The sequence below is a fragment of the Silurus aristotelis genome (assembly GCF_946808225.1).
Source record: "Silurus aristotelis genome assembly, chromosome: 3".
Taxonomy (NCBI): domain Eukaryota; kingdom Metazoa; phylum Chordata; class Actinopteri; order Siluriformes; family Siluridae; genus Silurus; species Silurus aristotelis.
The window spans coordinates 15519176-15663354 of NC_139576.1; the positions used below are offsets into that span (position 1 = coordinate 15519176).

The following is a 144179-nucleotide window of genomic DNA, read 5'->3' on the forward strand; positions in this document are numbered from 1 at the left end:
ACGAACCTGTACAAAGTTAACCAAACAGAACCTACACAGAAAAAGTATTATACTAATAACAATTATAACAATAATTGTTCACAAAACATACATAAATTAAATAAGATACAAACACACGTAAAATTATTTAATTAATAAAAATGAGAAGATAAATCACAAACAACTACAGAGGAAAGACTCATGCATCAGTGACATTACCGATATAATTATCATAAGATTTCAAAAATATCACTTTTCATGTTTTTATACAATCAAAGAGATTTAATAAATGTCAATTTCATTAAAAAAATGTGAAAAAGAAGGCTGCAAATTTGAGAATTTTTGTTTAGAAATAAAAAATGTCCCAAACAAAATGAAAAAGTAAAAGTAATTCACTGGTATGTTAGTTTTACCTTTATAGTAACATATTATATATTTTAACTAAAAGGGACTGGAAGAATCAAGGTGATTACCTTTATAAAAAATATAAGCTATTCCAGAAGTTTTGCGTTTCCTAACATTGAAAAATAAACGGATCAGTGTTTCATCTTCAATACCGCAAACAAGTGCATAAACTGGCAACAATATATTTTGCAAAGTACAATTCACTGGGTATATTTTATGAAGAATCCTGAAATGAACCTTTGTTTCTGTTCCCTGAATCTCATACTGCAGTCTTCCTCCTTTAGTTTCCACCATCTTATTCTTTTTTTAGTCCTCACTCTCCTACTCTTCTTCTTCACCTCCAAAGCCATCCTACAGACCGCCATCTAATGCTGTCTAGCTACAATGTCCCCTGCCAACACCTTACAGTCTCCAATCTCCTTCAAGTTCCATCTTCTACATAGAACATAGTTCACCCATGTGCAACTTACTCCACTCTTATATGTCACCCTATGCTCCTCCTTCTTCTTACCACCTACCATCTGCCCTTCCGCATTGCTCTCCTTAAGACCATACCTACCCATTGGCTCATCACCTCTTTTCCCTTCCCCTACATGCCCATTAAAGTCTGCCCCAATCACCAATCGTTCATTCCTAGGTTACACCATCTAGCACTTCATCTAACTCGCTCCAGAATTTTTCCTTCTCCATCTCACAGCCCACTTGTGGAGCATAATCACTGATGACATTCATCATCACCCCTTCAACTTCCAGTTTCACGTTCATCACCCTATCAGAAACTCTCTTTACCTCGATTTTACTCTTACTTTACTCTTTCTTTAGGATCACCCCTACAACATTTCTCTTTCCATCCACACCATGATAGAACAGTTTTAACCCCCCTCCAATGTTCGTGGCCTTACTTCCTTTATACTTGGTCTCCTGAACACACAACATATATACCTTTCTCTGCTCCATCATATGAGCTAACTCTCTCCCTTTACCAGTCATAGTACCAACATTTAAAATACCAACCCTAACCTCCACTCTCCTCCACTTCTCCTTTCCCTGCTGTTTTTGTAGACATCTTCCTCCTCTCCTTCTCCTCCTTCCTCCTTGCACTCCAGGCAATTTTTATTGGGTGGGAGAGCGGGCAAAATGGCTCTTTCAGTCATAAAGGTTGCAGACTATACCTGTCAACACTCCCGTTTTTCCCAGGAGTTTCCTATATTTTACCCCCCCAACCTCTCTTTTTTTTCCTCCTGGAAAGCTCCTATAAATTGTATAGCCCAAACCTCATTATAAAAAAAATCACAACAATATTTTTTTCCAAAGTTGTCCAGTTCTCAGATTTTGTATGAAACGCATAATAGCACCCCCTCACCCCCACCCCGGCTCAGGGGTTTGCGGATTTTGGTGCCCAAATGTTGACAGGCATGTTGCAGACTCCTGTAATAGACCAACTACAAAATCAGCAAGACACTACAAAAGTGATTTGACAAACACAGAGAAATAATCCCTGCATTCATGTTATTGTGTGTTTGTGATTATCTTAGTTCAAAATATAGCTCAGCTGATTTTCAACTTTTACCTAAACAAAGTATTTTCCGACTGACACTTTTCTAATAAACATCATGACTCAGCGCTTACATCAGTTTCAGGTTTCGTTTCTTTCGAGCTCTCACCCGACTTCAGAAATCGAAACAGTATTCACTACTTCCTGTACAAACGCCTCGTCTGCAAACTTCCTCAAAGCAAATATCAGTTACTGCGCACTGTCTTAGCTCCAGTTCTAGCAAAATTACTACACAGACATTCACAAGATCACCAGGCATCAGCAGTAATACCTTTGGGTCCCTGAAACTGCTACTCTGGTAAAGACAGCCACAGTTTGTTGTTAATAGAGGAAGAAGTGTAGATTTTAAATCCAGGTATGTTTTTAATCTGGCTCTTCACGTCGGTAAGCCTTATTTTTTATACTGAATACACTTATTTGTTATTATTCATAAGTCTATAATTTTAATAATTATAATACATAAGTCTATAATAATTTGTTTCCATAAACTTTTGTATTTTTTTCTGATCTTCAGCAGTAGTCAGATTTTTTTAAAATATGAAATGCTAAAACAATACTAAAGTTTAAATGTTTCTTTTGTTTTACTGTTTCCTAAATGTTACCCTAAAAGTCAGCAGCATCAACTTTCTCAAAGTGTAAAAGGTGTAATTTGTGTGTAGATGTTCCTTTTGTACCGTGTATTGCACTTCACAACTCGAGTTTTCAACTTTTTTTTTTTTCCCTGCCCTTAGAAAATATGAGGAAATTGTGTCTATTCGGTTAGCTGCATCTAAACAAGATCAAGATGCAGACATTTGGATCTTTATCTTAAAGGGGTGAGTAGTCTCAACTTCTCTTCTTGTGTCACATAAAACTGTGTTGTAATATTATATAATTGTAAGCTTAATTTTGTTTCCTAATAGCTTTGAGGACATTTTCTACATATCCAGGATGGCTAAAACGAGGGCTGTTGATGAGGTACATACAAATTTCAGAAGCCATATAGCTGAGTCATTGCCTGAGTCATTGCACCAGCAAAAAATAGTACAATGGTTCTTTGTATTGTCATTTCCGGCATGGCTAAAATAAGAGCTACATGAGAGGTACATGTAAATTTCAGAATCCATTGACCCAAGTCAATAAATGTACATTGGCACACATTGGTAAACTGGCACTGCAAAAAATTGAAATCCCAGGCTTTCATGTGTCTTGCAGTGGGAGAGAAAAACTCTAGGGAGTTTTTCCTTGCCACGGTCACCCCAGGCTGCTCATCAGGGATAAATACACATAATTCACTTTAATTCTCAAGTTCTGTTAAGCTGCTTTAAAACAATGTTTATTGTGAAAAGCGCTATAGAAATAAACTTGAACTCTGCCATAAACACCTATATCTGTATTGCAGTGATAGTCAACCTTTAGCAAGTTTCTCTCTGTCAGAAAAAGCAGTGCGTATCAGACAGATCCTTGCAAAACACCAAACTTTACCACAGTGTGTGTAGAGAACCATTTACATTCACCATTTACATCAACAGACTGATAACAATCAGTCAAATAGCTGTTCCCTTTATTGCAACAACATTTTCTAATCAAGCGATGAGGATATTATGATCAATGGTGTCAAAAGCTGCAGTAAGATCAAGCAACTCCAGCAAGAAGAGACACAGCCCTGATCAGAAGCCAATAGCAGGTCATTGAGCAATTTAGACAATGTTGTCTCTGCACTATGATGAGGCCTAAATCCTGACTGATACATTTCAAGAATGTCATTTCCATGTAGGTGTGAGCATTACTGCTGTGCTACAACATTTTTAAGGATCTTGGAGATAAAGGAAAGGTTTGATATTGGCCTATGATGGCCTATGATATTGGGTCAGGTTTTTTAAAATAAAGTGCTGATAACTGCCGGTTTGAAAGATTTAGGTACATAAACCTATTGGAAGAATTTATTATTTTTTTAAACAGGTTCAAATACCTCTGGAATTATATGTTTGAAGAAACAGTTTAAAGAAAATTTAGTTAATTTCTAGATAATCCTGCCACAGTACTGAATAAAAATCTAGAATTATGCTTGTATTTTTGTATGAGCTTAGAAAAATATGCTGATCTAGCAGCACTTTTTTTTAACAGAGAAGGCTCTCCTTCCATGCTTACTAAAATACTATCAATTTAGTTAAATGTCATTTATATACATTTATTTGTATTTATTTATATAACAGTGGTATAATCATACACGCACCTTAAAACTCTGTTCTGATAGTATTTCAGTAAAATATACAGACAATGTATTTTCATGAAAATATACATTGATGTATGTACATCAACATAGTACTAATTGTCTAAAATAGCGTAATATGATTGGTTTGTATTTATATCAGTGGCTATGTTTCACACATTTTGTATCGGGGTCTCTGCCCCATGTCTCTATCGCCTAGGGGGTCCTTGACCTGAAAATTGTTGAAGACCCCTGCTCTAGATGATGTAGCTCCCTTTAAAATTAACATGATTAGAGAGAAAAATTAGCGCAGTGGTATAATGATCATACACGCACCTTAAATCTCTGTCAAATATACCCACTGATATTATTAGAAACCAATAATATTACGCTATTTATATTATGTTAAGACAATTAGTATTATATTGTTGTTGTTGTTGTACATGCATCATTATCTGTATATTTTCATATATTTAAAAACCTTCCAAAAGATTTATGCATCATAACAAACATGCATTTTGCATAACGTTGTTCACAGTTGTCTTTTATTTAAATAGATTTGCAGTTTCATACATTTTCCATTTACTATCACGTGGACTATTATACATTTAAATAAACTTCAGCTTTAATTTTAATAGAAATTAACTTTTAATTTTCCTGTCAAATGGGCAATTATACATTTACATGAACATCAGCTTCAAGTTTAATAAAACATAATAATAATTATAACAATTTTACCCATGTTTATAAACATGCGGATGATTCGCTGTGACGACCCCTAATAGGAGAAGCCGAAAAAAAGAAAGTTTATTTTTTATACAAAAAATGTTTGTGATGAGACATTAATTAAGCAAACTGCCTGCAGTACCGCCGCGGTCCCCCTGGGGGTCGCGGAACCCCAGTTAAAGACCCCTGATCTAGACCACATAAGTCACCCGCAGGCCTTTTCTAAAAAGTAGCTCACCATAGCGCCACTTACCAGTGAGCTGCATCTAATTTTTTTTTTGTTGCTTTTCTTTTTAAATCACACTTGCATCGGTGTGAATTTAAAAATGACAATATTAAAATATAGATAAATATCATTAATTATTCATAATTACATATAATTAAAGGTAAATTGAGCAAATTTGTTTTTTGAGCAAGTGTTATTTTGACTTGTGTGTATCAAACTGGTAGCCCTTCACATGAATCGGTACCCAAGAAGTAGCTCTCATTTTCAAAAGGTTGGTGACCCCTGATCTAGACTCTCTGATACTGACATTCAGTATTCCAGTAGAGCTCTGTGTGGTCAAATGCAGGGTGATTCTGGGATTTGGGGTGGCACATGGGTGACCAAAACCCAGTCAGGAGGGCCCATGGGAAAAGTCATGTGCCGCAACGAATGTGGGGTTACATAAAAATGGACAACGCATCTCTTTTTATAAATGAAAACCATTGAACATATAATAATTGTTCTGCATCTACCTGTATTTGAATATTTTGCTGCTGTGCCAGACTTTTTTTTCCATTTCTAAAAATACAAACCGCTAACTTAATCAATATTACACAAATAGTATATTTAATAGCTATATTTTCATCTGATTAAGGACAAAATCATTTAAATGTGAAGCTGCCATGCACAAATGTTTGTTTATTTAATACAAAGATATTTACTATTCTACATTTTAAAATTCCAAGTGTCAGAATGCTAACATTATTAAATGCCCACATTTTAGCGTTTACCACGTTACTGTTGTTAGGAAGGACATCCAGACAGTGGAGGTTAGAGTTGGTACTTTAAATGTTGGTACTATGACTGGTAAAGGGAGAGAGGTAGCTGATATGATGGAGAGGAGAAAGGTAGACATGTTGTGTGTTCAAGAGACCAAGTGGAAATGGAGTAAGGCCGGGAACATTGGAGGTGGGTTTAAACTGTTCTATCATGGTGTGGATGGAAAGAGAAATAGTGTAGAGATGATCTTGAAGGAAGAGTACAGTAAGAGTGTAGTGAAGATGAAGAGAGTTTTTGATAGAGTGATGCATGTGAAGCTGAAAGGTGAAGGGGTGATAATAAATGTCATCAGGTCTATTCTCCACTAATGGGCTGTAAGATGGAGAAGAAAGAAAAAAAAAGAAAAATTCTGGAGTAAGTTAGATAAAGTGGTGGAGAGTGTACCTAGCAAAGAACGACTGGTGATTGGGCAGACTTTAATGGGCATGTAGGTGAAGAGAGCAGAGGTGATGAGGAGGTGATGGGTAGGTATGGGCTTAAGGAGAGGAATGTGGAAGGGCAGATGGTGGTAGATTTTGTTAAAAGAATGGAAATGGCAGTGGTAAATAGTTATTTTAAGAAAAAGGAGGAGCATGGCTAAACAGGATAAACACACTAAAACTAAATGTTTTTTTTAACATAAATATGAATAAAAACAGACAGGAACATTGTTCCAGAATTAATCAACTTAAACGTTAAATAACTTAAAATATTTTGCTCTCCATAAAAATATCTACTGTCAAAATTATACAAGTTAGAAATATGAACATGCTGCAAAAAAACCCTGAAAAAATAAATAAAAATAGTTTTTAAGTAAACGTTAAAATAACAACAAAAATGGCTCTTATGCCATTTTATAAAAAAATATCTTAAACGTTAAATAACTTAAAATATTTTGCTCTCCATAAAAATATCTACTGTCAAAATTATACAAGTTAGAAATATGAACATGCTGCAAAAAAAACCTGAAAAAATAAATAAAAATAGTTTTTAAGTAAACGTTAAAATAACAACAAAAATGGCTCTTATGCCATTTTATAAAAAAATATCTTAAACTTTAAATAACTTAAAATATTTTGCTCTCCATTAAAATATCTCCAGTCAAACACCAGAGGTCTCACAGCTTCATCATGCAGCTCTTCAGAAACTCTCCCTCAGTAAATAACCGCTAATGTGCCTCTGATTTCTCCTCTGCTTTCACACCAGCTTCACTTTGTGATTTTGCTCAGGTGAAAAACATCTGCTGAAATGTTCGATTCTTCTTTAACTCTTCTACTTTCTGTATCTTCTGCTCTGCATTCAGGTTTTTCAGCTTCTCCTGATGTTTTGTCTCGTAGTTCAGTCTTAGATTCAATTCCTTTATTACAGCCACATTCGCTCCAGTAATACACATGTTCACCGGCAGTGTCAGTAAACATCTACTCGGAATCCCATCGGTTTTGAAAGGCTCTGTTTTTAGAACCAACTTTTCTTTTCGACATTGTAAGGAGCTTCACAATCATTTTACAATAGGGTTAAATACATAAACAGAAGCTCGACTTGGTTGACGCTGGAATGTTCCCAGGTAGTCTATCGTTCAATAAGGCTCTATGCATTATGGGATCTGTAGTTTGTGTTATCAGCGCTTCAAATCGCCGGGACATTAATAACAATAATAATAGATCTATATACAATCATTTCGCCTTGAGTTTGACACATGTGATCTAGAGATAGTCTCCATGGACTACAATGTTTGGGGATAATATTGTGATTTGTGGTGAGAGTAGGGAGCAGGTTGAGAAGAGCCTGGAGGGGTGGAGGTATGTGCTGAAGAGAGGGGAATGAAAGTCAGTAGGAGTAAGAGAGTACATGTGTGTGAATGAGAGGAAGGGCAGTGGAGTGGTGCGGTTGCAGGGAGAAGAGGTGGTGAAAGTGGGGGAGTTTAGGTACCTGGAGTTCACGTTGCAATGCAATGGAAAGTGTGTGAGAGAAGTGAAGAAAAGAGTGCAGGCAGGGTGGAGTGGGTGGAGAAGAGTGGCAGGAGTGATTTGTGATAGAAGAGTATCTGCAAGAGTGAAAGGAAAAGTGTATAGGACTGTGGTGAGGTCAGTAATGTTGTATGGTTTAAAGACAGTGGCATTGAGTAAAAGACAGGAGGTGAAGCTGGAGGTAGCAGAGCTGCAGATGTTAAGGGGTTTTCGTTGGGAGTGACGACGATGGACACGATTAGAAATGAGTTTATTAGAGGGACAGTGCATGTAGGACGTTATGGAGACAAGGTGAGAGAGGCCCGATTGAGATGGTTTGGAGCATGTGCAGAGGAGGGACATGGGGTATATCGGTAGGAGAATACTGATGATGGAGCCACCAGGAAGTAGGAAGAGAGGAAGACCAAAAAGTAGGTTTATGGATGAGCTGAGGGAAGACATGCAAGTAGCTGGTTTGGAAAGAGGCAGATGAAGTGGACCGAGTAGTATGGGGATGGATGATCCAGTGGGGAGCAGCTGAAAGAAGAAGAAGATTTCTGTACTATTGGGGTGGTGGTGGGGGGCTACAAGTAGTAACCAAGCATATTTTTTGTGGGGTCGGTGCCACCCCTTTAGACACGCCCCTGGTCAAATGATAATTCAATCAATATCGATAAATAGGAGCTTGCTGATGTGATTGTACATTTAAAAACAGTAATGTAGCGATGTATGACTGAGGCAGATTTTAAAGCAGATAAGGTAATGATCTGAAATAACTTCAGATTGTGGAATTAATAAAATGTATTCTTACTGAATTTAGAATAAAAACAGTTGCTTAAGGGGTCTTTCTGGTTATCAAAATAAATATGAAAATCACTGACAATAAATGCTTAAAAAAAATGCTTTTTTACTTTGATTGTGTAATAAATATATATTTTTTTGTTTTCTATGTTTCAGAATAACAGGCAAGAAATATCACAAATACATTTGGCTGAACTTCCTGCAGAAATTAAGGACTGGGATAAAGATGATGTAAGACAATGGATTCTTGGATTAAAAGGTGTGGAAAATAAAAATGCAGAGATTCTCTATGAGCAGGACATTAATGGACCAAGTCTTCTATTGATGGACAGATCTACTCTTACCCAGATAGGCATTACGCTGGGACCAGCAATTCTGATTATTGATGAGAGAGATAAATTGAAGGCTCACCAGTCAAACCGCTCAGGAAGCCAGTTTGGTAATTCATGTAAACCCTATCCTTTTAATCAGTTCCATGCTGCTTACAGATACATGGAAAACAATGTACTTGATGTAATAGAAACAGGCAATCTAAACTTCATAGAACCATGTCATGAGTACAAAGCATTTATTAATTTCCAAAACGTGACACCAGAGGAAAAGCTGAAAAAGTTCACAGATGAGGTTATTCGATTTGCTGCCGCTTGCATGAACAGTCGTACTAATGGTACAATTCATTTTGGAGTTGGTGATTTACCAGAATATAGTCATGGACAAATTTTGGGTTCTATTGTTGATGACAAAGAAGCATTTAGTAATAAACTAGCATATGTGATTAAGGGGCAGTTTGAACATAAACACACTGATACGGCAAAAAAATGCATTAAACCACCAAGGTTTGTTGAGGTTCTTGGGACAAACATGATATTTTCAGGAAAATATGTAATCGAAGTAGATGTTGAACCATCCTTCTTAGTTTGTAAAGACAGCTTCTTTCACATCTACAATGTAGACTCAAGAAAAGCAAAAACATCTAAAACTACAACTGATAAGAAGGATAGTGGTAAAATGTTTTACATTCGAGACAACAGCAGTAGCAGAAATCTTCAATCTTCCTCTACAAAATCTCTAAAGGAATACAACGAGTATGTTGCTAATATGGCACATCTTTCAAAGTTGAGGCATGATGCTGAAGAAAAGCACCTCAGTAATGTTAAATTGAGTGTGCAGGGTTCTAAGCTCTGTGAGATGCTCACAGGAGGTTCACAATCTTTGGATAAATCTCACTTTGAGCGATATGTACTAGTTGTTAATAAAGCCCATCCTGTTCAACTAGAATACCTAGGATTTCTTCTGGACATGAACCTAACAGCTGTTTTGGACTTTGATCCAGAATCTGCTAAAACTGGCTTGCATAAACGATTTGATGAGAGAACCACAAATGTTCATTTGCCTATGCAGTATAAAATCACAGAGCCAGTTCAGGATATTGCAAGTAAGCTGAAGCTGACCAGAGCCACAAGTTGGGTGTTCTGTAATGGAGGAGTAAGAGATGAACCATTCTCTGGTGTGGAAACCTGGCTAACAGAGAAAGGTTCTGGCATTCGTGATGTTGTGTCATTCCTTTGCCGAAGGGATGTGTTGCCTCACAAAAAATTTCTCATCATATTCATTCTATTGAGTGAGGTCACTGACATGCGTGATCCTCTCCTTGAGACCTTCAGTATGTTTTTGCAGGAGCTGCAAGGTACAGAACAAATCCTTTGCATTTGTGAAAATAAAAGAGTATACGCTAACTGGAAAGATCTTATCGATAAACGATATGGAAAAGACATCTCTAGAAGAAGCATTTATGAGCTCAGTTTTGCTGAGATTAATGGTACTGTCCTCAGTCTGTGGTCAGAAAATCGCAAATCAAGCAGATTTTTGCCTGCTGGTGGTGGTAAGGTTTTATTACCAAAAAAAGTGGAGGGCGACATGGATGCATTAGACATTTTATGTGTAAATCAATGTGAAGGAGGCAATGAAGACAAACTTGAACTTGAAGAAGCTTTTTACAAGGGAGGAAAGGTGTGCTGGTGGAACTTATACTTTTCAGAGCAGCCAGGATCAATGCCGTTTATCAAACGAGATAAGTTTGACTACTTCATTAATACCATCATACCTGAGTTGGGCTCTCTCAGACCAGCTTGTGTTCGCTTCAATGTATTTCATCTTCCTGGTTGTGGAGGAACAACTCTGGCCATGCATGTTTTGTGGACATTAAAAGAGAAATTCCGTTGTGCAATACTAAAAAACAAAGAAGTTGGTGATGAAGATATAGCACAACAGGTAGTTAACTTGTTGACATTTGAGACAATGGAGCAGCAAACACGACTTCCAGTGCTGCTCCTGATAGATGACTTTGAAGACATTCAAGCTGTGAATGATCTCCAGCAGCACATTCAAAAGGAATGTCAAAAGAGAAAGGTTTTTGACAAGTCTCCACAGGTCATCATTCTCAACTGTATGAGGGCTGACTCACAGCAGCAGACTGAAGCAACAGATGACACAGTATTTATTGGTAACAAGCTCTCTGAGAAGGAACAAATGTTATTTGAAAAAAAGCTAGAGGAAATTGAAAGGATTTACACAAATACTGAAACATTCTATGGTTTCATGATCCTGAAGAAAGACTTTTCTCCAGAGTACATACAGGGTGTTGTAAAAAATACACTGAGGGGCTTTGACTTTACAAAGAGAGATGCTCAACTCATTGCGATACTTGTACTCATGAATTGTTACTGTAAGAGTGCAAATATATCAGTCTCTATATGTGAAGAATTTCTTGGTCTGTCAACAAGGCCAGACTCAACTTCATGTAGGGTTGAAGATGGGTTTGGAAAGTTTTCCACACTTGTAACACAATGCACATCAACATTTGCTGTGGAATTTCAGGCTATTAGAGTAATTCACTCAAGCATGGCAGAACAATGTTTAAAGGAAATTACAACTACTTTTGAAACATCCCAAGCAAAGATCACGGACATCCTACTGACAACAGATGTGTTTTACAGTTGCATTCAGGGAAAGGAAAAACTCATGCAGGACATTCGCACTATTTTGGTGAAAAGACATTACCCTGCTGACAGTGTCCAAGCAGATTTTAAATTTTCACCACTTATTCAAGCCATTGCAAAGGAGACTCCAGGTTGCGAGCAAAATATTTTGCTTAATGCAGCCAAACGCTTTGAAAAAGATGCAGTAATATTCCAGCTCCTTTCCAGGTACCACTATCTGAGGAAAGAAGACTTTGAAGAGGCAAAGGCTTGGGCAAAAAAGGCAAGAGATCTTCAAAGGGATAATTCCTACATTTGCGATACCTCTGCACAAGTAATTAAGCATGAACTAAAAAAGGCTATCAGTAATGACAATGCAGATGCAATTAAACCAGACAGATTAAAAGAATATCTCAAAATGGCTGCGGATGCAACATCGGCTTTCAGAGAAACCCAAGAAATTGCTAGAAAAGAAGTTCTACTTCGATATAAAACAAAAAAAGACTTTAGCCCCTATAATACTGCTGGTTGCCTTGGGGAGCTTCAAGTCGCTGTTATAGTGATAAAGATACTGGAAAGGATTCCATTGTTTTTATCCAATCATCATGATCTCAGACAGGTTCTCTCAGGTAAATTAAAAATACAAGAAATGGCAAGCAAAGATGGAAATAAGCGAAAGAATGCATCCTATTACCATTTTCTGCAGGATTTTTCCGACCTTCTGTATAACCTCAGAGACAACATGAAGAAGCACTTGGATTTTCTGGACAATTTCTTTGTCAACTTGAGCCCATTCTACTTACAAACAGATAACAGAGATTTCTGGATACAAGAAACCTTCAAGTGCTTTCAGAAGTATGTTAGCCTCTTTTGCAATTTAGATTCAAAGGAATTGACTAAAAACAGGGCATTGAGCTACATGGACAAGATTGAAAAAACACGACAATGGCTGGAAAAGAACAATGCTGATTCCTACATTGGACTGCTTAAATTTCTTGCCACAGAAGGAAATGAATCACCAAGAAGCAAAGCCCAAACCATTGAACATATTGTCACTCAGTATACTAAACTACAAAATGAAGGGGGATTAAAAGATGCCATTAATCTCATCTATGCAAATATTGTTCTAAGTAAAATTAAACCGGAATCTCAGATTCTCTGGCCCCATGAGAAACTTCTTAAACTTCTCTGCAAAATACTTGAACACCCTGTCCCACTCAGTGACAGCTTAGCATTGCATTTTGTTGCAGTGATGATGCTATGGCCAGAGTCCAATGTCAAAAACAGTTTGCCAATCTATGTGTCACAAATGAAAAGCTCTTTTTCAAATGAAATGATACCAGTATGCAATGGAAAGAGAGCAGCTGTTCATTTTTACCTGGGAAAAAGTGCAGGTTATTGTCGAATGATTACTCAGAATGATATTGATACATGTGTGAGCTCACAGCAGCTTGGAAAATTGCAAAATGAAAAGATATGGGAGAACAAGAAAATCCAAAATATGCTCCACAGAGTAACTGGAAGGATTTCTAATCATTGCATTATGGCAAACACATCAAATCCACATATGCAGGTTGCAGTCTCACCATTGTTCAAATGTCAGTTGTGTGGATATCTGGGTGACAACGTTTCATTTTTTGTTGGATTTTCCATGGATGGCCCAGTTGCAGTTGGCATTAAGCCTGAGTCATAGGCTCTACACTTAGACTGTGTAATTCATGTTAGTGAGAAAACAGGGTATAAAACACCAGTGTCTCATTTCAGATGAACCCAAAGTCATCAAATCATAACATCATCATTATAAGGTTAAGTTTTACAGGCATATATAATATATTGTATCTACATAGGTTAAAGAGGGTGTATCTGGCTAAATACAGGACAGATTAGGGCAGTTAAGCCAGTGAAGCCAGTTTATTCAGACTATTTTTGCATTTGATGTTAATATGTTATTAAAATGCGATTAAGATGTGATTAATGTCTAGACTTATAACTGAAACATGTCATACAATAAATGTAGCTTTAGGATTATTTTGTTATCCTGTACTGTTTTGTCTTCAAATTTTTATTTTTATTTATTTTTTATTTTTTTTAACACCTTTCATATGGATGTATTATGTATTTTGATCATTTGTTAAATAGGGTAGTATGGTCTTCATATCTCCTCTCATATATACATTGTGTTATATCTGTTGTGTTAAGGATTGAATAAAACCAAGAATGTATGTCATTTAATGCTCTGAGATTCTCAAGTGTTTTATCATTCTATCTTTCATATGTTCTTTTAAAAACATGCATAGCTCAATGCAATTTCCAACTACATAACAAAATCAATAAGTTATTTGACTTTCCTTTATTACACCACTATAGGGGGATATAGGACCTGTTTGTGCTTCATGACTTCCACTCACAGAACGTTGACTTGAATACCAAATCAAAAAACCCTTTTATCAAATATTCTTTACACTGTGTGAAAGTTATGAAATTGTTGAGAGCATATCTAGTTCTGGATCTAATTCTAAATCTAGGATTTTCAATATTTAAAACTAAAAAAGTTTTTAAACTGCACACATGACACCTTCATTCCCACTCAATTTTCTTTAGAAGACCTTAATATATATTCAATATTAATTATCCCAGATCAGCAATAGTTTATTTAATGTATTTAGCTTTACTGTATTTTGTCTTATGTTGTATAATGTTAAGCATCCTGTCAATTAATATGTTTGAAACCTTAACTTATTATGACATTAAAGTTTATTATATGCTACTAATTATACAGTAAAAGACTTGTGCTGAGATGTTGCTTAAATGTCTCTAAAATCTGAGTTAGTGGAGGATTATTTGGCTGGCTGAGTGATTTTAAATGTGATTTGAAAAGATCACGTGTCATTTTAAGGTTAAGCTAAAATGACAACCAAAAAATGTAGGACTAAGTGTAAACATTTCTTTAAATTTGTATTTAAATACAATGGCCTGCCACCACCCGCACACCATGTAACACAGAAAAGCTCTAAAATGTATCCTTTATGTTTGTAATTGAAAGCTGTTTTAATGTCAATGGATTATAATAATAATAACAACAATAATAGTTATTATTGTTGTTATTATTATTATTATTGTAATTATTATTATAATAACAATAATAATTATTATTATCTTTATTATTGTTATTATTATTATTATTATTATTATTATTATTATTATTATTATTATTATTTGTTTTACTTATTGCGGCTGTTACATCTTTTTTCTTTTTAAAGTACGATATGTTTTCTGGTAACAAATTCACAGTTAAGAGACATGCAAAATAATTTTATTGTGACAGAATTTCAAATAAGGAAGCCACTTGTGTTACCAGTTTAAAATTATTAAAATTCTGGTTTGTTATAAACATATATACAGACACACTTTGGGTCTTTCCAACTATCTTGTTTTACCTGATGAGTGATAAAATGATATGATTATGAATGTTCAAATAAACAAACCAGTAAAACCACAGAATAAATATATCCAGCGCAAATATATGATTATTGTATATCGGCTATTTGTGCAACTGGTTGATTATTTCACTTTTAAAAATTATACCTCATATAGAAATATCAATCTAAATCTAAAATTAATATTATAGACATGTAGACATCTTCCTCCTCTCCTTCTCCTCCTTGCGCTCCAGGCAATTTTTATTGGGTGGGAGAGCGGGCAAAATGGCTCTTTCAGTCATAAAGGTTGCAGACTATACCTGTCAACACTTCTTTTTTCCCCAGGAGTCTCCTACATTTTATACACCCCCCCCCCCCCCCCTGGAAAGCTCCTATAATTTGTATAGCCCAAACCTCATTATAAAAATAATCACAACAATATTTTTTTCCAACGCTGTCCAGTTGTCAGATTTTGTATGAAACGCATTATAGCACCCCCTCACCCCCACCCCGGCTCAGGGGTTTGCGGATTTTGGTGCCCAAATGTTGACAGGCATGTTGCAGACCCCTGTAATAGACCAACTACAAAATCAGCAAGACACTACAAAAGTGATTTGACAAACACAGAGAAATAATCCCTGCATTAATGTTATTGTGTGTTTGTGATTAGCTTAGCTCAAAATATAGCTCAGCTGATTTTCAACTTTTACCTAAATGTAGCAGTATGGTCGGATGTCAGCTGAGGCTGATTATGCTCATTTGCCTCCCTAAAAAGTTGTTTCGGTTCGTGTTGTGGGTGCGTTTGCGCTTTGTCCGCGAGCGAGCCGCCGTACTTTCGGGTTTACGTGCGGATAGTGGCAAGGTAGGTAGTTGGTAGTGAATGATTTGTAATGGTCATGGTCTATCACACTGGGTTCTTATGAAATTATTTCATTTAAGGGTGGATTGAGGTGCTTTGTGGGGAAGCCGTTAATTGTTGGTCAGGAAGACGTGTTTATTAAACGTCTGCATCCGTGCCTCGTGAGTCGCCGTACAGGTATGTGTTGACGCTGACTTTATTATGAACGTTATATGGGCTTTAACAATCGGCTGATTTAAAGTGTGTTTTCCCTATTTAAGGTGCGGGTCAATGTGCAAGGGACGTTACAGTGGGCTGCTGCTGTAGTGGGCTGCTGCTGTAGTGGGCTTTTTCCTGCGCTATGTGCATCGTTTACACCGCTTTGATGTTGGTGTGACTGTCCGCTTTATCCGACCGCAGCGGCTGGGTGCTACATCTGTGCTCTGCTTTGCCTGCTTCGCTCTGCGTTGTCTGCTTCACTGGGTTCAGCTGGGCATGTTAATCTACGCTTCTGTTTCTTGAAGCTTCGTGTTACTTCCATTTGGCACCAGCTGAGGAACATTTTGCTGCTCCTGTAGGCTAACAGTTTATCATTACAGCAATTGAATACCTGCATGATTAGCTGGACTGGGAGCATGGTGTTTATTTCCAACGGTAGTGTGAGTAACTGATTTAGAAGTGGCGTGTGACAGGGTAGTCATTACCTGACTGTCACTAGCATTGCTGTTTGTTCTTTGTTTTTGGGTTATTCGTTGTGTTGTGATTTAATCATTTATTTGTTAGCTTTATTCTTTTTTTTGTTTATTATTTTCATAACTTTATTGGTTTGAGGTTTTCCTACTGTAATGGGAATCCATTTCTTTTGGTTTCTATTTTTCTATTGGTTTGAAATAGTGGTATAATGTCTGTTTTCTTAAGTGTAGTTGTTTTTAATTTATTTCATGATGTGAAGTACCTCTCCTCTGTTCATGTGCCTCTGTAAGGATTTTTATTGGTTTTCTGCCTATTTCAGCCCTATTTCAGTTGACTGCCAAGAGCCAGGCTGTGTGCGATGCTTGTTGCAACCTGTGTTTTTTTTTAATTACTTTTGTTTTCTTCTTTTGTCTTTAGGAGTGGGGTGGCCAGTGGCAGCAGATTAGCATCTTGTGGTGGTGGGTTCCTAACCTGGTTGCAGTGCAGTGTTCACAGTGAGGTGTGCTGTGCTGTGGTGCGTGTGGGCACGTGTGAGTGTTCTCTCTGCTTAGGACCCTGTGTGCTCTCTGCTTAGGACATCAGGCCTTCTCCCACTCTGAAGTGTTTTGTCTTTTATTTTGTTTAAATCTGAAATCAGTTTAAATAGTTATTTACTCAACTCTGGTCTGATACCTGACCCAGTCGTGGCGAACCTGTGTGCCTTAAGGTTGAGGGCAGTCCCGGAAATAGCCCCCGGGTGGCGTAGTCGGTACAAATTATTAGTTGGTATCGTCATAGTTGGCGTAGCCGGTATAAGTGTGACGAGTCGGCACCGCCACATAAACAAAGAATTTTCCGACTGACACTTTTCTAATAAACATCATGACTCACTCGCTTAAATCAGTTTCAGGTTTCGTTTCTTTTGAGCCATCACTCGACTTAAGAAATCGAAACAGTATTCACTACTTCCTGTACAAACGCCTCGTCTGCAAACTTCCTCAAAGCAAATATCAGTTACTGCGCACTGTCTAAGCTCCAGTTCTGGCAAAATCACTGCACAGACAGTCACAAGATCATTAATAGAAACCAATAATATTACGCTATTTATATTATGTTAAGAAAATTAGTATTATGTTGTTGTTGTTGTACATGCATCATTGTCTGTATATTTTCATGTATTTAAAAATCTTTCAAAAAGATTTATGCATCATAACATACATTTTGCATAACGTTGTTCACAGTTGTCTTTTATTTAAATAGATTTGCAGTTTCATACATTTTCCATTTACTATCACGTGGACTATTATACATTTAAATAAACTTCAGCTTTAATTTTAATAGAAATTAACTTTTAATTTTCCTGTCAAATAGGCAATTATACGTTAACATGAACATCAGCTTTAAGTTTAATGAAACATTAATGTAATAATTATAATATTTTTACCCATGTTTATTTTTTATACAAAAAAAACTAACATTATTAAAAGCCCACATTTTAGCATTTACCACGTTACTGCAGACTATTTGGAAAAGTGATTTCAACTTTATTCTTTAAAACAACAGGATGAAACGGTACATAACGATTTTTATATTAAGCGGTGCATCACGACTAAAAAACACCACTAAGCACTAGCTCTATGGAGCATTCAACCTACATTCTCTCTCTCTCTCTCTCTCTCTCTCTCTCTCTCTCTCTCTCTCTCTCTCTCTCTCTCTCTCTCTCTCTCTCTCTCTCTCTCTATATATATATATCCCACACCGTAGATGTTATACACGGATCAGTCTACACTGCTGAACCAAGCCATTAGGGTTGCACAAGCCAGTGCACTCTTAATGCTAGGATAAATGGGGAGAGTTGCATTAGGAAGGGCATCCAGACTGTGGAGGTTCGGGTTGGTACTTTAAATGTTGGTACTTTGACTGGTAAAGGGAGAGAGTTAGCTGATATGATGAAGAGGGAAAAGGTAGACATGTTGTGTGTTCAGGAGTGGAAAGGGAGTAAGGCCAGGATCATTGGAGGTGGCTTTAAACTGTTCTTTCATAGTGTGGATGGAAAGAAAAATGGTGTAGGGGTGATTCTTGAGGAAGAGTTTAGTAAGCGTTGAAGTAGAGATGAAGAGAGTTTCTGATAGAGTGATGAATGTGAAGCTGAAAGTTGAAGGAGTGATGATAAATGTCATCAGAGTCTATGCTCCACTAATGGGCTGTGAGATGGAGAAGAAAGAAAAATTCTGGAGTAAGTTAGATAAAGTGTTGGAGAGTGTACCTAGCAAAGAACGACTGGTGATTGGGCAGACTTTAATGGGCATGTAGGTGAAGTGAACAGAGGTGATGAGGAGGTTATGGGTAGGCATGGTCTTAAGGAGAGGAATGTGGAAGGGCAGATGGTGGTAGATTTTGCTAAAAGGATAGAAATGGCAGTGGTAAATACGTATTTTAAGAAGAAGGAGGATCATAGGGTGACATATAAGAGTGGAGGAAGGTGCACACAGGTGGATTATATTCTATGTAGGAGATGCAACCTGAAAGAGATTGGAGACTGTCAGGTATTTGCAGGGGACAGTGTAGCTAGACAGCATCGGATGGTGGTCTGTAGGATGGTTTTAAAGGTGAAGAAAAGGAGGAGGAGAGTGATGACTTTTGAATTTTTAAGAATAAGGGAGATGTGCAGACCTGCAGTAACTAATGGGGAATAAAGTTGATCAATCACACCATGAAATTATGGGAAAGAGTAGTGGAAGCCAGGCTGAGAGAAGAGGTGACCATCTGTGAGCAACAGTAAGGTTTCATGCATAGGAAGAGCACCACAGATGCAATATTTGCTTTGAAAATGTTGATGGTAAAGTATAGAGAAGGACAGCCTCACTCTGTTTTTAAAGAACCTGGGATTACGTTAAGTAACCCATCGTTGCATTGTGTGTTTGCGGCTCTAGAGATAGTCTCCATGGACTATAATGTTTGTGGATGATATTTTGATTTGTGGTGAGAGTAGTGAGCAGGTTGAGAAGAGACTGGAGGAGTGAAGGTATGTGCTGGAGAGAAGGGGAATGAAAGTCAGTAGGAGTAAGACAGAGTACATGTGTGTGAATTAAAGGGAGGGCAGTGGAGTGGTGCGGTAGAGTCCACGGAGACTTTTGTCTGACCTCGTCCGTCAAACTGTCCATCACCACTGCGAACAGGAAAGGGCTCAGAGCCGATCCTTGATGCAGTCCAACCTCCACCTTGAACCAGTCTGTTGTTCCTACTGCACACTTCACTGCTGTGACATACTCATACTTCTCTGACACACCTGACTTCCTAATACAATACCACAACTTCTTTCTCGGCACTCTGTCGTATGCTTTCTCTAAATCTACAAACACGCAATGCAACTCCTTCTGACCTTCTCTATACTTTTCTATCAACATTCTCAAAGCAAATAATGCGTCTGTGGTGCTCTTACTTCGGCATGAAACCAATCTGTTGCTCACAGATGTGGGGGAGCCAAGCATATTTAGCACACTCCTACTCCATTTCTCAGGCACTTTTTCACCTTCCAAAATCTTGTTAAACAATCTTGTTAAAAACTCCACTGCCATCTCTCCTAAACATTTCTATGCTTCTACCGGTATGTCATCTGGTCCAACCAACTTTCCACTCTTCATCCTCTTAATCGTTGCTCTCACTTCCTCCTCACTAATCCTATCCACGTCCTGCTTCACCATCTGCACATCATCCAACCTTCTCTCTCTCTAGTTTTTCTCATTCACCAGCTGCTTAAAATACTCCCTCCACCTTCTCAACACACTCTCCCCACTACTCAGCACAATCCTGTTTTGCCAATCTCTTTCTCCTTATGCTCTCCTGAAGTTCCTTCCTCCACCAGCATGTCTCTGTCTTCCTTTCTATTTCCAGATGTCACACCAAGTACCTTTCCAGCTGTCTCCCTTATCACTTCTGCAGTAGTTGCCCGATCATCCAGCACCTTTTCACCACAACCGAGCCCCTGTCTGACCTCTTCCCTAAACCTCACACTACAGTCTTCCTCCTTCAGTTTCCACCATCTTATTCTTTTTTCAGTCCCCACTCTCTGCTACTTCTTTTTTACATCCAAAGCCATTCTACAGACCACCATCCAATGCGGTCTAGCTAAACTGTCCCCTGCCAACACCTTAGTCTCCAATCTTCTACATAGAACATAGTCCACCTGTGTGCACCTTCCTCCACTCTTCTATGTCACCCTATGCTCCTCCTTTTTCTTAAAATAAGTATTCACCACTGCAATTTCCATCCTTTTAGCACAATCTGCCACCATCTGCCCTTCCACATTCCTCTTCTTAAAGCCATACCTAACCATCGCCGCTTCATCACCTCTGTTCCCTTCACCAACAAGCCCATTAAAAGTCTGCCCCAATCACTAATATTTCTTTCCTAGGTACACCTTCTACCACTCCATCAAACTCACTCCAGAATCTCTCAGAACCTGCCCATTAAAGTTTGCCCCAGTCGCCAATCTTTCATTCCTAGGTAGACTCTTCACCACTGGTGAAATACACAATAAATACATGATAAATACACAAGATCCAGTGCTTTTGTATTTGTGTGCTTCTTTTCTTTCAGATCTCTTGATCAATTTTGATAAAGTGCTGCTTGTAGGAGATTTTAATATTCACGTAGATGATGTAAATGATGCCCAGGGAATATACCCTAACCCTAACCACTAAACCTAGATTTGTCAACTTACCACGACTTACTTACTCTCTTGGGGTTAAAACAAAACATCACTTGATTGACACATTGTTTTAATCACACACTAGACTTAATAATATGCCATGTCACTAATATAGATATTTTACCTCAGAGTGATGACATCACAGACCATTACCTCAAATTGTACAAACTACCGGTAGAGCAAATTAGCTGCGTCTTACCATGTTATCGATTTGGTAGGACTTTTGTTCCGACCACTAAGAACAGATTCACAAATAACCTGCCTGATGTATCTCAATGTCTCCCTAAACCCCTAAATGCTAATGATCTTGACGAAAAGGCTAACAACATAGACACTATTCTCACTAGCACATTGGTCACCGTTGCCCCTATCCGATTAAAAAAGGTTATAGAAAAACCACCTGCACCATGGTATAATAGTCATACTCATGCCCTTAAGAGAGCAGTCAGTGATCTAGAAAGAAAGTGGAGAAAAACGTAATTGGAGATTTTTACAATTGCATGTAAAGACAGTATGCTCAGCTACAGACAGGCGCTTAAAGCTTCTAGAGCTGAGCACCTGAGCAAACTTATAGAAAACAAGAAAAACAGGACTTTATAAATTTCTTCACTGAAAATAATGTAAGTATTAGAAACACAATTGAGGAGGTCCAATCTGTCAGAGAACCACCAGCCATGCCTCTGTCTGTCACTCAATACTCTCACTCAGCCTCTCTCTCCTACTAATCACCTACACCTGTCCTCCATTTACCCGTCCCCTTTATAAGGTTTCTATTGCCCTTCACTCATTGGCTGATCTACAGGTTACTGCCATAGATCACGCCGGACTACCTACTGCTCTGTTCCCTGTGCGTCCATGCTCCTGGCTATGCTTCACTGGAAGCCCTATGTTAAGTGTGCCATTTTGCTCCAGTCACATCTTAAACTCTCTTGTGTTTGTATCTGTAAGACAAACAAAAACATTCGGTTTTACTCGCGGTTTCTGACGCCTGGTCTATCTGTGACAGGACCTCTGACAGCATCCCCTGATCCAATCTCACCTAAAACTCCACACTTACAATACTTTACAAGTACAGGACAGGAAGAGCTGTACAATGTTATCATCAAAGCCAAATCAACATGTCTGTTAGATCCCATTTCAACTAAACTAAACTAAAGAATTGTTACATACAGCTGGTGAGCCTTTTCTCATTATTATTAACTCCTCACTATCTTTAGGCCATGTCCCTAAACCTCTCAAGTTGGCAGTTATTAATCCCCTCATTAAGAAACCTAATTTGGATCCAAATGAACTATCAAATTACAGAACCTATTTCAAATCCTCTATTTAGAAAAGATGGTGTCTGCCCAGTTATTTTGCTTCTTGGAAGAAAATAATAATTTTGAAGAGTTTTAGGCCCCATGATAACACAGAAACCTCTCTAGTTAAAATCACAAATGACCTGTTTGTAGCTTCAGACCAAGGCTACATCTCTCTGTTAGTTTTGCTAGATCTTAGTGCTGCGTTTGACACTATGGATCATGACCATCTCCTGGATTGCTTAGAGAATTACATTTGCATTCAGGGACAGGCATTAAGCGGGTTTTAATTCTACCTGTCTGGTTGTTACCACTTGTAGACTTCAATGGAGAACTATCCAGGTTAATGCAAGTAAATTATGGGGTGCCACAAGGTTCAGTTCTAGGACCCCTGCTTTTCACAATATACATGCTTTACTTGGGACCTATTATTAGAAGGCTTGGGATTAGCTTCCACTGTTATGCTGGTGATAACCATCTATATATCTCATCAAAACCAGACGAAACATTTTAATTGGCTCGTTTAACTAAGTGTGTTAAAAAATTTTAATATTGGACACATAACTTTCTATTATTAAATTCTGATAAGACAGAGATTTTGCTTATCGGCCCAAAATCCAGTAGACAGAAGCTCCAGCATTTCAACTTGCATTTGGAAGCATGCAGAGGCAAAAATCCACACATTCTTCAGTTAAGTAGAAGTACAGATACTAATGTTTTAAAATTAAAGTTAAAGTTCAAGTACTGGCTGTACTTTTTTACTCAAGTTAAAGTAAAAAAAACAAACAAAAAAACAAAAAGAATGCCTTTAATACTCTAATCAACATGGAAATGCAGAAATATTGATGCTTTATGCAAATGTATGATTATTATTAGTGAAACCAAACTTAACATAGAGCATGAAGACAAAATATTCTTGTTAATGTAATTATGGTGTTTTAAATTACGTAAATCATCAGGACACCAACCTGAACTTTTGCTAGGTTTCCACAAGGCTGGTTAATGAGGTGATAATTTGCACCACCATCTATATGGATTACATAATAGGAGAATATTCAATAGATTATTTAAAGGTAGCTTTATTTCGAGCTTTCTATTCTTGTATTTATTATGTCTGTGAGGCAGAGGTGGCAAAAGTATACACATCGTTTACTTAAGTAGAAGTACAGATACTCATGTTTTAAAAGACTCCAGTAAAAGTTGAAGTACTGACTACACTTTTTTACTCAAGTTAAAGTAAAGACGTTTGTGCTCTGACATGTACTTAAGCAAATTACTACTATTATTACCATTACTACTACCTGTTTTAGTGTCACGCTGGTAACTGAACCTCATATTATATCAATGTATTAATACAAAAACTGAATGTATCCAGGCCATCATATAGAATACAAGCAGAGAAAAGACTAAGATGACATAAAAAAATTATATATGATTAAAAAAATTATATATATATTAACTAGAGAGGTTTCTGTATGGTTTCTGTATGGATTGTATGGATATATATATAATTTTATTTTCTTTTTTTTTCTCTCTCTCTCTGTACCTGTACTGTTTGTTGTGTGTGTTTGGGATTGTATGGATTCTGCTGGCTGTGAAACAAATTGCCCCTCGGGGATAATAAAGTTGACCTAACCTAACCTAAACCTCAGATTTCAAATGACAGCTACATACTACAGAACATTAAGAACATTTTTATAAAAATAAAAAATAGCAACATGTGGCAGCATCCCTTATATAAAAGACAAACAAAATTGTAGGGAAAAAAACGTAGATATAACAATAAAACATTAGGTTACCTGTATGTGCTGTCTCGAATTTGACGACAAATTCTTGAAAGCCAGTACTTTTTTACACCGAAAATTTCGAACATCTCCCTTATATATGGCCATGGGTGTTGAGGAATGTCTTTGTTTTTATTTATTTTCACATCAGTGACTCCCTCTGAATTTACATTAACCAATCCTCTTGTTGCTTGCTCATTTTCAGCTCCACTAGCCTACGTCTACGTCTGATAGCCAGCAAATAATACACCAGTGATATGGTGAAAAAGCCACGCAATGATAGAATGATGGGCTGGAAACAGCGCTCAATGAGAAGAAATAATACTAAAAGTAACGAGGCTGGTTTGAAAATGTAAGAAGTAGAAAGTACAGATATTTGTGTAAAAATGTAATGAGTGAAAGTAAAAAGTTGTCCGAAAAATAAATAGTGGAGTAAAGTACTGATACCAGAAAAATCTACTGAAGTACAATAACCAAGTATTTGTACTTCGTTACTTTCCACCTCTGCTGTGAGGCAAGTGTTTACTGAGATTCAGGTTGTTTTATTTATGTTTGGGAAAAGAGATGACAGAGAAGGCAGAGAGCCTTGTTTTCTTTTTTTTACAAAAGCACAGTGTTTTGTTGTTATTATAAGTGTATACAAATAAAAGTAGACCCTTTACAGATTCCAATCTTTACAATCAAAAAGACTTTGTAATTTAAGTTCGTTTTCACATTATAAAGAAAAAAATTCCACAAAACGTGCGGTGGTTGTCCTGCATCATAATAAACAAGCTACAGTTAGTCCAGAATGCAGCAGCCAGAGTTCTCACAAGGTCGAGTAAATATAACTATATAAACCGAATCTTATTATGTCTACCAGTTAAGTTTCGAATCGACTACAAACTATTGCTACTTACATACAAGGTCCTAAATGGTTTAGCTTCCATGTACTGTATACATCTATTTATCTATCCAGTCTTCTAACACACTAAAATCCATCATGCGCCTTGAGGTCTCAAAACTCTGGACTTCTAGTAGTTCCTAGAATAGCAAAGTCCACTAAAGGCGGTGGAGCATTTTTACATTTAGCTCCTAAACTTTGGAATAGTCTTCCTGACAGTGTTCGGAACTCTGACACACTCTCCCAGTTTAAACACAGATAAAAAACTTATCTTTTTAGCAAGACCTACACATAACACATATCATATCATAACCTTATGCTCCAGTACATCTGATTAACCCAGCCATTAGGGGGGCACAAGCCAGTGCACTCTTAGTGCCGGTCCCAAGCCCGGGTAAATGGGAAGGGGTTGCGTTAGGAAGGGCATCCAGCGTAAAACGTGCCAAATCAAATATGCGGATCACAAATGAGAATTTCATACCGGATCGGTCGAGGCCCGGGTTAACAACGACCGCCACAGGTATCGTTAGCCGACAGGGTACCGGTGGAAATTAGGCTACTGTTGGCCGAAGGAGGAGAAGGAAGACGTCTACAGAGACGGCAGGAAAAGGAGCAGTGTAGGAGAGTAGAGGTTCGGGTTGGTACTTTAAATGTTGGTACTATGACGGGTAAAGGGAGAGAGGTAGCTGATATGATGAAGAGGAGAAAGGTAGATATGCTGTGTGTTCAGGAGACCAAGTGGAAAGGGAGTAAGGCCAGGAACATTGGAGGTGGGTTTAAACTGTTTTATCATGGTGTGGATGGAAAGAGAAATGGTGTAGGGGTGATTCTGAAGGAAGAGTACAGTAAGAGTGTAGTGGAGGTGAAGAGAGTTTCTGATAGGGTGATGATCGTGAAGGTGGAGGTTGAAGGGATGATGATAAATGTCATCAGTGCCTATGCTCCACAAGTCGGCTGTGAGATGGAGGAGAAGGAAAGATTCTGGAGTGAATTAGATGAAGTGGTAGATGGTGTACCTAGGAAAGAACGATTGGTGATTGGGGCAGACTTTAATGGGCATGTAGGTGAAGGGAACAGAGGTGATGAGGAGGTGATGGGTAGGTATGGTTTTAAGGAGAGGAATGTGGTAGGGCAGATGGTGGTAGATTTTGCTAAAAGGATGGAAATGGCAGTGGTGAACACGTATTTTAAGAAAAAGGAGGATCATAGGGTGACGTATAAGAGTGGAGGAAGGTGCACACAGGTGGATTATGTTCTGTGTAGGAGATGCAACCTGAAGGAGATTGGAGACTGTAAGGTGTTGGCGGGGGACAGTGTAGCTAGACAGCATCGGATGGTGGTCTGTAGGATGGTTTTGGAGGCGAAGAAGAAGAGGAGGAAAGTAAGGATTGAAAGAAGAATAAGATAGTGGAAACTGAAGGAGGAAGAGTGTAGTGTGAGGTTCAGGGAAGAGGTCAGACAGGGGCTTGGTGGTGGTGAAGAGGTGCCGGATGATTGGGCAACTACTGCAGGAGTGATGAGGAAGGCAGCTAGAAAAGTACTTGGTGTGACATCTGGAAATAGAAAGCAAGACAAGGAGACGTGGTGGTGGAATGAGGAAGTGCAGGAGAGCATAAGGGGAAAGAGATTGGCAAAACAGAAGTGGGATCGACAGAGTGATGAGAAAAGTAGGCAGGAGTACAAGGAGATGCGGCAGCAGGTAAAAAGGGATGTGGCGAAAGCCAAGGAAAAGGCATATGAGGAGCTGTATAAGAGGTTGGACACTAAGGAAGGAGAAAAGGATTTATACCGATTGGCCAGGCAGAGGGACCGAGCTGGGAAGGATGTACTGCAAGTTAGAGCAATAAAGGATGGAGAGGGAAATGTGTTGACTAATGAGGAGAGTGTGTTGAAAAGATGGAGGGAGTATTTTGAGCAGCTGATGAATGAGGAAAATCAGAGAGAGAGAAGGTTGGAGGATGTGGAGTTGGTGAAGCAGGATGTAGATAGGATTAGTAAGGAGGAAGTGAGAGCAGCGATTAAGAGGATGAAGAATGGAAAGTCGGTTGGAACAGATGACATACCGATAGAAGCGTGGAGATGTTTAGGAGAGATGGCAGTGGAGTTTTTAACCAGATTGTTTAACAGGATTCTGGAAGGGGAGAGGATGCCTGAGGAATGGAGAAGGAGTGTGCTGGTACCGATCTTTAAACATAAGGGAGATGTGCAGACCTGCAGTAACTACAGGGGAATTAAGTTGATCAGTCACACCATGAAGTTATGGGAAAGAGTAGTGGAAGCCAGGCTGAGAGAAGAGGTGACCATCTGTGAGCAACAGTATGGTTTCATGCCGAGGAAGAGCACCACAGATGCCTTATTTGCTTTGAGGATGTTGATGGAGAAGTATAGAGAAGGACAGAAGGAGCTGCATTGTGTATTTGTGGATTTAGAGAAAGCGTACGACAGGGTGCCAAGAGAGGAGTTGTGGTATTGTATGAGGAAGTCAGGTGTGTCAGAGAAGTATGTGAGGGTGGTGCAGGACATGTATGAAAACAGTGTGACGGCAGTGAAGTGTGCAGTAGGTACGACAGACTGGTTCAGGGTGAAGGTTGGACTGCACCAAGGATCGGCCCTGAGCCCTTTCCTGTTTGCAGTGGTGATGGACAGGTTGACAGACGAGGTCAGACAGGCGTCTCCCTGGACTATGATGTTTGCAGATGATATTGTGATTTGTGGTGAGAGTAGGGAGCAGGTTGAGAAGAGCCTGGAGAGGTTTAGATATGTGCTTGAGAGAAGGGGAATGAAAGTCAGTAGGAGTAAGACAGAGTACATGTGTGTGAATGAGAGGGAGGGCAGTGGAGTGGTGCGGTTGCAGGGAGAAGAGGTGGAGAAGGTGGAGGAGTTCAGGTACCTGGGGTCAACAGTGCAAAGTAATGGAGAGTGTGTTAGAGAAGTAAAGAAAAGAGTGCAGGCAGGGTGGAGTGGGTGGAGAAGAGTGACAGGAGTAATTTGTGATAGTAGGGTATCTGCAAGAATGAAAGGGAAAGTTTATAGGACTGTGGTGAGACCTGCGATGTTGTATGGATTAGAGACAGTGGCATTGAGCAAAAGACAGGAGGTGGAGCTGGAGGTAGCAGAGCTGAAGATGTTAAGGTTTTCGTTGGGAGTGACGAGGATGGACAAGATTAGAAATGAGTTTATTAGAGGGACAGCACATGTAGGATGTTTTGGTGACAAGGTGAGGGAGGCGAGATTGAGATGGTTTGGACATGTGCAGAGAAGGGACATGAATTATTGGTAGAAAAATGCTGAAGATGGAGCCACCAGGTAGGAGGAAAAGAGGAAGGCCAAGGAGGAGGTTCATGGATGTGGTGAGGGAAGACATGCAGGTAGTTGGTGTAAAAGAGGCAGATGTAGAGGACAGGGTGGTATGGAGACGGATGATCCACTGTGGCGACCCCTAATGGGAGCAGCCGAAAGAAGAAGAAGAAGAAGAAGAAGATGCTCCAGTACATCTGATTAAATGCACATTATCAACTTGTGCTTGGTAATATCATGAACAGCAGCTACACTCATACCCACTCTACCCATCTCTTAGCATCCTGAGGTTGTGCCAGCTCCAGTCGTGTCCCACCTCATGAAGATTATGGACCTTTTAAGAAGTAGACACCGAGAGCTCAAGCATCCCGAAACATCTAGAGATGTACCAGCACCATTTGGATTCAACTTCATGCAGAGTTTGGACATTGGACCTCTTTAAGTGTTTAAAGGCTCTGGCATGGGAAAGCTGGTGTTGGATCTATGATGGTCTCAAATGTTGAGTTGCTTAGTATCTCCTGGTTCCATAATGAAATGAATGTATAAAACTGTAGAAAGCACATTACTCACAATAAAGATAGAAAGAAAGAAACCAGGTGTATATATCCAAAAACTGACCAAATATGTATATATCCACAAACTTCTATATTCCACAAACTTTCTATCCTATATAGGTTTTTGCTCATGGCACCGAGCGTGCAATTGTGGTGCCATGAGCAAAACCCTTGCAATATAGAAGTTTGTGGATATATACATATTTGGTCAGTATTACAAATTATGGAGATTAAATCATGTTTTTTAGACAAAATGACAAAACCAAAATAAATTAACAATCATCTTTTCTGAGTAACTCTCATTACATTATTTTTTAAAAGTAACAGTCAATATGAATATAAGATTATGATCCACACAGCAGTGATCCTATTTGTTCTTAACCCTGTTCTCTTAAGTCTCTTATACTGCACTACATCACATCCTCACTGTATCTGTACAAACCATATCTGTTTTTTCATTAAACACATACACTTATATACTGTGTATCTATATTTATTTTCTTATTTCATTCAAAATGTAAAATGCCTTTAGTATACTTTTTACCACTTTTTCATCTACAACACATAATATAGAGATTAAACAAAAATGTGGATGAGGCCCAGAGGACTAGTTTGAGAATTGATAAATGTGCATTTTCTTTCAAGGAGGGCAGAGAGATAAATCCTGATCCTGATCCAAGTAGTGAGCAAAACTTAGCTCTGCAGTCATACTGCACTTATATACTGCATCCACTTTATGTTGTTTGTTCAAATCCCAGTAGTACAGCGCTGCTTTGCTGGGTCCTTAAAGAAACCAATTTTGTGTCAGATAAAATCATCAACCAGTAAAGCAAATGGAAGTGATGTAATGTTTATTGGAAACGGTTTTTAGCACCACCCCCATAACAAAAGCACCACATAATGTATATTCCAAAATTTTGTATACATGTAATAAAATATAAAATTGTGGATCTGTGCAAAATTGGTGACACTAACAGAGGGAAAAAAGTTATTATAGTGCAGTCAGTAACAGTAAACAGTTTTAGGATACGGGCTGATGATCTTTTCAGTTAGCTCCACTCTCCTTTTAAAACGTTGTCTATCAATTGCCATCTCCATCCAGCAAGACTCATCTTGTGCTTCATGACTTTCGAAGGGCCATTCCTCGAGTATATGGACAGTTACCTTCTTACTGAAACACACCTGGAAAGGACAATCACAGAGTGAAAAACAAACATGTCAACATGGGGTAACAAGAGAATATAGAAGAATATTTAAAAATCTCTAGTTTGTTGAAAAAGAGTTGGAAATAAAGTACATTTTTATCTTTTGTACATGCATGCCTTCCACGTTTACACTGTACATGTGATTTTATTTTGCATTTCTTGCCTTGTTGTCATTTTGTATATTTGTAATATGTCTAATGTTATCCTTATGTTCTTTATAAATGATGTCAGAGGTCATAGGAATTTATTCACAGAGTAAGAATTTTATCAAAATGGTCTAAGAGACCTTTTCCTTTACATACGACAAACTCATATATATATATATATATATATATATATATATATATATATATATATATATATATATATATATATATATATATATATATATATATACATACATACATACATACATACACCGTAATTTCCAGACTATAAAGCGCACCCTTATATAAGCCGCACCCGCTGAATTTTACAAATATTTTTATTTTTAACATAAATAAGCTGCACCTGTCGATAATCCGCAGGTGTCTACACTGAAACTAATGAACTTTACACAGGCTTTAACAAAAGACACTAAATGCAATATGTTGCGCTTCTATTAGGAGCATAGCGGTATTTTGGGAATACAGCGTGTCACTGGATTCTTCCGGTATTACTGCGTGTGTGCGTGTGAGACTGAGGATTATGTCTTTATTATCTTCTGATGCTCATTTCTAAGTTTCTTTGACTAACCCATAACGCTGTTGCCAAGAAAAATCAAAAAGCACGAGTTTTGGAAACCTGTCTGTGCTTATATGATTTCTGTTGGAAAACTGGAGTTAGTGAGCTCTCCCTTCACCCATACTCAGCGTGCTACAACAGCTTGTATCTAAACAGTAGCCGACCAAGTCAGTCATTGTTCAGTCTTTCTCCTTCCTTTCACAACTACAGTGTTACCTTGACGTACGAGTGCATTAATGTACAAGTTTTTCGAGGAACGAGCGGTCACTCGTCGATTTTTTTGCTTTGTTACGCGAGCAAAAAATTGAGGTACGAGCTCGAGACGCCACTGCTAGATGGTGAAGCCAAGCCAAAAAACGAAGATTGTGATGAAAATTGAGATAAGCAAAGAAGAAAAAGTAAAAATTTTAAAGTTTAGGGATACGTAGGGTACAGGAGTGATAGTAAAAAACGAGTTTTCCCTCCGCTTATCGCCTCTACCCCCCCTCCACACACACACACACACACACACACACACACACCACCGGCGTTTTCGTTAGCTCAAGTCGTCTCATCTCCAAGGAAAATACACTGAATAAAACCTTATTATATCTTTACATACTCTTTCTATTATGTTTTTATACAAAATTTGTTATTTTGAAATGTATTTTCCAATTTAATAACATGGAACATAAAAACGGGGTGTTATTTTGAGGGTTGGAACGGATTAATGCCATTTTAAGTATTTTCAATATGGAAAACTGATTTGATGTGTGAGCAAATTGAGATACGAGCTTGTCCACGGAAAGAATTAAACTCGTAGGTCAAGGTACCACTGTATTTCTCTGGGGAGTTTATCTTTTGTCATCGTCGTGCACCACCGGTGGAAGTTTCACAGGTGAGGTGCGTTTTTTCGTTTCGTTCGGAAATTTCATTGGTCTAATAATATATATATATATAATATATATTTGGGAACATACACCCTACATCTTAAAAAGCTTCTACATATTTCTTTGTAGCTTTAAAAGCATTTTTTTATGGTGGACATATGAATTACATGTGTTAATTATACAGAATAACTCAAATAATTGAATGCAACATTTTCACAACTGAAATTGTGACATTACTGTGTAGTCAAGAGCAACTAACTTGAAGGTAAACATCCCTTCTTCTGCTGCAAATATATTTAATAATCTTTTGTTGAACATAAATTATAACATTTTATAATGATTAGATATCATATTGAACATCAATAAATCTGTATCTTTTCCTATAAGAGTAACCCATGATTTATTAGTGATGTGAAATTATATATTTATATAATTATATATTATATTTATAACTTTTTCCACTTTATGTTACAGCCTTATTCCAAAATGGATTAAATGTATTAGCCACACATATACATATCTACCTTTTTCCCTGTTTTCTTTGTGCTTGATGCCTTTGTTTTAGTTTCATTAAGACAGGCGAACACTGGATTATCGGGAACTCTGTTGTGTAAGGAATTCCAGAATTCTATGCTGTCTCTGGGATTTCCTGCATATTCTACATCAGACCAATCAGAATAAGTGTCCTCTTTCTTTTGAGAACAAAAAGGAACAGCATCCTCATCCTCACATTGATCACTGAAGTCTGAAGTCATTAATCTGAGTTTATAAGAGTAGAACAGGAACTGATCTTCAGGATCAGTGTTGTTTAAGTACTCCCATAACTCTCTGCCTTCTTCAGTCATTTCTGTATCTTCGTTGTCAGATGAGTCAGAACATTCTTTACTCCACTTGGTTTCCTCTTTCTCTTGAGGACAATAAGGAACAGGGTGCTCATTCTCATCCTCACAGTGATCACCAACGGAATCCATTACAGCTTTCTCTTGAGGATAAGAAGGAACAGCATCCTCATCATTTATGCAGTAGTCAAGTTCTGAAGCCATTACTTTGGGTTCAGTAGAGCAGAAGTAGTGATGTGGATTGTCAGAATCACTGCTGTACAAGGACTCGTTGGTTTCCAAGGGAATCACTGAAAACTCTGCATCTGAGAAATCTTCTTTCTTGTCCAATTCAGATTCCTCTTCCCCATCGTCCACATCATCATCACATGCTATGACCTTCTTGTCTCTATATTCTGTCAAACTACCATCACCACCTTTATCCTGCTCCCCAGGTTGACATCCAGGCAAGTCCGAGGGCAGAACTTCTGCCACAACGAACTGATCAGAATGAATCATTTCCTTAATAAGGATTTTTGGACACAAAATAATATAATCTATTTTGTGTTCACTGATCACGGCCTTGTCATGATGCTGATCAGGCAGGCTGGCCATCCTTTGCTTCCTTTGAAACGTGAATACTTCTTTTCTGTTAAACAAGAAGAACATGTTTATGTTTAGTTACACTCGTACAGTGAATTTCTAAGGACTTCACACAGACAAAAAAAAGGTTTTGCAAGACAGAATTTACATACTTTACACCCCTTCTTTCGAATGACTGAAATTCATGGCTCTCAGTCATGCTTTCAGCTTCCTCTTGTGGCTTCAAGCAGCAGAATAGGGAACACAGTCTTTTTACAAAGGATGCCATTGCAGTCAATTTGAATATATTTTACTCTGTAAGAAAACATACAGTGGGAAATTACTATGAGTTCTGGTACAGGAATAGAAAATACAGACCTACATCATTCAAGAAAAAGGGTCTTTTATATGACGACACTACATATTATAGCATTAATGCAGCACTTGGTCCTACTTGGTATTAGTTGTAGGGAAACCTACTGATAGTTTTCTAATAGCTTTTAAATAGGCTAAAAAAATACTTGAAAACTATAAGAAGTTACTATAAAAAAAGGAAAAGAAAATGCTGACCGACAACTTTAAAGAAAATACTACAGATAATAGCATTAATGCAGCACTTCATCTTTTAGCGACTTACCGGCAACAAAACAAACTCTGAACAAACGGCCAGTCCGTCACATCACCACAAGAAACCCATGAACGCTTATGACGTCAAAGTCTCTATGACGCGTACGTTAGAATCCTAAAGAGAGCGTTCATCAGTCACGTGGTAGTCAAAGTTGTAGGGTAACCTAGGCAACCGCTCAACTGCTGACAGTTTTCTAAGCCATTTTATATTCATTATAAAGCGATATGTATTTTCTACTGATCTGAATGAAAGAGAAACTGATCACCGGAGCGGAGTTAGTCTTACCTCTGATAAACACATCAGCCAGTTGCCTGGTGCGCGCTCCAGTGAAGGTTTCGAGTTAAAATGCTGATAAGAGCGTTGAGAGCAGTCGCTGGTTTGGAATAAAGCGGTGCCATGATAAAAAAAAACAATCCATCGTATGTTGGTCCGTGAAAGTTTCTAGCTGCGCTTCTGCTTCACGTTTTTCTCTCCTCGTAGCTGCTCTGTTTTATTCTCAAACTCAGGCCCGCGGGCCAAATTAAAAACATAATTTCTCATGTGTTTATAATATTAAACTTTGGTTGTTCCAGATTTAATGTTTATGCAAAACTAAAGTTTGTTTCCATATGAAAAGGTTCAACATTACATATCTGGAGAGACAGAAAACATGCACAATTGCAGTCAATTTTTCAATAAATATTGAGTTTGGCCAGCGATTTCGTCCCAGTTTTTAATTTTGGCCCACTGTGAATTTGAGTTTGACACCACTGGTCTAGACCTATAACTGAAACATGTCATACAATAAATTTTGCATTTGGATTATTTTGTTATCCTGTACTGTAATCTCTTAAAACATTTTATTTTACACCTTTCATATGGATTTATTTTGCATTTTGATCATTTGTTAAATGGGGTAGTATGGTCTTCATATCTCCTCTCATGTATACATTGTGTTATATCTGTTGTGTTAAGGATTAAATAAAACCAAAAATTTATGTCATTTGATGCGCTAAGATTCTTCTCAAGTGTTTTATCATTCCATCTTTCATATTTCTTCTAAAACATGCATAGCTCAATGCAATTTCCAACTACATAACAAAGTCAATAATTTATTTGACTTTCCTTTATTCCACCACTAGACAGGGATATAGCACTTGTTTGTGCTTTATGACTTCCACTCACAGAACGTTTGACTTGAAGACCTTTTTATCAAATATTCTTTACACTGTGTGAAAGTTATGAAATTGTTGAGAGCATATCTAGTTCTGGATCTAATTCTAAATCTAGGATTTTCAATATTTAAAACTCTACAGTTTTTCAAACGGCACACATGACACCTTCATTCCCACTCAATTTTCTTTAGAAGACCTTAATATATATTAAATATTAATTATCCCAGATCAGCAATAGTTTATTTAATGTATTTAGCTTTACTGTGTTTTGTCTTATGTTGTATAATGTTAAGCATCCTGTCAATTAATATGTTTGAAACCTTAACTTATTATGACATTAAAGTTCATTATATGCTACTAATTATACAGTAAAAGACTTGTGCTGAGATGTTGCTTAAATGTCTCTAAAATCTGAGTTAGTGGAGGATCATTTGGCTGGCCGAGTGATTTTAAATGTGATTTGAAAAGATCAAGTGTCATTTCAAGGTTAAGCTAAAATGACAACCCAAAATGTAGGACTAAGTGTAAACATTTATTTCAATTTGTATTTAAATATATTTTCCTGACAGCATCCGCAAACTATGTAACACAGAAAAGCTCCAAAATGTATCCTTTATGTTTTCAATTGAAAGCTGTTTTAATGTCAATTAATTATTATTATTATTATTATTATTATTATTATTATTATTGCAAGTTGTTTTACTTAACGAGGATGTTACATCTTTTGTTTTTTTTTTAAGTACAATATGTTTTCTGGTAACAAATTCAGAGTTAAGAGACATGCAAACTAATTTTATTGTGACAGAATTTCAAATAAGGAAGCCACTTGTGTTACCAGTTTAAAATTATTAAAATTCTGCTTTATTCTAAACATATATGCAGACACACTTTGGGTCTTTTCAACTATCTTGTTTCACCTGATGAGTGATAAAATGATATGATTATGAATGTTCAAATAAACAAACCAGTAACACCACAGACTAATTAGATCCAGCGCAAATATATGATTTATTGAATATCGGCTATTTGTGCAAATGGATGTTTATTTCACTTTTACAAATATCTTATATAAATATAAATATAAATATAAGTCTAAAATATTTATTATGAAATTAATATATAAAATATTTATATACAAAATATAATTAAATCTTGTGCCTCAAAGCAAATGTAACTGTATGCATAAAGCATCAATATTTGTCCATTCTCATGTTGATCAAAGTATTTAATTTTAGGAACATTTAGAACAGATAGAAATGTGCGATTAAGCTGCGATTAATTGTGCGTAAACTCAAAACAATCATGCGATTATTAGTGACTAAATATTTTAATCGATTGAAATGGTCTAATAATATGACGTGACGTCCAGTTACCAGCATGACACTAAAACAGGTAGCATTTATTTATTTATTTATTTATCTATTTATTTATTTATATTAATGCTTCAAACAACGAACATGTACAAGGTTAACCAGAACCTATACAGGAAAATGATAATACTAATAACAATTATAACAACAATAATAGCTTCACAAAACATACATAAATTAAATAAGATACAAACGCACGTAAAATATTTCAATTAATAAAAATGAGAAGATAAATCACAAACAACTACAGAGGAAAGACTCATGCATCAGTGACATTACTGATATAATTATCATAAGATTTCAAAAATATCACTTTTCTTGTTTAGAAATTTTTTGTTTAGAAATAAGAAATTTCCTAAACAAAATGAAAAAGTTAATGTAATTCACTGATTTATTAGTTTTACCCTCATAGTAACAAATTATATCTTTTAACTAAAAGGACATGAGAGGAGAGGTGATTACCTATATGTAAAATATAAGCTTTACCAGAAGAATACCGCGAAAAAGAGCATGAACTGTCAACAATATATTTTGCCAAAGTACAATTCACCAGGTATATTTTATGAAGAATCTTGAAATGAACCTTTGTTTTTTTTTTGGGAATACAGTATTTGTGAGGTAATAACCAGTCTTTTTTCCAATCTATTAAATCAATGAAAGATGCATTGTAAAATTCACCTTTAGAGATATTTAACTTTCTTTTTCTAGAGAATTTGTTGAATACTTTAATCATTAAACTTTTTGTCAAGTATACTAATTCCATGTAAGTTCAGTTCAGCTTCCTTAATATCACTCTTACAAAAATTAAAATGGATTTTACAAGTTGAACTAGACCTGAAAGAATCGCTTTTGGCACAGCATTATATCCTTTAAAATGCAAAGGGAAGTTATGAACATACATAAATAAAAAAGTAAAAAGTAGCCATTACTACTACCTGTTTTAGTTTCACGCTGGTAACTGAACCTCACATTATATCAATGTATTATTACAAAAACTGAATGTATCCAGGGCACCATATAGAATACAAGCAGAGAAAAGAATAAGATGACATAAAAAAACAAAATAAATAAATAAATAAATAAAAATAAAAAAAGAAATATTTTTATATAAATAGAATCCAGGATCCAGTGTCCTCTTTCTTTTGAGAACAAAAAAGAACAGCATCCTTATCCTCACTTTGATCACTGAAGTCTAAAGTCATTAATCTGAGTTTATAAGAGTAGAACAGGAACTGATCTTCAGGATCAGTGTTGTTTAAGTACTCCCATAACTCTCTGCCTTCTTCAGTCATTTCTGTATCTTCGTTGTCAGATGAGTCAGAACATTCTTTACTCCACTTGGTTTCCTCTTTCTCTTGAGGACAATAAGGAACAGGGTGCTCATTCTCATCCTCACAGTGATCACCAACGGAATCCATTACAGCTTTCTCTTGAGGATAAGAAGGAACAGCATCCTCATCATTTATGCAGTAGTCAAGTTCTGAAGCCATTACTTTGGGTTCAGTAGAGCAGAAGTAGTGATGTGGATTGTCAGAATCACTGCTGTACAAGGACTCGTTGTTTTCCAAGGGAATCACTGAAAACTCTGCATCTGAGAAATCTTCTTTCTTGTCCAATTCAGATTCCTCTTCCCCATCGTCCACATCATCATCACATGCTATGACCTTCTTGTCTCTATATTCTGTCAAACTACCATCACCACCTTTATCCTGCTCCCCAGGTTGACATCCAGGCAAGTCCGAGGGCAGAACTTCTGCCACAACGAACTGATCAGAATAATTCATTTCCTTAATAAGGATTTTTGGACACAAAATAATATAATCTATTTTGTGTTCACTGATCACGGCCTTGTCATGATGCTGATCAGGCAGGCTGGCCATCCTTTGCTTCCTTTGAAACGTGAATAATTCTTTTCTGGTAAACAAGAAGAACATGCTTATGTTTAGTTACACTCGTACAGTGAATTTCTGAGGACTTCACACAGACAAAAAAAAGGTTTTGCAAGACAGAATTTACATACTTTACACCCCTTCTTTCGAATGACTGAAATTCATGGCTCTCAGTCATGCTTTCAGCTTCCTCTTGTGGCTTCAAGCAGCAGAATAGGGAACACAGTCTTTTTACAAAGGATGCCATTGCAGTCAATTTGAATATATTTTACTCTGTAAGAAAACATACAGTGGGAAATTACTATGAGTTCTGGTACAGGAATAGAAAATACAGACCTACATCATTCAAGAAAAAGGGTCTTTTATATGACGACACTACATATTATAGCATTAATGCAGCACTTGGTCCTACTTGGTATTAGTTGTAGGGAAACCTACTGATAGTTTTCTAATAGCTTTTAAATAGGCTAAAAAAATACTTGAAAACTATAAGAAGTTACTATAAAAAAAGGAAAAGAAAATGCTGACCGACAACTTTAAAGAAAATACTACAGATAATAGCATTAATGCAGCACTTCATCTTTTAGCGACTTACCGGCAACAAAACAAACTCTGAACAAACGGCCAGTCCGTCACATCACCACAAGAAACCCATGAACGCTTATGACGTCAAAGTCTCTATGACGCGTACGTTAGAATCCTAAAGAGAGCGTTCATCAGTCACGTGGTAGTCAAAGTTGTAGGGTAACCTAGGCAACCGCTCAACTGCTGACAGTTTTCTAAGCCATTTTGTATTCATTATAAACCGATATGTATTTTCTACTGATCTGAATGAAAGAGAAACTGATCACCGGAGCGGAGTTAGTCTTACCTCTGATAAACACATCAGCCAGTTGCCTGGTGCGCGCTCCAGTGAAGGTTTCGAGTTAAAATGCTGATAAGAGCGTTGAGAGCAGTCGCTGGTTTGGAATAAAGCGGTGCCATGATAAAAAAAAACAATCCATCGTATGTTGGTCCGTGAAAGTTTCTAGCTGCGCTTCTGCTTCACGTTTTTCTCTCCTCATGGCTGCTCTGTTTTATTCTCAAACTCAGGCCCGCGGGCCAAATTAAAAACATAATTTCTCATGTGTTTATAATATTAAACTTTGGTTGTTCCAGATTTAATGTTTATGCAAAACTAAAGTTTGTTTCCATATGAAAAGGTTCAACATTACATATCTGGAGAGACAGAAAACATGCACAATTGCAGTCAATTTTTCAATAAATATTGAGTTTGGCCAGCGATTTCGTCCCAGTTTTTAATTTTGGCCCACTGTGAATTTGAGTTTGACACCACTGGTCTAGACCTATAACTGAAACATGTCATACAATAAATTTTGCATTTGGATTATTTTGTTATCCTGTACTGTAATCTCTTAAAACATTTTATTTTACACCTTTCATATGGATGTATTTTGTATTTTGATCATTTGTTAAATGGGGTAGTATGGTCTTCATATCTCCTCTCATGTATACATTGTGTTATATCTGTTGTGTTAAGGATTAAATAAAACCAAAAATTTATGTCATTTGATGCTCTAAGATTCTTCTCAAGTGTTTTATCATTCCATCTTTCATATTTCTTCTAAAACATGCATAGCTCAATGCAATTTCCAACTACATAACAAAGTCAATAATTTATTTGACTTTCCTTTATTCCACCACTAGACAGGGATATAGCACTTGTTTGTGCTTTATGACTTCCACTCACAGAACGTTTGACTTGAAGACCTTTTTATCAAATATTCTTTACACTGTGTGAAAGTTATGAAATTGTTGAGAGCATATCTAGTTCTGGATCTAATTCTAAATCTAGGATTTTCAATATTTAAAACTCTACAGTTTTTCAAACTGCACACATGACACCTTCATTCCCACTCAATTTTCTTTAGAAGACCTTAATATATATTAAATATTAATTATCCCAGATCAGCAATAGTTTATTTAATGTATTTAGCTTTACTGTGTTTTGTCTTATGTTGTATAATGTTAAGCATCCTGTCAATTAATATGTTTGAAACCTTAACTTATTATGACATTAAAGTTCATTATATGCTACTAATTATACAGTAAAAGACTTGTGCTGAGATGTTGCTTAAATGTCTCTAAAATCTGAGTTAGTGGAGGATCATTTGGCTGGCCGAGTGATTTTAAATGTGATTTGAAAAGATCAAGTGTCATTTCAAGGTTAAGCTAAAATGACAACCCAAAATGTAGGACTAAGTGTAAACATTTATTTCAATTTGTATTTAAATATATTTTCCTGACAGCATCCGCAAACTATGTAACACAGAAAAGCTCCAAAATGTATCCTTTATGTTTTCAATTGAAAGCTGTTTTAATGTCAATTAATTATTATTATTATTATTATTATTATTATTATTATTATTATTATTATTATTATTATTATTAATATTATTATTGCAAGTTGTTTTACTTAACGAGGATGTTACATCTTTTGTTTTTTTTAAGTACAATATGTTTTCTGGTAACAAATTCAGAGTTAAGAGACATGCAAAATAATTTTATTGTGACAGAATTTCAAATAAGGAAGCCACTTGTGTTACCAGTTTAAAATTATTAAAATTCTGCTTTATTCTAAACATATATGCAGACACACTTTGGGTCTTTTTCAACTATCTTGTTTCACCTGATGAGTGATAAAATGATATGATTATGAATGTTCAAATAAACAAACCAGTAACACCACAGACTAATTAGATCCAGCGCAAATATATGATTTATTGAATATCGGCTATTTGTGCAAATGGTTGTTTATTTCACTTTTACAAATATCTCATATAAATATAAATATAAATATAAGTCTAAAATATTTATTATGAAATTAATATATAAAAGATTTATATACAAAATATAATTAAATCTTGTGCCTCAAAGCAAATGTAACTGTATGCATAAAGCATCAATATTTGTCCATTCTCATGTTGATCAAAGTATTTAATTTTAGGAACATTTAGAACAGATAGAAATGTGCGATTGAGCTGCGATTAATTGTGCGTAAACTCAAAACAACCATGCGATTATTAGTGACTAAATATTTTAATCGATTGAAATGGTCTAATAATATGACGTGACGTCCAGTTACCAGCATGACACTAAAACAGGTAGCATTTATTTATTTATTTATTTATTTATTTATTTATATTAATGCTTCAAACAACGAACATGTACAAGGTTAACCAGAACCTATACAGGAAAATGATAATACTAATAACAATTATAACAACAATAATAGCTTCACAAAACATACATAAATTAAATAAGATACAAACGCACGTAAAATATTTCAATTAATAAAAATGAGAAGATAAATCACAAACAACTACAGAGGAAAGACTCATGCATCAGTGACATTACTGATATAATTATCATAAGATTTCAAAAATATCACTTTTCTTGTTTAGAAATTTTTTGTTTAGAAATAAGAAATTTCCTAAACAAAATGAAAAAGTTAATGTAATTCACTGATTTATTAGTTTTACCCTCATAGTAACAAATTATATCTTTTAACTAAAAGGACATGAGAGGAGAGGTGATTACCTATATGTAAAATATAAGCTTTACCAGAAGAATACCGCGAAAAAGAGCATGAACTGTCAACAATATATTTTGCCAAAGTACAATTCACCAGGTATATTTTATGAAGAATCTTGAAATGAACCTTTGTTTTTTTTTTGGGAATACAGTATTTGTGAGGTAATAACCAGTCTTTTTTCCAATCTATTAAATCAATGAAAGATGCATTGTAAAATTCACCTTTAGAGATATTTAACTTTCTTTTTCTAGAGAATTTGTTGAATACTTTAATCATTAAACTTTTTGTCAAGTATACTAATTCCATGTAAGTTCAGTTCAGCTTCCTTAATATCACTCTTACAAAAATTAAAAGGGATTTTACAAGTTGAACTAGACCTGAAAGAATCGCTTTTGGCACAGCATTATATCCTTTAAAAGGCAAAGGGAAGTTATGAACATACATAAATAAAAAAGTAAAAAGTAGCCATTACTACTACCTGTTTTAGTTTCACGCTGGTAACTGAACCTCACATTATATCAATGTATTATTACAAAAACTGAATGTATCCAGGGCACCATATAGAATACAAGCAGAGAAAAGAATAAGATGACATAAAAAAACAAAATAAATAAATAAATAAATAAAAATAAAAAAAGAAATATTTTTATATAAATAGAATCCAGGATCCAGTGTCCTCTTTCTTTTGAGAACAAAAAAGAACAGCATCCTTATCCTCACTTTGATCACTGAAGTCTAAAGTCATTAATCTGAGTTTATAAGAGTAGAACAGGAACTGATCTTCAGGATCAGTGTTGTTTAAGTACTCCCATAACTCTCTGCCTTCTTCAGTCATTTCTGTATCTTCGTTGTCAGATGAGTCAGAACATTCTTTACTCCACTTGGTTTCCTCTTTCTCTTGAGGACAATAAGGAACAGGGTGCTCATTCTCATCCTCACAGTGATCACCAACGGAATCCATTACAGCTTTCTCTTGAGGATAAGAAGGAACAGCATCCTCATCATTTATGCAGTAGTCAAGTTCTGAAGCCATTACTTTGGGTTCAGTAGAGCAGAAGTAGTGATGTGGATTGTCAGAATCACTGCTGTACAAGGACTCGTTGTTTTCCAAGGGAATCACTGAAAACTCTGCATCTGAGAAATCTTCTTTCTTGTCCAATTCAGATTCCTCTTCCCCATCGTCCACATCATCATCACATGCTATGACCTTCTTGTCTCTATATTCTGTCAAACTACCATCACCACCTTTATCCTGCTCCCCAGGTTGACATCCAGGCAAGTCCGAGGGCAGAACTTCTGCCACAACGAACTGATCAGAATAATTCATTTCCTTAATAAGGATTTTTGGACACAAAATAATATAATCTATTTTGTGTTCACTGATCACGGCCTTGTCATGATGCTGATCAGGCAGGCTGGCCATCCTTTGCTTCCTTTGAAACGTGAATAATTCTTTTCTGGTAAACAAGAAGAACATGCTTATGTTTAGTTACACTCGTACAGTGAATTTCTGAGGACTTCACACAGACAAAAAAAAGGTTTTGCAAGACAGAATTTACATACTTTACACCCCTTCTTTCGAATGACTGAAATTCATGGCTCTCAGTCATGCTTTCAGCTTCCTCTTGTGGCTTCAAGCAGCAGAATAGGGAACACAGTCTTTTTACAAAGGATGCCATTGCAGTCAATTTGAATATATTTTACTCTGTAAGAAAACATACAGTGGGAAATTACTATGAGTTCTGGTACAGGAATAGAAAATACAGACCTACATCATTCAAGAAAAAGGGTCTTTTATATGACGACACTACATATTATAGCATTAATGCAGCACTTGGTCCTACTTGGTATTAGTTGTAGGGAAACCTACTGATAGTTTTCTAATAGCTTTTAAATAGGCTAAAAAAATACTTGAAAACTATAAGAAGTTACTATAAAAAAAGGAAAAGAAAATGCTGACCGACAACTTTAAAGAAAATACTACAGATAATAGCATTAATGCAGCACTTCATCTTTTAGCGACTTACCGGCAACAAAACAAACTCTGAACAAACGGCCAGTCCGTCACATCACCACAAGAAACCCATGAACGCTTATGACGTCAAAGTCTCTATGACGCGTACGTTAGAATCCTAAAGAGAGCGTTCATCAGTCACGTGGTAGTCAAAGTTGTAGGGTAACCTAGGCAACCGCTCAACTGCTGACAGTTTTCTAAGCCATTTTGTATTCATTATAAACCGATATGTATTTTCTACTGATCTGAATGAAAGAGAAACTGATCACCGGAGCGGAGTTAGTCTTACCTCTGATAAACACATCAGCCAGTTGCCTGGTGCGCGCTCCAGTGAAGGTTTCGAGTTAAAATGCTGATAAGAGCGTTGAGAGCAGTCGCTGGTTTGGAATAAAGCGGTGCCATGATAAAAAAAAACAATCCATCGTATGTTGGTCCGTGAAAGTTTCTAGCTGCGCTTCTGCTTCACGTTTTTCTCTCCTCATGGCTGCTCTGTTTTATTCTCAAACTCAGGCCCGCGGGCCAAATTAAAAACATAATTTCTCATGTGTTTATAATATTAAACTTTGGTTGTTCCAGATTTAATGTTTATGCAAAACTAAAGTTTGTTTCCATATGAAAAGGTTCAACATTACATATCTGGAGAGACAGAAAACATGCACAATTGCAGTCAATTTTTCAATAAATATTGAGTTTGGCCAGCGATTTCGTCCCAGTTTTTAATTTTGGCCCACTGTGAATTTGAGTTTGACACCACTGGTCTAGACCTATAACTGAAACATGTCATACAATAAATTTTGCATTTGGATTATTTTGTTATCCTGTACTGTAATCTCTTAAAACATTTTATTTTACACCTTTCATATGGATGTATTTTGTATTTTGATCATTTGTTAAATGGGGTAGTATGGTCTTCATATCTCCTCTCATGTATACATTGTGTTATATCTGTTGTGTTAAGGATTAAATAAAACCAAAAATTTATGTCATTTGATGCTCTAAGATTCTTCTCAAGTGTTTTATCATTCCATCTTTCATATTTCTTCTAAAACATGCATAGCTCAATGCAATTTCCAACTACATAACAAAGTCAATAATTTATTTGACTTTCCTTTATTCCACCACTAGACAGGGATATAGCACTTGTTTGTGCTTTATGACTTCCACTCACAGAACGTTTGACTTGAAGACCTTTTTATCAAATATTCTTTACACTGTGTGAAAGTTATGAAATTGTTGAGAGCATATCTAGTTCTGGATCTAATTCTAAATCTAGGATTTTCAATATTTAAAACTCTACAGTTTTTCAAACTGCACACATGACACCTTCATTCCCACTCAATTTTCTTTAGAAGACCTTAATATATATTAAATATTAATTATCCCAGATCAGCAATAGTTTATTTAATGTATTTAGCTTTACTGTGTTTTGTCTTATGTTGTATAATGTTAAGCATCCTGTCAATTAATATGTTTGAAACCTTAACTTATTATGACATTAAAGTTCATTATATGCTACTAATTATACAGTAAAAGACTTGTGCTGAGATGTTGCTTAAATGTCTCTAAAATCTGAGTTAGTGGAGGATCATTTGGCTGGCCGAGTGATTTTAAATGTGATTTGAAAAGATCAAGTGTCATTTCAAGGTTAAGCTAAAATGACAACCCAAAATGTAGGACTAAGTGTAAACATTTATTTCAATTTGTATTTAAATATATTTTCCTGACAGCATCCGCAAACTATGTAACACAGAAAAGCTCCAAAATGTATCCTTTATGTTTTCAATTGAAAGCTGTTTTAATGTCAATTAATTATTATTATTATTATTATTATTATTATTATTATTATTATTATTATTATTATTATTATTAATATTATTATTGCAAGTTGTTTTACTTAACGAGGATGTTACATCTTTTGTTTTTTTTAAGTACAATATGTTTTCTGGTAACAAATTCAGAGTTAAGAGACATGCAAAATAATTTTATTGTGACAGAATTTCAAATAAGGAAGCCACTTGTGTTACCAGTTTAAAATTATTAAAATTCTGCTTTATTCTAAACATATATGCAGACACACTTTGGGTCTTTTTCAACTATCTTGTTTCACCTGATGAGTGATAAAATGATATGATTATGAATGTTCAAATAAACAAACCAGTAACACCACAGACTAATTAGATCCAGCGCAAATATATGATTTATTGAATATCGGCTATTTGTGCAAATGGTTGTTTATTTCACTTTTACAAATATCTCATATAAATATAAATATAAATATAAGTCTAAAATATTTATTATGAAATTAATATATAAAAGATTTATATACAAAATATAATTAAATCTTGTGCCTCAAAGCAAATGTAACTGTATGCATAAAGCATCAATATTTGTCCATTCTCATGTTGATCAAAGTATTTAATTTTAGGAACATTTAGAACAGATAGAAATGTGCGATTGAGCTGCGATTAATTGTGCGTAAACTCAAAACAACCATGCGATTATTAGTGACTAAATATTTTAATCGATTGAAATGGTCTAATAATATGACGTGACGTCCAGTTACCAGCATGACACTAAAACAGGTAGCATTTATTTATTTATTTATTTATTTATTTATTTATATTAATGCTTCAAACAACGAACATGTACAAGGTTAACCAGAACCTATACAGGAAAATGATAATACTAATAACAATTATAACAACAATAATAGCTTCACAAAACATACATAAATTAAATAAGATACAAACGCACGTAAAATATTTCAATTAATAAAAATGAGAAGATAAATCACAAACAACTACAGAGGAAAGACTCATGCATCAGTGACATTACTGATATAATTATCATAAGATTTCAAAAATATCACTTTTCTTGTTTAGAAATTTTTTGTTTAGAAATAAGAAATTTCCTAAACAAAATGAAAAAGTTAATGTAATTCACTGATTTATTAGTTTTACCCTCATAGTAACAAATTATATCTTTTAACTAAAAGGACATGAGAGGAGAGGTGATTACCTATATGTAAAATATAAGCTTTACCAGAAGAATACCGCGAAAAAGAGCATGAACTGTCAACAATATATTTTGCCAAAGTACAATTCACCAGGTATATTTTATGAAGAATCTTGAAATGAACCTTTGTTTTTTTTTTGGGAATACAGTATTTGTGAGGTAATAACCAGTCTTTTTTCCAATCTATTAAATCAATGAAAGATGCATTGTAAAATTCACCTTTAGAGATATTTAACTTTCTTTTTCTAGAGAATTTGTTGAATACTTTAATCATTAAACTTTTTGTCAAGTATACTAATTCCATGTAAGTTCAGTTCAGCTTCCTTAATATCACTCTTACAAAAATTAAAAGGGATTTTACAAGTTGAACTAGACCTGAAAGAATCGCTTTTGGCACAGCATTATATCCTTTAAAAGGCAAAGGGAAGTTATGAACATACATAAATAAAAAAGTAAAAAGTAGCCATTACTACTACCTGTTTTAGTTTCACGCTGGTAACTGAACCTCACATTATATCAATGTATTATTACAAAAACTGAATGTATCCAGGGCACCATATAGAATACAAGCAGAGAAAAGAATAAGATGACATAAAAAAACAAAATAAATAAATAAATAAATAAAAATAAAAAAAGAAATATTTTTATATAAATAGAATCCAGGATCCAGTGTCCTCTTTCTTTTGAGAACAAAAAAGAACAGCATCCTTATCCTCACTTTGATCACTGAAGTCTAAAGTCATTAATCTGAGTTTATAAGAGTAGAACAGGAACTGATCTTCAGGATCAGTGTTGTTTAAGTACTCCCATAACTCTCTGCCTTCTTCAGTCATTTCTGTATCTTCGTTGTCAGATGAGTCAGAACATTCTTTACTCCACTTGGTTTCCTCTTTCTCTTGAGGACAATAAGGAACAGGGTGCTCATTCTCATCCTCACAGTGATCACCAACGGAATCCATTACAGCTTTCTCTTGAGGATAAGAAGGAACAGCATCCTCATCATTTATGCAGTAGTCAAGTTCTGAAGCCATTACTTTGGGTTCAGTAGAGCAGAAGTAGTGATGTGGATTGTCAGAATCACTGCTGTACAAGGACTCGTTGTTTTCCAAGGGAATCACTGAAAACTCTGCATCTGAGAAATCTTCTTTCTTGTCCAATTCAGATTCCTCTTCCCCATCGTCCACATCATCATCACATGCTATGACCTTCTTGTCTCTATATTCTGTCAAACTACCATCACCACCTTTATCCTGCTCCCCAGGTTGACATCCAGGCAAGTCCGAGGGCAGAACTTCTGCCACAACGAACTGATCAGAATAATTCATTTCCTTAATAAGGATTTTTGGACACAAAATAATATAATCTATTTTGTGTTCACTGATCACGGCCTTGTCATGATGCTGATCAGGCAGGCTGGCCATCCTTTGCTTCCTTTGAAACGTGAATAATTCTTTTCTGGTAAACAAGAAGAACATGCTTATGTTTAGTTACACTCGTACAGTGAATTTCTAAGGACTTCACACAGACAAAAAAAAGGTTTTGCAAGACAGAATTTACATACTTTACACCCCTTCTTTCGAATGACTGAAATTCATGGCTCTCAGTCATGCTTTCAGCTTCCTCTTGTGGCTTCAAGCAGCAGAATAGGGAACACAGTCTTTTTACAAAGGATGCCATTGCAGTCAATTTGAATATATTTTACTCTGTAAGAAAACATACAGTGGGAAATTACTATGAGTTCTGGTACAGGAATAGAAAATACAGACCTACATCATTCAAGAAAAAGGGTCTTTTATATGACGACACTACATATTATAGCATTAATGCAGCACTTGGTCCTACTTGGTATTAGTTGTAGGGAAACCTACTGATAGTTTTCTAATAGCTTTTAAATAGGCTAAAAAAATACTTGAAAACTATAAGAAGTTACTATAAAAAAAGGAAAAGAAAATGCTGACCGACAACTTTAAAGAAAATACTACAGATAATAGCATTAATGCAGCACTTCATCTTTTAGCGACTTACCGGCAACAAAACAAACTCTGAACAAACGGCCAGTCCGTCACATCACCACAAGAAACCCATGAACGCTTATGACGTCAAAGTCTCTATGACGCGTACGTTAGAATCCTAAAGAGAGCGTTCATCAGTCACGTGGTAGTCAAAGTTGTAGGGTAACCTAGGCAACCGCTCAACTGCTGACAGTTTTCTAAGCCATTTTGGATTCATTATAAACCGATATGTATTTTCTACTGATCTGAATGAAAGAGAAACTGATCACCGGAGCGGAGTTAGTCTTACCTCTGATAAACACATCAGCCAGTTGCCTGGTGCGCGCTCCAGTGAAGGTTTCGAGTTAAAATGCTGATAAGAGCGTTGAGAGCAGTCGCTGGTTTGGAATAAAGCGGTGCCATGATAAAAAAAAACAATCCATCGTATGTTGGTCCGTGAAAGTTTCTAGCTGCGCTTCTGCTTCACGTTTTTCTCTCCTCATGGCTGCTCTGTTTTATTCTCAAACTCAGGCCCGCGGGCCAAATTAAAAACATAATTTCTCATGTGTTTATAATATTAAACTTTGGTTGTTCCAGATTTAATGTTTATGCAAAACTAAAGTTTGTTTCCATATGAAAAGGTTCAACATTACATATCTGGAGAGACAGAAAACATGCACAATTGCAGTCAATTTTTCAATAAATATTGAGTTTGGCCAGCGATTTCGTCCCAGTTTTTAATTTTGGCCCACTGTGAATTTGAGTTTGACACCACTGGTCTAGACCTATAACTGAAACATGTCATACAATAAATTTTGCATTTGGATTATTTTGTTATCCTGTACTGTAATCTCTTAAAACATTTTATTTTACACCTTTCATATGGATGTATTTTGTATTTTGATCATTTGTTAAATGGGGTAGTATGGTCTTCATATCTCCTCTCATGTATACATTGTGTTATATCTGTTGTGTTAAGGATTAAATAAAACCAAAAATTTATGTCATTTGATGCTCTAAGATTCTTCTCAAGTGTTTTATCATTCCATCTTTCATATTTCTTCTAAAACATGCATAGCTCAATGCAATTTCCAACTACATAACAAAGTCAATAATTTATTTGACTTTCCTTTATTCCACCACTAGACAGGGATATAGCACTTGTTTGTGCTTTATGACTTCCACTCACAGAACGTTTGACTTGAAGACCTTTTTATCAAATATTCTTTACACTGTGTGAAAGTTATGAAATTGTTGAGAGCATATCTAGTTCTGGATCTAATTCTAAATCTAGGATTTTCAATATTTAAAACTCTACAGTTTTTCAAACTGCACACATGACACCTTCATTCCCACTCAATTTTCTTTAGAAGACCTTAATATATATTAAATATTAATTATCCCAGATCAGCAATAGTTTATTTAATGTATTTAGCTTTACTGTGTTTTGTCTTATGTTGTATAATGTTAAGCATCCTGTCAATTAATATGTTTGAAACCTTAACTTATTATGACATTAAAGTTCATTATATGCTACTAATTATACAGTAAAAGACTTGTGCTGAGATGTTGCTTAAATGTCTCTAAAATCTGAGTTAGTGGAGGATCATTTGGCTGGCCGAGTGATTTTAAATGTGATTTGAAAAGATCAAGTGTCATTTCAAGGTTAAGCTAAAATGACAACCCAAAATGTAGGACTAAGTGTAAACATTTATTTCAATTTGTATTTAAATATATTTTCCTGACAGCATCCGCAAACTATGTAACACAGAAAAGCTCCAAAATGTATCCTTTATGTTTTCAATTGAAAGCTGTTTTAATGTCAATTAATTATTATTATTATTATTATTATTATTATTATTATTATTATTATTATTAATATTATTATTGCAAGTTGTTTTACTTAACGAGGATGTTACATCTTTTGTTTTTTTTAAGTACAATATGTTTTCTGGTAACAAATTCAGAGTTAAGAGACATGCAAAATAATTTTATTGTGACAGAATTTCAAATAAGGAAGCCACTTGTGTTACCAGTTTAAAATTATTAAAATTCTGCTTTATTCTAAACATATATGCAGACACACTTTGGGTCTTTTCAACTATCTTGTTTCACCTGATGAGTGATAAATAATATGATTATGAATGTTCAAATAAACAAACCAGTAACACCACAGACTAATTAGATCCAGCGCAAATATATGATTTATTGAATATCGGCTATTTGTGCAAATGGTTGTTTATTTTACTTTTACAAATATCTCATATAAATATAAATATAAATATAAGTCTAAAATATTTATTATGAAATTAATATATAAAAGATTTATATACAAAATATAATTAAATCTTGTGCCTCAAAGCAAATGTAACTGTTAAATCAATTTTCCTGTTTTCACAAAACTTTTCAGCTGAATGCCTAGTAGTTTTGAACACATTTTAATTGACTCATAGGAATGAGTAAGTGAAATTATACTTAAAAATGAAGACTGAATAGCAACATCTTTCCAGTATGATTTATTTTTAACAACATGAAGTAAGTATGCCTTATGTATGTATATCAAAGAAAGTATTTCATTCTTAAATTATTTCGTCAGTGAGCCTGTGCCCATGATAGCTGATTTGAAAAAAGAAAAACAAAACAAAACAAAAAACTACACCGAAACATTTGTTTTACTGATCAAATCTCAAAACAGCACCAAAATCTGCCATGATGCACTATTAACTCTCTGGGGTCGACAAACGCGCCGGCGTGTTTATTTTTATTTATTTTAATTTTTTTATTCCTCATAGCTCCATGTATGGACTTATAATAACAACCAAAACACTGTGCTTTTGTAAAATAAAGAATCAGACAGGGTGCATTTTCTGCCGTCTCTGTCATCTCTCTTCACAGACACATAAATAAAACAACCTGAATCTTAGTGAATACTTCCCTCACAGATATAATCAATATATAAATAGAAAGCAAATATTTTTGATTATGTAATCCATATGAAAGTTAGAAGAGGTAAAGTTTCTCCGGCAATAACCGTCCGTGTGGAAACACAGAAAGGATTCCGTTTGGTGTCCTGATGATTCATGTAATTTAAAACAGCACTACTACTACTATTAACTACTTCAAAACATTTACAAGAATAGTTTGCCTTCATGCTCTATGGTGAGTTTGGGTTCACTAATAATAAACATACGTTTGCATAAAGCATCAATATTCGTCCATTCTCATGTTGATCAAAGTATTAAAAACGTACATTTTAATTTTAGGAACATTTAGAACAGATAGAAATGTGCGATTAAGCTGCAAATAATTGTGCGTAAACTCAAAACAATCATGCGATTATTAGTGACTAAATATTTTAATTGATTGAAATGGTCTAATAATATGACGTGACGTCCAGTTACCAGCATGACACTAAAACAGGTAGCATTTATTTATTAATTAATTAATTAATTTATTTATTTATTAATTAATTAATGCTTCGAACAACGAACATGTACAAGGTTAACCAGAACCTATACAGGAAAATGATAATACTAATAACAATTATAACAACAATAATAGCTTCACAAAACATACATAAATTAAATAAGATACAAACGCACGTAAAATATTTCAATTAATAAAAATGAGAAGATAAATCACAAACAACTACAGAGGAAAGACTCATGCATCAGTGACATTACTGATATAATTATCATAAGATTTCAAAAATATCACTTTTCTTGTTTAGAAATTTTTTGTTTAGAAATAAGAAATTTCCTAAACAAAATGAAAAAGTTAATGTAATTCACTGATATATTAGTTTTACCCTCATAGTAACAAATTATATCTTTTAACTAAAAGGACATGAAAGGAGAGGTGATTACCTATATGTAAAATATAAGCTTTACCAGAAGAATACCGCGAAAAAGAGCATGAACTGTCAACAATATATTTTGCCAAAGTACAATTCACCAGGTATATTTTATGAAGAATCTTGAAATGAACCTTTGTTTTTTTTTGGGAATACAGTATTTGTGAGGTAATAACCAGTCTTTTTTCCAATCTATTAAATCAATGAAAGATGCATTGTAAAATGTAAACTTTTTGTCAAGTATACTAATTCCATGTAAGTTCAGTTCAGCTTCCTTAATATCACTCTTACTAATAATTTAAAGGGATTTTACAAGTTGAACTAGACCTGAAAGAATCGCTTTTGGCAAAGCATTATATTCTTTAAAAGGTAAAGGGAAGTTATGAACATACATAAATTTGTTCATAAAATTGTTAGTGTGACAAAAATATTAGACTTGTTTTGAATGCCAAGGGTGTGTGTGTGTGTGTGTGTGTGTGTGTGTGTGTGTGTGTGTGTAGAATCAATGTGAAGAGCTTTGTTGCTTCCAGGAAATCTGTCCAGTGTGTTATACAAACATTCATTAAAATCACCGCCTAAAATGAGAAAAATGTCTGGGCATTTATTGTGCATTTCTGTCAATTCGAGTAAATAATATTTTTTTTTTAGCAGAAACAGTTTTACATCCATATAAATTGTAGATAACAATGGTAGACTGTAGCACACTCGCTAGTTCCGCGCTGGAAGAAAGAGAGACAGGCAAACGTTCACTAAGCACAACTTTCTTTATTTACAGTAATTTTCACCTCAGCGCTTTCCTATTCAGTAGGAAACCCCAGCCATTAGGGTTGCACAAGCCTTATTGCCGGTCCCAAAATAGGGAGGGTTGTGTTAGGAACGGCATCCAGCGTAAAAACATGTGCCAAATCAAACATGCGGATGATCCGCTGTGGCGACCCCTAACAGGAGAAGCCGAAAGAAAAGTTGTAGTGATCTATACTGTATAGTAAGTCACTTGGGAGTATGACCACTAAAACCTGTTGAGTGGAGTTGGGGTGTCCGCATATAGTATATAACAGGGGTCACCAACGTGGTGCCCGTGGCACCAGGTCGCCCGCAAGGACCACATGAGTCGCCCGCGAGCCTTTTCTAAAAATATCTGTTTCCTACCTTGTTAAATAATTTTTGATAATTGTTGTAAGAAATCATTAACATGATCAGTGTCTTCACATAGATCAGGGGTGTCAAACTCAGTGTCAAATTTAGATTTTTTTTTATTTGACAAAAAATGATTTTATATAGATCTATTATTATTGTTATTAATGTCACGGCGATATGAAGCGCTGATAACACAAACTACAGATCCCATAATGCAGCGCTTCAGCTGTTTTACCGAACGCTAGGCGACCTGGGAACATTCCAGCGTCAATCAAGTCGAGCTTCTGTTGATGTATTTAACCCTATTGTAAAGTTATTGTGAAACAGCGCCTCACAGTGGCGAAAAGAGAAGTTGATTCTGAAAACAGAGCCTTTCAAAACCGATGGGATTCTGAGTAGATGTTTACTGACACTGCCGGTAAACACGTGTATTAGTGGAGCGAATGTGGCTGTAATTAGGGAATTGAATCTAAAACGGAACTACAAGACAAAACATCAGAAGAAGCTGAAAAACCTGAATGCAGAGCAGAAGATACAGAAAGTAGAAGAGTAAAAGAAGAATCTGACATTTCAGCAGACGTTTTTTACCATAACAAAATCATAAAGTGAAGCTGGTGTGAAAACAGAGGATAACACACATCAGGAGTCACATCAGCCATTTATTTACTGAGGGAGAGTTTCTGAAGAGCTGCATGATGAAGCTGTGAGACGTCTGGTGTTTGACCGGAGATATTTCTATGGAGAGCAAAATATTTTAAGTTATTTATAGAAAAGTTATTTTTATAAAATGGCATAAGAGCAAAGAAATCTGATTTGTTGTTATTTTTAAGTTTACTTACAAGCACAATTTTTATTGATTTTTTCAGGGTTTTTTTTCACAGCATATTTCTAACTTGTATAATTTTGACAGGAGAAATCTTTATGGAGAGCTATTTATTTAAAGTTTAATTTGATTTATTTTGGAATAATATTCCTGTCTGTTTTTATTCATATTTATGTAAAAAAAAAAAACATTGTTTTAGTGTGTCCAATAAATGTTTATCCTATTCGGCCCGTGACCTAAAGTGTGCTTTGAGTTTTGGCCCCTGATATAGACGAATATCATTAATTATTAATAAGAACATAATTAAAGGTAAATTAAGCAAATTTGTTATTTTAGAATTGTGTATCAAACTGGTAGCCCTTCACATTATTCGGTACCCAAGAAGTAGCTCTCAGTGTCAAAAAGGTTGGTGACCCCTGATCTAAACATTTCAAATCAACAAAGTAACCAAAAAGGCTACTGTACATAATGCATGCAACCATCCTCTATTAAAGAAAGGATGTGTATTCTGATGTCCTTTTTAAATTCTGTCAGCTTTTAATTCCACATCTTGCTGTAAATAAATGAATGAACGAGTAGCGGCACTGCAGCAAATGAATGTTTTTGTTGTACCGGAAATTCCACCCATAGTTCACGCAAAGCCTCATGGGGCATAGGACACAGGTGGATAACTGAAACATAAAGTCATAAAATAAATGTAGCTTAAGTCTTATTTTAATCCTGTGCTGTTTATATGCACTGTTAGATCCTCAAACAATTTGTACGCTTTTTTTTTTTTTATATGAAAAGGTTTTGTGCTTTTTGGTTCCTTCATATGTCATCTCATATATATATATATATATATATATATATATATATATATATATATATATATATATATATATATATATATATATATATATATATTGTGTTTTATCTGTATTATGGATTAAATAAAACCAGTAATTTCTGTAATTTAATGGACTAAGATTCTTTAATTTCATATCTTTTCCAGTGGTTTCTCATTCAATTTGACAAAGTAAAAAAAAAAAAATGGAAGTGCATAGCTTCAATTACATAATAAAAAACAATCGAAGTTTATTTGGCTTTTTTTTTATTTCAACACTAGAGAGAGATATAGGACTTCTTTTTGCTTCATGACTGTCACTCCCAGAACGTTTGACCTAAAAACCCTATAAAATATTCTTTACACTGTGACTCTAAAATTTAAAGATGTGAAATATCTAATTTCTATGCATATCTAATTTTATCTAGCTTTTCATTATTTAAAACTCTACAGTTTTTTAAACTCCATACATGACACCTTCATGCCTATTTTATTCATTTATTTATTTATTTTAACAAGACCTTAATATATATATATATCTCAAATATTCATTGTCCGAGATCAGCATTCTCTTATTTCTTTAATTAATGCATCCCGACAATTAATATGTTTGAAAACTTTGACAATTACTAAAGTCATTTACTTGTCACTAAAAATACAGTAAAAGACTGCTGTCAATATTAAAGACTGATGCTTAAAGTGTTAAGAAAAAGTTTCATATGTAAAGTCTTATGTGCTTTGACTCTCTTAAACTTTCAGATTAAATCTCAGAATTTCAAAGTCTATATTTGGTAGACACTGGGAAAATAGTTTTCTGGCTTTTCCTGTAATCTGTAAGGTGGCTAGGGACACTTATAGTTGGATCTTCAATGTTAATCAAACAAGCTTGTTTGAAAACAAAGCCCATCGCCCACCACGTGCCAAGGTCAGTAATCCAGTTTGTGGTGGTAACATTTGAGACCTTTTGTTTTGGATACTGGGATAAAGAGTGGGGTGGTGCAATCAGGTGATTAAGCATTGCATATTGCAGTAGACAGTTGTGCCTTGTAATCCCAGAAAAGAACCTGTGGCTGGCTATGGGTGTTAGAATTGTACATCAGAACATCTCATGTTGAGCAATGGGAAGAGCGATTTGATAAGCTCTTCTGCTCAGTGGTAATGCCCACTCTACAGGAGACCAGACACCCCTGGTGTGTCAGGGCTCAGGGGTTTACTTTTGTATTAGCAAGAATGCAGAAGTAAATTACATTCTGGTCAGAAGCATAGAACTTGTGATTAACATGTATTTTTAATGCTGCAACAAAACTGGGTTTCTTTGGAATGGAAAACTGGGAGAGTGGTCTTTATAAAATTGAAAATGTGTGTGCTAGTGTAATTTAGGGAAATTACAATCCTGAACCTCGTAGGAAAACTCTATATTCGGGTGCTGGTGAGGAGACTCTGCCTGATAGTAACCTTAGGATTCAAGAGGAACAGTGTGGGTTCCATTTAATGTACACGTGTCATGTGAACTTGCATTTGCCTCAACCATTGACGAAGTACAAAGAACTCGGATGAATTGATTATGCCTGTATATTTTTTACATTTACTGAATAGTTGTAGTGTGTAGTTATGCATTTGTACTGTAAAATTAATTTATTTTCATTGATTCTTTGTTTAAAGTATAGTTCAAGTAACAAACTAAGCGTAGCCCTTTTAGAGGTTGCTTGTTTTAGCTGTTCAGATTTGTAATGCTGTTTCATAAATACAGTGTATTTATTTAAATTATTTACATCTTTATTATATCTTTATTAGATTTATTTATACTAAAACCTATACTACACCAAACAGTGAAATTGTGGAAAAGTATATTTCTATCTCAGTGTCATAATTCCATGATGAACTCAAACCCCTTACCTTTCAGGTACGGGAAGAAAAGTTATACTTGTTTGAGGATCATAGTCATAATAAAAATTAGAAAATGAACAGTTTTGCAATCACTGTACAAAAGCTGTTTATTCGTTAGTTTTTGTCATTCTCCCTGCAATCTGGGTGCTCTTGAAAAATGTAGAAAGCTTAAAGGTTTGTCATTTGCCTCTCTTTGTGTAGAACTGTGCAACTAAATGTTTTCCTTAAAAGCAGTGTTCTAAGAAGAATAATTTTTACAATTCTAAAAAGAGGCCACTGACCTTCTTACTTTCTTCTTCTTTCGGCTTCTTCCATTAGGGGTCGCCACAGCGGATCATCCGTCTCCATACCCCCCTGTACGGTGCCCTGTCCTCTACATCTGCCTCTTCAAACCAACTACCTGCTACTGACATTAATTTTTAAAATAAGCATAAGAATGGTTTTACTATGTCATTAAAAAGTCCTACAGATATATTATATAATATTACTCCTTCCTTTCCTCATTTATAGAGTATGTTCCTTCTTCAAACTCTTCAATTGATTGATTAAAATGATGTCGTCTTTAACAAAAACAGAAAATGATTGATGAATTTGAGGTGACCTCAGTACAGTGTTTACAAAACAAAACTTCCTAATTTCCCTTTTAAAACAAAATCTAAACTGAATTTATGAGTTGTCTTCAATGAATGACCTTAACTATTATACCCACAGAAATTATTAATATAAAGAAAATTCACATTGATTTAAATTCATATCCATGCTTTTGCACATTATGTAATAATAAAATCACTCATATTTTTGTTTTGCTTTTATATTTTTCAAATCTGAGTGTAGAGGAAAAAAAGGCATTGCTGCCACTTTGCATCATGATCAAAGTGAAAGAAGAGAAAAGATTCACTGTATTGACGTATGCTGCTCGATGTGTTACGCAATTTAAACATAAAAGGGTGTCCTGTTGAACTTGTTCTTTACATGTCTCATAAATTCTGGATTCTGACCCTTATATATTGACTTGCAAACAGTGTTCAAATTCAGACTGTGTTTTAATTGAAATGGAAAAAAAAAAGGTTTCCTCTGAGTGAGGTAGATTTATGGAGCCTGCCCTGCCCGCTGGGCTCATGACTCCTCTGATCTGCTTTTATTTCCTCACCCCGTGACCCATACATTCATTAGAAACTCCAGAATGGTCTCACTGGCCAAAAGCCAGTCCAATGATTCATTTTCTAAATGAAATTACTATATGTAACACAAGAAACCTGCCAAGTTAAATTCTTTATCATTTATTTATTTATTGTTTACTTATTTTCATAGTTAGATAGATAGATAGATAGATAGATAGATAGATAGATAGATAGATAGATAGATAGATAGATAGATAGATAGATAGATAGATAGATAGATAGATAGATAATCAAATGTTTAAATGGAGGAAATGTACCATTTTGAAGAAATGTACCATTTTAAAGAGGTTATTTGAATTTGATAGCCGCAACACATCTCAAAAAGTTGGGACGGGGCAACAAAAGATTAAATTATTAAAATTAAACAATTGGTGAAACATTTTGCAACTAAATAGGTTAATTGACAACAGGTCAGTAAGATGATTGGGTATAAAGAATGTATTTTAGAGAGGCACAGTTTCTCAGAAGTAAAGATGGGCAGAGCTTCACCGATCTGTTAATATACAAATTGTGGAACAATTTCAGAATAATATTTCCTCAACAAAAAATTACAAAATATTCAAATATCTCATCCTTTACAGTACATACAAAGTTTCAAAGTATATGGAGAAAAAGGGACAAGAAAAAGGACAAGTAAAAGTAAAAATCTTCAGTCTCTGCCTTCAAAAGAGTCATGATTCTAAAATCATGATGTAAATCACTGCATGGGCTCATTAAAACCTCTAAAAATCATTGTCTGTGAACACAGTTTGCCATGTTATCCACAGATACATTTTAAATCTATATCATTCAAAGAAGAAGGCATGTGTGAACATGAATCCAGAAATGCCACCATCCTCTCTGGGCCAAAGCTAATTTAAACTGTTCTGTGGTCTGAAATGTAATTTCAGAAACTGAATTTCAGAACTGAAATGTAATTTCTTTTGACACCATGAACAGCATGTACTCGGGATGGTTTGTTATCAGCACCCAGTTCAAAAGCCCACATGACAGTGTGTGAAATGTAAGGCATCTAACCACAATGTCACCCTTCATGCTGAGATGTCCCAGCGACCAAAGCATTGTCAAGTTGTGTATGTAAAGGGGGGGGGGGGGGGTAATGATGAGCCTCAGATCCTGACCGAGGTCAAGTCTTCTGATTTGAAAAAAGAGTGCATTATGTACCATTTCCCTGTGATAAAAATTCTTAAACAGGCCTCTCAAGGAAGACAGTTGAAAGTCTGCTCAAGTAGAGCACACTGTCTCATAAAGTGTGCTTCATTTAAGTAGATTTTAGTTTTGTCACATAAAGCTTTAATACCTCTCTTCTATTATATATTTTAGTGGTAGTACTATTCAACTGATAAATCATTTCTAGCACTTTTATCAATGCAGAAATTGTATGTTTAGCCTTTTTTCCTACTGTATCATGGGAAATGGTGCCCTTAAGTATTAACTGACCTTTACACTAGATAATATATGTGTTGTGAGTTGCAGTTTGGGGTTCAGCTGGGATCCTGGATCTACTTATGCCTAAAACATTTTAAGTGAATAAGCAGTTTTTCGAATATTTTTAGGTGTCCAGCCACACAGGAAGCAGTTGCTTGTCCCCAGCTGTCTTCTGTCCCACAGAGAGAGGACAGCTGCATGCAGAATTTCTTGTCTGTTGAATGTAGAAGTAAACGTCTTTGTTGTAATTTAATGTTTTTGTGACATATTTTAAGAAACCCTTTTAAATCAGGCAGCTCTGTATGCTCTTCTCGTAAAATAATCTACCACCTGTAATATGTGTCTTTTGTGCAACTCTTTATCATTACTATATCTCTCAGTCAGCTCTTGCTAGAGCTTATGTTTCTTACCCCCAGGCTATTTTTCCTTCATCTTTTCTCAAAGAGAATATGAAATTCCTGTGGCATAAGTAATCAACAGGGCACTGGATCAAATGAATCCTTAACAAAATGTGCTGTCAAAATGAAATCGTTTGTCAACTGCTTTGCCGCCATCTTCCCAGTCTTTAACAGCTCTCCTTACTTCTTACCGTCCAAGTGCAGAATTTTCATGTAGTTCTTGCATCACTTTGTAGGCCAGTCCTGCCACTGGTAATACTGAATACAGTGTGTTTGCCTATTATAGACTCTGTATGCATTATGAATGCTTTATGTACCCTGGCTGTTTGGATGTTTTAAAGCATTGGCAAGGGCTTGAATATACAACTATATAATATTCAGCACTTTTTATTTATATAAATAAATCTTAAACACTATACAACTAATACTTCCCAATTCAATTACATTTCAATTCAGGTTTATTTGTATAGTGCATTGACAGCTGTGATAATGATGATTGTGTGTTTGTGTGTGTGTGTGTGTGTGATGAATATGTGGACACCAACACCAGAGTTTATTTTATTATAAAAATAATGTTAATGTTGACCTACTTACCCACTTTCCTAATTTAAACACTGGGTGTCGCTATCATGTAAAACAAATAGCAAACGGTAGCCATCTTTTCATTTAACCTCCTCTTTAGATTCCCAATGACCAAAAAAAAAAGAGCAAAAAAAGATATATATTAAGATTTTTTAACAAAAATATTTTTGTGTATACCTGACAAGTGATATTTGTTGAAATAAAAAACAAAAACAAACAAAAAACACTCTTCATGAGCCACAAGAGGTCGTGGTTAAGAGTGATATTTTTATGGGTAAACTACGACGACACAAAGTAGTGATGTGAAGATCGGATCTTTTTAGTGACTTGTTTCTTTGAATTTCGTTTATCAAAATAAATATTTTTTTTGTAATTTAGTTCCTTTCGTTACTGTAATCTTAAATTAGTAAATTGATTTTTATTTTATTTTAATAAGCAGATTCCCTATCCCCTGTCTATACGAACTGCATAGCGTATATGGGAGTCACGTGATAAAAGAACGACCGACTCGGACCAGAAGAGTCAATAGTTAAACTACTAATTTTTGTTTCCTGTATGGAGATTTTGTGATACTTTGCGTCCAGAAGAATATAAACAAATCGCCTCTTTTAGACTACTCGTCCTTCTGAGACACATTAAAGACTCGTTCAAAATAAACGAATGGTTCATGATCGATCCATCACCAATACAAAGCTGCTAATTCCCGTGTTCAGTAACCGATAAAAATGTATGTATTATTATTATTGTTGTGGCTAAACATTTGTTGTAGTCTGTTACCATTTTATTACATTAAATCATGGTGCATTATTGCACAGTAATTACTGTGATGTGGTCACAGGGGAGTATAGTGTATAGAATATAGACGATCTTGTACAATGGCTTTGATCACTGCTCAGATTTTAGAAATGAAACTACAGTATAATTCCCCACTTTACCGCATTTCGGCCCTCGGTTTATCTCAGAATCGCAGTTGCTACATAACTTATTTGTTTGGCTGATTTTCCCGGTCTCTCCCGGATAGCATGTTAGACCAGAAAACTTTTAGGGAATTGTTTTTATGGAGTTTTATGTTGAAATAATGAAATGTAATAATAGACATATCATTAATTATAAAATGAAGTAAAATGTTAATACAGTACAGTACTGTATACATAAAATAGCATTTTTGGTGTGGTGTCGGTTTATCACGGTTTATCGTACATCGCGGGCGGTTTTGGAACGTAACCACCGAGATAAACGGAGGACTACTGTATTCTGTTTATTAGATATTATTCAAGGAAACTTCATTCCTTAAAAAGTACTAGCGCTACACAATAACCAAAGGAGAAACAAATGTCAAGCTCTTAAATCAACAATATTTTGTGTTAACCATAAAAGTGCTACAAAGGATTATTTCTCATTGTGGAAAACCCTTGGTAATGAGTGATTATAATGAAGCCAACAAATCTAAAGCAGCAAGTAACAAGCAAAGCATGTGCATTTTACTTTTATTCAGTACAGTGTGATATGATCACTGCCCCAGACTACTAGATGAGGGAAATCTGCCAATATTTATTTACACGGTGCTGTCAAACATTCAGTAGAAAATGCTCATCCACCCATAAGTTTCTTGAATAAATGAAAGGTAGTGTTAGTTGTGATCCAGTGGGACTGTTGTTTATTTATTTATATTTGTACAGAAAGATTGTGGCCTGTGACTGCATTGTTTTCTCTGTCTGACCTCCAACAGGAAAAAGTTTGGAAATTCATGCCCAGTATTGTAATAATAACAATAATAATAAAAAAAACTGTGCTTTAATGCACATGACATACAGTAATTATAAAAAAAGTCAAACAAAAAAAAAATAAATGAAGCACAAATATCTAAGATTGTAACTAAGTACAAGATTACATACAATTGGACAGCACTAATACTTTTTGCATGTGTAATTTTATTTTTGTAAAGGCACTTATTGACCCCTACTAGGTATACTGTAGAGGAAGGAACATTTTAATTTATCCTAAGCATGCCTGAGACCTTCCCTCTGGACGGCTATTAAGTGGTTCACTAAAAGTGAAACATATGGCTTTCTAACTTGGATATATGTCATCTTGACTGCATCCTTGTCCATTCCAATCTAAATGTAGGCATTTGGTAATGCTAACCTAAACTTTTGTAAAGTTTACTGTAATATATCAGTGCTTTTATTTCATTAAAATATATGTACATATTTAGATTCTCAATGGACATAAGTGTCTGTTGTCACATATATCTATAGTGTTATTCATACAATGAAAAAGGTTAGAAATATCACCAAACACAGCCTGCTGAATGTCTTTCTCAGTGTTAAATGCATAAATCCTCAAGCCATCAGGTTTAAGAATTTACTTTCTTCTGCAAGGGCAGTTAACATAGAGCTCATATCACCAATAGCCATATTGCTGATCCCTGCAGGCACTGAAGGCAGTGTCACAGAGTTGCGTGGAGTAGTAAGTCGTGAGGAATTCTGTGAAAGACTCTGTAAGAGTCCAGGGCTCAGAGTGCCAGACATCAGGCTGGAATGATCTCCGTCGTCCAGCATGGTATCAAAGTCTATTTGGGTATGACCAGCAGTTTGAGAAGAGTCCACTGTGCTAGTAACCTGGTTAATTCCAGGGGATGTATAATCAGCTTGACTGGCAGAAGGAGACATTGAGGTGTTATAGTCTATGTTGCTGTCTAACATTTTGATCTCACCCGAATAGCATACAGCGTTATCTCCACCGCAGGGATGAGTAGTTGCAGCAGGCCTCTTTGGACTGGCCTCAGAGGTGTTGAAATCAGAGCTTGTCCTGGACAGAGAATAACCAGCTTGATGGGGCAAACTTGTACTTGACTGATGCCTGTTTGAAGGTTTTGATTCAGGGGGAGGCCTAGGCTGAAAACCTCTGCTTCCATTTTGAAGGGTTGTTTGGGGCAGTGGCATATTATTCTGCTGGTTTTCCAGACGTAAGTAGCCTGACTTGTAATTCTGCGTTTCTTGATTTTGCAATGCCATGTTATTGCGTACTGGACCATGGTAGGTGTTTCCTGATGAGAGATTATTGTTGTTGATTTCCTGTTTATAACCTTGGCGTGCCTTTGTTTGCTCATTGAGGTTCTGACAGGAGTTGAAATATAGCTGTCTATAGTGCTGAATTGGGTTTGTCCTCTGAGTGTTACTCTGGGAGTAACCCTGCTGTGTTACAGCTAAATTCTGGTTGATTGGTGCTGACTGCTGACTTGACCCAAAGCTTTGATAAGAGCCAGTGTTCTGCTTTTGCTGGATCAATGCCAAGTTGCCTCTAAGAAGCTGCTGCTTTGTAAATCTTGTTGAGTTGTCCACTGTACCTGAGCTGACTTCATTCCATTGCACAGGCATGTGATTCTTATTCCCGCTATCAGAGGCGGTAAAAGGCTGCTGGGAACCTGGGCTAATTTGGCAGGGGGGCATTATTTGCTCTATGTCATTTATATTAGCATCAACCAAAGCCATGCGTCGTTGCCCATAAAACTGCTGGTGTTGCTGGGAGGTCTGGTTGCTTTTGAAAACTTGTGGCTGACCACTGATGTAGGCCATACCAGTATCCTGAGTTGAGCCAGCATGCTGGGACCTGAGGTATTGCACTACATCATCTGGAAGCACCATGTCCTCTTCTGTTTGGTCAGCTGCATCCATGGCCATGTTTTCCATGACAACATTTTCCGAGATGCTTGGGGGCCTCTGGCTGAAGGCATGACAATGCAAACTGCCATCAGAAAAGGTGTTATTTTGCAAGTTGATACCATGATGGTCATGTGGAGGGACACGAGAAGGGTTCATGCTGCTCATACTATTGTATCGCTGAACACGAGGCAGGGAGAGAGGATCCATTGTTGTCCGACGAACAGGGTCACTAGCTCTCCTTGGCATATTGCTTGGGATTTCATGAGGCATCATACCAGGGACTCCATAACTCATATCACTGCAGCGTCTCGAGGTGGATACATTTCGGGCTTGAAATAAATGGGCAGAGTTCTCCTGAGAGTCATTGTACAAAGCCATCCTAGTCCTAAGACTCATACGATCCATATTGGGAAGGGGTGTTGGTGGAGCACCTCCAGTGGCTGCTGCATATTTTGCTTTCAACCGATAATGCTGAGCTGGGGTGAGGCTAAGCAAGCTTGGCAAAGCACCTCCGCCACACTGACTGGCTTCACTAGACCTGCGTGAGAGGTCGACAGAGATAGGATCGTAAGAGCCTGCAGAGCTTAAGTTGTTGTTTCGTCCTCCGAACTGTGAGGCTTCACTGGAGCGCCGGCTGGAGTAACAAGGTGAGATGCCTGAGGATCTGCGGCTGAGTGTGTAGGCTGAGCTTACAGTGCTCGTAGTGCTATCTCTACGTTCCTTCAGCTGATTCAATACTGTTATTTCACAAAAGGGTAAGTCTCCAAAGCGTTGCCCTGGCATGCCAATACTTTGAGAGCCTGTACTTGAACTTTCCAGAAGAGAACCTGAAGGGGAGAAAGAGGCTTTAGCTTTTATTCAGTTACTGTCTTTACATGTTCACATTCTATGCAACTAATGCTAGTATACCTACCGACAGCTGGTATTGGAGGCAGCTTGGTGTTTCCGACATGAGGAGTTGAGGTTGTCCAGGAGCAGGAGTCTCTCACTGTCTTCAGCTTTTCCTTCTTTATATGATCAAAATGTAGAACAACCCCCCTGTTTTTGCGCAGCTGGAGGCCTACTCCTGCTGAAGTCCCTGGAGAACCTGTCGAATCTACCACTGGGGGATCATCCAGAGTACACAAGTCCCCCAAACTGCCTCCACTGTGTATGGCCATTTCTACTCCACTGTCATTGTTGGTGGTGCTACCAAGTGGTGACCGCTCACTGCTACATGATGACTGACCACCAGGGCTGGACTGATACATCTAAAATAGGTGGAAAACTTAGTTAAACACAGAAATAATAACACTAATAAAGTTCATTTAAAAAAGGAGAAAGAAAGCAGTTTCTGACAGAATTGCAATATAGAATGTATGAATTACTTTATTGCACAGTCTGTTTGCTCAAAGCTTTAAGCTGCAGTGATGTAAATGAGTTCTGACCAAGTCTAAACTAAAAAGTGCTTCTTGATCACAGTGTGATGGTTTTTGTTCAGTAAACACACGCCCAGTCTGTGAATATTAATAAGATGACTTTTATCATTGATTACAGAGGAAACTGGCAGCTCCCCAGGCAATGGTGGTTTAGAACAGCACAGAGTATGATGAGATGTGTGGAATAACTTCATAAACGCAGTGTGAAAATTATGGTTATCTACAGATATGAATATATCTACAACATGTAAAAAAATGTCAAAAGAAAGGTTACATGCATAAACATAAAATATTAATTGAGTGTTATGACCATAAATTTGACATAATTAAACATAAAAAACACTGGAATCATGCTGTACATTTGTGGTGGATTGTGAAACTAATGCCTCACATTGCATTGAAAGACAATATATAGATTGTGCTCACCTGAGTAATGTCTGTCCATAAGATTTAAAGCATGACAGATATTCAAGAGTCAACCCAATAAGTGTTAATAAAGCAAAATAGTATTAACGGGAACATTTGTACATGAATTTAGTAGCATGTACAATAACAGATTTGCTGTTAATTAAATGTGGTACTAAATGTTCTACTGTGCTAGATTAGTACACTAATGTAAGAGAACAAATTATTATCTTACCACTGTATTTTCAGTCTTAATGGACTTGACTTGTAGGCTGTCCTCCACACCTTTGCTGGTGCTGCTAGCTTCAGTTGACCTCTCAGATTCCCTTCCTGCATTCTTAATATTGGTCTCATTTTCTCCACTTCCTTTAGGTGGATGGGGTTTTGTAGGAGCATCACCACGCTGCTTCTTTGTAACATGTGCTTCAGGACCATGAACTGTCTTCACATGTTTTCTGAGAGAGCTAGGGTCTGTGTAACGCTTTGTGCAGCCTGGGATCTTGCAAACATATGGTTTCTAGAGGTACATAGAAATGTAATATTGTATAATATATATATATATATATATATATATATATATATATATATATATATATATATATATATATATATATATATATATATAATATGTTTGGTCCATGGCATTATCGCTTTTGTTTGTTTCTCTTGTCATAAATGAAAATGTGGAGTGCAAATGTCTAACAATACCTCATTTGAATGTGTGCGGTTCTGGTGCTTTGCTCGGTCTGAGGCGTTAGAGAAAGCCTTGTTGCAACCTTCATGTTCACATACATAGGGCTTCTCCCCGGTATGAGACCTCAGATGGGTTTTCAGGTTCTCTAGGCGAGAGTACGCTTTAGAGCAGCCTTCAAACTAGAAACAAGTTAAAGAATAATTATCAGCATCATGGCCAATACAGATATCACAGGTTATCCACTATGTACACAGTCCATATCCTCATAGGTAATCTATGTTTCTCACTGACTGGCAAATCAGACAGGAAACATGTTAAGGATGTCAGGTTAGTCTGATAGGTCTTGGTATTATCCTTGTTTGAGTGATCTCAAACTTCAGATTGGAAGTTTTGAATCTGGTAGCTTGAAATGTACATGATGTTTGGAACTGAAGATTTTGATCAATTTGTTCTCCTCAATATGGTATTGCAACATATTCCCAAATTAATTTAAGGATGTATTGTAAGCTAAATTAGAATGAGCAAAAATAATAAATGGCATATGCAAATAAGTTCTACTGAAAGTTTTATTGATAACTGGTGCTTGCAGGTTTGTTGCACTGTACTGCAACACATTGTATTGTATTATTCTTTTTGTGAGACTAAGATTGTATGTGTTAACATGCTGGGAGAAATGAGCAGATATTAGAGTCCATTTTCAGTGCATAGAGAACCATTGAAGTGATTCCCCGTTACTTACAGTGCATTTATGAGGCTTTTCTCCTGTGTGTCGCCGCATGTGGACGACCAGCATGTACTGGGCTTTAAAAGGCTTCTGCTCTCGTGAACATTCCTCCCAACGACACACAAACTCCTTTTTCTCCCCATGGATATGGTCATTATTGATGTGCTGTAAGGAGAGAAGTGTGTAAGAGATATCCTGCACTCAAACACACTTTGTTACACTGCAGTGACAATGGTGCTTTGAGTTGTAATTTATCTTATGGTATGGAAAAAATTCCTTCTCTCAAAGAGTCACAGAAATTCCAATTCATCACATTCAAACATAGTGTGATGGGGACTGCACTTATACATGCATGAGAAATGTGTAATCCCTTGGGTGGCAGACCTGGGGTTGAATAGAATAGAACAGACACTGGGGGGAATAGAAATCCCCATTCTCACATTACCGACAAATACTTACACCTTTCAACTAGTTTTTTAAAAGCATGTTTTACTTAACTTAACTATACTACCATAAAGATGCTTTATGTTAGATATTTTAGACTTAAAAACGATCTTTTTGCATTCTCACTCTCTTGCATTGTCTCAAGAGCGTCTGTTCAATGCGTTTAATCTTTTTAAAACTGTGTAACATGCATGTGACTAGAAAGATACATCCAATTAAAGGCTTATGCTCTTTATTCTGAACTAAAGCTATAATTTAGAGCTATGGAGAATGATTACTTGCAACAAATAAAACCGAACAACACACCATATTTTTTTTCTTGAGGTGTGTAATTTAGTTTATATGGAAAGAGCCCAGATAAAAGCCTTAGGGACCAAAGGAGACTTGTAGGAAGGGAGGAGTAGACTTCTTTCTCTGGTACCTAAATAATGACTCCTTCTTGCTCCTCTTCCTTTCTAATAATGTTATTCTAGGAATTAGAATTTTCTTCATGCTAAAACTTTCTACTAAAATGCAATTATTGTCGGGCAAAACCCGGTTTACAACTGCTCACCTGTAACCACTTAAGACACAGTGTCTTTTCTTCTGTAGGAATTATTTGTTTTGAAGTTATTGATATATGCTGACATATAGACATGTAGACTGGTTCAGACCTGCTCAGTTTAGGCAGCCAGGAATGGGGAGGACCATCAGAGGGCCACCACCACTGACCCCTGAACCCCTGCTTAGCCAAGCTATTTGTGAGGAGCTGGCCAGGCTCCAAGTGTTTCGTCCTGCTGAAGAGTCTAACTGGCTGTAAGTGTTACTGTCATGGTGTAAAGCACAAGCTGTTAATCAGTGGGGGTTGTTGTCGGAGGTGCCACGGCTGGGGAAGCTGTGTCAGAGCTGCTGGCATGTCGACAGATTTACAATTGGGCCTCAGGCAAGGTCAAAGTCCAGGGGGATGGGGAGAACAGAGACTGAGACCCTGAGTGTGATTGTGTGTGTTTAATTTTAAGTGTCTTAGTGAGTGGAGATGGTTCCAGCCTAGTTGGGTGCACCTCTGTGTGCATCTGTATGCTTTGTTAATTCCAGATGTGACAGTGACAGGAAAAGAACAAGTCTGTCTGGCCTTTTTAAAGCTATTTTATCTTTAATTGTTAACTATTATTTCCTCTCATATTTTTCCACTTTTCTAATATACACCCAGAGCCTGCACTGAGATGTATCCAAACCATCTGCTTATTAATTTATCACTTTGGGAAATTTTGACTTAGACTATTTTGACATATGGTTGAGCACAGCAGTGTCACTTACTTGCACCAACTGCTCCTGTGTGTCATATTCTTTAGTGCACCCCTCCCAGTGGCAGTTGGTCTCATACACTGCCTCAGGCTCCTGCTTGCACTCATCCTTATCCAGCTCCTCTCTCAGTTCCACGTGATCCTGTAAAAAGGCCAATATAATTAGTCTTTAGAACAACAGAGTGCTGATGTGGTAATTGTTTTATGTCATTAGTTGGTAGTTCGGAGCCTGTTGCACAGAAGATTCATAGTTGTGAAACTCTAGATGTAGAACTGTGCTACTGCAGGTGTTCACTAAGCACTTTCGTGAATCTCTTCCCTGTTTCTGGAGCCGTTTTTACAGGCTACTTTTCTTTCAGAGTCTGGGAATGTTTAGAATGCTTTTGAGCTCTAATGATTCTGGCATTAAATTTAAATGGGCCAAATTTTCTCTAATGTGGTAAGCGAATGGAATGCTTTAAGGCCACATTTATTATTGCTGCCTGCTCACATATTTTATCTGATAGCGAGTCAAAACTATCCTTTTTTATAGCAGCAAATGACAGAAGGTAAAGGATTGCCATTTGTGAGGATAACAACCAAAGCAAAAAGACAAACCAATATGTGACCTTAATACCTGAGAACAAGGGGAAATGCGGCATGTCCCCTCCACCTCTGCCTTCACTTTTGACCTCTTGGTGATCATGGGATTGACCGTACTGCTGACTGCTGAGTCACCTCCTGCATTCTGGTTGCACAGAGTATAAAAATAAATAAAAGGTAAGGACCAAAAAGTCAAAAGGAGAGTGACTGTACTTATCAGTTTGGTAATGCAGTTACTGCTAATAACATGGAAATTTTAGTTATGCATCCATATCCATTTTATCCATCTTTCAAAAAGCAACTCATTTGGAGACTGAACAATTTAGAATGCCCTCATATGACTGAAATGCATTCATGAGATTATATATTCTCTCATAGCCCTAAGAGAGTGAGGCTGCAGACTTTTATCTTCAGATGAATTTCTTAACACGACACAGCGCACTTGGAGTAAAAAGTTCCTCCATAGAGAAAGAAGAAAAAGATTGGGGGCTGGGAGATATCTTCCAAATCCCACCCAACCACTAGAGTAAAGTGTGGGCCATGTTTTCCATAACTCTGCAACTGACAGGGTTTTGTTGAAAAGCAAGGGAAATGTGTTTCTCATCAATGCATGTGCGTGTGTGTGCTTTATAGTTCTGAAAATTAAATAGAATGAAAATGGATTTAGTGGGTGTCTGGATATGAGTGTGGGTCAGTGAGTTGGAGGAAGTTTACATTCTAGGCAGTCTTAATGTTTACATGGGCTTGATAGAGGAGGTGGAAGCAACACTTAGGATTATGGATGATGAACATCATAGCAAACGAAAGATGGCTTGGTCTTTTAGACATGTTTATTGAAAAACAAGAACATATATATATATATATATAAGCAGGTTTCAAATTGCTTGAATCAAAGTTGCTGTTTTCTCATGAGATGACTCACCTGGTTGGCCTCTGTGGTAGGGTTGCTGCTGCTGCTGCTGCTGGTGGTGCTGTGGGCTGTGACAGTTCCGCTGGGCTGCTGGCGGTTGATGAAGGAAGGAGATGGCTGGAGGAGGGGAGGTGTGTGGCCAAATGCACTAAGACCTCGGTGCTGGGACAGAAGCTGCTGGTATGCCGCATGAGTGATTGGGTGGGGGAACGTAAATGAGGGGCTGATCGGTGATGGTAAGGGAAGAGAGGAACTGTAATTAAAGCATTTTACGACATCGTACTCTGTATGAATGTGTAGGCAAAAAAATTATACTTGAATTTGAATTAGTATTTGCTTATGATCATATTTTAACAACCAAACATAGTAGGCTTTTCTATACCTGATAGCTCCAACTGAGAGGTGGCCATAAGAGCTACTGGCAGTGGAGCTGGAGCGTGAGTTATTGATGTAGGCCACCAGAGAGTTGGGAGAGGTGCGTATCATGGTCTGCAGGTCGATGCTGGCATCTGACAAAGGCGAGATGGACAGTGCTCGCTTTCGGCTCAGCCTGGGTGTAAGTCTGGGGCTTGGAAATCGAGACACTGTGGAGGGGAAAAAAGTGTACCCATAAACTCTCACAGATTGTTCTATATTCTTTACACCATCTTTCTTATCTCAGGGGCCATGTACAGGACAAGGGGAGGAGGTTTAATACCTATTATCATGTGCATCTCTCTCTCTTACTACTGCTTTGAATAATTAATCAGCCGAGTCATTTACAGTAATTACACTGATACTAATCTTCCAGGGCCTGCATTACTGCAGCATGCTGAATAGAGGCAATTTAACGACTTCGATTTTAGAAAATAATTAAGGAGTAATGACATTGAGAAGGGGCACATAGTACCCAATTCTGGTGGACCAATGTTTGTTCTAGAACAGAAAACAAATTATTAAAGCTGATTCTCATTTGCCCAGTGGAATTATTGATAGCAGAGGGCTGTTATTAATAGTAAAATCTTAACAACTCTCCTTAGAAGTTTGTCCATAAAATCCCCACCATGTTTTATTCTAAAGATATAATGGCCTATTATCATTTATATTCCCTAATGCAAATAATTATGTTCCCTAATATTTCTAGGTATTTTACAAAGCAAGTATAAAAAACTTGCTTGATTTTTTTTAACAGTGTTCCTTAATTAAGCCACATTATTATGCCCCTGTTAAGTGCATACCGTATGTGTTTTTTGTTTCTCCAGTTGCTTGTTGATCAACAGGTGCTGTTTATTAGTAATGGATAAAGTGAATACAGAGCAGTTACAGAGCAACAAGCTATTAAATGCCTTTAGGAGTTTAGGAGTCATCTCCAAATCTATATATATATATTTTACTCCACACAGAACTCCGCATAAACACGAAGAAAACACCTCCAGTCCTCTGATGTTTTTTGCAACATGAACACAATTTCTCATTTCTAATTTCCACAGGGAATTATAGGGCAGTATATAGACTGTAAGAATATTACATAAAAACAAATGTACCTAATGTAGTAAGGAGCTAGCAGTGATTGTTGTTTTTTTCCCCCCAAATGCATTTTATAGTTAAGACAATTTGTCGGAAACTAACACAATTTTCAACAACTAAATGAGTTTTTGCTTATTTTTCTTCCAAAGTTAGTGTTGCTTTCACAATGTAGAGTTAGCAAAGACAACAAATGAACCACTAGTATGCTTTCCTGCAGGTCTTTTAAATAAATATGTCAGGGACCATTAGAATTTTGTAAGTATGCTGAGTTGCTGGAACAGAAACATTCATGGTTGGCAAGACCCAAATCTTTTCAGGCCACCAGATAATCCAAGCTAACTGGAAATTGCATCCATTTGTTACATTATATACTATATAAGCACTGTAAGAAGTAAGATCTTTAAAGTGGTCTAAACTAAAACTTTGTTCTTTCACATTCCTGTGTTAGAGTATATCAGTGAAGGGTGTGTAGTATGAAGCAGGAGCAATGAGCCACACTGTGTCTTGCCTGGCTGTAGTCACAGCCGTCCACATGTTCTGTGATTTTTTTATGAGTGGTGTGACTCTAATTTAGGGGTGTGCAGGCTTCTACAAGAGTGGGTTCCTGAAGCAGATGTGCGGTACTGTGTGGCTTTTTGGTGCCTGGTGTGACTGAGGGTGCCCCATAGCTGTTGAAGGAGATGGAAGGGGGGCTTTTCTAATTAGGAGCTGGTCTAATATATGGCTTTAAAACAACAGGCACTCTCTGCACATTTAGGAGGCAAGTAAAGTAGGCATCTGCTTTACAGCTTTAACTGGGATGCCTTTGTGAAAATCTTGAATAAATTGAGTGTTAATTCTCCGTTCACCTGTCTTGCTGTAGACTTTTCTTTGTGTGACCCTGGCCTACTGCAGCCGAGCTGGCAATGGTCAAGCACAGCATCCTGGGCACACATTATCACCGCTACTTTTTATCCAGTCAGACTGTTTTTTGTTTTAGTTATTGTTTTAGAAGAAACAGTACCTCTTTAACCTTTCATAATAAAAATTGAGCTGTAACTGACAAAAAGTATCAGTTTATACCAAATTAGAGTTCGAGAGAGTGACCAGGATTTACATTGTCTATGGGTGTGTGTGTGTTTGTGTGTATGCAAGTACGATGTGTAAGTATAGTGTGTTGTTAAATACACCCTCCCTACCACCATCCTCCGCCATGTTTATGCAGCCAGACACCAGACATTAGCTTTGGCAATTGCTATTGTTATAGGAGCTCGGTTCACTGTTGACTCCAGTGCACAAATGTGTTTACCACAAGCCCCACTTCTTGCCTTTCAGTCTCTTCAAGTGTTCTTCTGAAAACATCTCAATTAAATACCCAGAAATGAGAGTTTAGCTAGGGCAGAGTGAGGAAGGGTCAGCCAACACTGTTTGCTGCAAAGGCATTTACCCGCTCAGTGGATTAACTGAGCCTTTCTAAGATTCTTTGGTTTATTTATTTATTTGTTTCTTTCTTTATCTTTTGGGATCTTTACCATTCGAGACTAATAGCACTGCACTTACACTAGTTTCAATGTAGCTACACACAAATCAGGCTGATGACTGTGGAAGGGAAATAGCTTTGCTATTTTGCTTTCTCTTTGCATGTTGTCCTGTTAGGCTTATTAGTGTAATTAACATGTTATGTGCACACTATTGGCACTGAATTGGAGCATTCAACTGATGCACACATTAAGGCCAGTGCTAACCTCCGTCTTTGTTTACAGCCGTTTGTTTATTTTTTGCAAGCCTCATTGAAGCAAATCTGCCTGTTGTCCAAAAGTTGCATAAGAGCTGTGCAACGACTGTGCTTGTGTATATGAGACTACGTCTTAACTAAGTATTAACCGTAAAGTGTTGTCAAATATGCTGATTACTAGAGCATAAAATGCTTACAAAGTAATTTTAACAGTTCACTAGTTTAAGCCATTCTAAAGGGTGTGTAGAAAAGTCAGGATGTATGAGAAATTTACAGTACATATCATTATGACTATAATAGAGTCTACACTATTTTCCATGTGTGTGTTTCTAGTTTTTAAAACAATGGTAACCATTTACAGTGAAACTCTACACTATTTACTCTCCTGTTGGCTAATACTGAAATGCACCTTATCAGGAAAACAAGCACGGCTTTTTGAGGTCACCAAGGCTTTGCTCTTGTGGTGGGTCTGCTGAATTGATTATCACATTAATTGATTTTTAAATATACATATGAATTTTATCAGCTCTCCATTCCAAGTCAAACGACAAGTTGTGCAATACATATTTATCAGCCCCTCGCTCTGCTGAACGAGCTCCTTTATTTGGCGGTCTGGCCGCCATGCCATTAGCTGGCACGCATGTTCAATGAGTGCCCTGTGTCTGTGGGCCAGCATGGAGAGCCTTGGACCTGTGAGTGCTGAAAGGAAGACCACATCAATCCAGTTCATAAAGAAGGCCAAAGACATGGTTGTAGAAGTAAAAAGCCCTGCACTGTGTTGGTGTTTGCGGGTGTTTTTTGTACAAACATTTTCACTCCACAAACTGTGGCCAGACAGCTTGGTGGAGGCCTGGGCTTTTGGCCACAGATGCAGCTGCTCTCATGACCATCTCATTATGGTTGTGTTTGATTAGTGGACCGAAAAGTAATTACAACTTGCAATATGAGAATACTGGCGTGCCATCTTGATGGGAAAGCATGATAATTCGTGCAGGACAGGCACGGAACCAATAAGGCATAACGTAGGGAGAAAACCCATATCCTCTGGGTGGCTGTGCAGACCAGAGCCAGTGAAAGCAAATACAAATTTGCTTAACAGTCACCTTAAACCTTTAACAGATTTCCCCATCATTTACCTCTCTGCACAATATTAACCATTCATAGGGGTACATTTCATTGGAACCCTTTGGTTTGTATCAGAGCCAAAGTTCTCTTCAGATCCTAGACAGTCCTGCTTCACCTGAAAACACAGTCTACAGCCTGGACCATTGCTGTATGTTACAAAAAGTAAGGTGAAGACAGTCTGCACATCTTGTTAATTATGGCACACTAAGTGATAGTGTGTTAAGGAAATGTTGCCATTTTAAAAGAACAAGAGATCTCACAAGTATATTACTTGACAAATTGGCTCACATTACAAAACACCAGAAGCGAGCTACATCCCTGCCATAACACTGCATTCAGAAACAAAGTACAGAGTACTTTTCACCCTCACACTAAACCTCCATGTAAGGTTATGGAGGATGTGGAAGGATGTTACTTATAGTAACAAAGCACACCTGTTGCATGGTCTGAATTAGAGGCCCGAACAGAAACACTTCATAAATTGCTGAGTGTACTTGTGTTTATAGTTAATTTGAGTGAGTCATGTTTTATACAAACACATAACAAAACATCCTGTGAGAACATCATGGAGCATCCTTAAACTCAAATCTTAAGACACATTTCTGGAATGGACTTTTTAATCATAGCCCAGACCATGTTTTGACTGTATTACTCAACTATTAAGTACTTAGGGCAGCCTATTAACAGAACAATGGCTAAAGTGTTACAGTTTTAGTATTAATATCAAAATATATTCCTAAATAAAGTAGTTTTTTTTAAAATAGCTTCAGATGTGGCTCAACCAGATCTCTTTTTTTTTTTTTAGAATATAGGCTTCTTGCTCAGATCTGGTTGATGTGCAATTTAACAACAATTTACATCCTAGTCCTTTGATTATTGTGAAATAAATGTTACACCACATGTGATCCATTGAGGAATTGTAATAGGATACTCACTGTCCACAGGGCTCATGTAGTCTGGAAGATGCACGGCGGCAGCAGCAGCTGCTGCCCCAGTCTGCATGAGCAGCTCTCCATAGGGGCTGCGGTGATTAGCCATTAGATGGTAGTAGTCGGCTGGGTTAGTCCCAGGAGGAGGAGGAAGGCCAAAAAGACCTCGTTCTTTCAGCTGCTCATGTGTCACTTCAAATAGAAAAGCAAGACCCTGGTCAGTGCACTTACCCATATGATTGCAACCCATACACACACGAAGATCTATCAAGAAACTTTGTGATGTAAAGCTAGTGTTAACACTTGCACCTAGTAAACCATAATCTAAAGGTGTCAGGAAAAATTAATATGAAAGTTTAGTGGTTTTCTTTCGCTGGGTCAGATAATGATTAGTGCCACCAAAACCATTTCCTCATTTTCCTACATGAACAGTCAATTCATGTCCATACTGGTCACTGAAGAGGAGGGTGTTCCGGCTTGTTTCTTTCCCCTTGCCTTTTGGGTCGTTACTGCCACATCTGATCTATCAGAGGCAATTAGGCCACAGCATGGTAAAAGGGAACAGACGTGTGTTTGTACTGGATTCATGGCAGAACAAGGGCGATTATTTTCTCCACAGTTGTATCGTGGAGCACTGTCTCTAGAGGGGGATGAGAGTCAAAGAGCTGAGATTGTGGTGGAGTTTGGCCTTCTCATGCCCTCAGGGGAATCTGATCAGCGGTCAGATCACTGCACTGGACTTCCCCACTACAAATTAACAGTTTGATCCACACATCTAAAACTGTTACTCATGAAAGCTGATATCTGACAGATCATGGCTGTACAAAGCAGCTGGCATAATGAATGCATGTTTTTTTTGCCAGGGTATTGTAATATATTCAATATGGCTTGGAAAAAATGAAAAGAACAAAATCCATTTTTGAAACTTTATTTTTTATTGTGAAAGAAGAGGAGGCAGCTCATGCTCTTCAGATTTTTCATTGCTTACTTGTCATTTAATCAGTTCGACAATCTTTTCAATGTTGCCTATTTATCTGTAAAAGCAGAAAGCTATTACTGCCTACAGGCTGTAGAAGTTGATTTATCTTTGATTTGTCCTACTCATCCCAACTTCTTAACAGGGTTGTGAGAACAAAGCTGACAGGATGGGAGGTTAAATTTGGGGGAAATTCTCTTTTGGCTCTGTTTTCTTTACAGATTTCCATGGTTTCTTACTCTTTCCCACATTCCTTTTAAGAACAGGTCTTGAGAATGTTTTAGGTTTCAAAGAGTATTTGACAGGATTAATTACAACAACAGAAGAGATAAGCCTTTATGTAAACTTACACATGGCAAAGTGGTGTGACTGTCTTTGGAGTGTCTTTGCATTTGTGGAGAAAGGGAACCATTAGCTTTTTTTCCTCCTTAAGTATACCCAGTTTCTTTTATTGTATGCACTTAAAGCATGGCTTTATACTATAAACTCAGACACCATTAGTGCACATGATCACATGTGCATTGACAGAAAGAGGCGAAATGTGCTAGCCATTCATAATCCTTAATGCATTCCATTTTAATGTGAATAAGCTCTTTATGACTGTGCAGTGTGCCTTTCACTTCAGACTTACCATCCACTGGGCTGAGGCCTCGTGCTGCTGAGATGACTGACAGCATGGGGCTGTTGTGAACTGAGCGTAGGTAGGGTTCCATGTGGGGGTTGATGTAAGGATGTGGTGGGTTGAATGGGGACTCGCCCATTGCTGCAGCATGAGGGGACAATCGGATCAGAGATATATCAGAGATCACTGGACTTCCAGCTAATCCGGTGGGTCTAAAAATTTGGAGACAGTGAGAAAAGGCATTCACAATGAGGTCACAACTACACAACTTGCCGTATAATGTACAAGGTCAATGACAAAAGATTATAATTCTGCCCCTACTATATGGGAAAAAAATCTGAGCACTTTTCTAGGACACGTCAGAGCTATGAAATTGGTCATGTTTTTTTTTCTTTACTAGACCCACTCAAACTATTTTTGAAAGACATTGGAATGCATGTTAGGCCGTGGGCATTGAGCAAGTTGTGACTTAGATAAGCTTAATACATCTGTTAATGGTCATGTCTAAAACATAGATCTTCCCAAGATAGACATGTCTATTTAACACATCCTAATTACTGCCCTGTGACTGAGCCCATTTGTAGAACACAATTTTAGAGTGGAAGTTTGGGATTGGCCCACAGATTGAGTTGAAGATAAAAAATGTGTCATCTCTTGACAGGTAGCTAAATTCTCTGCCCACCCAGGAAACCCAGCCAGGAAGGAGACAGTAATTGTAACACCTCCTAAAGGTAGATGTCTGCCTCTGTTTGATGTCATTCATCATAGCCCCTTTAACAGCTTGAACATATAGATCTCACATTGAATCTTATAATCAAAATGTTATAGTGTATTTCAGGGTAGAAGGACACACAAAGACAATTCAAACAATTTGCCTGGAGGTCTGGGTGGATCAGCATGCTCCCATAATGAAAATCTGACATTAACGTACTAAAATATCCTTACTAAAAGGGGAAAACTCTATTACTTCAATCTATATTCATTAAAAACTCATTCAGATCTCACTATCAGCAACAGGTCATTGTTTAGTGCATTGTTTAGTGTTTTTGCATCACAACATCACAGCCAATAAAATGGTATTTCATGTGATCTCAGAACTAGTCTGGCATTTTTTTTATTGGGGCTTTAACAGATTAGACATTTACACAGACAAAGCAGACCAGTCTGTGTGTTAACATATGTTTCCCAACACCATTCACACAGAAACAAAATGACCTTGTTAACAAATAAGAGGATGAGCCTCTTATTCAGTATTTAGAAAAGGAGAAGGGAGATAGTGAGTTTAGTGGGGCTAGTGTGTTTTAATGCCAATAAGGATATGTAAGGTTTTGGCTGCTATAGAAGGCAGCCATCATTAACAATTCTGAAAAAGAACTAGACATAGAATGTGTGTATTTTACTGAGGATTTGTACTATAATTTTTCTACAATTATTAAATGTCTATTTAAGGCATCATAGTCAGTTTGAGTCATGTCCAGTAATTGTTCTCTGTTACAGGCTTATTTTCTTTTTATTACCTTTTCTTTATATTACCTACAGGCATCTAAAAGGTGCATCTAAGATACATTATATTTGTACAGCCTTCATTTCAGTCCCTCATTTATACCTCCTCTGTGTAGAGGCCAACCTGCATGCAGTCTGGCCCGAGTACAATTTCCAGTAAACGGCTGCAGACTACCAAACTTGTGCAGTGGCCAACATTCTGCCATCAGTCCCCTTGCAACGATAGCCATAAAGGCGGCTCTGTTCTGGCGGAGCTGAGAGAAAACAGACGCCCATACACAAAACACCCAGTACTCCCCTTAATTCAGCAGGAGGAGGGGAGCTCTAAACATTAATGTTCAGCTTGCATTGTGGTTTTATAAACTGGTAAGATTAAGGGATTTTACGCCTTTTCACAATGAAATACTCAAGTATTCAAACTGTAGCATGCAATATTTTACAATATACTGTATGCTTATATTATTGTATAGATTTCTATAAGCCAGTAATGGCTTGATTCAAACACTAAATGTATTGCACTGACTTGAATCAAACTATTTACTCTAAATGTTTTGTCTGTGTGGATTATCGTGCTTCTGCTCGGTGCAGCTACCATTTAAAAAAATCAGCAATATGCAAAATTTATATTTTTATTGGAGCTTTCTCAGCACTACACTGAGCAATGTACCACTAATGAGTGAAAAAAAATAACTTTTTGCCTCTCTGAAGTAAATTATATAAATTGCCGTAGCTTTGTGAAAATCCTAGTTTTTTTTTTTTTTTTTAGATGAGGTCTCTATATGCTTTTTCTTATTCAGGTTAGAGAGCTCTTTATTGATATTTGCGTTTTTTTTAAACATAAGAATCAAAATATATTTTCACATACAAATCAGCAGGCTTGCATTCAACTGATGATGGACAATTAATATTTCTTACAAATTGCCATGGGTATTTTTTAAATGACCATTTTCCTTTACTGATTTCATAGTTAACCCACAGTTATATAAATAATTTTATTGGTTTGTTACAAGCATATTTCAGTAGTCAAAAAGCCCATGTATTATTACAGCTCTTGATATGAAACAAACCACTTTATGCTATCTCTTACAAACATATTCTGATGATTTGACTATACAATAACTACCTCTGCTTGAGGTAATTTACTGTATTTCAAATCAAGTATTTCAGCTTTCCAGAATGACAACATAGCAGGCTAATACAGAAGCAAATTAGGAAAACTACCAAGTGGCTGTTTGAGTCATGAATAATAAGCTATAATTTACAACTTTACCCATTGGGAATGATGAATGAGAGGCTCTTGTGATAGGGCAACAGTGAAATCATGTTTTTCCACCCTCTTTCAGACAAGATCTTACTTGACTTCCCTTTAAGAGAACTTAGTAACAGACATCCTATCTTAGACCATAGAGAGTTCTTAGGGCTGACACATAAAGATCCTAAAAAAGATTTGATCATAACACCACGGGTGGCTCCTGTCCATGTAACCCAGCTGGATGCGAGTTTTGTTTTACAATCACATAACCAGTAGTTTAAGGAGGAGGGAAGGAACATTCTTCTGCAATGACACCATTGCTTTGAGCTTTACCTCATTATGGTACACAGTTACAGTATTTTGAAGAACTATAAGTGCCTATATGAACAAACCTACAACTGTTAAAGCTTATACAATAAATATTACTTTTTTACATAAAAACAGTCATTCAAGTAAATTGCTAATATATTCTAACTTCAGTTTGGCAGATATGTTTTTTACCAATTGGCAGGCAGGGAACATTCTGTCATCAAAACCTCTTTGCATCTCTGCATTCTGTCAGTGCTTTCTGGCATTAATCTTGCTAGCTAAGGAGATGTATTACAGCCTGATACAGGCATTGTTTCTGAAAAGGTTTTAATGTCTTTATTAAGTGATAACTCTTCATGCTACATTTAATCTCAATAGCATGCACATTTTGCTGTATATGATGTGATGTTTATGTTAAACCAATGGGGTGACCTCTAAATAAACAACATTTACACCAGAGTTAATGCATTGTTTACTTTATAAATTGTAATGTTGTATATATTTACACTACCGTGGTATAGTTTGATGTAAGTCACTACGTAAATTATGCTATCACTTGTGGTTTATTTACATGAACCCATGACACCCCGTCTTTTACACACCGCAGTGTGCAATATACAACAGGTTTACTGGCGGCGCTATTTTGTATTTTGTGTATTTGTCTTACACTGTCTTGTGTTGTCTTGCACTGTCTTGTGTTGTCTTTGCACTGCACTTTATGTGGCGAGAACACTAGTTCACACACCTTATCCCTGTGTTTTCTGTGATTGTTGTTGTATGTAGCACCAGGATTCAGGGGGAACATTGTTTCATTTCACCTTGTAATGCCTTAGCTATATATAGTGTTGAAATGATAATAAAAGCTTTTTGACTTGACTTGAGATGGCTACTTTTTCCCTTCTGCACATCGTTCATCATATTTCATTAACACTGACTGAAAATAATGTGTCGATAATAACAGGTATAATTCCCAGTAGTAGCTGTGGTGAAAAGTGGAAAAACAACATTGACCTTAATCAGAAAAGTGTGCTGAGGTTGCTCTGTACCAGCATACTGTGGTCAGTAACTTCACCACACAAAACTTGGATATTCCATACTACAATGTTCAACTGCTTTTTTAGGTAAACAGAAAAGTGGTCAGTGTGAGGGGGGTGAAGGAAACTGGTGTTTTCTCATTCACTCTTGTTGCAAAACCCTACAGTTGGTTACATGGAAACTGACCTGTAATCTGCTCTAACGGTGCTTTCTCCTTTTGGAGAAGATGTGAATTTTTAAATGCTACAGCTTTATTTGTAATGGAGAACAGTCTAAAGCAGAATCATGTTTCTGTTTAGGAATTCCTGTCAAAACTTTATATAGTGAAAAAGGTCTGGACTATGAGCTGGCCATTATAACAACTTAATTTTTTTTCCTGTTTCAGTTAAGCAGATGCACATTTTCTGGTGTACTAAATGTTATTGTCCTGCTTAATGACCCTATTTTGACCCAGTTTACATTTGACTCAAAAATATTTTAAAATAAAATGAAACTAATCATATAAATCACTGCAAGTATCCCAGCATTTCTGGATGCAAAACAAGCCTAAATCATCTCCCCTCAACCACCAAATTCTGTAGCTGGTATGAGCTTGTTTTCAAAGTTCAAGAACTTTGGTGGTTTGTTTAGATACGACTTTGCCAATCAAAATCACGCTGCCATATTTACTTTGGAGAGAAGGGGCAATTTCTATATACCCATGCATGAAAGACATACTTGTTCATGCAGATTTTTCTGATTGTGCTGTCAAGAACATTAACATTTGATATGCTTACAGAGCCAAGTATGTATCACATGATGAAGCTCTTGGGTCTCTAACAGTTAAACAGTCTTACCTTGGACTGTTTTTGTTTCGACAATGACAATTGTTTGGAAGGCTCTCAATTTGTAAACTGTCTCTGACACTGTAGAATGGTGAATTTCAGACTGTTTGTAGATGGCCTTATAACCTGCCCCAGACTGATGAGAAGCAATAAATGCTTCTCTTGTCCATGACTGATGTCTTTTCCTGACCTTTATCATCCTTATATGATGTAGACACACATATAAGTGCTCCACAGCACCAAACTCCAAAAGTTATGCATTTATAGAGATACACTTCTTTATGGTTAATTATTATTGTGCATCCCTTTAGTTCCTGGCTGGGAATTACTCTCATAATTGTGAAAATAGAAAGAAGGAACATTTCCCACCTGGTTTCTGAAATTGGTTTAACTTTTGGAATAAAATGACTTGTATAAAATGTATTGAAATGGTTTTGTGTCAGATGTAATTTGTTTATAGAAGTTAGAATTGAGGACCACACAACTGTTATTTAGGCCTTGTATGTACTTTCTCTTTCTCATAACTATGTGTGTCCTATAGTACCCCGTTACTATAAAAAAACAAAAGGCCCATGACTCAGACTGAATCAGAATAGTGAAAAAGGGCCTATACAAAATGTCATCTAACAAGGATGTTCGCAAGCTGTCAGGCTTTAGTCACAGTGTGATGGCATGGCCAGCTCTGTTGACCATCGACGCTGTGCTTAATTTACTTTTCAAAATCTGTTGTAATTAGGTGAGTTTGGCACAGGCAAAAAAGCCGCTTAAAGGTCTGAATTAAGGGGCCACTGTCAAGTTCAAGTCACATTAATCAAAGCTGACAGCGTTCAAAGTAAAAGAAAGTCTTCTCCTCTCTTAAGCCTTCCACATTCTGTGTGAAACAGGCTTGATGTCCCATAGGTGAACACTACACATCACTATCACATCTGTGATGTAACGGTGTATGCTGCTATACCATTTTTGTAAGAAGAAAGATAAAGTAGGATACAGTGGATCGAATAATGCAGTATAAAAGAATACAAAATAACTGAAAAGTATTTATAGCATTTACATACATGTAAAGATAGACTTATTTAGTATTAGTTTTACAGTGCCAACATGGCTTTGTATTTTTCCACATACATAGTTCTCAGCTATTGAAACTAGGAGATGGATTGTGACATGGCTCTGTCCCATAACACTGGTTTTATATGTGATTCCTTGGATAAGTCCCACAGATGGAAAGATTATATCAGGTGGCAGATGGTGGTAAACATCTTCTTTGGATGTTTCTAAGAATTCTGTTTTAGGTTTAACTCAGCACTATCGGAAACAGGGACTGGCCCTACTCTGAAAGCTACTGCTGTTCTTGGTCAATTCTGAAGTGTATCTCTTTAGAAGCTTGCTTTTTACATTTTAATTTGTAATTAAGCTTTTATGTTTTTGTTTAAAAAAAATTTTTTCTCATATGACTAATATTGAAATCTATCTATACATGCGTTATTCACTTTATATATAAATTTTTGTTCCATTTCATGAAAGATGGTATTAAATGTGAAGTTGCCTGTGAATGTTAAATACTTAATGAACTTACCCATGCATGGCATGAAGAGAGTCAGACTCATAATGGTATCTACCCTCATGATGGCGCATGTCGACTGGGATTGGTGTGTGGAAGGTCGGGAATAGAGGAGGAGCTGTAAAGTCAAGGAAAGGCAGAGAGAGAGAGAGAGAGAGAGAGAGAGAGAGAGAGAGAGAGAGAGAGAGAGAGAGAGAGAGAGGAAGAGAGAAAAGAGAGAGTGGGTAAAGAAAAAATTATTCAAATAAGTGTAAGGTTCAAGATGAAAAAAAAATAAACAAAAAAAAAAAAACTGTTCAAATGAATTCCGTAAAGCATTAAGACAGTCTGTAAAATATATTTACATTAGCAAATAGTAAAAAGTGAAAAAAAAATTGTGTTGATATTAGAGCAAAGGTCTGAATAAGCGATCCATATTTCCTGTCGATTTCCACACCACAATAAAGTATACTGTTTGCCAGAGAGTGCAGAGAGTATGACAGTACCATACATGATACCTTACAAATTTGTTGCTATCTGGTAATATACAAGCAAAGTCCTTTATTCTCCAGACACATGCAATGACTACAATAGGAAGCTAACTAATAACATGGCAACTAGAAGGAAGCACATGAAAAGATGGAGAGAACTTAAGAAATCTCACACGAAAAGTAACAGAAACTGTATAGAACCAGATACCCTGGAGGCAATGAGGTGGAGGCACTACCCGCTGTGCTGTCATGCCACTGCTCCATTATTTCAGAAATGAGAAAACCAGACTACAGACACATTCCATTCTGAAGGGAGGGACGGCATATTCAGACCTGTGCTTCAGAAAAGATGTACTCATTCCCTTTGCTATGAATCTAAGCAGCTCTACTTTCTATATTTAAAATCTGTGCTTTCCTTCCTCAGTGACTGAGTATCCATGTGTAAAAAGGCTATTTTTGCGACAATAATACTACAATACAATAATGCTAAAGGTGCTTAAGGTCACAAATGTCAATAAGTCAGTTAAAACCTGAAAACTGAGAGCAGGGGGGAAGGTTTGCAACATTTATCTCATTGGTGTAGAGCATTAAAAAGCAGGACTCTTTCAGCAGCTTGTATCAGTCAGTGTTCCAGGCCTACCATTTCTGAGTCATAAGAATGATTCAGAAATGCATAACTTTACAATACTTTTGGCGATTTGCTCTGTTTCTTGAATGCATGAAGCTTTTCAACAAAACCCTCTTCTTCTGGTTTCCTAGATATGTGTTGACCTCAGAATTGATTATTTAATGATCATGTTATAGTTTTACAATAAAAAAAAACTATACATCTTATTTACATTCAGTATAAGCATATGTACTCTTTTTTTTTATTACTTTGGCTCAGTTTGGGTCAAATATTTTTGGGCAACAATAATTAAATACTGCTGATAGGCAACCAAAATAAAAGCTTTTGGATAGCAAGTAGAGAACACATAAAAACGGTCTAAAAATATCTTTCCAAAATCTCCCTAATAAAAATGAGAAACCTCCAAGATCTTTCAGTCTCTGTTTGGGTGTTTTTTTTTTCTTTGACATTATTTCTAACTCTGTCCTTTGCTAGTTGGAGGTAAGAGAGACATTCTTATGCCTTGTACAGAGACCAGGATAATGAGTCTCTCAGCTGGGGCTTTTGGGAGTAGTAGTATGTGCATGCATAACATCTTCATTCATGCTCAGGTCCATGTGTGGCACGTTAGTATGTCAGTTAGTCATGTGCAGCACATGGGAGGTGGCCTTCAGGGGTGCATGTGTCATTAATGATAATGGAAGCTGGTACTGGAGAGTGTGCATGTTCCCGATTCAATTCAATTCATTTTTATTTGTATAGCGCTTTTAACAATGAACATTGTCTCAAAGCAGCTTTACACAGATAATGTTCTGTTCTTGTTTTCTCTCTTTCTCTCTCTCTCTCTCTCTCTCTCTCTCTCTCTCTCTCTCTCTCTCTCTCTCTCTCTCTCTCAAAAATGTGCCTTTCTTACAATATATAAATGTGTCCTAAATGTTATTACATAAATAAGCACGTTTTTCTTTGTTAAACAACACATAATTAAAAAATCTGTACATTATTAATCTTATATTATGTAAAGTACCTGTGGAACAATATATATATATATATAGCAACACAAAGCATATTAGAATGAGCATGTTCTTGCTAGAACTACTGTCCAAGTCATTTGGATATCCAAAAACAATGCACACTTTCCGACCAGTGACATTATAAAAGATTCTGTGGTGCTGTGTTGTAAAAGGCTTTGATATTTGATACATTTGGACTGGATGACTAAAAAGCTAACTGTATTAACAAACTATATGTTATAATAACTATATAATAATAATATGTCAAATGCAGTCCGAGGTTATTTTACCTATACCTCATTATGTTTTAACATATAGGTCTAAAAATTGCTAATATTACAAGCAAGAACTTATAATGAAACCTTTATGTTTCTTTACCTATTATTGTTTTTGCATATTAGTGTCATTTATTTAAATAATTATTTCAATTTCCCATATTAATAGTCCAATGGTGCAAAACATCCTGTCAGGGCATCGTGAGAACCAGCTAGATTTTTTGTAACAGGATTAAGTCAGGTTCTGATCTCCTTTTAAAGACAATTCCAGGTGGCAGACATTAACATGGGGTGCTCTGGATCTCAAAGCACAGGAGAAACATTCACTTTTCATGTCCAAACGAAGCCGAGAGCAGCTTTGTGGTGAGAGAAGCTCATCCTCAGAGGAAGCACTCAAGAACAATAATAATATCCTGAGAGGCCAGGCAGCGGCAGTGTAATTAAAAAAGCTTTTCTGTCTTGCTCAATGAACAAGGAGGGAGTAAGCAAGGGGGAGGCAACTCAGACAGGAAATTCCAACAGAATAAACTGGCAAGGAGCCTAACAATACAGCCCTATGCCAACTACTATACACTGCATCTCCAAGCTGCCTTGAATCCTGGGAAGCTGCAGGCCACATGGCAGCCTCTTCCAGATTTAGGCATTCTGAGTAGCTATTTGTTTCTCTCTTCTTTTGAAAATTGTATTGCATTTTTTTTTAACCTTGCTTTAATGTAACCTCTAACAAACAATTTGCTTTTTTCCACTTTCTAATATTTCTCTTCGTCCATGATATCAGCTGTGGCAGCAGAAAGATTATGGGGTTAAGGGGAGTAACTTAAATGTTCTTTGGAATGGAAGGACATATGAATTAAATTACTGTTCATTTAACACCCATATAATCTACCACAATTATACTATACATATTAATAAAAGTATATTTGAAAAAGCTGTATAGATTTGTTTATACTAACATTTGTTTTTATATACCTGATGTCTATTTAAATCAGATCCTGTTAATGTTACAGGTGGGCATGTAGTCAAAGCAAGGCCTCAGAGATGACATCTTGAGAAACTAAACAAATGCAAGAAAATCTTAATTGTTTATGGTTTCTTATGGAGCACAAATTAAATATAGGCCTTGTTTCACATGATGGTCAGCAAGCAAACACCACAATGCACAAAGTAATTTAGCGATTGTCAATAAGCAATGACTAGTTTAACTCCAGTCATGGCTTAGTTTATGAGACCTTGTCATACATACAGTAGCCCCAGATGTTGAGGATCCTCAACAGACCTGTAAACCTTTCCTGTTAATGTTTACCAAACTAGGCCTTGCTGGCTTTTTTTTCTGGCAGTCTAAATCAATGTTGAACAACTGGCCAGATTTATACATTTGCGTTCAAAATTTCCAGCAAGCTGCTGCCTCTAATAATGTCATGCAAACCTTAGTGAGTTTTAATAGCTCTTTTAATTAGCCTTAGACAACCTAAGCTATTAGTACTGAACAGCTGTGTAATAACGTATCCTGCTAATAATCTCAATGTATCATAGCAAACAACAAGGCCTTATTGTCTATCATCTCAGGCTTGTATGTTTCACTGCATGCTACCATGCTATTGCTGTAACCATGGTGCATAATAGCAAAACAAATAAAAAAGTGTTTTCCCTAAGATTAATTACATATATGACTTAAAACAAGCTAAGTTATGAAGTTATTATTTTTTTAATGATTCCTAAGAGTATGCTTATACTAAGTAAACATTAGGGATCCCCAATATTGACACTGAGACTGTAGGAATTGCAATGTCTCTCTACCAGTTTTGGGGGTGAATATTTACTAAAGACCATACACTGCCATATTTAGTGTGTGGAACTATCCTCTGATTAACAAGACATTTTTCATAAAAAATGAACTCATTGTTTAATATTTTTTGTAAGAACATTTTTACTTTACTTTTACAACAAACATAAAAGATGTCCTTGGACACAATGGATGTCAAACCTTCTTTTCATGGTCACTGCTGTCTCAGCACTAGGTGCACTATAAAGCTTTATAATGGGAAGAATAGTTGTAGAGGAAGTGCTCTTTTAGATTGACAAAGCATGCTGATTCATCTAAGGGAATCCCAGCTGGAGTTCACCCTGTGCTGAAATTCCAATGTCCCAGGACTTTGGGGATATAAAAGATGTTTGAAAACACATTACTATATTCATAGATATAGTCAGGTTAATGAGCCATTTACATAAAACTGCACACAACAATATAGACTAAAGCTAGATCTAGCTCCAATTTCAGTCGGTTTTCAGGGAAGAGTTGTTTTACAAGCACAAACTAAAAACAGCTGCATATATATTCAAGATAATTTGCCTTGTAGGTGACATTCATGGGGGTAAAAATTTAGACAGGCTTTACCCATCCTTTTTTATTTTAACAGAGAGCTTTCCTATTTGTTCATATGAAATTTCTTCATATGGTTTGTAATGTTTTTAATAAAAAAACATTTTTCATTCCACAAAACACAGCTGTAATGTTTTTATTTTTTTATTTTTATTTCATGAGACCAGAAATAGTGCTAATATTCATTATGCAGGTCCCCAAGATAATAAGACCTTTTTTACACTGCAACTGACAAGATCATGACCCACCAGTGGATGACCCTTTAGTACTAACTATATTCTTTGTCTTGTATAATTTCAACGTATCATATGCAAAAAATATTTTATGAACTAATGATTTACTGTGTTTTAATTTCTAAAACATTTATAACCCAGTGTGTTGCTCCCAGCCTCAGCATGACTGGACACATAGATAATAAGGTCGAAAGAAACTCTAAGGAAACGTTACCCCTCAGCTCTTGTTTTTCCAAAGGAAGAGAAGATTATGCTCTTAATTAGTGCTTCCAATGGGAAGGCTCAATTTACGGGATAGCAACAAAGAGAAGGGGGATGGGGAAGGAAGATGTCCAGCAGTCTGGTATGGTGGCCCCATATTACAGAGGGAAAAGGGGGTAGGAGGCTGAGAAGACCTTTCTTTCCAACAATAGGGGTGCGATCCGCCTTTATGGTGATTCAGAGTACACTGGAGGAGGCTCTAACTCTCAGCATGACCCATGAGTAAGGGGTCATGGAGGTAATGCCTACATCAAACGTATTCTTCCCCTACACAGCACTGTTGGCTATATTGAATAAAAAAGATAAACAGCCTCAGTCAGCAGTATGGAGAGGGGGACAAGTTAGAACTAAAGGCTAAAGAGGAAAGCAAGCGGGGCAGAGTCAACAGTGGCATGAATTAAAATGCCAAGAACTGGCAAGCAAACAAGCACTGTGACTGTTTTTCTTCTCTAAAGTGGAGTGGAATTGCAGCAGTACAAGTCCTTCAGCTGAGTGTCTTACAACAAGAGACTGTTTTTTCCACGTGCCACTCAAACTACTTGTAAAAAAAGGATTCATGAGTAAAACATGATACATCATCCCCCACTAACTTTTGCCCTGGATCACATGATGTCTGATGGTGGATAATGTTGAGTTTTGGCAGCCAAATAGTTTTTGTGGGTCAATCATGAGTGCTGAGAAGTGCTCACTTTTTCTTAAAAAATTTTAGGTACACTGGAATTTTGTTTTCTACATAATGCTTCCATTTTCTGCTCTAGATGATACAGACATGACTGGAGTGCACACTTCTATTCTGAACACGACCGATTTGTCAAATATAATCTATATAATAACCTCAAACAAATAAATTGTTACTTATGCTCATTTTATTTCACAGTCAGCTTGACACACCTGGCAGAGTGGAAAGTTCCTGCAATGTTTTTACAGCTTCATGGAAATCTATTCTGTAGATGTTTATAGTGGCAAGTGGGACATTACACTTAGTGTGTGTAAGCCACTTGCAGCTGATTTAATAAGCTACAATAATATAAGTAACATATTTGTGTGGTTGTTATTGAAGGGCTCTTTCTTTATTTTTGAATGATGGTTATTAAGATGGTGTTTTTTAATTTTACGAAAATAAAATGTTTACATAAAGGATTTTAAACCATCTGTGTGTGGCCATGAGAACAAAACACAATTTCATGCAAAAGTTTAGTTTTGCTCCTTGCACTAACAAGAAACATAAATAAACTATACAACAAATTGCATCTGACCATCAGTGTTCACAATGTAGTTTTGTGGGACTTTAGAAATGTTCCATGTGTCAAATCATATTTTATGACTGCTGGCTTGTCATTGCCAATGTAAGCATTACAACAGAAATGCCCAAGGATTCCAGAACTATAGTCCTCATGCCACACCTGGGTGAAGAATACTTAGTGAAAAGACTAGTATTATTTCTGGGTAGATGAGTAAGCCATTTGTCAGATCATTTTGTTGTGCAATAAATCGTCTGCAAGGTGTGCATGACATGTCCTCTCTGGTTCCCAGTTCTACTGAAAACTATTCTGCTATGTCAGCACACTTCCGCCACTGTTCCTATTTTAGATGTCATCCTGTTTACTCTGTTTTCCCCTCGGTGTATGGATACATGCAGCAAAGGGTCTTTTCTGTTAGGTTTCACCTCTGACCCAGCTTCCTTGGACCTCTTACATGGATTCAGGGTGCCGCAGTGCCATCATGCATAGTTCTGTGTGTATATTATGAAAATTCCCTTCATGTCTATCAGACTGAAGATTCTAGTTAGGCATTTCGAACATTTATTAATTCATTTATTAATATTAATTATATTATATAATAAATATTTATTAACTCATTAATTACAGCTAATTAATAATTTAAAGTCATTTTATTACTAAATCAGGGTAATTAATCATTTCGAATGCATTTCAACATTCGAAAAGACAATGAAGACAATGCAGCCACAGTAATTTGACAGGTGTAAAGTTTTACCACAAAAATGCTTTTTTTATTTTTAAGATTTTGAACTAAAAATCAATTAGGGATGATTTCCTAGATAGCTATTACCCAAAAACTAAATAATTTTAGCTGCAATATTTTATTACCACCTCAGTGTTTTCTGACACAAACTGTTATTATGGTAACTGAGTTGAACCCAGGTAACGGAGCATTCAGTAAGAATGCCAGAACTCCTCATACCTCTGAAACCACAACTTAGTATGCAAAAACTACAGTATGCAAAAGTAAATAAACAGGGAGCTATGAGTAACACATGTAGCTTTTTCAACTTCATACCAGTAGAGTGGTCAGAAACTAGAGGTGTTGGTCTGCATGTCCCTCTTGATTAAAGTCTTTGCATTTGAAGGCCAACCTGGGACTAAGAACCAGGGTCTGTATAACTTCATTCACTGTGATTGGCTGAGCCTCAGATTTTTCCAGGCTTTAGCTTTTATACACTGCAATGTTTATTTTTAGATTTTTTTTGATGACCAAAAAATACTGCATATTAAGCAGGAATGGTAGTATAGACAACTTCCTTTAACTTAAGCTATGTTAATAAGTCATATAATTGTCATTATATTTATACTCATCAAACTGTGTAGTGAGCCCTTGTGCCCTGTTACTGTCAAGTTATCTTGAATAAATCTAGTCGTATCAGGATAGAAGTGTTTTATCTTGGGATTAAAGCAAACAGTCAGCAGGATTTTGTATTAATTTGCAATACAAGGAACTCTTACCTCTAAGGCAAAGTCTGGACATACCATAACAGACACAGGTTTTACACTTCGTTTGTTACCTGTGCATATGTTATCTGTACAGGCTCATTTTGTCCAGTGTATATGTTTGAGCCTAGAAATGCTCTCTGAAATATCATGAACTTAGACAGAAACTAAATCCACTATGTTTTTGTTCACACACTTGTTTAAGTCCTCTTGGTGCTCTTGTAAATATTGTCTGACGAGCAGAGGCATGCTTCTGTCTGGCCCTCGGAGTGCACTCTGCATAGGGCAATATTTATCTTAGCACAAGCTGCTAGAGAAGACTGAAAAGAAGCACAAGAGGTCTATGTAAACACTTCAGAAGGATCTAAGATGACCCTGCAACACGTTACTGAAAAGTACCAGAGTCCAGAGTCACCTCTGTTTCAACAGTATTATGCTAACTGCAGATCAGACCAAAGCAGGCAAACATCATATTGTGCAGTGAATGACTAGAGAAGTGGTGCTATGACATGTTGTGCTGTGATAGTCTATGAAAGTTGTTTGCTTTTCTGTGTTTATATATTTGGAGAATAACTATGAGGACTTTGGTAATAAACAAGTTAGTGTTAACCTCTGTCAATAGTCATCACTGCATATTTTGATGATTGATAATATAGATAATTTTTAAATCCAAATGTATTTTCTACCACAATACCATCTCAAGTTGAGTTAAAACACTGGTGTTTAGATTTACGAAATAAGACAAAATAAAAACTATACATATATAATTAATTTATGTGTAATGCTTGCAAGAGTTATGTGTCCCTGATAACAGGCCAATGGAATAGTCTTGCTCTGTGTTAAGAGATATTTGTTCCTACAATGGAAAATAGGCATTTAATGTAAATGTATAATTATTAGTGGGATATACTATATATAAGCTGTATATAAAATGTGGTTTATAATTTGTAATTGTTTTTGTTACTATGTACACTAAACTGTTTGCCTGCCAGCCAATTACGTACACTTTAAAACAAATCCAAGTTCAAATAGTTGTGAACTTTAAAAACTGTCATCTTAATGTCATTACATCCAACCTCCGCTTAGCTATCAAAATGAAGAACATTTTTAATAGTGTCATCCTGTCAGTTTCCTTTGTATCTGCTCATTGCAATGACAATGAAATAAAATTAGGAATGAAAATTGCCATCAATTTTGAGGGCAACAAGAGTGAAGGTGAGAAACATAAAAGCTATGTGATGGGAATATCTGAAACAGGTGGAGAGCTCCTCTGGTTGAGTAGTTGCAGGCTGACAGTGAGGAAGAATTCTACATTGATCTCTGTCTCAGTTAAGAGGAGGGTCATTAGCATAAATAATACAGACATCACTTTTAGACACTTTAATTTGGTAATTAGGCCATTAATGGCAGTCAAACGTATCCTAAAGTGGAATGACTGTAGCAGAGAATGTGCTTTTATAATGGAAGGTATATCTGGCTTTGTGAGCATCTACTCTAGAACTTGAGTCAGATACTGTAACTAAAGTCTGTATGCCATTTTCCCATGCTTAGATAAAGCCTTTTACCGGATGTTCTGGAGTTATAAAAGTATCACTGATAACTGAGTACTCAGTAAAGGAAAATTGGTGCATTTCTTTTTTTGCCTTCAGGAAGTAAATGGTTTATAGTTTTGCACACCAGCCCTCTAGAGGATGTATGTTATGTCCGGTATGTTCTGTTGATAAATGTGGCCAAGTACCACATATTTTTACAGAATGAAGCAAATAAACTGTCATGTCTTATGACTAACCACAGACCTTTTTGTCAAGATCAGTTGCAAGCATATAAGATTTGGGATAGTTTTGACTCACCATCACACAAAACTCTGTAATTTATTCCATGAACTTCTTTAGAAAAGCTCTGATTTGTGGTGTTATGCCACTGGAAGCATGCACACAAGTGTGCATACATAAAAAAACAAGGATTGCAACCTTCAAGATTTTGAAGACTATGGGCTATAAAAGTTATTAGACATTCTATATCCTGTGGGTAGAGTATCTGTGGAAGTATCTGAAGATTAGATGATAAAACTATGGAACTGTCAGTTTCCAGCTAGACCTTTTCAAAGTCATAAGCATAAGTGTGACATATCTAGACTAGAATTACATTCTTTCATATTACATAGGCTGTCACTATGCCCATGTGTAAATAACTACCAGAGGGCTAAGGTCCCTCGTAATAAAATGCTTTAATAGAAACCCATGGGGTTTATGTTTTCTTATAATGGCTTTTGACTGGCTTACAATTTCCCACACACAAAAAACTTTTTAGGAAAGTACCATATTTCAGCAGGGATTTGGTTGTGTTTTAATGTGTACAATATTTTAGCAGCATTAACACTGATACAAGACTAACCTATAGCATATTACTAACAATATCAAAAGTAAATTAGATTAAATTACATGGAGAATGCATGATACAAGCAAAATGCTAAACAAATAGTCTTTTTACCTTTCTGATAGGAACAGCATGGAGTTAAACAGTGTAAAACCTACCAGCAATCTGATCAAAAAGCGTTTGTACTATTCTTCAAAATAATCTCAAAGTTCAGTGAAATTTAACATTCACGATGTCCATGATGAAGATACACATGTGCCACAGATGTGCCCGCATTTGGTTTATTCTCCTTGATGGTAAGTGGTATCATATGGTGCTATTTGTCAAACTACTTTGCTTCCCAAAACTGAACAAGGCTCAGCATAAATGATAGCAGAGCGTGCCTATTTCAGTTGTACTTACACGTCTGATGTGGTGGATGTAAATGATCACAAAGATAACCATCTGATGAAAGATTATTCTGCTAGTCTGGTCTATAAGTATATACTAAAATAAACGCTGATATGCTTGAAAACAATGCAGAATTATTTTTGACAGATTTATGAGTCAGTTCAACTTTTGACAGCCAAGCAGTCTTAAATGACTATGGTTTTGCATGCTGCCACACACTGCTTTATTTAGAGACATAAATGTTTCTATTGTATTCTTCATTACAAAGACACAGAGGATGTAATTGCAATTAGAACATGTAATTTATTTTGTAGGTCAAATAAAAGCTGTGCAGAAAGTTTGTTTATGTGAAACACTTTAAATGGCTTTCTCAGTATTTTAGTACTTTATTCTGACTAACCCACATTTTCAGAGTGTGTATCAGAGTTTCTTTTGTCACGTTAGTCACTAGGTAAATATTGTAAGGTTTTTTAAATGTGTGCTTCTTTGCAGTCATTGTAAATGTCACAGGACCTATTATGCACACTGTGCCTTATGTGAAGGTTGTCAAGCTTGTATTATTTCTTCTGTCTGAGTACATTTTTATTAGAAACTACATGGCAATTTAACTGTCTCACTGCATTTGACAAGCTGTCATGTCAAATTTGCCTGAAGTGTCAAACGTGAGCTACTCAGATTCAGAGCAACAAGTAAAACAAGAGCTATTTAGGATGAAATATGGTCTTCATTTCCACAGCTAGGGAATTCCCACTGCAACAACATTGCAATGTCTTTCTCAGAGATCTGCCACAAAGATTATCCATAAATGACAAATACATAAATTCATTGTTTGCTTTAAGTCTTTTGACACTTATTTCTTTCTTTTTTTTAAATCCTTGCATTATGTATATATATAAAAGCAGCCAGGCTGCACAAAACTGCAAATATTTAGTTTTAGTTTTTATAAAATACCTTCTTAGCAATATACCTGAAAAAAAAGAACAACATGAAATGTCTGAAAGTATTTCCCTTGGTTGCAAAGTTAAATTCCACAGGTTATACACTGTGCCACTTTAAACCAACCTGTCACCTGCACAAATCTTTCTGTCAACATGAAAAAATAAAAAAGCAAAATCAAAACAGTGAAAGCAGATCTCTGTCTGGCAACCGCGCAAAAGCCTGTGGGATGCTATATACAGCATTATGGCAACCAAATCTGATACCAGATTCAACATCACCACTCAGTTGATCAATGACATCTCAGTCAACACTGCCCCTCCTTTCTGTTTAGTCTGGTGGCTGGGCAGATTTAGAGTGGTACTGTTTTTTTCTTTATAGGAAAAATATCAGAACCACTTAAACTGTAAAAGCAGGGGTTAAAATCTACAGGATTCTTAGGTGTTGTTTTGTGTAGGTGGAAATATGCTCTTTTTTCACTTTGGACTGCTTTTGGCAAGTCTAGGATGACTCCCTCTGGGCCCAGACGCCTCTGTGTCTCTACCAGCAGGGTGAGGCCCACCCCAACTGAAGAAAATCTTACCTGAAGCAGAATGCTTTTTGGCTACTGCCCAGGCTTTTGTTTAGCTTTAGCTAATGAATGCAGAAAGTGCTCTTACTAAACAGCAGGAAAACAGAAGGAATTGGCTGAGGAAAAAAACTGCACCTGGGGGTGTTTTTTTTTTTTTTATTAGAAAAAAGGAAGCTTAGAAGACTGAATTTGCCTCAGAAAATGTTGAAACCTTAGTTTGGTTATAATAAACAAATACTTTTCTAGCTCTTAAACCATGTATTAGTCTGAATATTTCCAATTTATAGAATTATACAGCTACTATAGCATGAGTGTTCAGGTGGATAACTTTGACCTCTTTTTCTGACCGCCTGGGTGTGGTAGAACGATACAGATTTTCTGTGTGTTTCCACACCCTACAGCTCATAAACCCAATGTTTCTTCAGCTGCTGAGAGTTACCAGCAGGATGAGTTAATAGTTGGCTTCAGTCTGGCTGCTAACTACTGAGGGCAAGATATGTTTCCGTAGTAATCAACATCAAGACATCTCAATTGTACACATGTAGACAATTGCATTATATAAAAAAAAGAGATAAATTAAACACTGTGTAGGAGTCTGGTTAGGTTACCTTTTGATGAGGGTGTCATGTCTATTAAGTTAAAGTCAATTAAAAATAATAAACAATTAAACGCTTCACATTTATTTTCTACAGAGTTAAAGTTCTTTACAATTGAATATGTGCATCTGCTACCCCCATGTTCTCTCAAATATCCCCTAGTGTGTCGTGAGAATTCTAGAGCAAGCGTGATCCTTTCATAAAACACAACTGTCTTGAATAAGAAGGATTAGGAAGGGAATTTCACTCCAATGACTTGAACTGTTTTTTGCCAAACACAACAGTTTGAGTAGATGTACAGTATGATGTCAAATTTGCATGTGCTCATTAAACAGTGCTAGTTAAAAATAAAGAGCTGTCTAAAGTGCTAATCATCACAATAATCATTTTACTACATTGTTAGCAGTCAGATTTAGGCTTCATGTCAGTGAAGGACCTAAGACATGATGCATATTTCTTCTGTTTATGATGATGTGGACGTGGCTCCATGCCACAGCATGTCACGAATATGGCTTGTTTATTTCATTGGTTTCATGCCATCGTCTCTGAGTATGTGATAAGATCCTCCCTAGATCCCCACTAAAGTGGAAGGAGTGGGATGAGCATGAGAGCTAGGAACAAGTCCGTATCTGCTAGAGTGGTGTGCTGACCTTGCTTTACTTTGAAGCTAAGCCAAGAATGCAAAGTTTACATTGTGGGAAATTACCTGGGCCACAACACTGATTTGTCCAGAGATTTTATTTTTGCATAGATTTGTACCTTGCCATCCAGATCTAGGGTTAGGTTTAGGGCTAGGGTTCATAAACCCTGACACCAAAACCAAAATGTAATTATATGTACATACAGCTAAACTACAAAAATGTGCATTTGATTTGAGGTGAATACTCCTGCCATTATCTAAACATTTTTTCAAAGATTCTAACTTTTCTATGTGTAGCTCATCTGGAATATTAGGATTATTAGAATACAAAAGGATTCCACTGGTTATTTTGCTTACAATCCAGAGATGTCTATGTCTCACTGTTTCAGTGGAACTGCACACATACAAACAAAATACACAGAATTATTCACTATGGCATAATCAGCAACACCTAAGTATTTACTATGCTGTCTACAATCTAATGTTGTATATGTTTAAAGCAAACCACAGCATGTACCTTAGAGGTTAAAAGTGCTTCTATTAGGAGCATTTTATGAGTAAATGCTTATGCTTTCATTTCCATAAAACCATGGTGGCCATACTGCACACTTCTACTAGGCTTGAAATTAGAGGGTGTATCAGCGTAAAAGCAGACATGAGTTCTAAAAGCAGACATGCGTCTCTGCATTGAGAATGCCAAAATACACCAACTCTCTTCTGTCCAAACAAATCTCATCTTCTCTTGGGCTTTGACCTCATCTCCATGAAAAACAAGCCTTAATTTACAGAAACCACAAAGCACAACTAAGCACAATACACACATCTTGCAAGGTCACTTTACCACGTTGTGGGACTCATAGTAGTGTAATAACAGTAACATTGACTTACACTCATTATTTGGCTGAATGACTAAAACTTCTCATGTCCCAGGGTGACTGGCGGTCCACCATCAGCTGGGGTATTCCTCTGTTTACATAGTCATCCCTTGCTGTTTATTTTGCTGGTCACACATTTTTCTATAAACCATTGGGGCTTTGGAGCATGTACAGAAATGACCAGTGCTTTAAGACTGTCCTGTACTTGTCTTTAAGAACACAGGCAAGTTTCTGGAAAGACATGTGGGGCTTGTTAGGCATTTTCCAAATGGTGTACAAATGCTGATATACCATTTTTTATTTAGAATTTGTATATCTGTAATATTTTATATGTTGATTTAAACCTTATATATTTATTGATAGGTTTCAATTTTATAAAATAACTGTAAGTAAAACAAATCAAGAAATTAATACTGTAACAATATTTGCCATATTTAATCTAACATGAATCACACAGTCCATTCGGCTGGCAGTATCGTCTTAACTGTTAAAGCTCTAAGTTACTGGTCAGAATGTCAGGTGTTCAAGCTCCAACAATACCAAGCTTACACTGCCCTTTAGCGTGGCCAGGGGTAGGGCGGATCCTATGCTTTGACTGCATCTTCTTTAGTCTAAACTATATGGCAGAATCTATATTTTCTAAAACTAGCTAAAACTAGAATATTTTATTAACGTGTTTTGTTCATTGGTAATGGCTAAGAAAAAAGTAAGGTGTAAAAGTACAAAATGTTAAACTTTACAAGAGGAAACATCTACTTGTATCATGAAAATCATAGTTTTACTCTGTAGTATGCAATTTTCGTTTTCTTTCCACATAGATGACTTCAGACATGTTCTTCCTGTCACGCTTAACTGATCTGCTGGCCTGACTCAGAGCGCCGATGCGGGTACTGGCTGACACCATGTTTTCATTATGGTGAGCACAGATGTGCATGTACATTAGAGACAACACATCACACAGTCTCTTGCCTACACACTAGCTGGTGGAATTAGTCTGTTGACACAAGTTAATGTTTGTTCCCAAACGTTTTTTATCTTTTTGATAGTTAAATTGTTTATAATGTCCATTCCCAACTAAATTTCCACAAGGTTGCAATGCTGCTCGAGTGTTTTAAAGCAACAATATTAGACAAGCAGAATTTACTTACAGGACACAGATATTCACACTGTATACAGATTTTAAAAGAACGTCTACCTGAAACAAGAGCACGTGAGGTTGTGGCTCTATACAGGGAAGTGAAAAACAGGAAGGGACTATCCCTGAGTCTGATGGTAGGATTAAGCCTTGCATGCTGGGAATGGCATGCCTTTAAAAATGAGGGGAAGAAGAAAGGAGTGGGAGAAACGAAGCAGGAATGAAAGGGGGGGGGAGCTGTCTAATCCCCTAAAGCATCCATATATTGCTCCCAACTCCTCTCCCACTGCTTGTAAATGGCTTGGAATGTAACATGTTGTCTTTGGACCCCATGTGTGTGGACTTCTCCAGTATGGAGAGATTTATGTGTGCAGACATTGCCTAAAGCACCCTCAATTTGACTTTTAACTAAAGGCTTTGAAGCAGCAGCAGAGCCTTCTGGCATTAAAATAATATCACAGAGATGAACTTTCATTTCAAAGTAATTTATGTATTATATCTTCCTGGGAGTTTAGTTGTATCTCTGTCAGCACTCAAATGTGTGTGCATATTAATACAATGTGCCTCAAATCAGAATCGGTCCTTCTATTCTGTAATCACAAACTTTTTTCCACATGCTTTTTAGTAGTATGTTTTGAAGTTGTGCAATATTCTTTTGATGATACAAGATAACTGTACAAATATATTATTCATTATTTCCACTTATTTTAATCTTGGAAATCTGCCAAACAATTTTAAGTTCCAACATCAAAATGTTGGGGGGAAAAAACCCAAAACCCATGGGGCTTAATTCAAGCTAACTCTCAGGGAAAATGATGAGGACTTCCGCATAACCAGCCTCATTCCCTATATAGGCCACAAGTTTCACACTTATTTGAACTTTCCTCAAGTGTAAAAGAAGGCAGTGCAATTCTTTGACTACCAAGTAAACTGTATCCACTTTCTCATATAAACAAGGGCGGAAAAAACATGACAATCCTTCTGCATTTATTTGCCATATCTAATCTTTAAATCCCTTTTAGTGCTAGCCAGTCCCCCAAATAAAATTTAAGATGAGGAGAGGAGGGGGCAACTTGGAAGGAAATCAAGTTAACTGTTTATAAAAGCCACATGAATTAATCTTTACACAAATCCCCTTAGCTCAGTCATCACTGGGCCACTGCTGGCCAAAATAGTAGGTGTATGGTAGTGTCCACATGGAGCCAAGAACAAAGTGAACCAAGGGTGCAAACATTTTGCCTTAAACTTGGATCTTGAATTAAACTCAAGCATGATAACTCAAAGTTCAACTGACACCCTAATCCAGCACCCCATCCATTTCTTAGTCACAAAGGCCTTACTGCAAACATGGATAAAAGACAGTGCTATAAATAATGTATATTCTTGGGTCACCTTATACCTTTGGAAAAATATACAGCTAGTGGCATTAAAATAAGAATATTTCCCACTCTGAAAATATATCTGTCCTGTCGAACAAAATAGTCAGTTCCAGATAGCAGGCAGCTATACCCCTGACAGGAAGAGAAAACTGGCTTGAGTCAATAGGCCTTCCTGTAATCTCCCTCCAAGTCTTCTCAGATATCGGCCATTAGGAGAGACAGTATTGATACACACAGGCCACTGTATATGATTTGTTATTTCTGACTCTCTCAAGACAATACCAATACCAAGATGAAACAATTAATGTTTGTGTGTATGTCATGATGTTCAATTTGGGCAGAATTATGGACAATAGGATTGTATTCAAGTATCAATTTCTTCAGCAGAAAAAGCAGATATCTGATATTGGTAATATCTGTTTATGCTGATTCTGATACTAATACACATACATGTAGTAACTGGAATAAGATGAATGCAGATTAACATTTTATTATTAGTTGTAAAGCATTTGCTTTTCATACCACTCTTAAAATGTTGTTTTAGGTACATATTTGATAAGCTGACACATTCATAACCTTAGCAATGCAATAACAGTTAAAAATGTACACATTAAAGTTAAAGCAGCATTGCCTAAATGTTGTCTTTTTGTACTGATGTTAAAAGGTGAACTCAAAAAGTGGACTTTAACATGAAAGGTTGAGTCGATTCTGATTTAGACAGCTAAACCTGTTGAAGATTTCTATTCTTTAAGGGCTTTTTACAGAGCCAAAGAACCACAGTGGTAGAAGGGCCTCATTTAGAGAAAGATAAGGAGGAAAAAAAACAGCACAAATCCCTTTCTCAGGAAGATTAGTGGCTGTCCTTTTAGAGTAGGCTACGGATGGAGCAGTTTTTTTAAGCCACATTTTTCTCTACCACTGGCCTAACCTTAGTGGATTCCCCCATCCCTGGGGCCACTTGCCGCATGGCTGAACAGGGTGCCCTCTGCCCTTGCCATCCCCCGCCTACCTCTCTGATACTCACAGTGAGAGATAAAGTGCCCTAACTACTTCATCAATGCATTCGAAGTATATAAATGGAACAAACAACACATCCAACCTCTTAATTAAACACCTGCATAAATCTACATTCCAGCAAATATTTATTTTTTCTATGAAGTTAATTGTATTAATTCATAATTATAAAAAAGGGAAAAATATATTCGTACATTGACACCCACTGTCAAAGTCTGCACAGTGGAACACAAGATAATGTCATGAAATATGGTGTTATTAAATAAATTTTTCTGAGTCTAACTCTTAAACTACACCTTTGTACCTTCTGCCTGATTTGAGAACATGCTGTGGATCAGCAGAAAATCAGCAGAAATGCAAGTATTGATTCATTAGCAAGACACATGACACATGACACCTAACAATCTGAAAAATTAGCTAAATTCTGAGCCAAATGTAACTTTAAACCTAAATAACTATGCCAAAGAATACAGTCGGAGAAATGCATGGGCAGTGCACAGTACAATATAGGACACTGGAGCTGGAAAGTAATTACTACAAATTGTGCAATGTAATTTTTTTATTCTTGTACTATTTAACTTGCTAATATAGAAAGTTAACTGGTACATAATAACTAATCAATAAAAAGAATAAAAAGTTTCTATGGAGCAGAACGGACACATCACAAGGACAATGTTCTTTAGGGATAACAAGTGTGGCAAAATAATATTTAGTGTTAAGTGGCTCACAAATATCTTACATATATTATGCTGTTTTCCAAATATATCTTCAGTATTATTAAAATAAATTGCCATTGTACTTGAAAATCTAACTTCAACAGTGCCTTTATAACAATATGTACATATATGTATACATATATGTGTAAATATGTATACAGGGACTAAAAAATCAGTTTATAAGAGTTTATTCTCTTAACGGTAATCATTGTATGATTTCTAAACAACTCTATATACTTTTATATACTGTGCATTTCCTAATGAACAGAAATGCTAAGCATTTTATTTTTGCTATTACTATATGTTTAATATTATTTCCTATAATCAACTTGCATATTTTAAGATAAGATATACCTTTATTCGTCCCACAGTGGGGGAAATTTCCATGTTACAGAAGAAAAGAATAAGAAATGCAAATATATAAAATAACTCACAATAATAGAAAATTATCAATTTCCTAAAAAAAAATTCTTTCCATATTTTACCTGGGAAGATATTACAGTAAATATTTTGATACTCAACTTAACCGTGTAACCTTAACCTTCTGGTATTACAAACCCATTGCTATGGAATCAAGGTTTATGTCCAAAGACAAAGCTTGACTAAACGGACCAGATAAAACTATTAAATGATTTTCTTTCCAGGAACTATTTAAAAATATATATTTTTGATACAATTTAACCATATGTTAAATAAAAAGCTAAATAACACAAATGACCAATCATTAAGAAAATAATTATTGTTCCATCAATGTCTTCTGGCAGGTCACCAAACCTTCCATTAAACTCTAATATTCTAACATGATAAGAAGTAAGAATTCCTTCCTTCCTGATTATTCAATTGCCACGTTTGTTTTAAATAATAATTTTTAATATTCATGTTTGTCTTGTTGGCTATGGAGAGCCTGTAAAGCAACGTCCTATTTTCATCAGCGTCCTTAACAATTAATGATCATTGCTGTCTGATGGCAGGCCACCAATCCCTTGATTAAACAGTAAAATACAAAGTTATGAAAATGCCATTAGCATTTCAAAGGTCTTTTGCCATTCTCGTGTTTGTCAGAGGACTCTGGTGGACGGTGTGGACTACTCTTCCTCCAGCTGCTTAAGTAATTTATAACATTTATCCTCTGGGGGCAAGAACAAGGTCTTTCAACCTCGTTAGTCTGTTTTTTTGTTTTTTTTATCAGACATTCACTGACATTTTTTAAACATGTGCTACTTTTCTCCTCTTTGCTTTATTCTCTCTTTTTGACCACTGAATTAAGTGTTAAATTGACAAACCTTTTGGAATGAGTCATGAGTGGGCATCTGCTAAATTAAAATGGTTTCATCATCTGTATCAAGACACAGCTTGTGTTAAAACTTTTGTGGAAGTCACAGAACAGTCTTTTTATACAATTCATTAAAATTGATAACTCTTCTTAAAGTCACCTATAAAGCATTTGATCATCTCCTACTTACAATTTCAAGCATGGGTCTGGCTCACCTGAGCATATAATTTAAGACAGTTCTCTTACTTAATATGGATAGAGAGTAGTTAACATTTTCGATATGAAGTACAGTGTTTTTCAATAAGCTTTCACACCTCGTGACATCGTGGTGGGTGAGGGCTTCTTGGGAAGGTCAGAGAAGCTGCTAGCATCCAGGCCTGAACTCTTGCATTCCTTCTTCTCTGGGGCAGTTCTGGTTGTAGAATCCATGGCAGGAATATTGAGTCTGTGGATTATAAGATGAGAAGAACACCATCTAAATTGTATAGTGTCAGTGCAATGGTGCTGCTTATACACTTATTGCATTATATAAAAAATTATGGGGAAAAAAAAAACAAGAAAAAAGAAACGTTACTAGCAAGTACCTAATAATGCATTGTGCATTTGGAGATATGATATTAGTACACAAACAGACCAAGCAAATGAGGAGAAATGCATCATTATTTCGTCACTACCCGCTCCCTCATTAACCACCATTAATGTGTATAGTTTAATGAGATTAAGTAGTCTACTGTAAATACTGTATACCCTAAAAACAATGTTGCAGCATAATGATTAAAAAAAACTAAATTAAGAAAATGCTTTGCCCCTGAATCTCTGTCAATGCTGCACTTAAACGCCAGGCTGAGGGCAGATGACTTGGCAGTGTGCCGCTTGTTTAACTTTGTGGAACCTACAAGATTATCCTTAGTGCAGTGCAAACAAGTGGCGGTCAGGGACTGAAAAGAAGTCCCTTTTAGGAACCTTTCAAGCACTGATGGTGTTTGCTCTGTAGCAAAATCGGTGAGGCCGTTAAAAGTGGCTAAAGAACAGATGTTATCAATGATTTAATTGGTCAAACACTAATGTGTTGTGCTAATGTGTGTAGTACTGGCTATCCATACATTAATAAGATCCCATGTATATAGTACTTTCTAAACATTTGTGTATTTTATTAGAATTAAGTGGGCAAATAAGTAACACTGTGCTCTTTTGATCTTTAAGTTTACAAGATAAGTAAAGCAAATATTAACCTACATAAAATCTGGAAGGCTGCTGTTGACTGGTATGCAGGCTAACAATCTTGTGCTTAAAACAGATGGTGAAGTAATAATAAAATTACAAGTGAAAAGATTTTAAACTTGCTGGCAAAGTCGGAAACTTGGATAGCATACAAGACTGGCTGTTCACTTTTATAGTGCACTTCACTGCTCTGAACTCTGTTTAAATGTGCTAATACGTCATGTCAATAAAAAAGAAATTATTGCAAAATCATTTCCAACTGACTCAATTCTGTTTGTCAAATAGATGCTTTTACAGACTAAAAAGTTGATTTAGAGTGGAAAATACAATCTGTTAAATCTATGAAACAGTTTTCAAAAAGGCATATGGAATTTAATTTTGGATATTAGTACTTCATTGCAGTGATTTTAGATTTGAACCACCCCAAGTTTGGACTACATGTTAGGTCCACAAGTCTTATATATTATGATTGATGTTGTAACGTGGCAAATCAAGTTGAGCAAATGGCAAATGCAAATATGTCAGCATATTTCAAGCGGAACATAGGCCATATTCTTCACCTCTCAGTGATGCCAACAGAAGATCTTACTGCCAAGGTAAGCTGATTCTAGATGGTTTGTTGGCCTTGGATGACATCTGTATTACTTCTTCCAAAAATTTGCCATCTCCCATCCATGCCACCTCTTTGAATGTGTTTTCGGGGCCTCACCTACATAACCTCCATTGCCTTTGTAATGGAAAGGTACCTTTATAAATAAAAGGTACCTTTAACATCAGTGAGTGACTGATGGTCAGTTATAATAGGCTGAAAATGTGTAAAACATTCTCTGAGTAATCTAGAGCCTCACAGATTGAAGTTTGAATTTGTCAACAGCACAATTATTGTACTTGACATAAATTAATCACTGAAGACAGAAACAATCAATTATAACAACTTGGACTGCTCTGAAATCGAAACACAGCACACTAAGCATCAGTGTTGTGGGAATTTGTTTCTAAATGCCAACAACACATGCCCACATCATGCAGTAAAGAACCAGGCTGAGAGCGACCCTTTGACATGGCTGTTGAAATTTGATTGAATAGTGCAGGTGTCAGAAACCAACTTGACAGGTGGTAGTTAGGGTGAAAGAAAGACCAGAGAGAGAGAGCACCTCTTTTATTTTTTATGGCTTCTCTGACAAGTGCAGTGTTTGAAAAGGATCAGAGCGTCAGGTCCACGTGTCACAGTGCTATGGGACCCTGCAGAGTTGGAAGCTAATCCTCCTTGGGAGTCTGTGGTCTGGTTCCCCTTATGCTACTGAGCCTTATGGTTCAGCCACAAGTGGCTAATATATAACCTTTTTCAGGCTTTTTATATTTTATCTCATCTTTGCGTTGACACAACTATGTCACAACTACACTATGTTTTTAGAAAGGGTTAAGAAAAATATCTGCTTCCATATCAGCTTCAGAAAAGAAATATTTCAGCAATTTTTTACCAAAAATACCAACAAATTTATAGGGTCTCAAAGTGTCCTATTTGCTTTTCTTATAGAAAATAGTAAAAAGAAAAATGTGTGAAGTATGGCTTTAGCAATTTCCCTTTATTGTTATTATCAAAAGGCCCTGGATGAAAATCTAACCTCCAAAAAAGAATGTATTCAAATGAACAAACCTTTAGGTGCAAAGTATATTTTCTGACAATTTCAGCATTCAATAAACTGAGTTTAACTCAATCTTAGGAATGCATGCATTAGGGTAACTCTTAATGTGCTCTTTTTAACATTTTAAATGAACTATTAGTTAAAATGTTTGAATTTCATTATTAGTTTTAGACTGATATCTTGTAAACAGGACATGGTGATGGTGATACAGGTCCACCATTTCTTCTAGAATGTCAATGACCCTAAAAGCAGGTCAGGGATACTGAAGTTTCCTGCCATTAAGTCATCCCAAGACAAAGACAATTGTTTGTTAAGGTGTTAACATGGCATTATATGGAATGTCTTAAGAAAATACTATTGTTTCCAAGTACTTTGCACAATTATGTTTTTTTTTTTCAGCTGTGTAAATCCAGGGGCCAGAAATGTTTATTTGAATGTATTTTTCACATTGGGATTGTTTGGTAAATGGCTAAAATACCATTACTTTGGTTAGAATAAAAAATGGTTGATAATGTTTTTACGTACACTATGATGGCCTACTCTGCTTTTATAAAGCATTTGAACAAAAAAATGTAAGAATATTTTTTTAAATTAAAATTTTATTGTCAGAGTATCCTTCTATTTTACAGAAATACCTTCTGTAGACAGGCATGCAGAAGTGACAAATTCTGAATTTCAGTTCATTGGAAAAACATTCAGGTTTATTCTGTACTTTGGTGAAGTCACACTGGAATGGAAAATGTTTTTAACCATTTAAGCACTTTTTCACCCTAGAACAGTTTAGATTTTCTTTGTGTTCCCAGTTATCTTTAGTGTATAATTCAGTTTGTTTTCTATTTTTTGTTAGACCTACAAGACCTGTGACCATTCTAAACATACCATTCTATACATACTTTTTTTCCCCCCCAAGATAATACACAAGATCATTTTATAGGTTTTTTAATGTTACAGATTGTAAGCATCAAGGAGAATTGATTTTGACATGTTCTGCTGCCTTTACCCCCAAACTCACATCTGTCTTACAGCACTAAGTAAGATGACTCAGTCCACAAGCACACAGTTTTTTATTTTGCAATGAGAAATGTTCTATTTATTTGAGGCCAGTCCTAACCACTGTGGATGGTCAATCAATGTGCTTTTCCCCTTGTCAGTAACAGCATGAAAACCTTTAATCCAATCCCCTTTTTACTAGCCAGCATTTTCTCTGCTGTATATTACTGGTTAGAGTAGTATAGTATGTCAAAATAATAGTTTCAAAGAGTTACTGTATATTTGATGACATTCCAGGACACACCCAGACTATGTCCTTGAGGTGAGATACTAAATATACTGCAAACTTAGAGATTTCAGTTTAGCTTTTTCCGGTAAGAAAAATTTAAAATGTGAAAAATAAAAGGTCAAAAGACAACCAATGTCGAATGGATGAGCCTGCACTTCCCCCACCAGGCCCACATAAAATGCAATATCCTGTGGTTGAGCTCTTTGTGCCCCTTCAATCTAAAACAGATGTTAGCTTCACAGCCTACACGTAAGCATGTGGAGGAATATTTCACTGCAGTGGCTGCAAGAGAACACATAGCTATGTATATTTAAGGTGGTAATTAAATCATCACAACTTGTGTTTATGCTACAAACAGGTTTTAAAATAAAGTAAAGCTCACTGATGCTAATGCTGTGTAAGACTCTGAGGTCACAGCTGTTGATTGTCACATTACAAAGCACACAAAGAATTTGTTTCCTTTAAACACCATTTGTTCAGATCACTAAAACCCAGTAGTGTTGTTAGCACTTTCCTGTTACAATCTCAGCTGTCATTTCTCCCAGACTGAACCACTTTTATTAACACAGATGTGTAGACCTTTTATATGTAAAAATGAAAACAATGCAGGAAAGCAAACATTAAGAATCCCAATCCCATGCAGCCAAAATGTAGTTGGGAATAAGGTGTCAGGTTATAGTATTCTTTATTCATATTCACAAAGTCCCAAACAATCTTTCTTTACAGTGACCCATGGTGTGTATAGGAAAGACAACAAACCTGTAAATATGACATTATTATTATTGGCCCAATTTTCCATACAATTTCTGCCACTCAACAAAATGTATTTAGATTACTATAGGTCACTACTTATTATTTTGGCTTGTGTTTTGGAAATGCAGTCAACATTGCAGTTAATTAATAAATTATCAACTTTGAAAAACACAGTTTTTTTAAGCTTTGCACAACTGCAAAACTGAGTACATGAGAAATAATAGTCTTTCTGCTGTGATTAGCTTCACTGACAAAACCTGTTTTTTTCCATCATAATTGTGGGATAAAATAATAAATGCATGAACAATTAACCAGTTTGCAAAACTAACCAAAATAAATTTTCTGAAAATGATTTAGCTCATCCTTCACAAACACTAGGCAATTAGAATTGCTTAAAATTTCAAATTGCATTCTGAACATTTCTCAACACTGTCACAATTGGTAAGTGTATTTTACCACACAGTGTGAGACATCCATCTGTCTCAGTTGTTGTCTAAGTTGTGATTCAGCAGTGCGTCACCTGGGAACAGGAAAGAGGGGCTGTGCAGTCTAATGCTGTGTAGTTGAAGGGGCTAGAAAGATATCAGTTGCTTTACACCCTATGCCAGTATGGTCTTTGATCCGATCACCTACAAGACAGCTGCCCTGAAAAAGGTGTCCAGTTCAGCACCCCGCAGCATAAAAATCGTAATGAAAGTGTGGTATGGTCTCTGTGTCCCTTTTTCCTAACCCCTTAATCCTTGAGAGTGCTTGTTATTAGAGTGTATCAGAATGGTGTGTACATTGTAAAGCACTACATCATTTAGTTACACTAGACGTTGACAGATGATGAAAGGATAGCATATTATCTTGATGTTACTGGGTATAAAAAATAAAAATAAAAATTCCTTACTGAATGGCTTTAGCCCGGCATAGGTCCAGCATAGCGTTCAGTGAAAGGCCATAAGAGGGAGTAGATCTTCGTGTGTCAGGATGTGGGACCGGCTGATTGCTAAAGATTACCACATGGCTATCCTTGCTCAACATGTACAACTCATCTCCCATGGCTGGAGAGGTTTCTGTGGCCTGGCAGTGATTCAACACTCATTTCTGATGCTCCTGCTCATCCTTTGGAACATAATGGGGAGATCCATCCGCCCACTCCATTCCTGGCAAGTCATGTTTGGGATATGGGAGGCCACCTGATAAATCACAACTGGCTTACATTGTCTGCTGCACTTCCAATAATCCTGTCTTGGAAGCAGGAGATTTCCCTTAAGAAGTTTTTACCAACCTGCCCGAGGGCTTTGTGCAGTTCAGAATTGGCTTCTGCATCAGATTTGCACAGGCAAAAACCACGTGGAACAGTGTGCCATTGTTTGAGTCTATGTTAGTGAGGGAAACAGCAAGTCAACTTGCAGGCCATGAAGATGTCACCATGACCATTATGATGATCTTTTCATGGCCGGTTGCTGTTACGTCCTTGCCCAGGTGAAACTAAACATCATGTGATATACTTTAGGGATAAATTTTATTGTACTTATAAGATGGCCCTCATGCATGATACTCCACAGGTGAACAGTACACTGTTATTTCCCACACTACAGATTATGGCATAATTAAATGTGATGTTAAAAGTTCGATGTGCCTTCAGCTTTATCCTCATTTCTGTCCTTAATGAGTCAGAAGTTGAGCAATTGCAATGTTCATGCATTAGCTCATTCTAAAGTTCGTCAACCCAAGATTAACTGTATGAAAGACTGTTCTCACAGTTTAAAAATAAGATCTTTTAACTGTTTAAAAAGACATATAATTTTGGTAAAGTATAGTGTTTACTCTTGGTCAAGTAATGAAATGAATCCATCCTTCACACATTCTGCCTGGTCCTCACATGAATCGCAGGTTTGGGAATTGCTAGCATTGCACTGAGCCATTCCTAGATATGCCAGATTATACAAAACATTTTAAAACAATGTGAATAAGTTTTTTTTTTTTTTTTTTTTTTTTTTTTGGGGGGGGGGGGGGGGGGGGGTTGCAGACTAAAGTTGTAAATTGTGAACATAAAATGTAGCACAAAGTAAAATAGTGAAACAGATTGAATATTTTAACTGATAAAAAATAAGAGAAAAAAAAAGTACCAAAATAGTGCAAAATACATGTTTCTGTTATTTAGTAAAAAATATAAAAAAAAAAAAAAAAAAGTAAAAACTCCACCTACTGTTACATCACTTTTTTCTCCAATGTGCTACGAAAATACATGCCTTTGTAATCATATAATATAATTCAAGCAGGCTATTTTAAATTCCTTTATATCAAAGCGATGTTTAATTCTTAAATCAGATTCGTTCAGAAGGTTTTATTTTTCAGTCCGACAGTAGAGTCAGCTGCAAGGCAAATTACAGATTTACTTTAATGTGCTCATACTAACACATTACCTTTTCTATAGTAAGGGCCTATTCACAGAGACTTGCATGGTGAACACCCAACATAATCTATGACTAAAAAGATTATAAAAACTTTTTTTTACAAAAAGATTAAACATAAAAGCAATGGAAGGAGTCTCCAGTTTAAAGTGTAACAGAAAGCTGCTGCCCAAGTTTCTTTGCCATGGGCAGTAGGAAAAAAAGAAATACATGAAGTGATGGCTATTTATAGCTGTTTATAATAAAGGTATTAACGTGAACTTCTATTATGCACATTATACATACATGTATATTAATGAACACGTTTGTTGTTTAGAATTTTTGGCAAAATATGAAAGCAAGAGAAGCATCTGAAAATGCTGGACATCAATCATCATAATTTGCTTTGCATCAGGCTGCATCACACCACACCCTAATCATTTCCTATAAAATAAGGTAATCATGTTTTATTCTGTACCTAAAACTTTTTTTAAGATATAAAACAAACAAATGCTTTATTCTTTGTTTTTAAAGACCCATACTTTTAAATTGACCTGACCTGAGATTGTCTCAGAATAAATCAATCAATAAATGGCTCATGGGTAATTGCAAATAATGTGTTTTTCTAGCTTTATTTGATGCCAAACAAACAGCAAACAATGGCATGGTGGCTGGACAAGTATAGGCAAAAGAATCTTTTCTGTCCTGAAAACCGGATGTGATGAGGTCTTAATTAACCTCAGCTTCTCATGTTAGAATGAAGCAAATGTCTAGACAGGCCTGTGGCAGCAGTCACTAAAATGTTGTAATGGCCAGAGCTAAAGAGCTAAAACTCAAAGTTCACTCTTTGGGAGCATAAAGGCATGTAAGGTGTAAGCACTCTTCACAGTTTCCTCAGCACTCTACCACCTTTTTTAGCTGCTGGAACACTGCAGATTTGTATGAAACACTGCTGTTTTGCTGGTCACTTAAGGGGCCCATCGATTCACATGGAGATCCAAGTGTGCTTCAGCTACTTCTCACAGTTTTGTCTAATAGATTTGAGATCTGACACTTACATTGTCCCAGACACAAGAGTACCCCCCCCCCCCCACACACACACACACACACACAAAAATAATAAAAAAAAACGGGACTGGCCACTCCGACTCTGCAAATGGCAGCTAGGTTTAAACCATGAAGTTGATGTGTGATCAGGTGCCAACATGTTGCAGGAATAGAAATTACACATGCAGGCTGTTTTTTTCCAATTGAACTATAATGCCAGCACAGTTTGCCATGCCACCCCACATAAAGCACCCAAACCCACATACAGCACAGTGAATTCACAACAAGAAATGAAAACCTAAATTCAACAGAGGGAAGTAACTGAATAAATGTTTGAAATGAGTCAGAATTGTTTTTTGCCATTCATGCTGATGATTGATTTTTTTATGAATGGTACAGCCTGGGACATGTTTAGCATGAGTGGATCTGCTGCAGGCTGAAAGAATGAGAAGAGATACTTGTGATAAACAAACTGAAATCCTAAATAACTTTCAAAACAGTGCCAATATAGGGAGAAACAATATTTTGGGTTGTAGCACACAATAACATTTTGAAATGCAGGATTGTTTGTATGAACACACCACAAATGTATATCCTTATTTGGTTCTTATGTTAATAACTTTGTATTCTACTTGCTCCCATGATAAACTCCTAGAACCACCTCTGTAATAGTAATATTACAATAATATGATGACTAGGTCTACCTTCTACACATTTTTTTTATTGAATAAAGATTCCTGCTCTCTAAACACTGGACTTTTGTCACTATTGTTTGAATTTATATAGAGCAATGTTAACTGCTTGCATGATGTCCTGACCTAAGGTCATTTTAAATAGCTCTTTGAATGTGACTCGTTTCCAATTATTTCTACTAATCTAATCCCAAATTAATGTAAATGAATGCAAATTATTTGATTTAAATAATGCCATACTATGATTTAAAGCAGTATACCTCTCATATATTCTTCAATTGTTTTGTAATCTCATGCATCCTGATTTTTAGTGAGGTTAGTGGTGAACATAGGCAGGCAATGCAAAACAATAGCAGCTTCTAATTTACACTAAAAAACTACATGAGTAAGTGATCTAAAGACATTACATCACCTTTTATTGTTTGCTTCGAACACATCAAGTGAAGTTCTGCACTTCAGCCTGAGAGACTTTTCACTACGCTGTCACTTACATTTTCTACACCTCCTCCAGTACTGCCTAGTGGATCGCATTCATGTTTGTTTTCCACGCTTCCCTTTTTTTCTCTGCGTTCATTAAATTTTACACACCAAAGAGAGAAAGAGCGAGGCAGCCTTAAAGTAACGCACAGAAAAGCTGGCCTACGACATGAAAGTGATGCAGCCGTCCCACATCTCAGAGGCTCATGACCAGAGACCAAGCAGGGCTGAATAATCTGAATAGCCCATCATTTCTTTACACCCTTTCATTCGCTCTGTCTCTGACTGTTGGAACTCCTCATTCCACACAATAGCAAATTCACTAAGACCTTTCTTCTTATGCTAATGGTCTCGACTGGGCATCACATTAAATTTAGCACACCCAACACACACCACACACACACAAATTCAATGTGTCTTTTACTTGAAAGTGACGTTATAAAATGAGAGTTATAAAACAAACATATATATGGTATATATTAGAATAGAATAATGTGAACTGCAAGCTTAAGTGTAATTTAGTGCAATGTGGCTGTCTATATGCATCCAGTGGTTCACTTACTTAAGGATCCTGTGGTTTACTTTCTTAAGGATCCAGTGGTTTACTTTAATAAGGATCCAGTGGTTTACTTTCTTAAGGATCCAGTGGTTTACTTTTCAGTTTTGATTTAATAGGTTCTGGATGGTTTTTAATGTGTCTATCATGATGTTGCACAAGCTTGATATTAAAAAACCAACAAACAGAGAGAAAGAGAGAAAGAGAGATACAATATATGTATCAGTTTATAAGTAAATAGCTCTGTGGTTCACATGTTCAGAAATACAGATGTGTTGTAGATGCTGAAAGCTATTCTCTGATCAGTGCAGCAGGCTGCATGTTCTGCAAACTCGCCCGACCGACCAAAAGTTTGCGCATCCAAACAAACTCCGGCGTGTTAGTTTTTCCGAAAGCACGGAGTGGAAAGTGAAGACTTGAGCTCACCTCGCGGCGCGGACAAACTTTAACTTCAGCTCTGATCAGAAGCAGATCGCGACTTCTCGCTTGCAAGCTGAACCGAAAATCCACTCATGGTCTTAAATCTTCAGCGCGCGGGGACTTTTTTCCCCCTCTCCTACACAGAACAATGTGCTTCTTCTTCTTTCAGCTCATATGCTTCATGCTTTTCTCCTCGGCCGTAATGTCTTGCAGTCCATCACGTAGATATCGCGCAAGTTTTCAATAGTTGAGTCTTGTGGAAGAGATGCGGCGCGTGCGTGTGCGCGTGTGTGTTGGTAAAAAGAAAAGAAAAGAAAAAGTTGGTAGGTTGAAAAGTTTTCTGAGCGCAGACTCTGAGACTCTGTGCTCTGCAGCGATCAAGATGTTGGAGTTGTTTCCAGTCTCTTACCCTCCCCGCACCCCCCCCCCCCCCTCTATCTCTCTATCACCCCCTTCCGCAGAGTTCACTCACTCGCTCCTTCACGCTCCAGCCACTAAACCCGCGTCGAAACACTTTATAACGCGCCTATGCGCTGTGAAAAGCCTCACTACGCGTTATCACTACGCGTTTCCTTAGTCAAAGAAAATCACCCCAAAAAGCATGGTTTAAATGCTGTTTCCTGAGCTATAAAACAGATCTGGTACACTGTTTAGTGGCTAACGGGCTAATAGTCTCTTTACTTACAGTTTCAGATTTTATTCCATTAGTTTCATCACACTATTTGATTTTGCACAACTTTGAAGGAAAGCAGCAAATATATTACGCACTCCAGGCAATTTATTTTTAACTTATTGTGAAAAACGAGCTTCCACACCAAGGCCTGACGTAAACATTACCTCTTCCTGCAATTTAAACAGCTAAATTGCTTTAAAAAAAAAAAAGTTCAATATAACTCTAATGTAGTGAATGGATATTGTGTAACGTACAAGTCTTGCTACTACACTATTTCTGTTATAGGATGAGACCTGTTAAAGAAGCGAATGCATGTAATTTATAACCTGCCCGGGGTTATTACTGCCTTTAGATTGTTGTTGTGGTGCAAACGCTCCTCTGAACTTCATATAAATATTTCTCAAAAGTGGGCTTTTCTTTGTATAGGCAGTAGTTTGTAGATTTGTGGAGCATCTTTGACGCTTATGAACCACCATATAGAGAAAAGTGTAGGCCGTCAATAGAAAAGTACGTTTTATCAGATCATCATGTTCACTCATTGAAAATAATCATACTGTGCATCACATACATTTTATTGTTGTTTTGTTCATCCTGAATCAGACTGGTGTTGTGCCTTTTACTTCACTTCACTTTATTTAGTTTTTGTTTTGTTCTTACAGTAGACATTCATTTATTCCCTCAGTATTCATTCATTCATTCATTCATTCATTTGTTTGTTCATTTGTTAATTCAAACACTCATATTTTTCACTCATACCTAACCAATTTAGGGTGGACAGTAGTCCAGAACATTGCAGTATATTTTTTTTTATTACTATCATCGTGTTTATTTACATTACTTTTACAATGTTTAAAGTGTACACCTCTATTTATATAAATTCTACAAGTCTTCACCACTGAGAATTTTGCTGTGTTGATATTACAGCAGAATCAGAGCCGTTATCCCATAGTTCTAGAGACTGAATAATGTGAAATACACGCATGCACACATGCACAGAATATGATTTTTATGTCGTTGGTTCAAAGAGGAGGTGTTTTTCTTTGTTTAGAAAAAGGTCTTTAGAAGCTGGTTGAAAGTGTCTTCTCTCTCACTTGCTGCTAAGCGTATGTCCGCTTGAGTGCCTCGTCATAACAGGACTGACTACTGATTCCCAAACCGTTGCCAAGGCAGCAGCAGTTATGATTTCCCAAACTTATGCAACATCTGATTTAACTCCAAATTACTTGTACCAGTATATTATTGTCAGCAAAATACTAAAATCAACATTGTGGTGTCAATCCTGTTTATGAGTGCACATGGCCTGGTCAAGCCTTGGGGAGTATAGCAAGTCACTTGTTTGGTGAATTATGCTTGAGTGATCTTGAGCAAGTTGAGCCCATGGGTCTGTTGCTCTGCCTGCATTGTGAATGACGGATTCTTACACCCAGACCGTTTGCCTTGTTCCTGTGCCAGCATGCCCTAAGGCAGGAATGTTAATGAGCATGTTCGTCTCTTCCATGGATAGAATGAAGGGAGACAAAATGTCACTCTCACTGTAAAGACAAGTGGATTGTATAGGTGTGGTTTGGCTATAAGAATGCTTTAACATATTTTTCCATATGTTTTCATGATTTTTTTAGTAGCTTATGGTATTTGACAAATGAAAAATTAATGTGTTGGAATTTTTATATAAGGTGTATGGGCATGTTTTTTTTTTATTATTATTATTATTGTGCCTTGCATTCTATCGTGTCATATAACATTTTTACTCTATATATTTATAACTGCTTCTAAAACTGATGTTTATAGTTAACACAAAAAAATCTTTTATTTTTTTTTTTTTGGTTGTGTGTGCACATGCATACTCTTTTGCAGTTAATTTTGTGAAAGGGCTCTTTATTTTACCTCATATGCCTGGTAATTGCGGTTTCTTAACTCGGATACCTCCTTCAGAAACAGTGCTTGCATTGTCTTTATCTGCATATGATCTTTAAGCTCACACAGCACATTGGATTACTTTTACCTTCTTTCGTCATGTCTTATTTCATAAAAGTCAGAACACACACACACACACACACACACACACACACACACACACACACACACACACACACACACACACACACACACACACACACGCACACACACATTACCTCATTTCTTTTACTATAGGCCTATTGTAGTTTTCATGGATCCTAATCTTGGGTTACTGTCTGTGTGGCGTTTATGTGCATGCTCTTTTCCTTGTGGCTTTCTCTGGGTTCTCTGGATTCCTCCTGCCACCCAAAAACTTTCCAGTATGTGAACTGACCATGGGAAATTGCCCATAGGTGTGAAAGATTTTGCAAGCATGTATCTCTTATTTACCAGTCATTGTGTATTCCTGCTTTATGCCCAGCGTTCCTGGGGTTAGCTCCAGATTCACTGCAAACCCTGACCAGAAATAAGTGGTTAATTTTTATTACTTAATCAAAATATATTAACCAAACTCGAAAAATATAAGACAAAAACGTAAACAACTTGAACAAAGAAATTGATAGAATGTTAGAAAAAAGAATATAGAGAACATAGACTAAACACATTGAGATATTAAGATGGAAATTAAGATTAAAATTAATAATTAAAATAACATTCAGAAGATGTGTGTCTTAGTTCAGTTTTGAAATCTAAAATGAGGAGAAAGCAGGCAGATCTTTAAAAAAAAACAAAAAAACCGTTTAAGAGCTAAACGCCCCCTACTGAGACCAACCTAAAACACTTGGCTTCAAGAACGTTAAAAAAAAAAAAAGCAAGAACGAAAAATAAGTTTGCGATAAAATATGTAAGTTTTCGAGATGAGCAAAAGAGAAAAAATTAAAAAAACTGAGACAATACAGAATGAAAAACAGTTGAAACCGTTAAACGCACAAAAGCAGACGAATGAATAAGCAAATACAGTAAATGTCTCCATCTAGTGGTACATTACCGAACATCCACGGAATTTTCACGACACTTCAATCTTTGTCATTTTTTATCCTTGTATATAAATTTTTTTAAATTTTTTTTTTCTAAAACTTAGTCCTTATCACTCACCCACTGTTTGCAGATGTAGTGTAAGATGTGGTGTCAATGATTAAAGTATCGAATGATTTTAAGACAGCAGTTTACAGCCTTTCTGGACTTTTCTTATTTAAACACTTTGTTAAATTTTATGAGCTTCAAATGTGCATTTCGTATAAAAAAAAGTGTTCTTAAGGTCTTTAAAAGTATAGTGTAGGATAACACACGTAAAAATAGTATTAACGAATCAATCAAACGAACAAACAAAAAAAACAACACATATCTAGTAACATGCCCTTACTGTACATTTAACATAACTGCTGCATCAGAGTCCATGAATAGAGTCAAGATTATGTGGCACGCTTAAATTTAAATAAGGTAAATATCCATTCTGTGAATAGGTGCCCCTGAGCTACTGTGATTGATGATTGACTAATTTTTGAAGTCACGTTTTATGTCAAGTCAAGTCAAGTCAAGTCAAGAGGCTTTTTCATTGTCATTTCTACTATAGACAGTGGTACACAGTACACAGTAAAATGAGACAACGTTCCTCCAGAACCCTGGTCCTAAACTAAACAACATACAGCTACATAAAGTGCATCGATTGCAACCTAGTGCAAACAGTGCAGACGATAAACAATGCAGACAGACAGTGCAGCCAGACAACACAAGACGATACACATAACACAATATAACGCCAACCAGTAAACCTACTGTATACTCTGAATTTACAGTACTGTGCAAAGAGAACTATAAAAACTATAACCAAGAGTATAAATAAACAAACAATTCAGTGCAAAAAAACAGCAGTAGCAGCAGTCAAGGGGTGCAAAAACAGCAGGTAAACAGTGTAATGTGGTCAAATATTAGTAATAATAAATAAATGATGGTCGAATGGATTGAGATGAGTAATGAGTGTGTGTTAAGTTAAGGTTGTACAGTGGTTATGCTATCAAATGGTGTGTTTTGACAAATGTGACTGTTTTGACATTTTTTTAAATAGCCATTTATATGTGATCTGACTTGAAAATACAAAAAATTCAAGTTATCACCAAGCAGATAGAAAGCCTATATTTACCTTTTAATTGGAAAAGCTGGCCTTGTATGAACATTTTTAGAAAATATTTCTACTTTGGCAAAAAAATTACCGGTAAGTTCTAAAAAGGTAGATAAACACGGACCCAATGGTAATAAACACTGCAGTAAACAGTATCTTTCTTAAAAGATCGAAGGTTTTATTAGGTAGCTCGCTCATTCTAAGCTTCCGTTCAAGGGATTTGTATGGCAGTGTTATTAGTTATTAGTGAATACCGCAACATATGTCACTTTATGATCTGTTGGAATATCTGGGCACAAGTATGCACATGCACAAGGGGTTATTCAGGGGTCATTCATTGCCCCTAGTGATTAGAACAGGCTTGTATCAACAACTTGTATCAGCTATAAAAAAAAGGTCTGACAATAGACTCTTTGAAACTTACAATTTCAAAGAAATATAAGGCAGCTAACAATGTTCTAAAGAGACCAAATCACATGTGTAGAAACTGAAAAATGCTTCCCTTGAAAAAATCTAATTGATAACAAGGTTAAGAAGCAGCCTCAAAAGTCACGACAGCATATATCAAACAGAGACAAACTCTATATCTGAAAGAAACAACTGTTACAAGTCAAAGCTTACTGACAGTGATAGTTGAGCTATCACAAACATAGAAATATACCTTTTCTATTATTAATTATACGGCACAATATTCACAATTACCAAATAATATTTTCTCTGTCAGTATGGATTTATGCTTGGCAGGAAGCCAGAACATACCTTCAACTTACGACACACTCTGCCTGCTGTTACATACAGTAGGGAATCTCTAATTATATGGGCAGCCATTTCATGGAAATCCAGCTCACTATACAGCACACTGATCACTGACAATGCTCCCATGCATACTGTTCAAATGGTTTAAGAGTGGTTTGATGTACACAATGCTGAAAGGCCTTCTAAGATTCCCCAAACTATAGATTTAAGCATCAGCATAGACTGCAAAATATATAATTTCATTTTTAACATTTTTTATTTAGAAGAATGGTTCATCGGGCATGTAGCAGAGGATAATATTCTGTACATGTTCCTCCTGTGACCATGTGGGATTCCTTCATATTCTCAAGTTTCCTCACAACTCTCAAAACATTGAAATTGATGGATTGGTTAAATTGCCACTAGTGTGTCTATAGTACCCTGTGTTGGACTGGCATCAGACCCTGTGTCAACAGGATTGGTGCCATATCCACTACAATCTTGACCAAAAAAAAGTGTTTACAACAAGTGAGTGAGTAAGAGAATGTTCCAACATCCAGCCATCAATCATTAAGGACATGTGTAAGAGCATTCCAAGTACGATACTGTACAGGAGGGAAAGGGGACCTTACTGCTAAATATGTTGTTAATATCTATGTAGTTTTATTTATTTTGTCATTTATACCAAGTTAATTTTTTTCCTGTTTCCTGTACAAAAAACATTAATTGTATGCTGCTGTTTTAAATCTTAATTATTTTGTCATTAATTTGTATTTATGTTCATTTATGAAGTTTAGCTGCTCCAGTATTAACCCAGATAACCCATTTCATCTGCAGAAAATTGCTGTGTTGTGCTTAGTGTGGAAGTACTGTATAAATTATTATGGTGTAATTTATTTAAAGTGCTCTATGGATAATACTGGTTAAACTATTCATAACATTTTTCCATTTAGGAATTGGGTCCATGCTGCAAAATGGTAGCACCACAGATATGGAAAGTAGGCAACAAATTCAGATGTCATTAGTTACATCCGAAACACAATTATTTCTCTCTGCGACAACACAATGTGACATACAAACAGACACCACACCCAAGTAAATATATATATATATATATATATATATATATATATATATATATATATATATATATATATATATATATATATATATATATATATATATATATATATATATATATATATATATATATATATAACTGATCTAAAAATGATAATATACGCTTTAATGAATGCTACATAAAGTGGAGGTGCTCATGTAGCAATTGGAAACCTGAGTCTCTTTGGTGGCCTGAGTACTGTGTTATGAAGTGGGTGAGTAGTATTAGTTTCTGCAGCATCTTCTACCTGGTTACTTGCATCAGCAGGTTGCACAGCCAATATTACATTTCATTATATTTGCAGCATTTGCCCTTATCAAGAGCATTTGACGGTTGAGGGTTAAGGGTTGAGGGTTAAGGACATTGCTCAAGGGCTTTGCAGTGGTATCTTGTTATTGCTGGGATTTGAACTCACAATCTACTGATCGGAAGACCATCATCTTAACCACTGAGCTTCACTTCCCACTAATTATAAATCCAAATTTTCCTATCCAAAAATCCAAAAATTCCTATTGGTATCAGCTGACCCAATATTAGTACCCTACTGTTTGGATGATCACACTGACCACTACTGGTGTGTAGAATATTTACAGCTTAGCAATACAGACCACATTTCAAAGGTCACATATTTTTCAGAGTGTAGATTCTACTCTGTTTTTTTTTAATAAAAAATTCATAAAGTCTATGAATTGACTGCCCAGTCTAATTCAATGTACTATTGCACTCTGACATCTACCACCTCAATGAAGAGTTGTGTTTGATGTCTGAGGTGTAAAAAGTCTATAAAAAAGGACAAATCACAGTCTACTTTTTTGCCCTGTGCAACTTTGCACTCTTTTGAATGCATACCATTTTAGTCTTATATACAGTGGGCAAAAATTTCAATAGTCTTTTATTTAATAGTATTTTATTCAAAAGACATTAGTCTTTTATTTTTATCCTCACTAATCAAGTGTCCACCCTTATAATCGAGTGATTATCCTACAAGGCAGAGCATATGGTGTCAAATGCATGTAAGAAATTTAAAATAAGACCCTAACAGTGGCTGGTACGCAAGTGGGTCTCATGATTGGCCCACTATAGAGCATAGCTGTGCCAAAGCTTAGTCTTTACACTGTTATGTAGTTATTGCCTGTACTGAGACATGACTTCTTAGAAATTGGTACCCTTTTTGAGTCCAGGCTAAGTTGTGACACTACTTTAGCACCTGAGGGTGAATGTCATCTACGTCAACAGTTTTTAAAAAACTAGGTTAAATAGATTTAATTTAATCTAGTTTAGATAATTCCATAAAATAACCATCATTTATAGCATAACTGATTATACACAATACATATTGAGGTCTACATCAAAAAGACCTGTATAATGTACCACTTTTTAGTAGCTTTATTGAAGAACAAGTTTGAATTTGAATCTGCAGAATATACAAATATGTTGTATTGGACATTTTAGTAGTAGCATCAGGAAGCAGTTCTTCTTTTTTTTTTGTGTCTTTATGTATGTGGTTTAAAAACACATAGCCAGACTGCCCAGAGTTAGATTTTGATGGGAATTCGTACTTAAATACATGTTGAGGTTAAAACAGGATGATGCATTATTCTGCATGAAAGAGTGCCATTGTGTGTAGACTCTTTGAAACCTAAATGAACCCCCATCTTTTTACAGTACAGATGGTATCACAAAGGGTGGCTTGATTTGTCATGCTAAAGTTTCCATGAAACCACTGGAAGTGTGTTTGGTCATTTAGGAGATGGTTAAATAGCCTGGTTTGTCATGGGAAATGTTTATGTTGTTTTGAGCAATGCCACCACAAAACAGAAAATTGAATAAAGGCAACCTGAAAGGATTACAGATTTGTAATAGCAGTAATACAATACCTAGTGATGCTGAATGTGAACTTAAATTCTACTAAAGTATATACTGTTTTGTAGATAATTAGGGGGGCCAGAATTAGCAGGGTGGAAATGTTGAAATATGATAATTGGGATTTTGTGCAGTCTGTCAGTGACTGGGCTGATATGTTCACTGGTAACATGATTGCATGTCTGCTATCTGAACCCAGATTGCATCAGGAAGTTTACAGCAGTCAGACCATCATCTGTGACTCATAAAGGACTTTCTTCCTTTACTCTGCCATGCCGTGCTAGCAGTGGCTGTGCCAGAGAGCAAGACCTGACTATAAAGTCTCTCTTTGGTAATGACAAACTGGCACTCTGTGAGAAACGAAACAGAGGTCTCTGAAGTGGAGCAGTGACCTGGAAAATGTCTCCGGTTTTCCCGTAAAGTGTGGTTGTGCTTGGTTTGAGGTTTTGGGTAATGATAGAGACGTCTTCGTGCTGTAACTCTGAGCTGAGTGAAGTCCTCACAAAGAGAGGTACTGTATGTGTTGTGTGTTGTGTTGCATGTCAAGACACTAGATGGTAGCAGTTCACCACTTTGCATGCTTAAATGCACTTTTTTAAAAATATGAATTATTAGTATTTTAGACAAGATTATTTAAATACTAACCCAGAAAGGTGTATCTTATTTTAAGAAGCACATGAAATCTTAAAATTACTCTTTTCAGGCTGCTGGAGTTCAGTAAAGCAAAAAAAGATAATTGTGTTAAATCACAAGTCATTAAGTTTGCTTTTTTTTATAATAAATGTTTGTAATTGTATCAAGTGTGGGTTGGGTTTTCATTATAATTATACAGTATTTGCATTGTTATCATAAAAATCTTTTAAAGCATCCCGCCATTTCTCATGGTTTCTTTTGTAATTTGAACGCTTTTCAGATAATGACTGTCATTTACCTATTACACATTACTGGTGTGTAATATCTAAATCACACAGCTGTTATTTATACATTTGTGACTGTATACTGAACACATTCTGAGAAGCATTAATCTTATTATTTGCATGTAAAAGCTGTCAAAAATAAAAATTACAGGAAGTTTTGGAAACTCCAATGACTAATCCCAGTGATCACAGTTTACAGGCTACAGGTTTGCATTTACATCTGTGCTCGAAATATCATGCTTGCATATTTCCTTATTTAATGAGAAACTATCTTCACTATAACTTTTTACTTTAGCAAACAGAGCCAGGCACATATTTAGCACAATTAAGAGGTGCTTTGAATATTTCTGTTAAATGGATAAGTATAGGAATTTTAGTTTTATTAAAATAATTTAATGTACAATGAAGGATATTGAACTGACTTTCTGTGGTTTGTTAATTGAGAAATATTGCAAGATTGTGGTTATACTGAATATTAGCATATCTGTTATCTGGCCATAGGCATGAGTAGGTAATCACAGCTGTACTGATATTCTGTATCACGGCATGATTGCTAGTATTGTAGTATTGTAGTAAAATGTGGTAAAAATGTAATATTATGTAATGACATTTTGAAAGAATATTTAATAATTCATTATTTAATATGAATATTAAGGAAGTAGATAATCCTTAATAGATTCTGGGATTAAATTAGTAGCACATTAAGATGTTTATGCCTGTTATTTTATTATTGGATACATTTAAGTGAAACTACTTTCCAGTGAAATATGCTAGTGAATATATAACAGTCTTCTTGCATCAACTTGCTGTTTCTTCTTATCACAATAACAGTCCTCCCTTTGTTTTTTTGTTTTTTTTCCTCATCTTTAGTGTTTGTAGTGTCTCTAGTTCTGGTTTGGAGAAGACCCAAAGAACTCTTTGTGTCTTTGATTTTAGTTCATGGTGGGCCTTTGGGATCAGGTCTGCAATTTTTCTGCATATTTACCAAAAGTAATGAGAATAAACATGTCTATCTTCTGTGGCATTCCAACAGTGTTGTGGTTGTTAACAGGTGGTTTGACCAGCTGCATGTCCTCAAAGATACCACAAAAATACCCTTCGGTGAGATTCCTTATGTGGATGCATCCTGTTTTCTGACAGAAATCTGTTTAGAGTTAAACTCTTTTATCTGGTAATTTGTATCTTACTTGATAAAAGACTCCTTTCAAAAGTATGATGAAGCTTTAACACATTTATTAAAAAAAAAATACTGTTATCTGTATGTTTTTGGAAAGTGTGTGCATAATATATGGCATTAGGTTCTGGCCAAATCTATAAACAATTTATATACGGCATGGAAATAAAGCCTTGCAATTAGAAGCTTGACCTTCTTCTGTTTTTAATCATTCTTTTTCATGTGGGTTTCCTTTCATCATTTTATCTTTTATAATGCTAATCTATTTTGTTTTATATATTCAGAATTCTTTGATATAAGGAAAGCTGAGCAGAAGAACATGTGTCCTAGCTATAGATGCACCGATAACACACGATGACTTCATGCATCATTGTTTTTTATTTTTACATGCCTCTTTAAATGCTATCCAGCATCTCTCAGGTGGATTTCATCTATTCCACGGAAGGGATTGATTGTGATATGCACCTTTAGTACACATATTGTAAGCTGCTCACTCTGTGTCACTAACAACACTGCCTCTGTCCATAGCACATGACTTTGCACGAGGAGCAAAGGAGCACCGAAATCAGTAGTTAAGAATTCCAATTTGAAAACTTTGAAATTTCATTGTTTTTTTCCCCATGTCATTTCTTTTGGGTGTGTTTCTGAATGTTATAAAGGAAGAGTAACAATTATATCTGTTGCAGCTGTGTTTATATAGCGTTAAAATAAATAGAACTCTTTTGCCTATTGGTCTTACAACTGCCCAGAGGCTGACTGGCAAACGGTGTTGCGATTCTTAACACTGGTTCTAACACTTGCTAGCTTAAAAAGGCATGTGCATGCCTTTTACAAGATTATGTAAGATTCAGCATGGAGACTTGATCCCTCTTGGGAGTACTTCAGAAAAGCAGGATCAAAGGTCAGTGGTTCCTGCTTTTGTTATCAACCATAGCTTTACCACTAGACGAACAAGTTAGCCTTACACTACTTTCCTCAGCACTCATACATTTTAGTTGCTTTGATAATAGGTTTTTGTAGAACAGGTGAATAGGTGTGTATGTGTATGCTTCTCTCTGTGTGTTTTTTTTTCCTCTTTAAAGTTCAAAGTTCTGTAAAAGTTTGTTCAAAACTTTGTATTTTTGCCCTGTCCAAGAAAATAGAGGTCAAAAGATTTTGCGGTGGCTTGTGCAATCTCGACATCTCATTCTTACATGACATAACATGCATGGATAGTGAACCACAAAAAGCAGCCTTAGTTTTATTATTATTTTTTTTTTAAGTTTACTGAACAAATTATCTTGCATAAATGACTACCCGGTCAGTAGGTGTAGGTGTCATCTTATGTTACTATCCTTCACGCATTGCAGTGTGGAATTATAGGGAACTGGTCATTTGACTGATATGTTACACAAAAGGTGTACTGTGCACCTGGTATGACTGAATTATAGTGTGCCATTGACTCCTTAAAAGATCAAATAATAAAAGTTCAGAATTGTTAATAAGTATTGTATTGATTCCATCATGAAATCTAATATATTGCACCTGACATTTTCTTTGTAGAAAAATCTTAAAAAAATATTTACTAAGCAAACTAATGATAATAAAATTGTAAGCAGGATGTCTTCAGATGACACTCTTCTTCAAGATTCAGATGAAGAGACAAAGAGACCTAAGAATTCCAGGAATGCATTATAAACAGGAGCTGTAAACTGGATGGTCCAACTTGAAATGACCCGAAGCCTTCACTTTGCCAGCTGCAGCCATTTCTGTCATCACTACAGCTCATTTTATTTTTTTTTAAATCTCACCTGTTCACCTAGATCTACAAAAGTGTGTAACAGTACTGTCGCAAACCTACCCTAACACTGATTACCATTTTCAAATAGTATTCTGAATGCTAACAGGTAACATGATAATATAATAATATTAAGTGTTTTTTGTAATATATTTTTTAATTTAGAATGATTTGGTAAGAAATACTAGTAATAGAAAATGTACAAATATTGGCATTCACAAGTACAGAAAAATTTGATTTATACCAGGAACTACATTTTTAAGTACTGAAGGTCTACACAGAAATAGCTTGTGTAATAGTAAATACTAAGTAGGTTGTGTTGTCGGCCAGAGCTGTACGATGTACTACTTTACTTACACCAAATCTGCAATCCAATTTAAATGCTACCAAAGTCTAGACTGGGTAATTTGTGAGGACAGCTACCATGATTTAAGCTGAAATTCAATTAAACGGTAAGTCAATCAACTGCCCATCCATAACTTCTATTAAACTGCAAAGATATTTATTTTTGATTGACTGACTGATAACAAAATGTAAACTAAAGAAAAGAATACTCCATTGCCCAAGGGGAAAAGCTGTTTTGCTTGTGGATTCATGAAAAAAAAATTGTATTATCAAATTTAGAAGAATATCACAATTCTTAAAAATATCATATAATAAACAAGAATATCATATTTACTTGTGTCACTGCTTTGAGCAGCAGTTCAGTTTCCTGGGCTACTATTGTGCTTTCCATGTTTGTTTTAAATACTGAACCATTGCTGCTTTTCAAGTCATATAAGGTAGTATCACAAAGTTTCAAGACTAGTTTTGTAACACACCAACAGATGGCAGCACAAGGCTGCACACACAGTCACAGGGCGCACCAACGTTCATAAGATAGTGTGCCAAAAGACATTACCTTGTGTACATCGGGAGCTGTGCAGCTGGTGCTATTCTAACCACGATTGCACTCTGTCACCAGGCTCACACGTGAGTTTATTGCGGAAAACAACATGATCTCACTTCCGCATCCACCCTACTCGCCCGAAGATCCAATTTAAGGGTCGCTGTTTTGACACCATTGTGGAGATCCACTATTGTGCAGATGATAGTGTGTAAACGTAGATAAATAAAGTATTTTCTTGTTAACAGAGCTAGTCTCAAAACTTTTTGATACCATCTCTTATATGCTGCTTTTAAAATCTGACCTCATGTTTCATTTTGCAAAATACTTGGTAGTATTTAAAACTCACATCATGTAATGCATTTCCCATGGCAAAAGTTCAAAAGAGGTCTGCGGCAAAACCGACCTGGCAACACTTTAAAGTTTTAAAGTCTGTGTAAGTTAATTGACTGTTTAAGATGTACACAAAACACTCAGACAAGGTTCCTGTTCATGTTTAGTTTCTTCATGTTTGTAGTTTGTAGCTTTATTCAGTGTCCTAATGACAAGTAATTATTCCACCATATATTGCTTTGTGTTTGATGTAATTGCTAGTTGATTACATTATGTCATTATTTGTAATACTTCAAAACTATCTTTGCTGACATCACCTGAAAAAACTCTTGCTTTTTGCTTAAAAACAGATATTTTCTAAATATTTCCTGTGTTTTTCCAAGGTAAAACTTGCTCACATTTTTCTTTAAAAGCCTATGATTTTCTATCCCCATATCCCATATCTAATTGAGGTGTCCAAGTCAAATGGTGTTATTTTAATGGTCAAACCACCTGCATTTCTGAGTATTGAAGAAAGCATGATGGCTTTTGTCAGGAGAAGAATGTTTTTAAGGACTTACAATAGTTGGGTCCTGTTGCATTGGTAGCATTGTTCTCTCTTGTCAATGTTGGTGCTGATAATAGGTTGAGACTTTGGTATTTTTAATAGATTTTTATTCTGGCTGTAATTTCCCAAGATTGCAATTTATTTCTTCTGCAGTGGTAAGATGGGACAAGAGAAGTGTAGAGTATGTTAAAAGAAATGCTCCCTCACCGCCCTACCAGGGCCCCTACAATATTTGTTCTTAAGTCTATCTGAAAAAGATATAGAGAGATAAGAACCTGAAAACAGCTAAGTTGTTTGTTTTTATTATGAGCAATTTTTAGGCTTAGCATAATGTGTATCAATAGAGATATAAAACAGACAATTGTAATAAAAGCAAACAGTTTTGCAGAGTAGCAACAGAGTTGGACAAAGAAGACTGGAATAAACTATCCAAGAATGTTGATGTGTACATGAATGATTAGGTACATTACTTTTACTATGCCACTAGCCTATTAAAGCCCTTCATTGCCCAATAGGAAGAACGCTGTACTGGCCAGAACTGGCCATTAACTTCTTAAACTTAAATTTTACAAAACATTAAAAAGTCTAATCTTTATTATTTATTTTATTTTTATTGTATTTTCTTTCAAATATTATTGTTTTATTTATATTTGTTGTAGTAAATAATTTTCACAAAAACTGTGTATTTCTTTGCTACTTGCTATGCATGCCTGGTAAGAAAAGGGAAGGTGAAATATATTTCTCCTGGATTATTATGCTACTATTTAATGGTCCTGTAAGGCTTGTTAACAAATGAGGTACTTATGGGCAACTACTGTATAACTACATGTAAGGTAATGTAGTTTCTTATTATAGGATATCATTTGGCTTTATGCAAATAAATTCAAATTTGAGCACATTGTGAAGGAAAATATGTCACGTGTTTATCATAATGCCAATCCTTTAAGCTTTTTCTGTTCTGAATAGGTGAACTTTTCTGTATGTCTTTTTGCAGATGACCACAATAGAAGACGTGGTAGTGAATGCCTTCTATTTTATACAATTCCTGTTTCCCACAGGTCTCTCTGGAGTGGCCATATGGTGTTAGTTTACTAAGCCAAGTGATGGGTAGTGAAAAAGGTGAAGTGATACTGGAACTTTAACATAAGTGTCTGAAGCAAGAGGAATATATTTATAGAAAATGCTTCTTTAAATGCTGATGTGCCACAATATAGTGTTTCAAACATATTACTTATGAACACCTACTTATTTGCTCATTCAGCAGGATTTTTAACTGCCTTTGTCATAAATAATGTCAGATGCTGCTTTCGCTTGATGACAAGGAACCTGTTGATCTATTGTACTATATATTTAATTTTGTCTTTATTCTATTCTATTCTATTCTATTCTATTCTATTCTATTCTATTCTTATTATAAGATTTAGGGAATAATTGCTTACTTCAGATGATTACGGGCTCACATATTTATTTAGTTCAGAAAGGTGCATGACATATTTACAGTGAATTTACCAGTGAAACACACTCTGTTTGGTAAAGATTTAATATTACCCAACCGTTATTATGGAATTGACTCTGTGAAGTAAATCTCACTTTGAAAGAGCACTTGTTTCCTAATAATAAAAATATTTTTTTTCTTTTACCGTTTATAATATTATCTTTTTTCCCTTAAGTTAATTATTTACGATTCTGTTTATTTAGTACGTGATGTTCATGCTAGTAAATAAGAGGAATCATTGCTTTGAAACTTTACTGGCACATTTAAGAAGTATAACAACACAAAAGTATGCACACATGGAAAGTGTTGTGTATCCTCTCCTGAATTTATATCATATCTAGGAACACAAGTACAGACTAATATTGAGAATGGCATGCAAGAGCACAGCCTACACACTTAGTAGCTGTAGTTTTTACAACAGTGAAGCAATCTCACTAAAGTGCATATCTTGACTGAACAGTATGTGAGGCATAATCCTGACTGAGGGATTTGACTTGGTCAGCAGACTTGGATGACTGAAGCTGTTGCGTACCAGATGCCATCTTGCCAAGTTGATAGCTGGCCCAATTCAGCTAGACAAAGCCCTTTGCCATTGGTTCTTCTCCCAGAAGACAGCAGGGACCATTGCATTTAGAAGTAACAGGCGCTATAAGGAACTGTGCAATACTGTGAATAAACCAATAAAAAAAAGAGAAGTATATTCCAAGTCAGGTTCTATGGATTTTAGTTCATTGTTAAGGTGCAGAAGCTTCCTGGATCATTTAAGACTGAAATGTTTGTGGATTAATCATGTATTTAGGAATCAAAGGCAGTCTGTCTTTTTTCAGCAGACAAGGTAAGACTCTATTGTACCTGATATGCTTTGTTTTGTTATTAAACTCACCTGATTCCACTTCTCATGTTACATTTGACATTGCATAAAATGTTTATTACTATACTGGCTCTTTCTTTTACCTCTGTGAGGTGAAAGGGAGTGTTCGGGCAGGGTGTGAAAATAGACCTAATGTTCTGCAATCAGCGTGTCATGCTTCAGAAGTAAAAGAAAACACTGTACAAACATGCTCAATGTCAGAAGCTCATTACAGGCAAAGGGCTGTTTCTACTGCAGCAGAGAGGAGTAGTAAATCACTCTATACCCTAAAGCCCTGTTTTCAGCCCAGCCCAGAAGCCGTGTTTGCCTTATCCATGCGTTGATGTGCCACTCCTCTAATGCTCCACATTCAAGCTTGCTGCCACATAACTATGAAAAGTAATCATAAAGAAGAGAGAAACAGAGGGACACATTCAGCCTTTTCACAAATACACATACACATGGACCTATGTAGGAACATGTCTTGGTTGGAAACAACATTCTTTTCCATCTTATAAAAAAAAATCTTGTAAAAGCTAATTTTAGTAACCCCCATTTTCTATGTCAGAATCATGTGTAATTTTAGTAAGCCCCTTTTCTATGTCAGTATTTTGTGTTATGCCTGACAAGGTATCAGAATCAGACGTGAGCTACAACCAGCCAGGGGGCTGAGCATCACAAGATGACATCTGTGTTTATAAACGGCACTTCTGATCTTAGAAACAGCATGTGAGCTGAAAACAGTCATAATTTTTCACTGAAGGTGATGAAATCCCAATGAGGATAACAGAGCAAGAATCATGGCTTTGTATAGTGATGATAATTTCTTGCTTTCTAGTGTACATTAAATGGTGCTCTGGATGACCCCTGGGGCCTTGTGTGCCTGTTTATGCATGAGGTAAAAGCCTCCCATTCAGACTTGCACAGGCAACCCAGTTAAAATTTAAGTTTATTTAAACAGCCCTTAAACAGTGGATTAACCTGCATTAGGCCCCAATCATGTGATCTGTTTTCCTTCCGAGCACACTCGCACAAATTCAGTCTGGCACGGTGTGCAGGTAGACACAGCTTAAAGAGTTATGGGTCAGGACACTCCACCAGCTCACCCAAACACTCACTGAGTTGCTAACAGATTTTGCATGCAAAGTCAACCTACACTGATTGCATTAGTAAAACAGTGTCACACGATAACCTGCAGTGTCACCTAATTACTAAAGACAATAATTATCATTAATGCACACAGTATCTTAAATTACTCTAAACCACATTTGTTTTTGTTTGTAGTGTAATTGAACTTATGAAGTGTATAGATTGCATATGTTCAATTGTGTACCCCACTTAAAAAGCTGCTTAAAGATAATAATTGTTGGAATATTTATTAATTTATTATCTTGTGTTATCAGTTACAGCAATCACTTATGAGAATGATAGAACTTGTTCTGTATAATGTGTATTTATCCTTTAAGAGTTCCTAATTTTATTTTCATCAAAATTCAATTAACATAAATCTGTATCAGACAAACCATATAGAAACCATTGCAGTCCCTATGTGAGAGGGACATAATCACAATTAGCATTGTGTGAATATAAAACAAATCAAATTGATTTGAACAGCTGACAATTGATGTATTATAACTAATAAAGATGGCAGGCTGAGTAGGAGTTTGGATGGATGAATCATCAATTATGCTTGAACACTGAAAGAGTTTGCACTCTACACACTTATAATGGAGCCTTTTACAAAGCAGTCCATTATACTGAGCATGATTTAGGTTGTATTCTTTTGATGCCTGTCACAGTTTCCTGCATGGTACACATTGGTGTAGTGTACACAGTGTGAGCATGATTTACTATAAATAGTTTAATCTTTGTGATTCATTGTTAATATAGGCTGCAGAGTTAACGGTGCAGCAAATGTTTTTGATATAACAGCAGCTAAAATTTCTAAACTTCTTTTGAATTCTTTTGATCCTTGCAGTAATAACCCTTGCCTTAACCAGCATAAAAATGTAATGGACTCAATCATTACATCTGAATTAAGGGACATGCACCATTGTCTTGGTGTTGGTGGCATCTAAAAAAACAGTGCTTTTTTTTGTTCTCACAGTGATAACATCTTGGTATTTTGATTTTCTCTGAGGTTAAATCTCAGCTCTCAGGAGACCTTTCCATGCCACCCATCATAGGTTTTCAGGAAGTGGATGAGCCCATCCAGTCTTTTTATCTAAGTTCATGTTCCAGTATCCACTTAGGGTAAAGGAGGAAAAAAACAAGTGGCTCATATAGAGAGGTGATCACTGACAGGATGCCATTGTGTGCTGAAGGTTGGCTTTTTAAATTATCATTAAAGTTAAAGGTTTCATTTTCTATTGATGATTGCATGCCAAGTGCATACTTTGCCTTCCCAGCATACAGAGGTTTTTCTGGTTTGGTTCTGTTCTTTATAGGGGTACATCACTATGCCTACGCCTATAAGTTCCAGCTGCAGTGACTACACATTTAACAAAATAAATGTTGAGTCATTCGGTTGAGTTTCCACTCTGTGTGTTTGATAGAGATTAGGGAAAAAAAAAATCTTAAATGGTCTGATTATGTATTTTAAATTTTTTTTATTTGGGAATTACTACGTTCACAAATATCCACAAATTTGAGACCCATAGTCTTACATAGGTCTTGTCAAAAATGCTTTGTCTTTACCGGAAAGCACCGACTGCTCATTGAGCTATGAGACAGTGGTGAGGTTAGTCACAGTTTATTAACAAAAGTATTATTTGTTCATCCACCACTGTAGTATTTCTAGTTGTTTCTTTTTTCTGTGGTCACCATGTGTTTTACATCCTATAAATATAATGCGTTATACCTTATATAAATTAGGTTCAGTTGTTTTTAAACATTTGCTTCAGCCATTCTTCAGAATAATTGACAATCATTACTCTGTCAGTGTTGAGAGATCTCCTCTTTCTTGCTAATGATTTGTTTAATCTCTATTTTCAGCTCAAATTATTTTTTTTAGGTTTCCTACAATAATTAATAAACACAACCAACTTTTATGGTTGTTGTTTTTGCCAATATACAGGCACAAACCAAAAAACACCAGATTTCATTACACATTCAGTGTCATAGACATCTATGACTATGCCTTTTGGCAGCTCTTGTCTGCTCTTTTGTTAAAACTATGTATTTAAGTTTGTTGTTATCTAAGTATTGTACATTAACCAACTGGGCATTTGCATCATCGTTATAATAGTTTCTAATAAGGGTTAGTGATAGAACCTTAGCATGTCCTATGAATGACAAAAGGTTGACAAAAGCAAAGAGAACATTGACATCTTATGTAGAAGTTATGAATCAGGCAGAACCATGGACTGATATTATACATTTTGTTTCTGTCATGTTATATATATAAAGAGTAAATCAAAATTTAGTTTCTAAATGCAGTCCTAAATGCAGTTACAGTTTGCAGCATGGCTATCTCAGCATTACACTCTAAATGGTGAAGAGTGTAGTTGTTCTATAATGAGCAGGTAAAATGTAATCTGTCTTGTAGACTGGAAAGTGATTAAAGTTAGACTAAGTTCTGTCTGGGTCAGCAATTCACTTGACTCCTTGACACTCAGCTTGACTAAGACAAGACTGGCCTCATTCAGTGTCCTCCTCTCTTCCCCTTCCATGTGTTTAGAAAGAACTCCAGAAACAAGCATACACTAGGGTAGAAACATATTACAAATTTTATGCCACCATTATTAAAGTATATAAAGTAGAGTTTTCTCTCAAGTTATCTCTGTATTTACTCAGAATGTTTGTTATTATAAGAAAATACATTATTTATATGAAATGATTAAAAACTCTGATAAAAAAAACACAACAAAAAATGATATTTCCTCTCACTGTGAAATAACATGTATCTCTTAATAACACATATTTCATTGTATAGCCATGTGTAAAGTTAATATAAAACAACATACATAGTGTTAAACTTTAAAATAATGAAAATAAATTACCTTTTATAGCTCTACATCTTATCATTTTTTTCTATCAGTGGTCAGATTTGTGTAGCTTGTGAATGATGTTTATTTTAATTATGCTACCTGTTTGTAGGAGTGGGTTTTTCCTGTGGTGTTGCTGAATAAGGTGCTGATGAGAAGTAGGCAGGGGTGCTGTGGACAGCTGGCCTGTCTTATCCCCTAAGTCTGCGCCTAAATTGGTTTTAGCAGTGCTAATAAAGCTGATTATCTCTCTGCTTCCAAGTCCCAGTAACCCCAACACCAGGGCAGCTGGGGCTTTTGGACACTAACCCACCCTACTCATACCTCACAGCCTCCCTCTTTCTCCTTTTCTTTTATATCATCTTGATTTAGCCAGCTGCTGTTAAAGCTTTGCACAGAGGCCTCAAGTGCTCTATTGTATCATACCATTTTGTCAACGTGTGTGTGTGTGTGTCTATGAGTGTGCTTGAATGTGCATCTAATTTAATTGCAATCATATTCTGGTACAAAATAGAAATAGATATATTAAAGATTTTGTAACAGAGTAATTTTAACAATTATTTTTTTAATAAAAACAGAGAGTGAACAAATTCAATATTCAAAATATGCTCAGTGCATAATTTTAGTACTATTACAGTAGTGGCAAACTTTGTTAATTATAACTCCATAACTAGTTTGTGCACACTGTCACACTACTAGATTTGTTTATATATATATATATATATATATATATATATATATATATATATATATATATATATATATATATATATATATATATATATATATATATATATATAATTCTACAGAACAGAGGATTGAGAGGACAGGGTGACACATGAAGCAGGAGGGAACACTTGAGGGGAAGATCTACCATCAGCTTGACTGTCTTCCAAATTGCCCTTAAAGAAGGGGAACTGCCTAAGAGCAGGAAACAACATCAAAGCCTAGGATATGTCTCCACCATTTGTAGACTACACCACAATTGAGATATTCCTCCATGGTCTTTATGTTGAAATGTGATGAAGTGTATGGTCCTGGGCAGCAAACTCTGGCTAAAGAGGTTACAGTCAAATTTGATCATTTTAATCTGATCTTTCATCACTTTAGGGTATTAGTTAAAGCTGTTGCGTAGAAATTGGTCTAACTTAATTATATTGTGAAAATGACCTGCAGAACTGTGCAATTACTAAGTTTCAATTCCTGTAAGAAGGTTATTTCTAATGTTTAATGATTATGTTATCAACCACATCCTTTTATATAAGTTTTAACTGGCACAAGTGCTAATTGTTTATCTCTCTGATTATCTATGTTTAGTTAAATATATATATATATATATATATATATATATATATATATATATATATATATATATATATATATATATATATATATATATATATATTATTAAAAATAAATATATATTTTATACAATAAAATATTATATTGCAACTTTAAATTACGCAATTTAAAATGTGTATACTTGGTTTAAAACACTTTCAAAGATAAATATTATAAAATGTTATTTTAAATACATATTTCTGTATACAGCTTAGCCAAATGCAGTGTGCAATAGACTCAGCAGGCCATTTATTTTTATTTTTGCTAGACATTTGGAGATACAGGTCTCCTCACCTTTGGGCTATAGACTGGGGTTAAGCCAGAACCATTTAAGAGAGATGATCAGGGGTCAAATGAAAACAAAACAACATTAGTCAAAACAATCATGCAGCATGTTATTCCGTTAGGGTCAAGGCATGTCAATTGTGGTGCAGCACAGAGTGGCCTGAAGCATGCCAGGAGCAGAGCAATATGTGAGGAAGCTCATTGTGCTAGTAATGGCCACTAGTAATGGCCAGTATGCTGTTTAAATAGGCCTAGACACATGTTCTCATAAAGTTTAAGCACAACAGGCCCAAGAACAGTTAAATATTTAATTTCTGGCACTAATCCCACATGTCAAAAAAGTCTTTGTGATGTTAATTTCTGCTGTGTGAATGAATACAGTGTAGACACTCATTTAGATCTTAATGATAACCAACCTAGCTGATAACATGACAGAGCGGTGAATTTTTAGAAATGTGACAGAAATCGTGGATGCTAGAGGCAGTGTAGTAAAGAGGGACACAAGAGTAACAAACAATAAAAAAAAAATTTGGAAAATAAAATAAAGACAGGGAAAAAATATACATAATTTAAACAGATGATTGTAGAGACTCAGCCCAGACAGTAATATAACTGGGGGACTGTATATACACACACACACACATGGTTGGCTGTTAATATGACATCCACACAATACACAATGCCGTAAGTAATTAGTCATTTTCTAGATTTATTAAATATATATATTTAATAAATAAATAAATATATAAATTTAATATACTGAGTATATAACACTTTTCCAATATTCCTTAAAATAATTTTTTCAAGACCACACAGTCTTATAGCAAGTGAACATTCCCACTTTAGCTGATATGTTTTGATTTATATTAATAATAAATCAGAATAGCTCCTGTCATAAGACATGTTGAGTGAAAAAAACTGACTGAAAAGCTCAGTGTTCACAATGTTCACAAAAAGAATATCTGCAAGTTTTCTCTAGAAAGGTTTCTTCCCACAGGTCAGACATTTTAGTTCTTTATTTTTAGAGCATTCCAAGTGTGTGCGTGTGTGTGTGTGTGTGTGTGTGTGTGTGTGTGTGTGTGTGTGTGTGTGTGTGTGTGTGTGTGTGTGTGTGTGTATGTGTGTGAGTATTAATAATTACATCGGTAGTAGATCATTACACAGATAACAAGGCATATGTGTCTGTGTATTACAGGTTTTGCAACTGAAAATCCAGCAACTTATCATTTAATGCTTTTCATTGATTATGTTAAACCAACATAAAGAGATTACTACAAAATATTCTGAGCATTCGGTTAACTTCTTTATATATGGGGTTTCCTGAAAAGCATACTGCCTTTATTGTTTTCTTCTACTTGCCACGTCTCATATCTCTTCTCACGTGGACATGCACACAGACTGCACACACAGTGGGTGGATCATAACAGAGATACATTTTAGTCTTACGGTTTCAAAATTTCCCCTGATTAAAATCTAAACTTTTGACTTATCTTTAATTATGTCATAGCAAAGCCTCTGTCACAAAAACTGCTTTGTTTTTTCTTTCCAGGGCATATGAACATAATCTGCTTGCCATAACCAGCCCACACTTTGAAAAAAATGATGTTAAAGCTTCTAATGTTTCACAAAACACATTCATGATGAAAGCAATGTTTCATACTTAAACAAGGAAGAGACAGCTAGGGTAGAGAATGTGCCCATATCAGAGAACAAAGCAATTACCTCACTGTCACTTACAAAAATGCACCACAACGTGTACAACAGATTAAAATGCTTTTGATTAGGGAGATAAGATATAAAATATAAGATGCACTTGTTAACTACAGGTTAACGTGTTTCATTATTGCACTGACAGTATTTGAATGTACCCATAAATAGATGGGTTCATATCTATTTAATGTTTATAGCTGATTAGGTCCTAAAATTTATTATTATCACTTATAATAACTACATATTTGTCAAAGTGAAAATATTAAGCTTTCTTGAAATGGTTACCCTTGAAAAAGGTTTATATATCCATAATTAGTTAATTAAAAAGATATAATACTGTGAAAAAAAAAAAAACCTTTAAATATAGTGGAATACAATTAAAACTACCTACTAAACTTAAAACAGTAAACAGTAATAATCTAAACAAAGTTATTATTTGGTGTGTCATTGCTTTGCCTTTCAAAATATAGCAATAGTCACAGGAAGAATCTTTTTTTTTTTTTAATGTTTTTAAATTATCATTTTTGTTTTGTGTGTGTCAAATGTTACCATCTTTTCTTAAACACAAGGATTTTCTGTATGTAATGTTTAAAAATCCGGACTGTTTTTACTAGTTTAATAAAGCAGAAAAAAATCTACCTGGACCCACTATTAAAGTCTACCTGTGCAATAAGATTTTGAAAAATGTTCTCACTGTGTGCACAAGTTTTGCAGATCAATGACCTTTTATTTCGCGTTCTACAATAAAGCTAAGCAATTGTCATTTACAAATCACAGCTGGACTTGTCTAATTGAAAAAGGCCTGCAAATTATTAACCAATCAGGGAACTTCTGAAAAGGGAAGCAAGCCCATCATTATAAATTAAAGTATGTGATCATGTTCTCTCATTTTGTTTTACTGTTAAGAATCTTAAATGAGCTAATGAGTGCTGAAGTGTTCCATGTGGTTCAGATGAACACATGTTTATCCCCTGCACTAGTGAATTTCATAATAAACTTTGATGTGTCTAATTGGAGACAGAAATGCAGACCCCACTTGCTGTAAACTGGTAAATTATCAATTACAAATTCACATCTCTCTTTATTTAAAAATGCTAAGGTAAAAAAAAAAAACCAACCAACAAACAAATAAATAAACAAAAAAAAGGATTGTGTACAAAATAGGCAGGGTTTGTGATTCTGTTATTTAGAGAGAGCTCTGTTGTACTGAAAGGCAACAGGATATCCTTTAGCTTCAGGAAGGACACAGCTAATCAGGAAAACCACAGGCTCTAAATTGGGTCATTCTGCACACACTGCCCTTTTATACTAGATTGATCCCTATCTGATTAAGGCAAAGTCTAATTGGCAATAAACACATTGATTAATAAACTCTAAGATCTCTCTTAATGATTTATCAGAGATAAGATTTAAATAGCTTAATCTTAAAGATTGATCTGATACTAAAACTTACCCCTGATTTCCACTTTGAAAAGCATGGTGGTCTACACTGCTAAGGGTCCTGCGTTATATTAATCCTTTGAACATTTGAATGCCAAACAGGATTCAAAGTTCAGCCTTTCAGTTATATGAGATACCAGTGGCGGGCCATCAGGGCCAGCAAAGTCTTCTCTGCTGGCCTAAACACTATCAGAAGCACTGACCTACATTTACAACATAAATTCTAATATTTGGTCCATGAAATTGTATCAATTTATTCCCAACAGTTTATTCTCTTCATTTCATAGAGTTTCTCTTGGCTGCACTGCTTCCAGTATGTGTATATGGATGTTACATTTTTTGTCCAATCAGATTTCAGCCTCTATATGCTGTCATGTCAATTTAATCTGCCCAGGGCCTTTAAAGTCAATACTGCTGGCTCTTTTACCTTATTCTCTATTAGCAACAGGTCTGTTTCTTTAACAAAAATTTTTATTTCATATTCGCCTTACAAGGCCAGCTAGCTGGCCCAGAATATCCTCAGCATGTTTTCGTTCTCTGATTGGTCAGAGGGAAACTGTTACAGCCAAGTTCGACACATCAGAGTTATGCTTACGGAGAAAAAGAAATTGATTTGCAAAGAAAAGCTAGACATCGTGAAGAGGTCAGCCAACCCCAAAGCTAGCTAGCGTGTCTCAGCCCGGGAAAGGTTTATTCACCAGTTCTAGACCAGTGAATACAAGCCGTACCACTGGATTACAGCCTCTGAGGAGCGGTGCAAATTATAAGTCTGCATCTCTGGTGAGTAGGTTGTATTTTATTACATTTTTTATGTTTTTGTCATTTTATTAGACAAATATTGATTCTAAATTGCTCCAGATGATGTAGGTGGCACAGGTGGTTGTAGTGTAGAGGTTTGGAGCTTGTTTAGTAAAAATAGTATTCACCCCCCATTTGTGAAATTCCTCTCTATCTGTAATGCCACCCGTTGTTATATTGCGTTTTTTTATATAGTATTGATGGTTTCTATAATTGCGATATGATAGTGGTGGTATTAAGAGGTGGATTGAGTCAGGTAAGTCCTCACTGAAGGCCCAGGTACCAAATGCACAGCCCACCACTGTGAAATACAATAAGTCATTAGATTAAGAGCAATAGGCTTCTAGCTATATATATATAGCTAGACAACAGCCTCTTTTGTTGCTTTAGAGCCCTGTCCCAGTCATGTTAAATGTTTCTCCATGGCCTGCCAGGTCAATAAACTTGCAGCAGTCTGTCTGCAGATGATTTGTTCCCCTAAAATAAAATTGCTCATGACTGGAGAGGAGGGTGAGGGGTCATCAGAAAGGGATTAGTTGGAGAGTGTAATTTTTCACCAGAATCAGAAACAAGTTACAGTTCCAAAAACACCAACGTCAGCACACATTGTCATAACTTCTGACTAAATTTAGTAACGGAAGCAGACTTATGGAAGAAATAACATTCATAGAAATCACTTCATTTATAATCACTTGTGTCCCACAGTGCCAGACAAAAAAAGTAGACATTTAATGTATGCAGGAAATAACAGTGCTTAATCTGGTCCAATGGTGTAAATCCAATACCATACACTTACATTTGTCCTTATTTTAAGTGACAGATGATCATCATCTGTGTCTATTTTCAAAATAATCACAAAGCACAGCATCACTGCCAGTAAAAGGGATTTACGATAAAAAAAACTAGAATCCTCATGACAGTATGTCATTTTTAAGATCCTGGCCACCTGGAAAATATGAATGGGGAAAAAAAAGGATAAAAGTTTATTATCTAAAATCTTTGTTTGTCTCCTCCTGTTCAGCATTCTATTGCCCCTTGCAACCTTTGCCATACTCACCTGCTGCGAAAGTTATATTCGAAGTCTATATTACTATTCTCTACAAAGCCTTTGGCTAACAAATAGAATTGCAAATCTCTTGTTTGCTTCAGATCATAGCTATATGTTTGCAAGCCTTGTCATTATAAAAGCAACATATATCCTGCCATTGTGCTTCAAATGCACATCTTAAATCCCTGAATCTGTTCAACCTGTTCTCAACTAGTATTTCATTAAAGGCAGTAGTTTATGTTTCTATATAATAGTATCTTGCCTGAGGAAAAATTCAACCTGATCCACACTGCCAGTCAACAATCTCTGAACACCTGAAGTTTCTTATGTTATTACAGTTCAATCCCTATTATAGCCACAGAGCAAAAAATTATGCTGAATACAGTAAGTGGTTAAATAAGGAAATGGATATTTGTGGAATGTATTAAACTGTCACCTTCTAAAACTATTAAAACTGCAATTATTTTTATCATTAAAGGCAGGAATGCTTTGAGGGTAAAGAAGTTAACCTTAAAAATATATAGAGCTCATACACAATGGAAAAGATTTTAGTCATTTAATTATTGTTATGAAAATATAGTACTTTCCACAAAATGTTTGAATAATACAATTTTATAATAAACCACTTCTCATGTAATCTCGCTTCTCATGAAAACAAGATTTTTGAAATATTAGGTATATTTTACTATCAATTTATTGTTTTAAGGTTGGTAATGGAGGTAAATCTACAACAGTCAGAAAGACATAGTCCACTGGACACTTTTACATGGCTGTGCAGTTCACCCAGAGGTGTTCAAAAGAAGAGGCACTTTATGGAGGCTGGCTTAGAACAAAAATGCATTGTGATGAATGTGGAGCTCATGTTCAGATTTGGCTCATGTGACCTATTCTTAGATGTAATGGAAGGCAGAATTCTGCATGCACTCTTGCATAAAATGCTTGTGTCTATTACAGGGTCAATTATACACAAATATTATGGGGATGTGAACCTTCATGATTGCATGGCCTCCCACACAGGTGAATGATACTCAGATACGGATAATTACATTAGTGGATCAAACCTTGCAAGCTAGTACGTTATATGTAGTATGATACACATTTTACTAAAGACATACTATTAGTTAAAACATGTCTAAGGAATGTTTTGTACTCTTGTTCTTATATCTGACTCCCATTTGTAGTTATTAGTGGAATGTGTGGAATGGAATTGCAACATATCATATGTGACAGAGCAATAAATGAGAAAAAATACTAACATGCTGAGACTCAGATTGTTTCAGGATTGTTAGGATTTATTTGAAATAATGGCTTTTGCGGTTGGTTTTATATATCCTCTGTATCTACACAGTCATTAAATCTCACACTGTTTAGAGTGCTGCTTTAAAGGAGGTGTTTTTTGTGTGTGTGGTGTTTTCTGTAGTGCATGCAGAAGGAATGATCTCTTAGTGCATTCATTGACATTGTAGTGAAATGAAACCAGACTCTTGTACTCAAAATCTCTCACGTGTCCTCCACAGTGGCACGCGATATAATGAGATCCAATGTGAAGGACTTGCAGGTGCTTTCTGCCCCCTAATTCCCATACCTGGAAGGGCACCAAAGGGCATGGACACCCTACACACCTATTGAGCAGCTCAACTTGTTGGCCCGGCCCTCTCTATAGGATCCCTTGCCCCACTGGCAGCTTGACAATGCGCATCACTATCACGGTACATCTATTCAAACCTGGGTGGGACGCACTAGCCATAAAAGCACCTGTCACTTTGATGGGAGTTATCATAAAAACACCTTTATGATACCAGGAAAAAAGACACAGGAAGTCTTCCACTCTTTGGAAGTGCTCAAATCCAGATCTATAAGAGCAGTTTGAACCATAGAAACTGAAGCCGCCTTTCACCTGTCATTATTCAACTTTGTGGATTGTTGTCATCTTTATGTGCCCTGGAAAACATTTCAGAAATTTGTTCATGGTGAAAACGTTTGATGTTGGGGCTCCTAATCAAATGTTTTTTTTTTGTTTTGTTTTTAAGATGAATACCTTTGTGTTTAATTGAACAGAGTGATGCATGCAGTCATTACGTAAGAATCACATGCTCAGTGGACTGGCCTTGTGACTTGGGCTGTTTTGACAGGCCCCACTGCATCCACTGTCCTCTTCTTCATGTTCATTGGTCAGGAACATTGCTTTCACTCTATGCAAGTAACAAGGTAATTAATTTGCTTCTTTTATTGCCTTCTACAACATAATGCCCTTTATTCAGAAGTCTGGTTGTTGCACCATGTG

At 36.1% G+C, this 144179-nt stretch overlaps 3 protein-coding genes and 4 long non-coding RNA genes across 13 annotated transcripts; 1 reads left to right on the forward strand and 6 right to left on the reverse strand.

Annotated features, from left to right (window-relative positions):
* The first annotated feature begins 2080 nt into the window (after positions 1-2080).
* LOC310723123 (sterile alpha motif domain-containing protein 9-like) lies at positions 2081-13843 on the forward strand. Of its 3 annotated transcripts, none has more exons than XM_083535833.1 (4): positions 2081-2323; positions 2671-2754; positions 2842-2896; positions 8784-13843. In XM_083535833.1, exons 3-4 carry the CDS (start codon positions 2870-2872, stop codon positions 13296-13298), a joined length of 4542 nt encoding a protein of 1513 aa, XP_083391959.1. In that variant the 5' UTR covers positions 2081-2323; positions 2671-2754; positions 2842-2869; the 3' UTR covers positions 13299-13843. The 3 variants fall into 3 exon arrangements, with proteins under 3 accessions (XP_083391959.1, XP_083391960.1, XP_083391958.1); XM_083535834.1 differs by having other exon boundaries at positions 2081-2237; XM_083535832.1 differs by having other exon boundaries at positions 2100-2294.
* On the reverse strand, positions 6995-44902 carry LOC310723155. The gene is made up of 3 exons (XR_014532594.1): positions 44733-44902; positions 8415-13648; positions 6995-8363 (listed from the first exon to the last, which is right to left on the reverse strand). It is a non-coding gene; the product is annotated as an uncharacterized lncRNA (long non-coding RNA).
* LOC310723140 (uncharacterized protein) lies at positions 29896-34367 on the reverse strand. Of its 4 annotated transcripts, none has more exons than XM_083535884.1 (4): positions 34172-34367; positions 33432-33573; positions 32383-33325; positions 29896-30243 (listed from the first exon to the last, which is right to left on the reverse strand). In XM_083535884.1, the coding sequence occupies exons 2-4, from the start codon at positions 33545-33547 to the stop codon at positions 30064-30066; spliced, it is 1239 nt and encodes a 412-aa protein (XP_083392010.1). In that variant the 5' UTR covers positions 33548-33573; positions 34172-34367; the 3' UTR covers positions 29896-30063. The 4 variants fall into 4 exon arrangements, with proteins under 4 accessions (XP_083392010.1, XP_083392011.1, XP_083392013.1 ...); XM_083535885.1 differs by lacking the exon at positions 34172-34367 and adding an exon at positions 33896-34000; XM_083535887.1 differs by lacking the exon at positions 33432-33573.
* LOC310723156 lies at positions 38431-39159 on the reverse strand. Its single transcript, XR_014532595.1, has 2 exons — positions 38891-39159; positions 38431-38570 (listed from the first exon to the last, which is right to left on the reverse strand). It is a non-coding gene; the product is annotated as an uncharacterized lncRNA (long non-coding RNA).
* LOC310723157 lies at positions 43458-44186 on the reverse strand. Its single transcript, XR_014532596.1, has 2 exons — positions 43918-44186; positions 43458-43597 (listed from the first exon to the last, which is right to left on the reverse strand). It is a non-coding gene; the product is annotated as an uncharacterized lncRNA (long non-coding RNA).
* Positions 44903-48484: 3582 nt separating the features above from the next.
* LOC310722808 lies at positions 48485-49023 on the reverse strand. Its single transcript, XR_014532500.1, has 2 exons — positions 48945-49023; positions 48485-48624 (listed from the first exon to the last, which is right to left on the reverse strand). It is a non-coding gene; the product is annotated as an uncharacterized lncRNA (long non-coding RNA).
* Positions 49024-62504: 13481 nt separating this feature from the next.
* On the reverse strand, positions 62505-115341 carry gli2a (GLI family zinc finger 2a). Of its 2 annotated transcripts, none has more exons than XM_083537928.1 (14): positions 114849-115341; positions 104685-104815; positions 84523-84625; positions 78036-78238; positions 76435-76620; positions 71537-71738; positions 71167-71377; positions 70279-70389; positions 69676-69804; positions 67951-68100; positions 67226-67390; positions 66753-67034; positions 65608-65944; positions 62505-65521 (listed from the first exon to the last, which is right to left on the reverse strand). In XM_083537928.1, the coding sequence occupies exons 2-14, from the start codon at positions 104797-104799 to the stop codon at positions 63372-63374; spliced, it is 4344 nt and encodes a 1447-aa protein (XP_083394054.1). In that variant the 5' UTR covers positions 104800-104815; positions 114849-115341; the 3' UTR covers positions 62505-63371. The 2 variants fall into 2 exon arrangements, with proteins under 2 accessions (XP_083394054.1, XP_083394053.1); XM_083537927.1 differs by having other exon boundaries at positions 71167-71407.
* Positions 115342-144179: the final 28838 nt, after the last annotated feature.

Bases quoted from the DNA above. Each gene is read 5' to 3' on its own strand.
- LOC310723123 (XM_083535833.1), top strand. From the start codon at position 2,870: ATGGCTAAAACGAGGGCTGTTGATGAG. The intron at 2,897-8,783 runs GTACATACAAAT...TCTATGTTTCAG, and splicing joins AAACGAGGGCTGTTGATGAG to AATAACAGGCAAGAAATATC.
- LOC310723140 (XM_083535884.1), bottom strand. From the start codon at position 33,547: ATGGCATCCTTTGTAAAAAGACTGTGTTCCCTATTCTGCTGCTTGAAG. The intron at 33,326-33,431 runs GTATGTAAATTC...CTTGTTTAACAG, and splicing joins TTCGAAAGAAGGGGTGTAAA to AAAAGAAGTATTCACGTTTC. The intron at 30,244-32,382 runs GTAGATATGTAT...TGTCCTTTCCAG, and splicing joins CAAAGAAAACAGGGAAAAAG to GTGTGTTTCAGTAAGAAGGT.
- gli2a (XM_083537927.1), bottom strand. From the start codon at position 104,799: ATGGATTCTACAACCAGAACTGCCCCAGAGAAGAAGGAATGCAAGAGT. The intron at 84,626-104,684 runs GTGTGAAAGCTT...TTGACTTTACAG, and splicing joins ACCCACCACGATGTCACGAG to CTCCTCCTCTATTCCCGACC. The intron at 78,239-84,522 runs GTAAGTTCATTA...CCAAATTTTTAG, and splicing joins TCTCTTCATGCCATGCATGG to ACCCACCGGATTAGCTGGAA.